The following is a 144,179-nucleotide window of genomic DNA, read 5'->3' as shown; positions in this document are numbered from 1 at the left end:
CAGATGAGTTGACGAAGAAGCAAACACATGAGCATGCAGGGAGGCCCGTTAGCGGACAAGAGGACAAACCAGTACATCTTGAGTCCATGCCAATGGACAATGAAGCTGACATCACACGGAGGACCTGTTCATCTACTAGGTTATTTAGCGAGTGGATTGAGAATGAGCCGAAAGCAGAAGTGAGCACTTCTATATGACACAAACAAGGTTAGGTGCGACATTATGACTACAAATTTAGCAGAGGTTTACAATTGAGTAATGAAAGGTATGAGGGGTTGCTGCTGGTGGGATTGTAGAGTTCCTACTTCAAGGGATCTGCAAGTATTTTAGGGACCGCTATACAGTAGCGCACACATCGCTGAATGATGCTCATCTGATTTATGGGACAAAGATGACTAAGTACATGGAAGACAAGACGGAAAAGATAAAGATGCATCAGGTGAAGATCGTGGGAACTGCACATCACAAATATAAAATTCTATGCAGGGATAAAGGAAGGAGAGGGAGCAAGCGTGAGAGAGTTATCAATGAGTGCATCATTTTCGATGAGTACTTCAAGAAGAAAGCTCTGTTCGACACCTGGAACGATGAGGTCTACAGTTTCAGGATTTATGTTTCTTTCACGAAGGAACCTAGACCTGATTGTATATTCATCCCTGATCTCGACAAGATAAAGTAGAAGAAGGGACGACCCAGAACTACGAGGCTTTGTAATGACATAGATGAATCAGAAGCTAGGCGTCATGTAAAATTGTGCAGCAAGTGCAATGGAATAGGACACACTTATAAGAAATGTATCGTTGGTGTCACAAGTGTGAACCCCGCGGAAGAAGGTCCTTCCGGGTTTGGTGTTGATAGGAGACATCCTTAGGGTTGTCGGTCGTCGGCTCTGTCAGCTCATTGAGATTGATTAATGTTGTAATTTGTGGTGTGATGGATATTCATGTGCACAATATTGTATTTTACTATTTTAGTACTGAGACTGTCACTATGTGCAAAGTTTGTAACGTGTTAGGTTGTGATTTATTCACATATTTATGTATGATTTGAACAATCTATTATATCATGTTATATGTTGGACGTTTACTTGTTTAGTTCCTATAAATCTTACTTTGTGTTTATTTTGCATATACAAATGTAAATAACTTGTGAACTTGCAGGGCGCACTTGAAGCCGCTTTACCTTGAGCTCGACATTAGATAGCATTCGTACCACACCACGATGCAGGCTGAGGAGCTCCCGGAACTATAACCTTGTGTGCCGGATGAGCTCATAAGGATTGACGAGCACTGGATCCCGAGGTTTGTCCATTTTAAATTTAACATTTCATACCGATTTTTATCGGTATTCGTCTCTAACTATATTACATTTGCAGGTTGCGTGCTGCTGGCCTACTTCCGCTGTGCCGACTGGTGGAGGTGGATGCGTTAGCGGGAGCCTCGGAGGCAGCGACGCGGTTTAGCTACGATAGTGTCGAATATCTAACTATGGGGTATATACTCATAAAAAGTATACCATATACGAACGGAGTATGCCGTGTACATACTTAACAACTCTGGATATTATGAAACCGAATCTGTGATACTTGATACGCCCGAAATCCAAAAGGTGTATACTAGGAAGGCCTCGATTGCTTACCAAACTCGAGAAGACTAGTATCCATGACAGATCTATCTACTTATACAACAGGGAAAATGATTCTTTATTGATTATGGGTGGATAGGAGGCGGCACATCACCCCTATATAAGGCGAGGACCCAAACCCCCAAGGGGACTATCTTTTTCTCTCGGCTACTAGAGGCATACATCAAGAGCTTAGCTCAGGAGAAACTCGACGACTTTACCCTTAGGTTAGACTAGATCCTATATACTCTTTATAATAGGTTAGCCCCATTACCTGTACTCGAGTGAATATATACACATAATCATCCACACTGGATGTAGGGTATTACTTCTACCGGAGGCCCGAACCTGTATACATCGCTTGCGCCTTGCTTCATGTTCGATCTTTGATCTATGAAGGTAACCCTATTATTTTTGGACACATTGTCAGAAATAAATCCTCGACAATTGGTGCACTAGGTAGGGGCATTCTGCTTTTCAGGATCGACTATGTCCCAAGTGCACATCAACACTGGATTCTCCAACGCCTGCTTCTAGGATCACTTCAGGTCAACAGTGATCACCCTCGAATTGCCCCTAGCCAGATCGAAGATCACATTTGGAACTATGATCTTTTGCTAGGACCATCAAGGTGAACTGATCTGCACTAGTATTATCGAGTCCAGGCCATCGGATGCATACCGCGAGGTTGGACATCTCGAGTGGGATCCCAAGGAGCCTAATGTTCTCGAGTGTATGGACACCAACACCGACGAGGGTGGCGATGACGACTCCGCTGCCAGCCAGAGCAGTTAAACAGATCGATTTGTGTTCATGGCCAGAGGAGCCGATATCCCACCTACTGACCCAATGGTGGTAGATCCAAACGTCGTGGTAAAAAATGGCACAGAAATTCCTGATGATCCAGCAGCGGTAGCCACCGCTCATGGTACCAGCTTTGCCGGGGATATACCGCCAGAGACATCTGCAGCTGGAGCTTTACATGTCCCTAACACAACTCTCCATCAATGTTTGCTTGGCAACCGTTCGATATGCTAGAAGCGGGGGGTCGACATGAGTATACGGTGGAGGAGGCAAGCTTACAAATATCGGGAGTACGAGCAACAACGGGATGAACTACAACTCAAGCGTCAGGAGGAGGAGCGCGTGAGGAAGACAACGAAGGAGCACATTGCGGCCAATGCACGCGAAGCAGTGGGGGAAAGGAAATGAGAGAGGACCCATCGTGTTAAGGCAGAGGGTTCCGATGCTATGCGAAAGGAAAAATATCCTAGGTGCACTTAATAGAGAATATATTGTAATCCGATCTATTTTCATTTCCTAAGGCATTTTAGTTTTAGCAGTGGAACACTAGTAGGTTAGTCTTTACACGTACCATACATGCTAATGTTGGTTGTCGTCATCTTTTTTTGTTATGGTCTATTCGCGCAGCCACGATAAACCCATGTCCAATATAATATTTATTAGCATATGTAACCTCCATACCGGATTATATAATAGTTGTGCTTCACAACTATTATTGTTCGATAAATTAGATTTTGTATCCTCCCAACGTTACTTCACTAAAAATTAACTCACACACTTTTACATCAACTAAATAAAAAATATCGATGAAATGACATCAAACCAAAATTAAGGATAGAATAAACCACTCCGTGATACCCTTTGGACAACTATTTGCATAACTAGCATTTTTCGCCGAATGAATGTGCAATGTTTTTCAAATCATCATATACAAAAGTTATATTAGAAAAATAATTATATATATACCTATTCTCCTGTATATTAACAAAGATGTCGCTCATTTATCGGGCCAGACGAAGGTCAATGGGTGAGACTAAGTTCTCGCTTACTGAACGTGCGGGATATTCCTCTATCCGGTTATTAAATACACTGAGCGCCGAGGCCTACACGTTCTCACTCGTTCAACAGGCGAGATTTTATTCTCATCCGTTGAACAGACAACGATAGACAAATACATTTTTTTTAAACAGACATGGTTTCTTGAATATATATATATATATATATATATATATATATATATATATATATATATATATATATATATATATATATATATATGAAAACTAGATATACTCTTTTATCACTACGAGTATACTTATATACTCATTCTAAGATACTCCAATATGAATTACATGAAAAAATTAAAAAAAAGTTCATCAATTTTAATTGATTTTGATAATACATTCATATTTGTACATAAAATTAATATACTAAAAATATGTATAAACCATTAAAAAATATACATACCACTTGAATAATTTTATATACTCATATGCTCCACGTATATACTATTTATTATATTAAATACTTCTTATGTTATCAAATACATATGTGAGAGTCTATACTCTCTGGAGTACTAAATATGCTGGCGAGGATAACAAAGCTCGGCCCACTAGGCCCAGTTAGAATTTCAGCCCACAGAAGTGGGCGCGGAGTCCGCTGAAAAAAAGCAGTGGCTGAAGAGATTACGTAAATGCCTCTAGAAAGCGTAATCGGAGTGCGCCGCCCACAGCCGCGCGGACCAGTTTGTGCTAGACGTAGACCTCGAGACTCGAACCCGATCGCACCCGACACGAAGCTCCGACCGAGCCAACAGCTTTGCCGTCTCGCGCCGTCTCGCGCCTCCGCCTCCGGCGAGACGAAACCCTAGCTCGTCTCCATGGACAACGGGCACGCCTCCGCCGGCAAGCGCAAGCGCGGTATCAAGCCGAAGCCGCCGGCCGCCGCCGCCCCCGATAACAACTCCTCCGACCCCGAGCCAGCCTCCTCCCCGCCGCCCCGCCGCCGCGGCCGGCGCGTCTGCCACGAGCCCCCCTCCGAGGCCGAAGTCGCCTCACCTCCCAAGCCGCGGCGGGGCGGGACGAAGGGGGTGTCCAACGGCGGGGCGGAGGCCCCCGCGGCAGTGGAGCCGTCGCGACGGGAGCAGGTGGTCAAGGTGGTGGAGGTCCCTGCGGTGGTGGAGCCCCTGCGGTGGGAGCAGGTGATCAAGGTCGTGCCGTCGATGGACGCGGTGGTTAAGGTGTTCTGCGTCCACACCGAGCCCAACTTCTCGTTGCCATGGCAGCGGAAGCGGCAGTACAGCTCTAGCAGCAGCGGGTTCATCATCGAGGGGCGCAGGGTGCTCACCAACGCCCACTCGGTTGAGCATTACACCCAGGTCAAGCTCAAGAAGCGCGGCTCCGACACCAAGTACCTCGCTACCGTCCTTGCCATTGGCACTGAGTGCGACATTGGTATGCATGCCTGGACTCGCCTCGTTGTCTCTATTTTAGTCTGCAAAGTATTGTGAATTTGACAGATATACCTTTTAATGTGAACTAGTTGTAGTTATGCTTGCAATGGTGAATCTTGATGTCTGCAGTGTCCAACAATATGCTAATGCTTTGTAGATGTAGGCCTGAAACAGTTAAAGGTAGCAGCTCTTTTTGGCAACTCAATATCGTGTGCATTTGGAATTAAAGATGTGTCACTGATATTTAACTTTTCTTATTATTAGAATATTATTTTCTGTTTGGTGGGAATAGAAGATCAAGTTTCAAATTGTTAACACATGTCTACTCCAATCTGAGAGCTGTACGAGCACCATTTTTGTGGATTTGACCATATATCATTGTGTGCTAATAGGAATCAAGTTAGACAGAACAGAGTGCATGGTGAGGTTATGTTAAAAATCTTGTTATAGTTTTGACAGGGTAAGAAGATTATAGGGAATTGTTAAAGTGTCAGTGAAAACTGAAACCTTTGAGATAAAATAACTAAGGCTCGTGTTTAACCTCTGAGACTTCAGTGCTGCACTTAATGCACTGTTAGGAAGCTGTTTTGTGCTTGAGCAATGAGCACCTGACGCCTGTAAGCTAGTGCGTGTTTTAGTGGCCTGGAGCTGTGATTACAACATGCTTGTTGTCCAGCTTTTCTCAGAAACTGCCTGTTTAAACTTTAAAAAACATTCAGAATATCATATAATAATGGGTGAATAAATATTCTGGAGAGATGGTGCAGTTTTTAGAAAAAAATATTAAAGGCCAACGAGTCAGATTGGATCAAATATTCAAGCAACGCTTTCTCAAAATTTGCAGCTTCTTCTGAAAAATGAAGTCCCAAGAAGTGAACTTTCTTGTTTAATTCAAGTGATCTTTCCATTTCAGCAATGCTAACTGTAGAGGATGATGAATTCTGGAAAGGGGTTTCACCAGTGGAGTTTGGGTCACTGCCTGCACTCCAGGATGCTGTCACTGTTGTTGGTTACCCAATTGGAGGAGATACTATCTCAGTCACAAGTGGTGTAGTATCTAGGATAGAAATACTTTCATATGCTCATGGTTCTACAGAGCTTCTTGGGTTACAGGTATTTAGTTATATTTTGCATACTTATACATATAGCTTTGCCTTTTAATCCACGGAAATATGATTGACCTCCCTTTTGGAAACTTCTTTAACTGGATATTGCTTATGAACAGATAGATGCAGCTATAAATTCAGGAAATTCAGGGGGTCCTGCTTTTAATGACAGGGGCATATGTGTCGGTATAGCTTTTCAATCTCTTAAACATGAAGATGCGGAGAACATAGGCTATGTTATACCCACCCCAGTTATCAAGCACTTCATTGAAGACTATGAAAAATCTGGAGATTACACAGGTGTCTTCCTGTTCTGTTGTTGTATACAATTCAACTATTTTGAGCCATGCATCAAGGGTGTATGTGATGGCACATGAATGGAATGAATGCTTGTTTTGTGTAGGGACATCTTATTAACATCTTATTCTTGTCTCTTTGATCAGCTGCCATGTTATTATGATTGCGAAGACATAAGTTATAATTTATACACATTTTAGAGGGAAAAATGAATGACCCCTCATGACACATGCATCTCTAGAATTCTCAGTGTCTATACACGTATTACAGAGCTATAGAACTGTTCTCTGGAGGAAACCAGCATAAGAATGTTTGCCATCATGGTAAAATTAGAAATTAGTATTGTCAAATATATAGTACAATGTAACCTTTTGAGGTGTGATTACATAAATTGAGCTTTGTCATTAGAGTAACACTGCCAAATATTCATTTGATTTGACAATCTGGGATGTTTCCCAGTGGTAAAGGCCAGGGTTTGTCTCAATGACTGAAAGTGAAAACCCAGATGGTTGAGCTGATGGCGCTTAGCTGTAGTTCTGTCAAATTCTTTCTAGTTTGAAAGAAATATTAATCTCATTTTGTGCTCCAGACACTTTTTTTTTAATCTTTCGGCTGCACAAGTTGGTCATTCTTCCTTTGGCCTGGTTATCGATCTTTTGATGGGTGAGGATCCTTTTTATATAAATAATTAATTTTTATAGTCATTTTTCTTTTATTAACTTCAGATTATACTTGGTACTCTGATATGCACTCTTTTTACATTTATGCTCTTCTGAATCTGGCATGTGATTTTCTTATTTTCTTCTGCAGGTTTCCCTGTACTTGGTATAGAATGGCAGAAAATGGAAAATCCTGACCTCTGCAAAGCAATGGGAATGAAATCTGACCAAAAGGGTGTTCGTGTACGAAGGGTTGAGCCAACTGCTCCAGAATCTGGATGCCTCCAACCTTCTGATATTATTCTTAGCTTCGATGGTATTGACATTGCCAATGATGGTACAGGTTAGTCCTTGCTTCATACGACTGGGGATGTTATTTTCACACTATCTCTGTGATTCAACTTGTCTGCAATAGCAAAGTGATTTTGAATTACAAATCTGCTCGAAGTTGTAGCTGCCATCTGTTATCTTTTATTCGTCAATGATTTATCGGTGACTTTCACTGAATTATTTTACTTAGATAGCTTATTAGAACTTATTTCACATTTATATGGCATGCTTGTAATTAATGAACCTGATTATGGTAATTCTGTTTATGTTTGTGATTATACTGAAATATGCACTTTCTCTATGTGTGTTGGAGTCCTAAATACCCTTATGGATATGGGGATAATATGGGATAAGGAAACTTCACTTAACAACTTTCTCGAGAAGCAGTAATAAGAAGTTAAGAACATCTTGGACTTTGTATATTCATACCTTTTCAGCCAGTTAAAACTTACCATTACATGTTTCCCAGTTAAAATCCAGCTTATGAGTTAAGGAAAATTGAGTACATGATTGCTTCTTGCTCTTTCTTACTCCTTGGTCATCCAGTTCCTTTTAGGCATGGGGAGCGCATTGGATTCAGCTATCTTGTTTCTCAGAAGTATACTGGTGAGAAGGCATGCGTGAAAGTTCTGCGCAAATCAAAATTCTATGAATTTAATATAAAGCTAGCGATCCACAAAAGGCTCATTCCAGCTCATATAAAGGGAAGGCCACCATCATATTACATTGTTGCTGGCTTTGTTTTTATGGCCGTATCTGTTCCATATTTTCGATCTGAGGTATGTATCTTTCTTCATCTTCCTGTGTCCTTTAGTCTGGTGTGAACTAATAATCAACATAGCAAATCCTTGCTTGGCTGTCGGATTTCCTGGTCGCTACTGCATGTTCAGAATGATTTTTTTTTTGCAAGCCTGGAAAGCTTGATCTTGACTTCCAGTATCATGTGCATTCTTGTTGGGTTTCATCTCTAGTTTACCCCTACTTGCTTGGCACAAAAAGCTTTGTTGCAGTAGTTTGCTACTTCTGTTCATGATGCTCCAGTGCATTTGGTAACATGTAATATTCTGACTCTGATCCATATGTGCTGAGATATCAATGAATATGATTCTATGTTGATCATACTTAGCACTGATCTTTTGAAGAGAAATAAAGAGATATTTTCATGTGAACCACTTGTTTGAAATGCGGATTGCTATGTTGAGCGACAGCCATTTGTCCCAAGTTGTTTTGAAGTGGTGACATGGCGGTGTTCTGGTGGTGCTGGATTCTGGACTTTTAACATAATCTGCTAATTTATGATGATGTTCATCAAATATTCTTTTTTTTTGGGGGGGTGGGGGGGGGGGTTCTGTTCTGCTAGAGATTCTATTTTGTGGAACGGTTATCTGCCTACTCCTCAAGGGGCCACCCATGTACGCTTTGGTCTGCCATGAATGTGCCTGGAATCACGCTTTTGCAATATCCTGCTGTGCGAATTGCTGCAGTTTCCTCTTTTACCTTAGATTTTAGGTATGAATTTTGATCCTATGACTAACTAGAGTGCTATCTGTCAGTATGGAAAAGACTACGAAAATGATGCCCCAGCCAAGTTGTTGGACAAGCACTTACATGCAATGGCGCAAACACCTGATGAACAGATTGTGGTGCTGTCACAGGTCTTTTGTTTCTATATTAATGGGCATGAAAACTTTCATTTACAATGGCACAACTGATCCATCTCGCTTTGCTCTGGAGCTTATAGTTCATTTAATACTAATTTTATTTTCTAATGAATTTTCAGGTGCTTGTGGCAGATATAAATATTGGTTATGAAGAGATCGTCAATATTCAGGTAGTAATGACTTCTATGATGAGAACTTTTTTGTTTCTATAATTTTTGCCTAAAGTGTTAGAAACCAGGAGAAAATACCTTATTTGCCATTGTATAACTCTCTAAACCATCATCTGCCCTTGAATGATGCTCAATGCCCTCTATGCCACTCCTTTTCAATTGCGCTTCCTTATATGCCACTGCCGTAAGTCATCCGTGAGACAGCTGCTGTTCAGCCCATGAATTTGCAATTTCCCCTGCTGTTAAGTGTCCTCTTTTTTTTACTCAATCCCGTCCCCAAATCCTCCTCTCACACTCACCCCTGTTCCCAATCCTCCCGGTGAAGAAGGCAGCGGCGCCCAAAGTCCAAGTCTGTTCCACACTGTGCCAATCTTCCCATTGGTAGCGAGTTTCTAGCTCCCCAATGCGAATTGGGCTTGACACAGAGAGTTGAGGAGGATGTTTGAAGGAAGGTGGCTCGTGTGGCCTGTTAAGTTTGTATAGAAGGATAAATGATGGATGAATACATTGAGGCCCAATGGGCACAATATATAGAGATGGATGGGGGAAACCCTAGACTAGGTGATGACTCTTATACCCTTGACTATTATACCCTTAACACCCCCCCCCCCTCAAATGCAATGACTTTGCATTTGAAGGGTTGACACTAAGCACTAGACTTAAAAAAAAATTGATACATTGAAGTCCGATATTGAAGAGGGTTGTCGAAGCGTGCAACTCTTGAACAATGTTGATGTAAAACAAACTCCTCCACAATGGCATTGCTTTGGAGACTTTGAACACGACGAGAATAGTGAGATGTGTCAAATCAAGCCAAAGAGAGAATAGATAAATCACTGCTGCAAGACGGCAATCAGTGAGACAATATCGTGATGACGACGAAGGGGGCCATTGGTCATGATGTGTAGCAAGACGGTTACGAAAGGACCAGGAAGGCAAGGTCGCATCAATGATGATGACGATGGGATCAACCAAATTGATCAGACTCTGCTAGCCACAAAACAAAAGAAGCAATTGGCTAACTGACAGAATTTGTGGACACACACGGCTAAGACGAACACAGGAAGAATAATTGGACTTGGATGGATGGACGGAAGAAGTGACTCAAAAGACTCAAAGAGACTAGCAGCAGATTTAGACGAGGTGATGGACACGATGGAAACACGACTCGATATGTTGAAGATACTAGAAAACAAAATAATTGGACTTAGTTGACTATAGCAGCAAAGGGAGTTGTGATATATAGAACCGGAGTAGGGAGGCGATGGAGCTCATCACCGAAGAGCACCAGGACAGCGCAGAACTCGATGGATGTTACTTGACAACCACATCAACCACGGCCGGCCGGCCAAATGGAGCAAGGCCGTGGATCTGCTCTCCTTGATGATGACGAGCAGCGATGCCATGTTAAGTTTGTATAGAAGGACAAATGATGGATGAATACATTGAGGCCCAATGGGCACAATATATAGAGATAGACGGTGGGAAACCCTAGACTAGCAGATGACTCTTATACCCTTGACTATTATACCCTGAACATGGCCAACGTGAGCGGTGGCGGTTGAGGGAGGTTGTGGCAGACTCTAAGCTGGTGGTGGTGTGGGCGCCACTGGAGGAGCTGCCGTGCCGCCTGGAGTGGAACTATGGCAAGCACATCCTTCCTGCATTTGTTTCTTGCCTACAGCGATGCCGCCATCCACCTCTTGGTGGGAATGTGGATGCCTCTTTATCCACCCCTGTTGACCAAACGTAATCTAATAGTACCTCATGCTGAGAGTATATTTGTTCCAGTTGATCGAAGACTCGAAGAGTACCCAATAAATTATGTACATTTCGGTTCATCTTCTGCAGGGGTAAAGTTGCAGTTGGATGATGCCTATTGCTACCACATTATTGACTTTTCTTTTCGAAGTATTGCGTTTCTATCCATTCCTTTTCTCTTACATTGGGACCTAGTTAACTAGGCTATGTAATAAGGGTGATCTACGGAACATCCAAAATTTTATTCAGCGACTAGAATGAACACTGTACCTTTTGGTGCCTTCCAAGGATCTTAACAAAGCTACTCCATGATTGTTTCTTGCTTGGTTAGGTCAAGTACTTGTAGATCTGGTAGCGAAAAATCAATAACACCAGACAAACATGTCAATTATGCATGAATCTGTTCTGCGTTGTAGGCTTTTGGTCTTGTGAATAAATTGAAGTTATTCAGTGGTAAATCATGGAACGAATAAGCCTCGAGAATACGGTGGCATGTAAGGGATTTGCCCTAGAACTAATGTGTCTGCACCCTGGAATGCATTTATTATTTCTCCCACTGCATCAATGAATCTGTAGTGGTCCCTTCAGTCCTTTTTGGTATGCATGCCAATCTAACATTTTGAAGTTTGGAGCATTTATTTATTTGTATGTGATAAGATTGGGCCAGTGGAAATGACAAACATGTTTGTGAACAGTTTTCATAATATTATTAATTTTCCTAGTGGAAGATGGCAAAAGTCAGCATTCGGAATAATAAACTGGAGATCACATCAAATAAAAAGACAACACTCTTTTTTGGTCTAGAGCAAGTATATTTTAGCAGTATTACCAGAGTTTAATATGGCTATATAAACTTTCTTAGTGCCTTTTGTGATTCTTCATGACACCTACTGGAATTAACATTTTGTGCTTTTGTAGAGTGCAGAATAATTGCCCTTTCTAGATTTTATCTACTGGTATTTTGTTGTGTGTATAGGTTCTTGCCTTCAATGGCACACTGATTAAAAATTTGAGGCACCTAGTGACCATGGTGGAAGAGTGCAATGAGGAATTCTTGAAATTTGATCTGGATTATGATCAGGTATCTGGCGTGCAAACAAAAGCTTAGTGTCCTTTTCTTTCTTCCTGATTTCATAGTGAAATATGCCTTTTTTTTTGGCTTAATGCTTCTGCATATCATCTGACAGGTTGTTGCCCTGGAGACAAAAACTGCAAAGGCTGCAACGCGGGACATTCTGATGACACATTGTATACCTTCGGCTATGTCCAAAGACCTGAAGACCTGATGAAAGCAAGATGCTGGCTGATACAAATACAATCACATGATCCTACAAATCCTTGCTGGGACCGGGACAAACTTGATTTTGTTGATCAATACGGCTCCCATTCCACAAGAAGCACTGCGGGAATCCCAGTACTGCTGACGTACTGGATGTCGAAGAGCGGAATGCAGTCTGTTTGCACCAAAGAAAGCTAAGAATAGCAAGTTCACGTACTCATAAGTGGATTGATTAGACTGGATGGCACATTGAGCCATTGGGAAATGGTAGGATAGAAAGAAAAACACAAAGTTTTGCTCTTATTTCATTTATTTAGTCCAGATCAGAAAAGTCATCCTGAATAACGTTGCATATTCTCATTTGCCATGTTTGGTCCGATGATACTTTCGCTTTAGTCTCTAGTCGTGTGCCGCACTGCCCCCTCTGCTCGCCAAGTACTTTCCTGTAGCATCATACATTTGTTGTGTGAAGTACTTAAAGTTCTTCCCGGCATAATCGTATCTTTAGTGGCTTTTGCACCAATTCTTTGTCTGCTTTGATGTGCCGTATCATGTTGATTCATTATCCTTAGTAGTTATCATGTCAATTGCTACGAAAGAGAGCCTGGCTTCGAGCTCAAGGGAGGGGGATTTGCTTGGACCCTCGGCTCGTCTCTTTTCGCCGAGCTTTTCCTCGCTCGCTGTATCCCTTGTTTGGAAGCAAATCTTCCATGCCTTTGTGTCTTTGTGCCTTTCTGGTCCTGTTCGGCACGATTCCGGTTGGTCGCTCGTGTGATCCCCATCGCTGTCGTTCCAGTCACGTCGATCCAAATTGTACAAATGTGGACAGGTAGTGCAATGCTTGATCTCTACGTACGCATTCTGTATGTTCCATCATTGGTATTGGCCGCTACTCTCGCTCGATCGGGAACGACGTGATAGCAATGGCACACGAGCGCTGTCACTTGGAGAAAGCTAGCTCGCGAATTGGGACCACGGTTTTGAAAATGTGAATTGAACCGGCTAACCTTCACAGATTTTCCCCCCCAAAGAGACGGTACCAGTGATACTGATTTTATAAAAAAAAAATAGTTGATTTAATTTATAAGAAAAACCGAACTCGAAAACTTTAACTGTATTGTTGATTAAAAGATAATGAATGAGAGATCCAATAACATGAGCGCTTACGGAAAAACAGAAACAGTCTCCACTACACACCAGAACAAACATAAGCGGATCTGCATCTGGATGATCATTGACAAGCTCGACACAACAACGACTGAGCAGCTCTAACTTCTAAGAACATACCTTAGCTACAGTCCTTAAGTCCTTACGCCTCTATCCATGATCATCAAAAAAATTCGCTACATACCATTATTGTTAAACTCATAGTAAAACAAAACGTGACAACTCTAACTCCATCACAAGCCACCTACCACCCAGTGAAAAAATGTAGCACCAAATGAACACCACACCGACAACTTTCCCCTACAGAGGCCCCGACACCTTCACAGATATTCTTCAGCTGAAAAGACAGCCATAACGTCACAGCAACGTATAGCATTGAACGATCGATTCACTCGTCATCACATTCCTCGAACCGAACACTCTTGTTTCCCCACCCAACCCAGCAGGGCTGTGAGAGTCGGCAGGGTGTGCAGTGAGCTGTAACAATCTATCTGTGTTACAGCCTAGAACATCCCCTTGGCGTGAGCGCCGGCAGGGCGGGCAGTGATTGACGCAGAGGTCCATCGAGGCATCGATGTTGCAGCTGCACGCGCTGTACGCCGGCTGCACCACGCCAGTGCGTGCGCGCGTGTTCGCGCATCGCCTTGCCATGCCCACGCGCCGCGCCAGGAGCTTCTGGCGCACGCGCACCGGCACGCGTTGCTTGTCGCCACGTGAGCACGTGACGCTGCTGCACCCGGCACCGCCGACGTCCTGCCGTTGCCATGCATGCGGCTGCTGGGAGAATTTAAGGCGCCGGGCCGCCGACCACACCGCCGGTGACACCGCTCTGGTGCAGAACAGATGCTTAGACCACACCCAACCGTTTCTATTCGAGGACGAAAATCCTGTTGTGAATGAATTTTTTTTCCTTCAGCGTTCCAACAGTTTCTCTTCACAGTTCCCGATTCTTAAGGTCATTCTCTTTAGGACGGGATTCTCTCTCCTTTTTCTTTGTGATTCCCTTCGAAGAAAAGCTGTTGAAGATGAGAGAAAATAAAAGGAATGAGAACGGGAAAGTGAATCGGAAAGGGAATGAAATGAAGAGAATATGGTTGGAGAAAGTTGCAAATACATATTTGCATTGTTTTTGGCTTTTGAGGCAATGTTTTCCTCTAAATGTGTCTGGTAGATGCTTATTGTTTACTCTTCTCCATCTAAAGTGTAAGTTGTTTTAGATTCTAGTCGGTCAAACATTTTAAACTTTGATCATCAATATATGAAAATTACCTCGTACCACTCCCTGCTGGGGCAACGAGATCAGTGTACTCGGATGGTGAATTTGCACCATCTCCTCTCCGGTACAGCTCTTGATAGCCATCAAGCGGCAGCTTTGATCCAACCATTTACACTCCAAGAGATCAAATCCATTTGACTTTGGAATGCGCCAAGATTGCGCCCCGGGACCGGACGGGTTCAACCCAATGTTCTACGACGCCAATTGGGACCTACTGGATCCGGATCTCCTGGCCATGCTACAAAACTTCCTCCAAGGTACTGCAGACCTCCACAGGATCGACCAAGGGTACCTAGCCCTGCCTCCCAAGAAGGCAGCCGAGATCCAACGAAATGACTATTGCCCAATTTCATTTCAAAATTGATCCACAAATTCTGTACCAAGGCGATGACAACTGGGCTTCAGCCTGTTATCCCAGCCCTTGTACTGTTGTGCACCCGGACCAAACAAGTTTCCTCAAAGGCCGGTGCATGTGAGGGGAAATGTCCCAGCCCTAGATATTATAGGGAGTCACCTCTAAGGATTTATTCGGTGCCCTAGGGCCCTGACCCCTACAATAACCAGGGTCTTTGGAGCTCATGAGCCTCCTTCTCGGGTCACCGACTCTCGGAGCCTATGGGAGCTAGTTGATCTCTGACGCAACGTGGTTCGGCTAGTCTAAGTACGAAGACACTTCGGCTCATGACCCCTCATGATCCCTAGCTTCGGAGCGGTCCCGAAGACCCAAGCCTGGGAGTCCCCTGAAGGCCTGGAGACCCTTGACCTCCAGAGGTCGCGGACTCCCGGAAGCTAGAGGAAAGATGCAGAGTCTCCAGTAAAGATCAGCGGAAACAGGCCCATCAGTCACGTGGTGTCTACCATGAGATGACCGGTATTTAATGCCGGTCATGTGGTGGCCACCCTGACACATCAGGAGCAAGTGGTGACTGACCTGACATGCTGGACAGTCCGGCGCCGCAATGGACAACTAGGCTTGCCACCACTTGTTGCCATGGTTAGAAAATATCCTTCAAGTAGGGTTATAGTATTTTTACATATGCCTGAGCCATGTTACCCGGTGATAAGCTCATGGCTCCTTCGGATACGATCAATACCATCAATAATTCTCAAATCATACAAGGTCCAATTACTAGAGCATGTGCACGATAATTAGACCACTAGGTGAACCCGTTTCTCGCTGTTCATGTTTCCTTGGATTGATTACTATTAAATTCTTGTGATATTTTATTGCTTAGAAACGTGGGAGAAGCACTACAATCTTACTCGGATGTCACCCCCGGATGTCACCCCTCGAAGGCCAAGTCTACTCGGACTCGAGGCTGAGCTCTAGTCGAAGTCATGGACGTGGTCAAAGTCGTGGTCGTGATCGAGTCTCAAGACAACACGTTAGTAAAACGAGCATAACTCTCTCATACAAAGTCTGTTTTAGGCGTTCTTGGACTTGTTGGAAAGCTTATATCGAGCCCTTTCCAATGGATATATGCTCGACCAAATATTACTTATAGTTTAGTCAAAGTCGAAGGAATAAGATGCTGCATCACTGTTCTGGACCCTGTCGGGTTTTGTAATCGTGTTGAGGTTGGAGTCCAGGTTGTGCACGCCTCTTTCCACGGCTGCACAACCCTAGGTTGACCCATCATGTCCCCCAATAAATATACGGTAGCCATCATAGTTCAGGCTCAGGTTTAGCTTAGATTATTCTGTTTTAGATAGTTTCGCCGTTTATCGGTTTGTTGAACCCCAAACTCGAATACTTCATTGGTAATTAGAAATATTTAGATTGTATCTACCTGTTCTTGCTTGTGTTCTCAATTCATTTGCAGGAAAAGTCTTCTTGGCGAGGTCAATCGCGTCTTGGCATGGTTGATAACCATGGAGTAGTGGTGTAGTGGTTGCGAGGGTTCTCGATCTGTTCTGTTCGGAGCCTTTGGATCATCAACGTCGAAACTCCACCAATCGGTTTATCATATTACCTTCGGAAGATAGAGCAAACGCGTATCACCCGACCGACCTTAGGTCCCTATTGCATAGGGGAAACATGTATCATTATCCCGGTAGGGGCATGATTATATACTCACACCCTGAATAGCACTATAAATACAGACCTATAGCCATCAGGCTAGGGGATAGATTTTTTTACCATCACAACATTGGGCATTCCTTTTCTCTCTACTTCTTCTCCAAGCTTGAGACACTCTTGTGAGTGAGCTCTTGCCACACCTTGTTTGTGAGAGACATTTTCTTTCACCAACAGCTGGCGCTGTTTGTGGGGAGGAACATAGAAGTACTAGGAGAGGTAGGATGTCACCAGAGAAGGAGGCCACGACGTTGGCCCAAACGTCCGGCTCCACTGTCACACCCGCGAGAAGGTCGGCGCAGCAGCCATAGCCAAGCACTCTATGTGCCACTACCAGTTCCACAACTGGGTGGAACGGGGGCCTAACAGCTACCACCGATCAGGTCATGACCTCGGTGGTGGTTGGCATGGGGGCCGGAGTCGGCTCGGAGGCTTTCTAGTAGCAATACAATGAAGAGCTCATTGTACCCTAAGGGGCTACGGTTGAGGCCACGGCTGTGCAGGCCGCCCTCCGATGGTTCTAGGCGCTAAAACCTAGGGGCAGTTGTGCCTAGGTCCAGCCCTAAGACGACTTCTGTGATGAAGTCCAGGGCACTTTTGTAGAACCATTGTCCTCTGAAAGCCTGTTCGCTTGGCATCCTCCTCAGCCTCCCTTGGCGAAAAGGGGCATCGAGGAGGCCATGGGCTCTGAAGTGCGCAGATCCTGCCAACGATGTAGGCAACGCAACCAGGGGCGCTCTGGCTCCTCCCCTGAATGACAACATGCCCTCGGTCAATTACCAGTGAAGGGGCACTGGTGCACTCTACACGAGGTTGGACGTGCCCACAATACCAAAGTCTGTTAGACACTCATAACATTCCCGCAAGGATACATCAAGAGGCGAGCGGTGCGCCCAGTAGGGAAAGGAACCAATGATGGGTGACCCGTGGATCGTAGGCCTATAGCTGGCCATCGGGCCCCTCCGCTAGCTTTGCCAACTCAAACTCTGCCACCATCGGTGCAACACCTAGCGGTGAAGAATCCCAGATGGCTCCTTGAAATGGTGTCAGCGAAACTACACACGTGAGGGCATCCGTGTTGGGGCAACTAGGCCTGAGCCCTTGTGACCTCTGCCTCCAACAAACATCATGGGGGGAATCCTCCCCCTCACTGACACTCTAAGTAGTTGCGGCCAGCATCGCCAAACATCAAACCTGACGTGGGAGGCCCGTCCAGGTCTCCAGCCACTCCAAAGGCCTAGGCGGGGCCCCCTTCGGGGGAGGCCTGTTGGGCCCTTGCGCACAAGATTCAGTCGCCCTAGAGGTTCAGGCAGCCTTCTCCTTCGGTAGACTACCCACGTAGGAGGCGCCTACCCCTCCACTGCCTCGATAGTTACGGAGCATTTTGAGCCTTTTGCCTTGCTATAAAGGCCCAATTTAGGCCAAGGTATGCCCCACTGTAGACCTCCCCATTTCAGCCTTGCTGCCTACTTTCAACCTTTACATAGGTATATAAAAGCCTCAAATTGATGTATGATGAGAATAGTCATCCGAGCTAGTGACATTCTGTCACATCCCAATTCCTTAATCATATCATTAATCATAAACATGCATTATGAGCATTATGTTTAATTGTTGAGTGCTTGTTAAAAATTCTTTTGGCGGCTTAACTTTTGCGAAGTGTTATGAAAATACGAACTTTAGAGTTTGCTTTTAGTTAAGTATCGCATAGCAGTTTGGTCCCTCTTCGCCAAGCTTTTTCCTTCGATTTCTGTGAGGAACTGTCCAAACAATATTCTAATTAATTATTAAGTCGATCATTTTCTTAATCACGACTTCAATGATTAGTTAGAATACCGCTCTGGTAGTCCTGACACGTGTTTTGTGCCTAAGATCGGAACACATGCCTTCCAACATGGAATATCATAACAGAGCTTAAGTTCTTAAGCATGACCCAAGTTAATACAGTTTACAGTAAAAACGAGCTAGGAGGAGACTAAAACATGCTCAACTTCTAACCAACAAAAGAAACTACGCAGTGAAAACAAAAGCTAAAGACAACAAAAGATGGATGAAGCTATATGCCATTAGGCTTCACCCCGAACGTCCGACCTCCAAGAGTAGGATCCACTACTCATTCTCGCCACACGCATCGGCGGGCGTGAAGTAGCCAAAAACCAACTCCTCACCTGCAAAACCTGTAGAGCAGCTGAGTACGAAGGTACTTGTAATACTTAATCTATAATGGACACTTATAAATAGCCCGACTCCAAGAATTATGCATTGGGATGTTAGTAAGAATATGGCCACATGGTTAAGTAAATTCATATGCGAAAGCAAATTTGGCATAAACATGTGTGAGCATCTATACTTGACCAAAGCAACAAACTAGCCCATAAACATCAACTGAACATAATGTAAAAGAAACCATAGTATTAACATCTACAGTGAACCATCTCAACATCTCAACCATACCAACCACATTCGTAACTCTACGACTGCTGCAAATGGACAAAAGCATGCTCATGACCGAGAGTGTGGGTATTTCAAAATGTTTTTACACCCTGTAGGGGGTACTCCTTTACCTACACGACTTAAGGACCATACGACCTGCATGACCACACATATCCTTACAAGGGGTACTCATGTCAACCTTTTCCAATAAGACCCAACCATTTGAACATGCACCGATAGGTGCAGAGGTCATCTAGAACTATTCTGAGAGCAAACTAGATACCCCAACTGGCCTCATACCCAGCACCATTGACCCGCATGCTAAAAAGCCATAGCTACAAAGGTAATCGGCTTATTGTTCCTATATGTGACATGTAGTAAGTACGGAGAGTGCTAAAGCCAACTGCAACAATGACCGGTGCTTAAAAGACGCAAGCGGTCTACGGTGTCCGAGTCCCTCTCTTGACCCAGGGGAAGTCCACATCCAGGCAGGACAAACACCCCTAACACCGCTCACATCTCGTCTCATCCATCCCACTCATCCAACCGACACCATCAACCTATCATTATGATCATTGTACAAGTAATTAAAGCCTATGCTCACGAACGATGAAATATTTCACCGCTCAACTTCTACCGAGGACCTAAGCACTTGCTAAGCATCACAAATAACATTTTAAGTTAGATAATATCATAAAAAACCTAGGTTACAAGGATACTGATCAACGTTATTCAAGATATGAGAATTAGTGCATCAACATAGGTTCTACCTATCATAACCCGACATTGACTCGAACTCAAGCATAACATACATAACGCATATTTATCACATCATATCATACGAGATCCAAAGTATTGGGAGAAATGTGCTTAGATGCTTGCCTTGCTGCTCAGGTGTTTGCCTTATGCTACCCACGTAACACTCGCAAAACTCCGGTAGACTGGTGTCGCCTTCAATCACGGTCGCGGCACGCTCCGATTCTTCGTCCACTAAAAAAGAACGGGTGCAATGATAGCATGAATGAAATGCACAATGTATGCTACAATATGCAAAATAACAAGCAAAAGTTGTAAGATATATGGAGAATAACGAAACTTGTGATCTAAACAATGCCAGAAAAGTAACATGAGGCCATAGACTCCGGGTTGAACTTGAAGTATCCAGGTTTCAAAACCTTTGGGTGAGGGCTCTCGTTTTTGAAATAACCCAGAACCTCCGGGTGAGTCCAGATACTTTGAGTTGGGCAGGACACTCCAGGCGAGGCTCCGAGTGGGGCTTTCAGCTATTTACCCTGATCCTCCAAGTCGAATCCGGATACTCCGGATTGGGCCGACACTCTGGGTTGATTCGGACTATCCGGGTTCTGGCCGAGTTGAGTTCTAAAGTGTTTTGCCCAGCCGATTCAACTCGCATGCTAAATCTATTCTACCGAAACATGGATATACATTATACAAAGGGTTCTAGACTCTAATTGCACCATAAAATGCCATAGTTCCTGAGGTCAATTCAATGAGGTTTCTATAGGTTTACCCAGAGTATCCGGGTCAATTTGAATATCCGGGTTGTCTCGAGAGGCTGCTTTAAGGGGGAAATCTCAGCCGATTTGATTTGCAGGCTTCTCCAAACCAAAGGGAACATGTTTGAGAGAGTTTATAGAGTCTAGAACTCACTCACCAACCTAGAAACACGATTCCTAACCTAAACTCACCCAACCCTCATTTTAGCTCCAAAGCTCAAGAACTCAAGAACTTTGCAACCAAAGCTTCAAACTCGGGATTCATCCAACTAAAATGTACATCTATGCCATGGAAGCCTAGGAGACTCACCCAAGATGCTTTTCCAAGCTTGGGGACCATCGGTTGAAAGAGGAAAATCTCGGAAAGAGGAGGAACGCCAGTGCTCCTTGTGCTTCAACCAATAACACCAAAAGACATCAGAATCGGCTCGAATCCTTCGGGAAAACAAAAATGAATTGGATGGATGGATAGCTCATGAGCTGATGATCGTGTGAGTACCACATGCATGCCTCAATTCCTTCTCTTGAGGTGAAATTTTAGGGGAGAAGGAGAGAGGGAGCTTGAGAGGGGAGTGAGAGCTCTTGCTTGGCCGGTTGAGGGAGAGAGGGAGCACAGGAGTGGAGTAAGGGAGTGGTTGGGCTGCTTCCCATAGAGAGGGAGAGATGGGCGGTGGGGCCACATGTGGGGCCCACGTGTTCGAGAAAATGGTCCATTTTAACTTCAAATTCTATTATTTTCTCTCCTGAAATTCTTTCTCTCACCCGATTGACTTTAAACGAAATGCAATAGCATTCCAAAATAAATTGCCTCAAAACTAATCATGATGCTAATGACACATAATTAGACTTAATTATGCGATTATGAATTTGGGACGTGACAGTTTCTCTTCCAACCGACGATCACTAACCTCCACAAGTACCTTGGGTAACTCCCTTAGGTTTCCCTTAGTCGAATGCACATTTTGGTTCGGTTAAGTTGGAGTTTTTGAGCTGTGAACAAGTGAGTTGCGAAGCACCGTTTGCTCGTGTTGGAATGGAGCTAGTGTGAGATCTTTGAATGAGCGAGAGCTAGTGATTCATGTTGGTGGAGTAGGTAAATTAGATCTAAAACCCTTACATTAGTGCCTATACATACCTTTGTGGGTTAGGTTTTGACATGCAAATCGAATTGACCTTAGTTTCTTCACAAAATTAGGCAAACTGGAAGCATCAAAAGTTCCAAATTTTGGATCGGAACTTCATACTAAACTCGAGTTAACCGAACCGAGAGCCTCATTTTCGTAAAAGTCGAAACTTCCGATTGAATAGAGCTGCAACCCGAGAACCCCATTTTCATAAAACACCATATATTTTGACCACATCGGATGTTCCTACCCGAGGATCGGAACTTCCTAAGTTACTGTTCATCAAACGATTTTCCTTTTTTCACTTTGCTGATAGCTTGTATATTTCATAATTAATTCATATAAACTACAAAAATCATGAAACTGGTTGCTTTAGCTTCGTATGAGTATGAACTACATGTTAAAATTTTTGGAATGCCTGAAATATTTTCTGATAATTAATTAATTAATTAATTAAATTCATTTTAGTTTAATTAAATCATAGTTAATTAATACCATGTCCTAAAATTATGGAACCACTTGAAAAATTCATATTATGATCAGTTATATCTAGAAAAAAAATATAATTTGGTATGAAAGTACTGTTTAAATTGTTGAAACTCATTTAGTCTTGATAGCTAGCTTAATTAAGATCATTTTTGGATAGACCTTAAATAAATTATTTTTATCATGAGCTTTTATTACCCAGTGCCACATCCCGATTAAAATTTAGTAGCATTTTTATTGCATCTCTTTCATGCTCATCATTGCATGCGATCTTCGTTAGTGAACGAAGGACCAGAGGGTGACATGGGCATGATCGAGGGCGATCCGGAAGCTGTTTCCCTTGCTTGTGAAGCTAATCAACAAAGCAAGCATCTAAGCATTTTCATTCCATTACTTTGGATCATATATTGTGTCAATTTATAAGTTATACTTTATGTATATTTGTATATCAATAGGTCTTATGTCGGGTTTTAGGTTAGATCCTACTTGTTGCATTACCCTTCCTTGATATTGTTTATCGCTTGATTCTTTGTAACCTGGGTTGTTCATATCACATAACAGTCTAACTTAAAAAGAATGTGTTATGCTTAGTATGGCTTAGGTCCTCGGTAAAAGTCGAGCGGTGGTTCGGCCATCGTTCGCGAGCTTAGGGCTTACCTTATATCACAAAGATAATGATGATGGAGGATGATGTAAGCTAGTGAGGATGAGATGAGATTCGAGCAGGCAATAGGGATGGCTCGAGAAGGGAGTCTCGGATGCTATAGGCCCGCTTGAATTGATTAAGCACTATCTATTGTTGTAGTTGGCTTTAGCACTTGTCCGTACTTGCCAAATATCCGTATATGGGACGGATGAGCTGAATACCTTATATAGCTATGACCTTTTGGCATGCTAGTCTCGGGTGTTGTTGGCATAATAGGCTTGGAAAGGGTATCTGGTTGGCTCTCGAAGTAGTTCTAGATGTCCCCTGCATGCCGACATGTATGTTCAAACGGTTGGGGCTTAATTGGGAAAGGTTGAGATGAGTACCCCATTGTGTGGATCTGTGTGGTCACGCAAGCCGTATGGTCCTCAAGTCGTGTGGGTAATGGAGTAATCCCTGTAGGGTGTAAAACAATTCGAATTGCCACGCTCTCAGTTATAAGCACGCTTCTATCCATTTGTATTAATCGTAGAGTTCCAGTTGTGGTTGTGATGGTATGCTTGGAAATGTATTGTGATGTTATTGAAGTTTTGATATGATCCAAGTTATAATTATGCTATGGTAATGATCTCATGATAGAAGGTTGTTTATGGTTAGGTGTAGATGCTTACACTTGAGTCAAAATTGCTCTTGTATATGAAATTCACTTAACCTTGTGGCCAAGTCCTTGCTAATTATCCAAGTTGCATTCTCCTTGGAGTCGGACTACTTATAAGTGCCCATTATAGATTAAGTCGTGCGAGTACCTTCGTACTCACATGCTTTGTTTATTTTTCAGGTGAGGAAGGTTTAGTCTTTGGCTACTTTACGCTTGTCGATGTTAGCGACGGGCAGGAGTAGTGTTAAGGGCAATGGCACTACCCACCTTTTGTCATTATGTAACTCTTTCCGCTGTGTAGTTACTCTAACAATGTTCATTTTATACTTTTGTTGTGAAGTTAATATACTTAAAGACTTGTAACTTAATTTAATTACTCATTCTTTATTATGTCTTGTGATGTTGTGCTTGTTGTAAAGGTGTGTGTTCTGATCTTAGTCACAAAACACATGCTAGGACTATCGGGGTGATATTCTAGTCAATCATTGTAGTCATGATTACATAAATGATTGACTTAATGATTAATTAGAATATTATCTGGACAGTTCCTCGCACATTCCCTATTGCAATTAGTTGTTCACCCATAACACTACATACAAAACTTAAGTTATATCTTTACTCAAACAGTGCAACATAATGCACAACAATCAAAACCCTCAGCTCCTCGGAGGTATGAAAACCCTCCGCACCTCGAAGGCATAGCCTCGGTCGCATCGAGGTCTAAACCCTCCGGTACCTCGAAGGCATAGGCCGAGTACCGTCGAGGCATAAAAACCCTCCGCACCTAGAAGGCATAGCCTCGGTCGCATCAAGGTCGAAACCCTCCGGTACCTCGAAGGCATAGGCCGAGTATCGTTGAGGTATAAAAACCCTCTACACCTCGAAAGCATAGCTTCAGTCACGTCGAGGTTGAAATGCTGCGTACCTCGAAGGCATTGCCTCGGTGGTGTCGAGATGATAAAAACCCTCCACACCTCGAAGGCGTAGCCTCGGTCGGTTTAAGATCAAAACCCTCTAGTACCTCAAATGTGTAGGTTGATTATCGTCGAGGTATAACAACCCTACGCGCCTTAAAGGCATAGCCTTGGCCGCATCAAGGTCAAAACCCTCTGCATCTTGAAGGCATAGCCTCGAACGCGTCGAGGTTGAAACCCTCCGCACCTCGAAGGCATAGCCTTGGTCGTGTCGAGGTCGAAACCCTCCGGTACCTCAAAGGCGTCGGTCGAGTACCGTTGAGGTATAAAAACCCTCCACACCTCGAAGGCATAGCCTCGGTCATGTCGAGGTCGAAACCCTTCGGTACCTCGAACGCGTAGGTCGAGTACCATTGAGGTATAAAAACCCTCCGCACCTCGAAGGCATAGCCTCGATCGCGTCAAGGACGAAACCCTCCGTACCTTGAAGGCATTGCCTCGGCGGCATTGAGATGATGAAAACCCTCTGCACCTTTGTGGCATCGAGGTTCAAATTAGCTTATTCATTATTCCTAAAATTACTTCATTTCATGCATACATACATACATATATGCATATACATACACATGGCATAACCACCTTAGAAGCTTCGCTGCTACGATTAAGCCATGACAATAGCACTAATAAAATGCGCTCTCCGCTCGCTCACGAACAAAAGACGCAAGAGGGTTGGGGGGAATGATGATTCGTGCGGTGCACACTACGTAGTGTGCATAAGATGCAAGATGCGTCCTCCGCTCGCTCGCGGCCGAAAAGTGCAAGGGGACCGGGGAGTCTCTGAGTTGAAAGGCTCGGCCTATCCTGCACAGGAGGTAGAAAATCTCTAACTCTGTTGAAATGCATTATTTTCAAGACAATTACAGGAACAAGGCAGAGTCCGAGATCCCAAAGAGTTTGAATGGGAGTCGAAATATGATGGCTCCGGCTACCGCTGCGGGGCTCTAGACAGCCCTGCCTCCATCAAGCCTCGCTCGGCTAGCCACTGAGGGGGTCACAAACTGTCTCATTCGGCCTCATCGTCGACTCCATCTCCAGCTACCACCGTTGGGCCTGGACATCCCTGCCTTCGTTGATGCTTGCCGTGTCTAGTGCTGAGGGAGTCGCTGACTTCCTCCCTCAGCCTCGCCATCAACTTCACCTTCGGCCACAATCGCGCCACTTTGAATGGCCCCGCCTCTGATGAGCCTTGCTGTCCCTCGGCTCCGCTATTGTCTACGACTCTGCCATAAGCGTCAGGGCCTGCAACCTCCGCCATAGGTGTAAAAGTCTAAAAATGCTTCCATAAACGTCGATGATTGAATCCTCCACCATAAGCATCGAGGTCCATATCCTCCACACTTCGAAGGCTCTTGCCTCGGTCGCGTTGAGGTCCAAACCTGTGTGAATTTTTGTTGCCCTAGTCGAACCTAAGACTCTAATAGTGCACCTATAATCGCACCGTCTAGCCGTAAACAACCGCAAGGTGTGAGGGGGATGGGAAAAGGGAAGCTTCCGGAGCCTAGGTGTGAGCGAAAACACGTCTGACTCCCTCATGACACTTCTTTTCCTAAATCTGATGATCGGGGAAGATGTTCTTCTTGGTTAAATCCAGTCTGCTCAGAGGATCGCTAGACACTTTGATCAAGTAAAAAGAAATACAAATAAATCAGGAAATAGCAAACAGATCTAAGGATGATAGTATATTAATAATTTCACATCCAAACGACACGCACAAGCCTCTCCGAGTTCCTGGTACTCTGGACTACTAAAAAAAAGAAAAGAAAAAAAGAACATTAAAAAAAGGATAGGGAAGGAAACTGCAAGGTCCTAAAAGCGAACCACATGCTTCATATGCTACCTACCACCACGGAAACTGATGCAGTAGTTGGCCCTAGAGCCATCGGAGGACGAAGAGGGGAGGGAGGACTCCTCCCTGGCCTCCTCTCCCTCCTCCTTGGTCTTCTCCACCTTGGCGCCTCCTTCTCCTTCTCTTCCTCCTTCTCCTCCTCGTCAATCTCCTTTTCCAGGAGATACCAGTCGATCTTCTCCTAATCATCAGAGATATCGACGATCTTGGAAGGAAAAACCGTGCGGCCTGGGGATCAAGATGGAGCAGCAGCCAGTCACCCCATCAGCAAGGGTAGGATCACGTAGCCCGTCACTAGCTCCAAATCGAGATAAGGGCCATTTGGGTCACCTACCCCCGATGACGTCGTGGCTGACGGAACCGACACCGGCATCAGGGGTGGCCCAGCCCCTACCAAATCACTCGAGATCATCGACATCTCTGACGATGAAGAGAAAGAGAACACCATGAGCAACCATGGAGGATAGCCTCTTTGCCCTACAAAGGCAGCAACGAATGGCTAGCTAAGTTAACTCCTGCTTATATAGCCTGGCTAGCCATTAACATGTGCCTCAAGAGGGAAGCAAAAACGCCATGGGTGTCATTCCGTGGCTTTCACATTTATGGCTCTAGGGGCCCATGGCCGCGCCCCAGTCCAAATTACACATGTGGCGGCACCCCACGTTAATGCCCTGGTTTTTTGCACACTTGTCTCATCACGTTTATTGCTTGAAGCCTCTTTCAGCGCATGCAAGGGCTATTGGCACAAGACCCCAAAGAAACTGGTGCCTTACCCCATTAGACGCACTACCATTGCCCAGCGTCATCATTTACTCATGCCAGAACAATAGGACAATATCTCGCCTCCACACGCAATCTCCACTATAACAATTAAAATGGCGCAAAGACTCATCGTCAGATAGCATGCTTAGACTACCTAGAGGCTTTGGAGCCCATCATCTCCATCAAACCTCACCGGTATTCGGCTCTGATGTCGGCTACGCCTCTGGCCTCAGCGTAGGCTTTGTAGCTCGTCGTATCCGCCCACCCACGCTGTGGCCAGCACTGATAGGGTCATAGACTTCCTCCCTCAGCACCGTTGTCAAATTCGTCTCCGATCACCTTGCTAGGATTCGAAGCCCGTCGTCTCTGTCAAACCTCATCGATATTCGGCTTTGACGTCAGCTACGCCTCTGGCCTCGGTGTAGGCTTCGGAGCTCATCATCTCTATCGACCCACACCATCACCAGTGCTGAGGGGGTCGTAGACTTCCTCCCTCAGCACCGCCATTGACTCTATCTCCGATCACCTTGCTAGGCTTCGGAGCCCATCGCCTCCATCAAACCTCGCCAGTTTTGGCTCCGACATTGACTACGCCTCCGGCCTCGATGTAGGCTTCAAAGCTCATCGTCTCTGTGGACCCTCGCTACGACCAATGCTGAGGGGGTCACAGACTTCCTCCCTCAGCACCATCATTGACTCCATCTCTGATCACCTTGCTAGGCTTCGGAGCATGTCATCTCTGTCATACCTCACTGGTCTTTAGCTCTGACATCGTCTATGCCTTCAGCCTCAGTGTAGGCTTCAAAGCTCATCGTATCCATCGACCCTCACCACGGCCAGTGCTGAGGGGGTCACAGACTTCCTCCCTCAGCACCACTATTAATTCCATCTCCAATCAACTTTCTAGGGTTCGTAGCCTGTTATCTCCGTCAAACCTCATCGGTCTTTGGCTCTGACATTTACTATGCCTCCGTCCTTGGCGTAGGCTTCGAAGCTCGTCGTCTCCGTCGACCCTCGCCTTGACCAGTGCTGAGGGGGTTGCAAACTTCCGCCCTCAGCACCACCATTAACTCTATCTGATCACCTTGCTAGGCTTCAAAGCCCGTTGTCTCTGTCAAACATCAACGGTCTTCGACTCCAACGTGGGCTACGCCTCTAGCCTCGGCATAGGCTTCGAAGCACATTGTCTTCGTCAGCCCATACCATGACCAGCGCTTAGGGGGCTGCAAACTTCCTCCCTCAGTGCCACCATCTACTTCATCTTTGATGTCAACTACACCTCCGGCCTCCGCCTTGAGGCTCCGGAGCACATGGCCACCAACGACGCTCCTCCTGGGGACTGCTGCTAGGCTTCGTATGGTCTCTCCTCCATCAAGCCTCTCCGCGGCAACCCAAAGGGGGTGGGGTCATGGGGCACCTCCCTCGGCTCCCCCTGTCGGCTTCCCTCTCGAAAACCACCATGGAACTTCAGAGCATAGTCTTTGTCAAACCTCGACGCCCCCTCGTGCCACCGTCGGCCTTGTAACGGAGCTTCGAACCATACCGTCTCCTTTGAGCCTCGACACCATCACTCACGGCCATCGCTAAGAGATCAATCTAGGTAAAAAGCTGTTCAGATATCCTGACTCAGAGGTAGGGCTGGGGCTAGTTTCCATTGCAATTTTGCATTCGCTCACCCCTCCAGACCTCGAGGCCAATGGATGAGGGTGTGCTATTGGGGGAAATGCCCCAGCCATAGATACTGTAGGGAGTCTCCATCAAGGACTCCTCTAGAGCCCTAGGGCCCCAGACCCCCTGTGGCAACCTGGGCCTTCGGAGCTCGTGAGCCTCCTCTTCGGGTCACCGACTCTCAGAGCTTGGGGGAGCTAGTTGAACCCTGACGCCTCTTGGTCGATCAGTCTAAACTCAAAGACACTCCAACTCATGACCCCTCCGGATCCCTATCTTTGGAAAGGTCCCGAAGAACCAAGCCTGGGAGTCCCCTAAAGGCCCGGAGATCCTGACCTCTGGAGGCCACGGACTCTTGGAGGCTGGAGGAAAGATGCGGAGTCCCTAGTAAGGATCAGATAAAGCAGACCCGTTAGCCATGTGATGTTTGCTATGAGATGACCGACATTTAATTCTGGTCATGTGGTGGTCACCCTAACACACCAGGAGCAAGTGGTGACCGACCTGACATGCTAGATAGTGCGGCACCACAATGGACGACTAAGCTTGCCACCACTTGTTGCCAAGGTTAGAAAATATCCTCTAAGTAGTGGTATTTTTACTTAGCCTGAGTCATGTTACCCGGCTGGCCCTAGGTCCCTATTGCATAGGGGAAACGTGTATCATAATCCTGGTAGGGACATGGTTGTATACTCACACCCTGAATGGAATTATAAATACAGACCTATAGCCATCAGGCCAGGGGACATATTTTTTACCATCACCGTATTGGGCATTTGTTTCCTCTCTACTTCCTCTCCAAGCTTGAGACACTCTTGTGAGTGAGCTCTCACCGCACCTTGTTTGCAGGAGACATTTTCTTTTAGCAACAGTGCATCTTGGATAATTTCATCTATGCCGCGGAAATCGTGCAATGCTGCCACAAACGGAAGGCCGAAGCTATCTTGCTCAAGCTCGACTTCAAGAAATCCATTGAGTCTGTGGACTGGGCGGCTATGGACACCATTCTTCAGGAAAAAGGTTTCCCATTATTTTTTTAATTGAACTGGTAGGAGAGCTCCCAATTTTATTAATAAGAAGAAAAACTTGATAGGCTAAGATGCTCGTTTAATTAAGGGAAAACTGAGCAAAAACCAAATAACACACAGCAAGCTAAGAACATAGCATTCCTGTTGTTGTGGCATCAATGGATCTCCGTTCTGAACACTTCCAGTCAGACGACTCTAGTGCTCAATGGCATACCCGGCAAATGGATCCACTATGACAGGGTGATCCTCTCTCCTCATACTTGTTTATGTCCGAATAGCCTTTATGTTCGGAACACATATCCTGTGCTTGTACCACACTGTACCTTGCTTATCTTCAATGAAATCTGGGGCTTTGCCAACTTTGATCAGCTGCTTGATTTCCAAAATCTTTTCATCCTCAAGCTGACCCTTCCTTATATCTTGTTGAAGTGTTGAGTCTATTTCCATTGCAACTATCTTGGTGTTACGCACCATTCCTAGGTTCAACTTCTCGAACTCCTTGCATAGCTCGGGACTCATATCTTGAAGAGTTATAGTGTTGACATGAGATTTTCTGCTCAAGGCATCAGCCACTACATTTGCCTTTCCTGGGTGAGAGTTGATTCCCAAGTTGTAATCTTTGATAAGCTCTAACCATCTGCGTTGTTTGAGGTTAACATCTGGTTGAGTGAAGATATACTTCAAGCTCTTATGATCTGAATAGATCTCACATCTTTGACCTATCAGATAATACCTTCAGATCTTGAGTGCATAAACTACCGGCTAGCTCCAAGTCACGTGTCGTGTAGTTCTCTTCATGCTTCCTTAACTTCCTGGATGCATATGCTACAAAATGATGTTCTTGCATGAGCACACCACCGAAACCTTGATGAGATGCATCACAATACACAGAGAATGACTTCTGAGTGTTAGGCATGATCAATATTAGAGCTGAGGTCAATCTTTTCTTCAACTCATTGAAACTAGCTTCTCGAGTGGTGGTCCACTTGAACTCTGCTCCTTTTTTTAGCAGTTCTGTCATTGGCTTTACTATCTTGGAGAAACCTTCTATAAACCGATGACAGTATCCCGCTAGACCCAAAAAACTGTGGATTGCCGAAACATTCTGTGGTGGTTTCCAGTTCAGAACATCCCTTTCTTTGGATGGGTCCACAGACACACCTCCTGCTGAAATAATGTGACCAAGGAAGGGAACTTCCTTCAACTAGAACTCACATTTGCTCAACTTAGCATACAACTGGTTTTCTCTGAGTTTCTGCAATACTATTCTTAGATGTTCCTCGTGCTCTTCTTTGTTCTTGGAGTAAACCAGAATGTCGTCAAGAAATACCACGACAAACTTGTCCAAATACTCCATGAAGACCTTGTTCATCAGATACATGAAGTAAGCTGGGGTATTGCTCAACTCGAAAGACATTACTGTGTACTTGTACAGACCATATCAAGTAACAAATGTCGTCTTTGGAATATCCGAAGCACGAATCTTTAGCTGATAATACCCAGACCGAAGATCGATCTTATAGAACACTCATGCTCCTTTCAATTGGTCAAACAGATCTTCAATGTGGGTAGAGGATACTTCTTCTTGATTATTTCTTCATTCAGGGCTCGATAATCTATACACATCCTTCGAGTTCTATCCTTCTTCGGTACGAAGATAACTGGGGCTCCCCGGGGTGAAGAACTGGTGCGGATAAACCCTTTGTCTAGTAGCTCTTGGATTTGCTCCTTGAGCTTAGCCAACTGATTGGCATCCATTCTATATGGCCTATTGTATATAGGAGCCGTTCCAAGTACTAACTCAATGAAGAACTCAATTTTGCGATCAGGTGGCATACCTGGCAAATCCTCTAGCAAGACATTTGGAAGTTCACTGACCACTTTGCTATCGTCCACTGCATTGGCCTTGTTGAGACTAGCGTTGATAGCTGACTCTGTCGTGGCTTGGAATTCCACCTTAGTTCCATCTGTGTGTGTCAACTGTACTGACTTTGTGGCACATCCAATGATTTTATTGTACTTGGTCAACCAATCCATTCCCAGTATGATATCAATTCCCTTGGAATCCAGAATGATGAGGTTGGCAAGAAAGTCTACCCCCCTTATGCATATACTTATTTTAGGGCATACATGCCTTGATTCCATTTCTCCTCCAGGAGAACTAACTAGCACCTGATTCTTCATTAATGCTCTTGGCAATTAATATGTATTCACGAACTGAGATATTATAAAAGAATGCGAAGCTCTAGAATCGAACAAAACTGTAGCAGGGTGAGAGTTTGCAGAAAACATACCTAGCACTACATCAGAAACATCCTGGGCTTCTTCCACCGCATTGTGATTGACTCGACCATGCATCGCATTCTGTCAAGGCTACTGTTGCTGATTGTTGTTGCCCTAGGCATGTGCTTAGCCCTGCTGTTTCTTGGGACACTTGTTGGCAAGGTGTCTGAAGTTGCCACAACTGAAACATGGGCTGATGTAGCTCGATCCTTGACCGGTGCGATTCTGCTGCTGGGGTTGGTTGTTGTTGGGTCGCTTTTGCTGAAAGTTGGGGTGAGACTACTGCTGTGCTGGCTACACTAGCGACTTGTACCATCCTACAACCTGATTAGGCATCTTCTGTGGTGGCCTCTGTTGCTAATTCTGCCCTCCATGGCGGAACATTGGACCTATGGAAGGAGAGTTGAAGCAGGGACGAGTGTTGCTCCAAGAAGACTGACCTTGCAGACTGCGCTTAAGTTCTTCTCCCAGATTCTGGCACTTCTTCTCCATAATGAAAGCTCTATCCACCAGCTTCTGGAAACTGGGGTACTCGTTGGCTGAGAGGGCATACTGTAAGCCAGTGTTGAGACCCTCCATGAAACAATCTTGTTTCTTTTCATCAGTATTCATATCATTAGGGGCGTAGCGTGAGAGCTAGGTGAACTTGGTGAGGTATTCCCTTACTGACATGGGTCCTTGCTTCAGACTGAGGAAATCCTTCCTCTTCAGCTTCACTTCACCTGTGGGGACATGGTGTGCACGGAAGCTATTCCGGAACTTTGTCCAAGTGATCTCCTGGGGATCCTCGTGGGCGGTAGTGTAAGCTGTCCACTATTCTTGAGCTGGACCAATTAGTTGATGAGATGCGAAAAGAACTTTCTCCCTTCCAGTGCACTGAGCTATTTGCAGCTTGCTCTATATTGTCTTCATCCAGTCATCGGCCTCCATGGGCTCAATTGCCCGAAAGAAGGTGGGTGGCTGAGTGCTCAAGAAAGTTCTAAGTCTGGACTGCGGCGGTGCTTGCTGGCCTTAGGGTTGCTGGTTGATAGCCTGGACTAAGCCTTGGAGAATGGTTATCACTTTATTGGCGTCCATCAGAGGGGGTGGGGGTGGAAGATCGCGTTGGTTGGCGGTGTTGTCGTTGGTGTTGTCATTGATGTTGTTGTTGACGTTGTTGCCATGCTTCGTGTTCACCATCTATTGGTAGCCAAGGTTTGAGTGGGAACATAAGGGAATAGCAAGGGTGGATAAACAACACAAGAAAAGAAAAGAAAAGAACAGATAAGCACGAAACAAAGAAATGGACTGTCAACTATTATTATATTATTAACTGATGCAACGTAGAGGGGAAACCCTCACATTACACCAACACTCATGCAAAGATCCAACTCAAAACAAGGTTCACACTACAGACACAAGCACAAACGACACAAGACAACTTGAACACGAGACTAAATGATTTCTGCAGCTAGAGAAATCCTCCTAGCTCAACTCTACTTCTCGCCTGCTGCATCTGCCAGACGAAGCTTCTTGCACGGAGGGGAATGGGGCGGTGCAGCCACGGGTGCCACAGGAGCCTCCTCGGGAAACTGATCGGGGTCCTCCAGCAGAATCTGCAGCTCGCGAATGCTCTTCTCCTGCTCTGCATGATGTTGATGCATATCCTCTAGCTCGTCGAGGGCTCTGTCAAGCTTTGTGTACAGGGCGGAGGTGGACCTGCTCTCTCAAACATAGATATTACTCGTTGTTGATGGGCGCGACGATGACCTCCAGGCTGCCAGACGAGCGCTGCGGGAACTTCCCAAACTGAGTGTGACAGAGGTCCTATCTGTTCTCCCTACAGAGAATAGCCAGAGCCTGGTGGGCGGCATCCTCAATCCCTGCCTCGAAGGTAGGTCTGACGGCGACGGTTGTGCGGACTTGGCGAAGTCACCGAAGACCGTCGTCAGTGGGCTTCTCTAACATGGCCACCTCCACTGACCAGGAGTAACCATGGCCTCCTAGCGGTACTCTAACTCCCTTGTAGAGTGGAGCGTCATGGTATCTCAGTCCCTGAAGCAGGTACTACAACGTACGAGCGAAATAGCCGACAAGCTATTCGTCGAAGTAGAACTCAGCAGGGGGTTGGTGCGCCCAGACAGCACCAGTGGGGATCTCCAGCTCAGGAACCAGCACGCGCCTGCGCGGGGTGATCGTCATGCGGGCCATCTAAATTTTTTAGAGAAGACAGAAAATTAATAACAGTTCTATAAAGGGCAATAGATAGAGTAAGGAAAAACTGAAAGAAAAACATTTCTACCAAAGTAGTTTGTACAAGCATAAGTCCTTAGCACATCCTTTCTATCTAGACTGCGTCCACGATCAACACAGCTCTGATACCACTTCTGTAACACCCAGTTTTAAAAAGGAACAAAATTGGGCATAACACATGTATGTCAGGATCAAGTTTCATACATGCGTTTACATCATCAGTGTATCATCACAGTGCCATTATTAGAATAACATATTTAACTTAATACAAAAGGACCCGAAGGTCTAAAAGAAAACACAGCGACACTAAAGATCTTCAGCACCAGTGGTGCTTCCATCTTCCACAGGTGTCAACCAAGGGCACTCGAGCTTAGAACAACAACTCTGGGTTGAAGTCATCTTCATCAAAGGTTTCAGCTTCATTGACGACTTTTGAATCGCGGTAGAATGCAAGAGAAGGGACAACGGGTGTGAGTACAAAAATATACTCTGCAAGTGAAGGGAAAACTTACTATGGGGCTTAAGTCAAGGAAAGGTTAGACACGGTTAACTACACTGAGCAAACTTTAACCTAATGACTCCAACAACAGGCATCCTATTTGCTAAGTGCGAAGACATCACTGTAACAAAAAGATTAACTCATCGGATTCCATCCGACTACGAAGACTCACCAGGTAATTCCATTACCCAACTACCCAAGCAACCATACCAACCCTAATCCCATTTAATCCTGAAGAAGTCCAAGTCCACTCTTGTTCATAAGCACGACTGATTGATCAGATTGATACTCTGCAGAGTTTGCACAGCTTTCCCCACAAGTCGCGATTCCCATGCCGCTTCACACTTCAGGGGTTTGGAGTCGAGGTCTCACAAGAAGGCCTTTACAAAACTCCCACCAACTTACAGGCACCCACTGAGGTTTCACCGCTAACAGACGATTACATCGCTGCAGAAGCCCCCTCTTGGGCAACTCAACCGTCCTACAGTGCCCAAAGAGTTAGAGGGGTGGCTAATTAGTTGGCCAGACCGTACCCATATAGGTATTGTGGTTGTGCAGATTCAGTTGGTTACATGTTCAAGAACTCGTCCTTAGGACCCCATATAGGAACAAACACAAGCCTGTTGTATAGCACCACCTCAAACCAACCATCCTGTTAGGGTCCCTATACCATTTCTACAAAAGATTGCCACTTCCAATTTATGTTGCATAGGCATTAGTCAAGATTAATATTTTCCCCAACTATGACTGCACTAGCATATACTACCCATTTTAACCTATAGTTAAACAACGACGACAAGAAATAATCATACAAAGCTAGTAAATCCTAATATAGGATTCTAATTTAGACAAGCATGCATAGATAAAATAGCTACATATGATTCCTAAAACAGGAGCAAAATGTTAAGGACACTTGTGTTCAGCGGAGGGTTGCTCAAAGTCCTCGAAAGCTTGATTTTGAAGATTCTCAAACTACTCCCCTCCTAAACGACATATCAGAAAAAGCATATAAAGAAAACAACTAAGAACAGCACACCATACAGTACTAAAACTAGATAAAAACCTTATAAAAAAAATTCTACATGACACTTCGAGACCACCATAAAATTTCACTATATATTGGTATACATCAATAGAATTGTTGTGTGTTGAGCCTAATCCTCGTACATTCTCTACCTAATTTCGGTTACAGAATGCAGTATAGCTCAAGAAGCATGCAGTCATAGGGAGAAGCCATGTGATCGAGTTACGAGAGATTTGAGGCAGAGGATCAGACTGCCGCCGGCTGGTACTGGCTTTCCAAATCGATCCTGAGCAGGGTCAACGGACCAAGGAGTTATCTGTAGATCGATAGAGAGATCCAAGTCTAAAACTACCTTCAATCATGCAACTACACAACGAACTCGACCTCGCATCAACGACGCAACGGTGGTGATATCTCGTCGAGCCGCTGGAGCAGCATGTCGTTCCACATGTCGACGGGTCCAGGCAGACACCAGTGCAGGCAGTCGTTGGCGTCCCGCGCCGATCTCTTGTCGTAGTGCCAGCCCGGGTGGCCGTCGGCGCGCAGCATCATGGCCTTCGTCACGTCCAGCACCCGGAACCTCTCGCTCCCGCTCATCTCCCTCGCCCACATCACCTCCTCGCTCTGCACTCTCCTCAGCTCCCACCCGATGCTTTTGAAGTTTGTCTCATGCTCCCCTAACGGCTGCGTCCTGTTGCAGTAGCCGCCGTCGAACCACGAGCCGTGCTCGAAGTGGCTTGGCGTGTACGTCCGCAAGAACGCGACGAGGCTGCTGTTGCAGTCTCGGCACCGGACGATGCCCTCGAGGGCCGCCCTGACGACACGGCGGACGGAGTAGGCGATGCCGAAGTCGGTGAGGTTGGCCTCGCGGCAGCCGACGCAGCCGATGCGGCGGCCGCCCTCACAGAGGTAGTTGACTCGGAAGAACCAGTTGCCGCCGGAGAGGACGGCGTAGTCCAGCTCCGTCAGTTGGCTCGTCCATGTAGGGTCGAGCCTGTCGAGGTGGATGTCGAAGGAGTCAGTCGGCTTGCCGGCCGCGTCGAGGACAGGAACGGCGTGCGTGAAGTACCGCGTCACCATCACCATGAGCGTGAAGTTGTGCGTGGGGAAGTACCATGCCTGAAAGTTGTCGGACTCGACGGCGTCCACGTTCGTAGGTTTCTGGTCCTGGATTGCAGATGGAACTATTGTTCTTCGCTGAAATCTTGACAACAATTAATCTACACATGCCGGTGCTCCGTCCTCGTGCATGCAAGCGTACCTGAGACAGGAGGCAGAGCAGGGACTCCATCTGGTTGCGCGCCAGCGAGTCGCCGATGAAGGCGAGCCGCTTGCCACGGACGACGTCGAGGAACCGCTCCGGCACGAACCGCGGCAGGTCGCAGCCATCGGGCTGCCACCGCCAGAAGAGGTGACCGGGGTCCTTGCCGTACCTCTGGCAGTTCTTGATGTCCGGTAGCGTCGGGCACGTCAGGTTCGTGTAGACTGGACCCATCGGCTCCCTGACCCATTTCCCCATCGACATGTCGCATTTCTCCTCTAGTTTCTGGATTCCCACCACATCTAAGCATGCGTGCAGCATATAGATCAGTTAACGGAAGTTGCTACAGGACACGATAAAATGGAATGCGAGAAGCACATGCGGCGGCAGCACAACACGGAGCGAAAAATTAGAGTAGGTATCGACCAGCCGCAGTGAGGGTGACAGGGAAAGCATTGGCAAATCAATAGCTTGGTCGAAGCAAGTCCAGATGGGTGAGAGGGAAGTAGCTTTGGCAAAGCAAAAATATACCTTGTCCTGTTGACGTGATTGCCCACCGGAGCTTCCACGGGTACGGCGCGTCGCGCATGCCGGGCAGGATCACCAGCGCCGGCGGCAGCAGGACGAGGCAGATGGCGAGCAGCAGCGCGACTCTCTTGCTCGCGGCCCACGGCTTCTCCATGCTCTCCCCAGCGGCCCGATTGGCTCGATGTGCAGCCTTCTCTGCTGCGACGTAACAACACTTCAGACCAAGCTCGTTGCTATATATTCTTCTCAGGGTCAGGGTCTCAGCGACTCATGCACACAAAATGTTAGATCTGGATTCCAAAGAGGGCCGGTTCTCCTAATTTGGAGATTAACGGTAGAAACGGATCAACGGAACAATAAATAGCATCTATAAGTGAGAGTGCTGTCGAGGCATCATGTGGTGTCTTGCCTACTTTCTTAGTACTACTTCAGGGAAAGCAACAATTGATTAGTTCCTCCTAATTCGTCTCGCATGCAGCATGCTTGTGAACCAGGGAGGATCGAATGCATGGCACTATATGGCTCGTATCGTCCAAATTAAGCTTCCATTACAAGTAGCTTATCTACTGTTTGTCAGTCAACCCTACTAAAAAATATTTTTTACAGATTTTTACCTAGTTGGTTCGAAAAAACATTTTTTTCTCACCCGGACCACCCTCACGGTCACACGTTTTTTTAAACACGATACGTGGGAGTCAAACCCACCGTCTTACTATCCCACACCTCATTTTTTAAGCTAATTAATGACTATGGGTAATTTATTTTTTGACTCTTCTTGTTTAAATTTTTAAATGATTATTTAGGCATCTAAATAACTTTAAATAAAAATATTGTCAACTAGAAAGTTGCAGATCTCATGGAGGACTGCAATGTTTATATAAATATTTTTTTCATACAACTTCGTATGAACTAGCAAGGTGTCCTACGCAAATTGCACGGCTAGACTAAGTATTTGATATTTGAACTCACAAATTGTATTTATGTAGAATGTTTACGGAACAAGTATTTTTATATTTAACTAAAAAGTTTTTTTAAAAGATTTTTCTAACTCATTTACAACTTACTATTGGATTGCTCAATTACTTAAGTTCCTGGCTCATTTATAAATCAAAAGATTTTAAAAATATGGTTGTAAGAGAGAGTTGCTTGCATTGCTTTTCTGTTCTTAGGCTCCTATGGACGCGCCAAGCTTGAGGTGTGGGTGTTGGGTGACCTAGAGTGTGACGCCCTACACCGGTACACCAAGGATTCCTCGATCAGTTTCAAAACCACATGATATTTGCAACATGAAGCTTTGTTGTAGCATCCTTTGGATGTTAGGGTTCGCAAAATAATACTGTCATGATGGTAATTCAAAAGAATAATACTAATAATTATGCCACTTATAACCATATATTAAGCATATTAATAAACAACAAAGCAACCTCTTTTCCTTCTGATTAAGAGGTTAAGAATCCACTTAATCCATCAATGAGTATTCTTTCATCACGAATTGACACATGATTGCTACTTATGACATATTGTCTAATGTTCAACATATATTTCCCGTTTATAAAAAAGATGATCCATTTGAGCAACTACCAATATTGAACCATGGATATTTTCTTAGGGAACCTTATTTTGTCTAGAGAGCTAGGAAACCTCCTATTCTAAGTTATATTTTTGTTTCCTTCCAGTTTATTCAAATCACAAAAACGCTCTGCTATCTCCACCGAGCCCCAGTTCAGATCCTGATCAGGCAACCTCTCCTTCTACATCTCCCCCAATCTTTGCTACTATCAGATTCCACCAGGTGAGCCCCACATATTCTATCGACCACCAGGTCTGCAATCAAGTGACAATCCTCAATTTTCTTTATATTTCCTGCTCCCCAAGTGTTGATGCTACCAGAACCTGAAATTGCAGATCGTAATTTCATATTACTAAAAAATCTTTTGAGCCACATACCCATAAAACAATACTAAAAAATATTTCTTGTGTGGTAATCATCGAATACATTACATGCCAATATAGTCTTATCAGTTCCACCACTACTGACTATCTCGACAACATGGTCGGTTCTTTGGTTCTCAGTCAACATGCTGATCAGCTTCATATTTTCATGTACAACTATCCAGCTCTATCGCTTCGAATTGATTGGTGGAAGACCTAGTTGAACCCCTACTCCAAAATTACAAGCATTTCCTTATCCAGCTTCTCAACAGTAGTTTTTCGTGTCTTGTATTCAATCTTACGGACAATGGTGGATGATGATCTAAACCAATGGAGACTTTGTTCACATTGATTTGTTTTTTCTTAGCCACCAACACAATAAATAAATAAATTCATTTCTAATTTGTACAAACATAGAAATCATTTCAACTGTGTGAATAGTTTAGTTCAAATGAAATATAAAGTTATTGGAAACTAAAAATTAATTGCTTAAATAATTAACCATCGTGAGTGGTAGATGTAACTTCTAAACAAAAGTAGGGGATTCCTTTCAAGAACGGTAAAGTGACCGTGTGTGGTGTGCGTGTGTGCACGAGCGGTGGCCGAGCGAATCAGACAGTGGAAGACGAAGATGGTGCAGCACGACATGAGTGTCATGCAGAGCGATGCTTATGGCTCGGTGGGACATGCCACAAGCCGACACGTGATGCGGGGGTGTCATGCGAGATGACACAGTTGGCTCGGCGGGAGCGCGTAGAAGAGGCAGTTTTGTTTGAACGCCATGTAGGATGCGTTGACCGTGCATGGTATGTGAGCGTGCATCCCATCCCGTGGTTTGCAACGTTGTCTCTAGCCTAGGTCGTTCCATGATTCCAACCCAATGATCTCGATGGCACGAGTACTTAACTCATCGTCCGATCTCATCTGAGCGTCCTGATCCACAAAATTGGATCATTGAATCGAGCACCACTCGAAGTGTAACTGTATGGGCAGGACTTGACTTCTTTCACCCAACCGAGTTGGGCATCATACTAGGAGGCCTAGAAAATAGTCTAAGATGAGGTGGACTAAGACCTCTTGGAGCCGAAAATAGAGGACGATGAAGCGGCGGCTGAGGTAGAGAAAAGGGAGGCGTCTGGAAGCATCTTTATTAAAGACGGCAGGATGCCAGCCGCTTCATCCTCTATGTTCTTGTGTTGTTCCAGCAAGGACTGTCCGAGGGAGTAGCCAGAGCAATGACACCGATGTTGAAGGTGGGGAGCCAATACCTCTACCAAACCCTATCATCATCGAAGATGTCGATGATCGGGTGGTGACACTAGTGAGTTCGGTAAGGGGCCGGAGCGTCGATGACCATGTCCTCTTCGTTGGCACTGGTAGTGTAAGACCCTATTTCCAGGATCTTCTATGCCTTATGTATCAGTTTCTAGATCAAGTAGCTGATACGTATAGTACGATAATATTGGCATCACAATCATATAACGTATATAACAGTATTAAGGTTTACAACAATACAAAGGTCTTAAACCATAGAATATTACAAGCCTGGCCAACAAGCCAACAAAAACACAGCGGAACAACAACCCAAAGCCACAGGTAGCTAGTGTCGAACATGACCACTAATCTACTTCTCATCCACACCTTCGTCTCCAGGTCGGCACTTGCTTCCTCATTTGAATGATAGGAAGAATAAGTACAGAAGGCACTCAGCAAATCCTATACTACTCCAAGGTGTTGATAGATGCATAAAGCATATCTCAACGATAAGGTCTTATGGTTTATTTTTAAGCGTAAAGCAGTTTCATGCAAATATTCAATTGTATTCTCTACTATTTTAAACCATAGATCAAACAAGGTAACAAGGTATATCTAGGGGGATTTTAGGTCCTGGGAGAGGCTACACCTCGCTCCACAGTCCCTATCATCGTGTCTAGTGTACCTCTAGTACAACACAGCTTTTGGCGGACTGAGCCATCAACCTTATCACACGGACATCTAGTCTACACACTCACTGATCAAAGATACACATGCCACTTAGTCTAACCAATGAGGTCATTGCTTTGCATGCCCATGACCATGGACATAACTATTTGAATATATTTGCACTCTGTAGAGGTTGTACACTGTACCCACGTGATATGCTCAGCCTCCAACCACTGTAAGTGGAGGAATAAACCATACCGAGATGCTTCAATCACCTTCCTTTGCTAGACAGTACTTTAAGATATCCCAAGTGCTCCAGGTCTTGTATAAAGTGCACTCCCCCACTAACCATCGTAGCATCGCTGGGTTGGAAACACCTACGTAGAGCACCTAACAGACACATAGGTCCTCGTTACTCACCCGGCCCTCCTAGTAAAATATCCAGCTTGGTCGGGAGATAGAAAAGTCAAGTCCTAGCCATACAGGATACATGGTTGCACTATAGTGGCTTGCCATGATGACACAATAATTTGGTAATTATATGGCCGAGGCAGACATCTACAACAAATACCACAAAGGTAACTCAAGCCTCCAAGAGCATCCTCACCAGAGGACTACTCTACTTGCCCCCGCTTAAATAGTTTTCACCTATTTTACACACCACCCATCATATCCCGCATGTCATCAAGGATTCTACAATCACGAAAGATTCATGGCATATGAGTTAGAATCGATTAAACAGTTAAGCAACATCTCCAAAGAGACGTATTCCATAGCGACATCTTCAAAGAGGTGTATTCCATCCGAAGCATGCTAGAGATCACGACATCATCCGACATTAATATAGATAATGACAGGTAAATCCTAGGGTGATATGTATTCTAGATACAATATTAAGGCATGACAATTGTTTGATAGGATTTAACTACTGCAAGTAGTTGAAATAGTGCAATATATACCATATGCGATCCTAACTCATGTTTTAAATTGATCAATTAGATTTGAAAACATGGGTTCAAAATGAATAAGGAGATATGACTTGACTTCTCCGAAGTCTTCTTCTAACACTTGGTTGAAGTTAGGATCCCCCGGGTTCTCCAGGAAATCCTCCAGTTCTGCAAACGCAATTACGATCAACAACATCCTATAATGTAGAAGAATCAAATAACATCGAATTGAATACCAAATGAGCTTTAATGGATATCAGACTATGATAGAAAGATAGATCTCGAATTTAAAAGAATTTTGGTGAATGAATCGCCAAAATCAAAGTTAGAACGAAGAAGTTATGACTCCTGGAGGATTTAATCTAAAATTAAATCAAGAAATTATGAAATGGCACTATTTATGGCCGAGCCCATAGGTGGGACAATATGAACAGTATTAGGCCCATTATACAGTGCATTAGCAAGGCCCACTATATAGTACTTGGGTTTGGGCTGTATTTGGGATTGGGCTTGAGCTGGATTTCAGCTTAGGCATGGACTGGATTTGGGCTTAGCCTGGGTTTGCATAGTTGCGGCCCACCGAGGTTGAGCTGCTCGACTTCATGGGCTTTTGGTCGCTAGGCCAACCCATAGGGAAACGGCCTCGGCTGCTAGGCTATGCCAACAAGCCAGCCACGTTTGGGCTACGGACGGAGAAGAAGGTGCCGCGAGCTTCAATTCAGTAGGGAAACAAACCAAATTAGTTAGGGAAACTGTGCACAATGCCTCCTTTGCTCCACGTAGCTTGGACTCGGCCAATTTTTTGGCAATGGTGAAAAAAGGGGAAGAATGGGTGGGCGGCTCCCCTTCTTATAGAAGGAGGGGGAGGGAGAGATGCGGTGAGGCAGTGCGGCACTTGCAGTGTTGTGTTGTCCTCAGTGAGCAGCGCAGCAGTGCCTACTTGATTTCCCATGGAGCGTGGTAGCTCTGCGCCGAACTGCGCATGCAGTGGTTGCCGAAGTCGTGTGTGTCAGTGGGTGGCTCAGCTGCACGTGCAGACGACAGGAGAGGGAGAGAGAGCGAGCAGGGTGTAGAAAGTCATCGACATCTTAATGGTGCCAGAATCAGCGACGACTAAGAGCAATGTGTGGAAGTGCACTGGAGGAGGGAGAAGTGACTGGGCGATGTGGGTCTCATGTGTCAGTGAGAGGAGAGAGCCAACGACAAGGGCATGCTAGGCTGGTGCGTCGGCAGGGTGAGCGTGGGAGTTGGGCCAAGCAGCGCGCGGTGGCTCGTGCACGAAGAAGCAGAGGGGAAGGAAAGCCGGACTGGTGAAGGGATCGATGACGTCCTAAGAGGGGGTGAATTAGGACACTTAGAACTATTTTGGCTTCAAAAATAACACAAGATAAACCTATATCAAATTCTATCTAGATGTGCTCTAGGTTTATCTAGTATGTCTACTCTACCGATCAAAATGCTTGCAACCTATCTAAGAAAGTAAATTGTAAGAATATAAATGCGGAAACGTAAATAAGGTAGAGAGACAAAACTTGGCACAAGGATTTTTTTTCGTGGTATCGATGGCATGAATACCACCCCTAGTCCACGTTGAAGCTCCACAAAGGATATGCTCCGGTCGGCACCTGGTCACGGCTCTTGAGCCACCGAATCACAAAGACAAGGCCTCCACCCGGATGAGCCACCAAGGCAAGGTCTCACCACTAGCCTCTCTTCCGGTCCCTTGCCGTTGTGATCACTTCAGAGCTTAAGCCACCAAGGCAAGGGTTTCCTCGTCCCCGCACAATTGCCTTGTCGCCGCCCCACACCAAGTCGGAGGGTCAACAAGCTTGCCGGCGAGTCACCAAGACTCTAAGGTGCCGGCGTACCATTTGGTATAAGGTTGGATCACTCCTTGATTCACTCTTTAGGCAGCAATCACGTAGCAACACTCTCTCTAGCCCTATAAGCACTAATCACTCACTAAGTGCTTAATCGCCTTGAATAATAACATTAAGTACTTTGGTGGCTTGTATGTCTTCTCAAGTGTACATGAACTTCTCTAGACTCCAGCAGCATGCCACACCTTCAATTGACTGAGTGGAGGGCTATTTATAGCCTCAAACCCGCACACTAGCTGTTAACCCAACGTCTCAGAAAAGTTGTTAACACCGGATGATCCAGTGAGAATAATAGTACTAACACTGTATCATCCGGTGAGAACACTCTCACAAACTAGCCATTGGTACCCCATTTAAGCCTCTGTGAACACCGGACATTCCGGTATATGCTTCATCTCCATCACCGGACTATCTGGTGAATTATCCTAAGGCATCCCAGCCTTTCTTTCTTCTCTGTGTAAATTTCTCCAGTGAAAATATCTGGTGCACATCACTTCATCACCAGACTATCCGGTGAGTTGACTTTAGCTAACCAAGCCAATGCAACCCTCTCTAGAAATAATGATCCGGTGTGCACAACCTTCATCACCAGACCATCCAATGCGTTGAACTTTGTTCTGCCTCTTTGAACTGTTCATTGTCCGGTGTGTGCAACACATTGATCACCAGACCATCCGGTGCTTTAATCTTCAACTTTAATGGCTGCAACCTTCTCTGGACAAAATGCTTCGGTGTGTATCTTCTCTGATCACCGGACCTTCCAGTGAGGTCTTCAGGCCTCTCTCCCCTTTGTCAAATATGCTCTGGTGAGTTCAACACCCAGCACCGGACCATCTAGTGAGGCAAATCTTCCTAAGACTTCTCCAATTCAGTCCAACATTGTCCAAGTATGGTGGCTTCTTCATGTATTGCATCCATGAGACCTACTAACATATATTCTTGACAAACATGTTAGTCCCATTGACTATGTTGTTATTAATTACCAAAATAACAATCATGACCTAATAGGACCATTTTCGCTACAATCTGCTCTTTTTAGTGGTTGATAACAACACAACCAAAGCAAGTAGCAAATAATACCAAATGTAAAGATCAGAAGCGAGCATAAAGTCTTACCACATCACTTGGATGCATGTTCTTACCACTTAGTCCCCTTTTGTTGTGGCTCTCTATTTCTCCATTGCCACCATTTCCCTTTAACGACCTATGCAAAAGCTTCTCTTTTGTCAATCTAGGCGTCTAGCATCTTTTCTTCTTTCCCTTTGTCAACTTCGGTATTCCTAGATGTCTTTCTTGTAGCAAAAATCTTCTCGCATTATTCACCTTGCTTTCATCTTGCTTTGGTCATCAAACTTCTCCCCTTATATCAATAATCTCCCAAAAAGGGCTATAAACACATGTTGAAGTCAAGGAAAAAACATTAGAGCACATGGGAGAGAGCTTCACAAATCATGATCCAATAAAAGGATATCAATTATATGAATATCACTACAAATGAATGATACCAATTGTAGGCTATGAAACCACATTGATCATAATTTATGAAATTCACATGATATAGTCTAAACTCACCCTATATATGTGTATACATATAATGAGAAAGAAACATATGCACAACTAGACAATATGTCAAGATAGAAAGTTTAAGCTATATTATGCATAGAGGTAGCTTAAATTAATAGAAGATTTGACAGAGATACTAATTGAAGCATTTAAGCATTGAATACCTCTAGGGACATGTTGATTGCTCCATAAGACTGCAAGAGATACAACTTGCAACACATGTTAGTCTCAAAATCACGACCTATAGGATAAAATGAGGGTTTATACTATAGATGGATCATGGCACATGAAAGATATCAATTATAAAAACTAGTGCCAAGAAATGAACCTACAACTAATAAACCATGTAGGGTGCTCATGGGTTAGAGATAAACACAAGCAACCTACCATATGAAAACCTACACTAGGTATTGCAATAAATTGAAATAAGCATATGCAGTCCTAGACGAGGCAAATAAGATAGAAGCAAAAAACAAAATTCATGAACGTAAGTCTAGCTACCATTTAACTCTTTTACCTTTGGATGGGGACTAGAGTATACGATGATCATGATTTTCATCAAAGCGCCCAAAATTGTATACTTGACTTCTTTGCTTGAACATTCACTTCATCTTGGGAGCTAAATCTCTAAATTCCAATAGTCGCTTCGGGCTTCAAGTCTTCTTTAGAACCCAAATTGATTGGGGCCCCTTCATATTGGTGATGATTTCCTTGGGCACCCAAATGGGTTGGTTCCACCTCCAATCCTTTCTCCTAACCATGTGTTCAACCACCTTACCATTATCCTTCTCCTTGAGCTTGTAGTGGTTGCTCTTGATCTTGATCTTGTAGTTGGGCTTGGTGTAGAGGTTGGAGGTCTTGTTGGAGAGGTTCGCCATCTTTTTCTTCTCCTTGGTCTCCTTCTTCACTTGTTTGCATTGGAAGGACTTGTGGCCTTCTTGATGGTATTTGAAGCATGTCATGGTGGACCACTATGCAAGATTCTTCACCATGAAAGCATGATTATCTTGAGGAGGTTGGATATTTCCTTTGCCCTTTAAACTCGTCAAGTCCTTCTTGAGCTTCTCCACTTCTTGCTTAAGCTTATCATTCTCTTGTGCAATGAGGTTGTTAGATGATTCTACAAAAACATTCTCAATACATTTCTCATTGCAAAGGAGTGAGCATGATATATCAATTAAATCATTGCAAGAAGTAGAAGTATCTACCTTAGGCTTGAAATTAAATGGAGAGGTAGATTGCTTTAAAGGGACCTTAGTTTGAGATTCAATACACATAAATTTAGCCTTAAGCTCATCATGCTTCTTGTTTAGCAAATTAAATTTGCTCAATAATTGTTCATAATTAGAAACAAAGGTAGCATGAATGTTATTAAGTGCATTGAATTTTTTAAGCTCTTTAGATTGTTTCTTAAGGGCCCTTTGTTTCTTATTGATCAAATGAAGAAGTTCATCATAGGAGGGAAAATCCTCATCGGATTCATCATCACTTACATCGCTGTCTATATCATTGACCATGAGGCACTTGAGTGATGACTTACGTGATGACAACTTGTGTGATGACGACCTTGAGGAGAGTTTTTCTTGAAGGGAAGGATGGTGAAACTTTCATCACTTGAGTTTGACTCTTCATCGTTGCTCACCCATCTTCTTATGCTTGTGAATGCCTTGGCTCTTCCCCTCGTCTCCCTCTTGTTCTTGATCTTCTTCTTTTCCTTCTTGATATGATCAATTGTTTGACCAAGTCTTCAATGGCGATAGGATGATCAACCTTGTTATTGATCTTCTTCATGTTCTTCTTTAACTTTGAGAAGAGTTTGGCTATCTTAGGATCAATTTGTTCATCACTTGATATGCTTTGATCATCCTTTTCATAGCTCTTATCATCTTTATCTCTGTCATCTTCACTTGAGCTTGACTCTTGCTCTTTTCTCCTCATCCTTGCCTTTATGTGTTGGTATTGAGCTTTCTTACTTGTGAGAGAAAGGTTCTTTGTGTTGGATGAGAAAGAAGCTTCTACCCCATTTTCATTGTTATCTCATGGTCGGTGATCTTGTCGAGCACTTGACTTGGAGTCATCTTGATGTCATTGTTGTCGTAGATAATGGAGACTATCAACTTGTACTTTAGAAGAAGACTTGAAGTATTCTTCTCACCACTTGATCATCTTCAATTGGCGTCAAACCTAACCCATTGATCTCATTGACAAGAATATTCAAATGTGATTACATGTCATTAGCACTTTCATGGGGTAATTGCTTGACGCCATTAAGCTTAGTAACAAGCACATGATGTTTCTCATTGCGCATATCCTTTATGCTTTCATGTATTTCAATGAGACTAGTCTGAATATCATGTACATTGGTGAGAGATTGCATCAACACATATATATATATGATAAAAGGATACTTTTGTCAATGCATCTAATTGCCTCTCCTTGTTGGTGATGAGTTGCCTCATCCCTTTCTCAGTGACTCTCCTAACATCCAACCCTGAGGCTTGCAAATAAAAAGTCATTAGAATTTTCCACAGGGGGAAACTTGTGTCATCGAAAAGTGAAGCACTATGGGAATACATCCCAACCACGAACGTCACAACTCACTAGGCGGTGAAGCCTAACCGATCACAATGAGACTAAGGCTCAAATGCCACTTGAATTGATGGAACCTTGTGAAAGGTGTGAAGCTCTAACACAAATTGTAGAGCTAGATGTGAGCCCTAACTCTGATACCAATTGAAGAGATCGATGATGTCCTAAGAGGAGAGTGAATTAGGACTCTTAGAACTATTTTCGCTCCAAAAACAACACAAGATAAATCTATATCAAATTGTATCTAGATGTGCTCTAGGTTTATCTATTATGTCTACTCTACCGATCAAAGCGTTGCAACCTATCTAAGAAGGTAAATTGCAAGAATGTAAATGCGAAAACGTCAATAAGGTAGAAAGAGCAAACTCGGCACAAGGATTTTTTTCCTGTGGTATCGATAGTATGATTGCCACCCTTAGTCCACATTGGAGCTTCATAAAGGATATGCTCCCGGTCAGCACCCGGTCACGGCTCTTGAGCCACCAGGTCACAAAGAGAAGGCCTCCACCCGGATGAGCCACCAAGGCAAGGGTTTCCTCGTCCCCGCACAATCGCCTTGTCGCCGCCCCACATGAAGTCGGAGGGTCAACAAGCTTGCCGGCGAGTCACCAAGACTCTAAGTTACTAGCGTACCAGTTGGTACAAGGTTGGATGACTCCTTGCTACACTCTCTAGGCAGCCATCACCTAGAAATACTCTCTCTAGCCCTATAAGCACTAATCACTCACTAATCTTATGCTTAATCACCTTGGATAATCACATTAAGCACGTTGGTGGCTTGCATGTCTTCTCAAGTACACATAAACTTCTCTGGACTCCAGCAGCATGCCACACCTTCAAATGACTGTGTGGAGGGGTATTTATAGCCTCAAACCCGTGCCCTAGCCGTTAATCCAACAGCTCAAAAAAGTTGTTAACACTGGATGATCCGGTGAGAACAATAGTACTAACATCTATCATCCGATAAGTACACTCTCACAAATTAGCCGTTGAAACCCCACTAAAGCCTCTGTGAACACCGGACATTCTGGTGTATATTTCATCTCTATCACCGGACTATCCGCTGAGTTATCCTGAGCCATCCGAGCCTTTTCTTCTTCTCTGTGTAAATTGCTCCGATGAAAGCATTCGGTGCACATCACTTCATCACCACACTATCCGATGAGTTGACTTCAGCCAACCAAGCCAATGCAACCCTCGGAAATAATGCTCTGGTGTGCACAGCCTTCATCACCGGACCATTCGATGTGTTGAACTTCATTATGCCTCTTTGCATTGTTCATTGTCTGGTGTGTGTAACACATTGATCACCGGACCATCCGGTACTTTGATCTTTAACTTCATTGGCTGCAACCTTCTCTGGACAAAATACTCCGGTGTGTATCTTCTCTGATCACCGGACCTTCTGGTGACGTCTTTAGGCCTCTCTCCCTTTTGTCAAATATGCTCCGGTGAGTTCGACACCTAGAGCACCAGACCATCCGGTGAGGCAAATCTTCCTATGACTTTTCTAATTCAGTCCAACTTTGTCCCGACTGCAGTGGCTTCTTCATGTATTGCATCTATGAGACCTACTAACATATATTCTTGACAAATATTTTAGTCCTATTGACTATGTTATCATTAATCACCAAAACCACAATCATGGCCTAATAGTGTCATTTTCGTTATAGCTGGCTTGTGCCGTTTTGCTGGGCTGCGTAGAGAGAAAGAGAAGGGAGGCGGCCCAAGAAGAGTAAAAAGGTTTTGGATTTGATTTGGGATTGATTCAAATAGAGATATTTGGATTTGGATTTGGAAATGGATTTAGGTTTGGCATTAATTCAAATAAGAGTATTTGAATTATGATTTGGATTTGAAGCTCTTACTTTGGGAGGGGATTTGAATTCAATTTGGATTTGAGCTGAAGAAGAATCTAAGAATAGATTTGCATTTGAGAGACATTCAAATTCAAATATCCACTCAAAGAACCATAAAAACAATAAATCAAAATACATATGATTCAATTTAATGCAAGGATTAATTTATAATTTAATTTGGTCCACTTTGGAATACATAACCAAAATAATATATTTGATTATATACATTCAAGTATCTATATATTTCCTTGATTTTATGTTGTTTTAATAATTAGATTTTTTTTAAAAAGGAGTGAATCTTGATCTAATCTGTATGCTAAAATTCAGGGTGTTACAGGTGGTTGGAGAGAAACAAGGAAGTCACTCCTTCCTCTTTGTCCAGTAGATGTTTTAGGACACCAAGTAGTTTCCCCACGGTATCCAAACGTGCACTTCTCTGGGTTCAGCATGACACAATTCTTGCATAGGTTGTTGAACGTTTCTTGTAGGTTAGAGATGAGATCTTCCTTCTTTTTAGTTTTGACATGATTCTTGCGTAGGTTGTTGAATGTTTTAATGGCTTATTTCTGGTCGGGTGCGAACCATCAGCGTTTCTATTTAACCAGTTTTGCATTGGGCCAGATAGCCAGTTTTTTCTCAATCACCTCTCTGAGGATCTCGGGCATGTCAGATGGTTGCCAGATGGTTGCCAGATGAACACATCGGTGTTTTCCCGGAGGAAGGTGATGAGCGCGAGTTCCTATTTGGGATCCAGGTTGGAGCCTATCTGCATGGTCTTCAATAGCTTTGTTGGGTCCAAAGGAACTGCTTTGACTTCACAGTGGGACTTCACGACAGCCTTAGGCCTTGAGTTTTTTGTCTCCTTGTTAGGTTAATGTTATGTGACCATGTTCAGGCTCCATTTATCATAGTGTATGCCTACTTTCGTGCAGCCCCGGACAGTAACGACTCCCTCAGGTCATAAGATCTTCATGCACTAATTAGCACTACCTCCGGTTAGGGCCAGATGGGAATTCTCAACCTGGGTGATGACCTCTTTGGTTAAATTGGTCATCGAGTTCATCCAATCCTTGCCGGCTGGGGTTATCAGATTTGTAGTCGGAGGGTGCATGAGGGCCTCTTGTAGAAGAATGATCCTCTTAGTGATTCCAAATTTAAAGTGGTCAGTCCCATGTTGATGGGCAGGAGATTGTAAGACTGGGGCTCCGTTAAGGATTGAAGGAGGTGTGCTATCTAGTGTTGGCCATTACCTGTATCCAGAGCCGGAGGGGTCTGCCCGTTTGTAAGGTCGTCATCATGTTACTCAAACCGTCACCCCTTTCTTCGATGGAGAGACCTTCATAGGGGTAACCTCCACTGGAGGAGGTATCTAGATCCATAATGGATATTTCATCGGATTGCTCTGGATTGGTATCTTGATAATCCATGTTGTCAGAAGATGCGTTGATAGATCTTAACATGTTGTGAATCAGATATTCACAATTGTCTTGGTAGCCGAGTGGTTGAAACTTGATGCCATAATCCTTAGCGCTTTGATCCATAAATCGACTTACCTCATTACTTGAATCATCGTCGGAAAGTTCGTTGTCGAAATCCACCTGATTAATCACTGGTTCATCGGAAAGAGAGGTAAATTTATCGTAGAACCCTTGATCTGAAAAACCAGTTCTCGATGAAGCTTTCGGCGATATCGATGGCATGTTGTGTGTATATTCTTCAACACCTTTTGTTATGATCCCCACAGATGGTGCCAACTATCAATGATTTGTGAACTGCCGATCTAACGAACTTGTTGAAGAATTGGAGGAAGTTTTGAGTAGACGAATCACAGGGAAACACACAGGAGTTTTTTTACACAGATTTGGGCCTTCAAGAAAATAATAATCCTACATCTTGTTTGTCTTGTAGATTAAGCCAGTTACAAAGGGGTATATGGCCAGCCTAGACGGATCTAAAACTAGTTGGTGACTTCCTCTCTCAGCTTTTGTTAGCTTGTATTGGCTTCTAATGATTTCTATTGACTTGTCCTCCGCAGAACCTCTAGCTTCGTATATATATGGGGGTGTTGTACGTTATCTAGAGTCCTCCTTCCTAGTCTTGGAGATAAACCTTCCTGGTTACAGGATACCTTGAGTACCTACATGTAGTTTTTTTTTATCCTAGGATCTCTTTCCTGAAGAAAAATATATATCTTGAGAATTACATAAAACCTTAGGACGTCCGGATATAGCAACTATCAATTTTTCATCGTCAACATACAATAATCATTAATTGTCTTGAAAACTCCTAAGAAACAACACTACGATATTGTATATTGAAAGAGTTATTTGTACACATTTATTTAATACTCTTCTAGTGACATGTCAGTCTTAGATATAATAATATGATATTATACATTGGAGGAGTTTCTCACTACTACATAAACTCCTATATATACCGACTCATCACTACCGGTTCCTAATAGGCCGGCAATGATGGGGAATCACTGCCGGTTCATAAGCCGCACGGAAAAATACAGTCATCGTGGCTTACGAACTGGCAGTGATAAGGGCATCACTGCCGGCTGTTGGCTTGAGCCGGCAGTGATGCCCTGCTCCATCTTCACTGCCAGTTTAATCCATCGACCGGCAGTGATAGCAGGGCATCACTGCCGGCTTGTTATATGATCCGGCAGTGATGTCTCAATTATATAAAAGTCGCCCTCTCCTTCCCTAAGCCTAAGCACACAACAGAGAGCAGCTCTGTTTGCTCGGTGGCGGCCATTTTTGGTCACCAAGTCCTTAGTGGCTTCAAAATTTTGAGGAATCCTCATGCCCTAGGTGTTCCAAGGTATGTAACTTTATCTCCAATTCATTTCTAGTTGAATTTTATTTGCTAAATTGCTCTAGATTTTGCAATGATGGAGATGCACCTATGACCATGATGTTTTAAGACAATGTAGATGCAATTATATCTCATTTATTATACAGAAGCTTCAATTAGTAGCTTATGGTGGAAAGTGTCTTTATTATTGATTTACATTAGGTATAGATTTGAGCATATTTATTTTTATTTTTAATGAATTAGAAAAATTAGCCATAAAATTAAGATATATAGCAAGCTTCAATTATAGTTTTTATATTTTAATTAATTTAGCAAGCTCCAATATAGAAACTTTAGGTATGAGCATATTTATTTTTGATTTATAATGAATTAGAAAAATTAGCCATGATATTTAGGTATGTTGCAAGCTCCAATTATATTTTTATATTTTAATTAATTAGCATGCTCCTATATGAAAACTTTAGGTATGAGCATATTTATTTTGATTTTTAATGAATTAGAAAATTTCTCTATGATATTTAGGTATGTAGCAAGATCCAATTATAATTTTTATGTTTTATTTAATTAGCAAGCTCCAATATATAAACTTTATGTATGAGCGTATTTATTTTTTATTTTTACTTAATTAGTCCTACAAAATAATTGAATAATAAAGAAAATTTCTAGGGATGGCACCAACAAATACTCATCGGAAGCGTACGCGAAAGCATACAAAAGGCGGCTCCTCTAACCCGGGTCAATTGCCGGTAGGAGATGACGAGGTAATTTATTTGTTGGTGATCGCAAAATCTTCTAGATATTATGAATTTGGATTTACAATAATGATATAATTGTAGATGGACAGAAGATGGATGTACGATGCGAGCTATGTGAGCGCAAAGTACAAGAACGGTGTGGATTATTTCCTGGTACAAGCCGCGGCGCACAAGTTAAATACACTGTCTCAATACATGTATTGTCCATGCGTCGATTGTGAGAATAAGAAGCAGTTTTTCACCACCCAGCAGATACATTCCCACTTGATGTCAAGGGAATTTATGCTTGGCTATACTCGTTGGACCGAGCACAGTGAAGCTGAGATCATACAGGAAGGGCAATACATTGGCAGAGAAGACGAAGACTTGTGCACCGATATACCGGCTGACGAATACACCGATATGCCGCCTTCCAGAGATACATTGGTCGATGATGATCTAGAGGAGATGTTGGTCGACGCCGACGCCTATGATCTAGAGTAGATGTTACGCGATGGGGAGGGGAACTTCACCAATGAAAGAGAGTTTCAAAAGTTACAGCGTATGGTAGAGGACTCTAAAACACCGTTGTTCCCGGGCTGCGAGAAGGATCACACAAAGTTGCGTACCGTGCTTTCACTGCTACAATTAAAGGCAAGCAACGGGTGGTCAGATACAAGCTTCACAGAGTTGTTACTATTCTTGCAGAAATTGCTTCCGAAGGGAAATGTGCTGCCAGTAAACACATACCAGGCCAAGCAGATTGTGTGCCCATTGGGGTTGGAAGTGCAGAAAATACATGCATGTCCAAACGATTGCATGTTGCATCGCAGAGAGCATGCAGACTTGAAAGCGTGTTTCGTATGTGGTGCATCATGGTACAAGTGTGACCGTGATGATATCGATGGTGAAGGAAAGAATAAAAGGCCTCCCGTCAAGGTGATGTGGTATTTTTCTATAGTCCCTCGTTTGGAGCGTTTATTCATGAATAAAAGGCATGCCGAACTGATGCGGTGGCACGCCGAGGAGCGCAAGGATGATGGAATGCTGAGACACCCCGCTAATTCTACAAGGAAGACTACAATCAATTCGACGCACTACCTCCTTTCCGAAAGGACGTCGACCTAGGTCCCACAGAAGACACCGATGAACCTCCCTATGTACGTCGTGATCATAATGAATGGCAAATCGTTAAGACAAAGTAGCTAAATTGTATTAATTACTATGTATGAATTTGTTTTAGATGCAATTATACCTCACTTTTGTTATGGAATCTTTATGGTGGAAGATGTCTTTATTATTGAGCACATTAATTTTTTATTTTTAATAATGAATTAGCAATACCACAAGCTAGCATTATTGCTATGTATTACTATTTTTTATTTTTAATGAATTACCTATAGTTATGAGCATATTTATTTTTAATTTTTAATGAATTACCTATAGTTATGAACATATTTATTTTATTTATTTATTGTATTAGAAAATTGAACCAGGAAATTTAGGTATATACAAAACATAATTTTGGTATATAGCAAGTTCAAATTTAAATAAATATGTATTAGAATTTTAAGTCAACAGAATATTAATAAGTATAAATAGTACAAATTAAATCGAAATCACTTGAGTAGCGCAGCGTTTTGTTCGGTCTTACTTGCGCAGGTCGTGGGTTCGAGTCTCTTCGCGCGCGTGTGAAACTTAAACAAATTTTTTGCACCCTAAGCAGTTAGAAGTGAAAGGGGTTTCACTGCCGGTGGACATATTTAGCCGACAGTGAAACTACTTTCACTGTCAGTGGACTTATTGAGCCGGCAGTGAAAGTATACTTTTACTACCGGCCATCATATTGAGCCAGCAGTGAAGGTACTATTTCACTGTCGGTGCTCAAATTGAGCCGGCAGTGAAAGCCCTCCCCTATATTGCTCGACACTCGCCCTCTGACATTTAGAAAAAATTTCCCTGCTTGTGCCCTCCACGATATCGTCGTCCCTGCCACCTCCTCGACACTGCCAGCTCCTCCCCGACACCGCCGTCCCCACCGCATCCTCCCTGAAGCCGCCGTCCTCACCACATCCTCCCCGACTTCGCCGTCCCCCGAGCCCCATCGTTCCCGCCCTGGAGGCCACCGTCCCCTTCCCCGGATCCCCGCCGTCCCTGTCCTGGAGCTAAGGCCATTGTTTCCATCCCCTACACCGACGTCCCCCGTCTCGCTCGTGCCGCCGTCGTCCGCGCCCGCCCGCCTCGCCAACCAATAGAGCAAAGGTAAATCCCCCACTCTCCTTCCTCCCTTGTTGTGAGCCGGTATCAAATTCGGCTGCACTTGTGTGCATTCAAAATCTACCACTGGTTGATGTTATTTTGATGATTTTTGCGGCATTTATTTGATTATGTGCTAATTTTGGTAATTTGAGTTTGGCCTCTCCTTACTATTTGTGAAGATGGAGGGATGTAGAGGATGAAGGAAATGCCCTCCTTTTCCATGAAACATCATTTTCATCAGTGCAGCAATCAACAAATATTAGGTTTAAGTTATAATTCTTAATGAATATTTTATTCTCTGAAGTCTGAACTAATGGAGTACAGGAAAATTACAGATAATCTAACATGATCTTCAAACATATCTCCTATCTATTGTTTGAGTGCTTGGTCTGTCCTACAAAAGTTTCTCTTTGTACATGTACACTATATAATCTTGTTCCATCAGGTAAAGTTGCAGTAGATATAGTTATGAGGAATGATTTGTGCCATCCTTGTATAAGAAAAATTAAACTAAAACTCATGATTATATGATCAAAACTTGCTGAGTTGCTAATGATATTAGGGGTATAAAAGAGATTCAGTTTATCGATATTGGGTGAGTTGTGAGTCACAAAAATCACAAATCTAAACTAAATAAATGATACGTCGGCGAGCCTGAAGCTTAGGCGACGCTGCGGTCGATCAGGCGTGGCCGGGTCCTCCGCTCCACCACCATCGGCCCCCCGGCGTCTCCGGACGTACACACGCCAACAGTTGACAGTGCGGAGACGCGATCCTCATTGCGGGGGAGAGGTAGAGGTAGAGGGATACTGGACTGGCTGAACTCGACTGACTTTTCATGGGGTGTCCTCTGAGAACTATTATGTATATATGTGTGTTTGTCGATGCATATGACTTAAAATATGTGTTCATTACTATATATTAATGAAGGTGCTTTTATTATTGATTTACATTAAATATATGAAGTCGGGAGTGGGCAACGGACAGTGATAATCGTGGATTATCACTGTCGGCTCAGTGGACCGACAGTGAAGAGCCTTATCACTGACGGCTGAAGGGGGTTTCTGTTTTAATGTTCATCTCGTGACATGTAGACATGGAGTAGTATTCATTGTGATGCTGCATGCCATAAACCAGCAGTGAAAATGATTTCCTTACTGGAACCAGCTGATAAAGCAGTAATTGTTTCCTCCTAATTTAAAGCATTCATAAAGTTTCACTCTTGTTTTGCTACTCCGGTTTCCTTGTTTTCCTTTGCCTTGAGTATACATTTCGTCTTGTTTTGTTCCATGCATATGTTGGTGTGTAGACGTACTGCAATGTAGAAGTTCCTCCAAAGGTCGAGAAAACTTGCTAAATACATTTTTTTTCTGAGGAATTTGGTAACTGGTACCAAATTCTTGGTCAATCCGTCACGCGGCAGCATCACCGCGCCACCGGTGCCGTTGAGATCTCGGCGAGCCTCTGGAGCAGCACGTCGTTCCACATGTCGACCGGCCCGGGCAGGCACCAGTGCAAGCAGTCGCTGGCGTTCCTCACCCACCGCTTGTCGTAGTGCCCGCCCGGGTGGCCGTCGGCGCGCAGCATCATGGCCTTCGTCACGTCCAGCACACCGAACCTCTTGCTCCCGGTCGTCTCCCCCGCCCTCCTCACCTCCTCGCTCTGCACCCTTCTGAGCTCCCAGCCGATGCTCTCCAAGCTGATCTCGTCGTCCTCCAAAGGCTGTGTCCTATTGCAGTAGCCGCCGCTGAACCAGGAGCCGTGCTCGAAGTGGTCCGGCGTGTAGGTCCGCAAGAACGTGACGAGGCTGCTCTTGCAGTCCTGGCACTGAGAGATGGCCTCGAGGGCCGCCCTGATGACGCGGCGGACGGCGTAGGCGATGCCGAAGTCGGTGAGGTTGGCCTCGCGACAGTTGACGCAGCCGACGCGGCGGCCGTCTTCCCAGAGGTAGTTGACGCGGAAGAACCAGTTGCCTCCGGAGATGACGGCGTAGTCCAGCCCGGGCAGGCGGCTGGTCCAGTTGGTGTTGAGCCTGTCGAGGTGGATGTCGAAGGAGGCGGTAGGCTTGCCGTCGGCGTCGAGGACCGGCACGGCGTGCGCGTAGAACTCCGTCCACATCACCATGAGCGTGAAGTTGTGCGCGGGGAAGTGCCATGTCCGGAACTTGTCGAACGCGTCCGCATACACGTGTGTTGGCGTCTCGGCCTGCATGGACATCAACTAGCTGTTCTTCACCGTGATCTTGGCTGACGACAGCTGACTGACAAGTGCTGATACGTACTTGAGACAGGAGGCAGAGCAGGGAGTCCATCTGGTTGCGCGCCAGCGAGTCGCCGATGAAGGCGAGCCGCTTGCCACGGACGACGTCTAGGAACCGCTCCGGCACGAACCGCGGCAGGTCGCAGCCATCGGGCTGCCACCGCCAGAAGAGGTGGCCGGGGTCCTTGCCGTACTTCTGGCAGTTCTTGAAGTCCGGCAGCGTCGGGCACGTCAGGTTCGTGTAGACTGGACCCTTCTGCTCCCTCACCCATTTCCCCATCGACATGTCGCATTTCTCCTCGTCTTGTATTCCTACCGAACCTACGCATGCAGTCATCCAACACTTGAACAAATGTATCGTAGAGCTACTGTCACAGATAATGTAATATTTTGTGTAGCTTGGAAGTATCAATAGTGCACTGTGAATTTCACTTACTTTGATCACCTGTTTGCTCAGCCGTGCTTGTAGTAGAAACCGCCGGAGCTGGTGACGAGGTCGCTGATGGTAAGGAGATGTCTGCAGCTGAGCTCTGTTCTGCCGTCACATTATTCTCTGCAGAGACAATCGGTTCATCTGCTTGCTCCTCTCCGCGCACAGAACGGCTCACGTCAAGATCCGTCATCAACGGGCTCTGCGTGATCGCTTCGCCGGTCGCCGCCGCGCCGAAGCCGTGCGACGAATACAGCAGGACGGAGAAGACAAAGACGGTGGAGAGCACCAGCAGGAGCAGCAGCGAGGACTTGATGTTCCGCTGCACCACGACGTTCCACTCGCTGCTGTTGCTGTGCAGCAGCAGTCTGGGGCTCGCACTAGCAGTGCCGCTTGAGGAAGGAGAGGTAGGAAGAGGCGCCATGCTGGTGTTCTTCAGAAGTTGGAACAAATATTTTTGAGGAATCAATTCGAGGATACCAACGCAACTATCATACGCCAGCTTTTGAAGGATGCATGCGTGTGTGTTTGTACTTCGGCTGCATCAGCTGTTCAGTTGTTGCAGGAAAATTTTTGGTCACTTCTGGTAAGCGGAATTCTGAGGAGGATGGTGTGGCAGTCGGGCTAGTAGCTCACCAAACTGCACACTTACTAGTGAACAGTTGGGAAATGTAAAACTGTATGTATTTGTGCACACACCATCTATACCTACCACATGGTACTCATATTCTTTGCACATATCCTATGGTTTTTTCTTATACTTCTTCATCAGCATGAATCTCAACGAAGCCATATGCATGCACATGCCTGTGAAAATTTCCCACTGGTTTCCAGTTACTGCTTGCTTGGATTGTTATGTAAGGCCTTTCTTGACGCTTCTGATTCCTTAGGATCTCAGTGCAGAAACTTGGCTCGATTTGTTGTCCGAGCCTGCAGAAGTACGCGGAAGTTATGTACCATGTTGAGGTGTGATGGTCACGTTGAACCTTGAGGCCATCAGCTGGCAATTGAAAAGCTTGTGAACCTATAGCATTACGAGAAGTGTGATACACTGAAAAAGGTTGCGAGGGGAGGACACTGGATGGTTGAGGTCGGTTGGCCTACGCATGCATACAGACGACAGGCGTGTGTGGTTGGGTTGTGCTCTGTTGACTCCGTGCCTTCATGGGCAAAGGTCTGATCTGTGGATTTATCAATTGGGTGTGTGACGAAAGAGCTCACCAAGTACCCAACTGCAATCAGATGACGCTTACGACAAAGCCTAAACTTACAAACATGTTGAGCATGTTCATGGAGCAACGGAGATCACAAAAGGCAGATCAGCAGCCAAACGGACGTGTGCGAAGTAGGAACACAAAATTTTGTTACAAGAATCTATAATATTATTATTGAGTGTTAAAATGAGCCGCAATGTTAAAAAGAAAAAGATATAGAACACTTATTGTTATGAATACTAATGGTCTAGATTAAACCAAAAAAATGTGATTAATAAATAATTAAATTCGGATATAAAAATTATAAAAATGTAGTTGCTTGATTTTATACGGTTTAGGAAGTAAAATATATAAATAAAGAGTCCAAATAAAATAAAATAAATAGTAATTGATGTTGGGATCACAATAGAAAAAGAAAAAACCCTATCAAATATAATATTAGAAAAACATTAAATTATTATAAAAATCAAATACCTAAATAAAGAGTTTATATAAAATATAATTAATTAAAGGTTAGTAAAATATTATAACGAGACTAGCCACATTATTATCGTGAATCACTTTACTAGTTTATAAGAAACCATCAAAACGGAAAGAAAACATTGAACGTGTGTCGTTGTCAGGATCCCTGTTGGTTGGGCGCATCGAGACTCAACAGGCGTGTTCTGGCGCATGTGCGATCGGGTGGTTCAGGACAGTGTGTTGGCGTTTGGGTTGCGTCGCGTGCGTGAGTCTGCTTGTGGCCGTGCGCCTAGAAGGCTTATAAGCCCAGTGCTATAATGAGAGAAGGCAACTCAGACTTGAACACCGTTCTCTAACAACAAAATGCTTCCTTCCCACGCCTTCTTCTTGTTGTCTCCCTCTCCCTCGCATCGTACATGATATTTGCTGCCATCTTGATCGACGAGAACATTGTAATTGATACCAGAGCTACCCGCTGCCACTCCGGCGCCGCTGCGAAAGCTGTCAAAGCTGGAGGCGCAGATGGCAACCACCATGGATGGCTTGGCAAAGCAGTTTCAAGGATTCAAGATGATGATGCAGCAGACCTTGGATAAGCTCAGCGGATTCGAGTCATGGCAATCAATGACTGATGAATCGTTGAGCACGTTGCTGCTGAAGACCGAGGAGGAGGCAACGCGGATCCGAACTCTGGAGCCGCTGCCGCGTGCACCCGTGTCACACCCGAGTACTGCCGAAGTGGCTTCGATGAGGGCGACGCGCCCACCTACGTCGATCCTGGGCACCGCGTCGACTCATCGCACCGGGAGGATGGCGCCGGGATCATTGAGACCCTGTGGCCTCCCCCGGTCACAGGTGCCTCTGGAAACTTTCAACCCAAGTTGCTCGGTTATTACGATGATTGGAGGGGTGTGTCTGGGCGGTCGGGTCTGTCGCCAAAGCTTGAGTTTCCTAAATTTGATGGCATGAATCCTCGGTTATGGTGTGATCAATGTGAGATGTATTTTGAGTGTTCTCGATGAGCGAAATTCTCAAGACGAGGTTCGTGGCTCTGAATTTCACTGGAGCTGCGGCTTCGTGGTTGCAAACTTTGGAGTTGCATGGTAGAGTGTTGGATTTGGAGGAGTTGTGTAAGAAGGTTTGCGAGAGATTTGACAAAGATCAGTACCAATTAAGTTTGCACCAGCTAGATAGCCTTCGCCAGACGGGATTGGTAGCTGAATATTACAATAATTTTGAGAAATTATCTCATAATGTCCTCTTGTACAACAACTCTTACGATGATGTCTATTTTGTGACGAGATTTCTGGGGGTCTTAAAGAGAAAATCCGTTCTGTTATTATACTGCATCGTCCAAAAGATGTCGCTACTGCTTCTGCTTTGGCATTATTGCAGGAGGAATTAGAGTTGCAAAGGAGGAAGAGCAATGTCAAAGAGTTATCTCGATCTGGTAACCGAGCATTCTCTACCAGTGAGAAGAGCAAGCTGCCACCTCCCAAAGACGAGGTTAAGCGTTCTGACAGATCGGTCGATGAGAAGCTAGAATCCCTTAAGGCTTATCGCCGATCCATAGGCTTGTGTTTCACATGTGGTGAGAAGTGGAGTAAATCGCACAAATGTCAAAATCATGTACCTCTTCATGTCATTGAAGAAGTTCAGGAGGTTTTTTAGCTTGCCAATGAGTCTGTTGATTTAGAACTCGCACAGGAGGAGGACATCACTAAAATTGTGTTTGTAGTGCAAGAGCAAGCTCAACCGGTGAAACAACCTCGCAAAACGATCATATTTCAAGGCTTCATTGGTAAACAAGCTATTCTAGTGCTTGTTAATTCAAGAAGTGTTGGTACCTTTTGTCAGTGAGAAGTTGGTAAACCAACTACAATTAGTCTGTCAGCCTATTGCTACAGAGAAGTTTTCAGCAGCAGATGGTGGTTTGATGACATGCTCCCACCTCGTCCCTCTCTCACAGTGGTTCATTCGGGGGCATAAATTTTCTCATGATGTCAAGGTACTTCCTCTCAAATACTATGGCCTCATTCTTGGCGCCGATTGGTTTGGAAGAGCATAGTCCTATGTGGATCCATTGGAGACAGAAACAGATGTGTTTCACACATAAGGGTCGGTGCATTCTTCTTCAAGGAGTTCTCAAATCAATCCCTCAGTGTTATGAGATCACTACAAAGAAATTGAATGGTTTATTCAAGCATTGCGTGCTATCGCAGTGTGTGACAGTTGTGCTAGTCAATTCTTTGAATGTGGTTTCTGATGCGGGCAGTGACGTCTGGCCGGTCGAGCTACAGTCATTACTAATTGAGTGTGCTGATCTCTTCCATGAACCGACAGAGTTACCTCCACTCAGCCAATTTGATCATCAAATCACTCTTCTTCCTGGTGCCCAACCCGTGAATATGCGTCCCTACAGGTATGCTCCGCAACAGAAATCCGAAACATTAAAACTGCTCGACTATATGTTGTGTTAGGGTGTTATTAGACTCAGTATTTCACCTATTGCTTCTTTGATGCTTTTGGTTAAAAAGAAGGACGGTTTGTGGTGATTATGTGTTGATTACCGTCATCTCAATGCGATTACAGTGAAGAACAAACACCCCATGCTAGTGGTAGACAAATTGCTTGATGAGTTGGCCGGTGCAGTAGTAGTTACAAAGCTGGACTGCCGCCCTGGGTTTCATCAAATTCGTGTAGTAGAAGGTGATGAATTCAAAACAGCATTTTACACACATATGAATTCTTGGTTATGCCCTTTGGACTCACAAACGCGCCGGCCACATTTCAAGGTACAATGCATAACATCTTTGCTAATATATTTTGTCGCTTTATTTTAGTGTTTATGGATGACATTTTGGTCTATAGTAAATCCTTGTCCGAGCACTAGGATCACCTACATCAGGTCTTTTCCATTCTCAGAGAGCACAAATTCTTGATTAAGCCCTCCAAATGTGCCTTTACACATACCTCTATTGAATATTTGGGTCATCATATCTCTGCCAGAGGCAGAGCTACTGAATCTTCCAAAGTTTCTACTATGGCCAATTGGCCAACTCCATCATCCATCAAATAGCTTCGTAGCTTGTTGGGCCTCACTGGTTATTACAGACGTTTTATCTGACACTACGGTATGAGCAGCAAACCTCTCACACAGATGCTAAAGAAGGGTGTTCCTTTTTAGTGGACATCCAATTTTGACCAGGCATTCCAGTTGCTGAAGCAATCCTTGGTTCAAGCTCCTGTATTGGCAGTTCCTGACTTCACCAAAACATTCATTGTTGAAACCGACACCAAAGATTTCGGCATTGGTATGGTGTTTATGCAAGAAGGTCATTCTATTTCATTTCTCAGTCAAGCTCTTTGTGACACAAATCGAGCAATGTCTACTTATGAGAAGGAATGCCTCGCTGTGCTCATGGCTGTGGACAAATGGTGCCCTTATTTGCATGTGCAGGAATTTATTATAAAGACTGACCACCGCAACCTTCTTTTTCTCACTAAGTAGCGTGCTACTTCTCATCTGCAACGGAAATCCGTACTCAAACTCATGGATTTGCACTTCACTATTCAGTATAAACAAGGAAGTCTGAATGATGCGGCTGATGCTTTATATCATCACCCATCTCATGATTAAGTAGCAGTTATGTCTACTTGTACCCCCCCCCCCCCGGATTGAGAAATTGATCGTCGGCTATGTAGATGATGCTGATTGCCAAAAGCTGCTTACCGAATTGAGTTTGTCTACTACTAATGCTAGGGGTTTCTCTCTACTCGATGGCGTTATTTGATACAAAGGCAGGGTATGGATTGGCAACAACAATTTGGCCCATCAACATATTCTTCAAGCTCTACATAGCACTGGAATTGGGGGGAACTCAAGCTTCCATGCCACATATCTCCGAGTTAAGTCACTTTTTGCTTGGCCCAAGATGAAAGAGACGATCCAAAAATATGTCCAATCTCTCGGTTTGCCAGTAGGCGAAACATGAACATGTCAAATCACCAGGTCTTTTGGAACCTCTTCCAGTGCCATCCCAGGCTTGGACCACTGTCAGTTTAGACTTCATCGAAGGGCTACCCAAATCCAACTCCTTTGATGTTATCCCAGTGGTTATTGACAAGTTCACTAAGTACAACCACTTTATCCCTTTATCACACCCTTACACTGCTATGCAAATTGCTCAGCTGTTTTTGAACAACATATATAAACTTCACGGTTTGCCTTGCGCCATTATCTCCGATCGTGACCGAGTGTTCACCAGCAACTTATGGCAAGAGTTATTCAAGCTGACAGATACCCAATTTTTGATGAGTTCATCTTATCATCCACAAACCGATGGTCAAACCGAGCAACTCAATCAATGCCTTGAAGCTTTTCTGTGATGCACAGTACATTCCTGCTCGAGACATTAGAGTAAATGGCTTCCTCTAGTCGAGTTTTGGTATAATACGACGTACAATTTGGCATTGGGGCATACACCTTTTGAAGTCCTCTGTGGGCATCCTCCTTGCCACTTTGGTATTACTAATCCTCAAGATTGCACTGTCCCTGATTTGGAAACTTGGCTGAAGGAACGGAATCCCTTGAATAGGCTCATTCAATAGTAATTGCTTCGCACTTAGCAACGGATGAAACACTACGTTGACAACAACTGTTCTGAGCATGAATTCAGGGAGGGTGATTTGGTTTACTTGAAGCTTCAATCCCATTTGTAGTTTTGTGGTGTCCCGAAGCAATTTGAAGTTGTCCTTCAGGTTTTATGGGCCCTATGTTGTTCTTCAACTCATTAGGCATGTGGCATACAAATTGGATATTCCGGTACATGGCCAGATCCACCCAATTATTCATGTGTCACAGTTGAAGGCTCATGTGCCCCCACAAACTCAGGTCAGCACTGATTTGTCTTCCGTTTCTACTGACTCATGCCATGTCATCGTTCTAGTTGAAATGTTGGAGGCGTTTGGGCTATGTCGCGTGCGTGAGTCAACCTATGGCCGTGCACCTGGAAGGCTTATAAGCGCGTAAGGCTGGAAACGAGCCGAGCCGAGCCGAGCTCGGCTCGGCTCGGTTTGTAGAAGCTCGGTGAACTGTAGGCTCGACTCGGCTCGGCTCAATTTGTGAACCGAGCTAAAATGCCAGCTCGGTTCGGCTCGGTTGCTGACTCGAGCCGGCTCACGAACCTACCAAAACTGGGTGCCAGAAGCATGTAAGTCGGGCTGATTTTGCATGCATGCATGCGGTTTTGCATGGTTGGTGGCGATTGTCACATGCATGTGGCTGCCGAATAAACAAAGGAAAAACGTGCATGCATGCATGCATGGATCATGCAGTGAGTGATCTCGGTGGCATTAAAAAAAAGGCAAGACTCAAGCCTCAAGGTGATTGCTAGTCCGTGTACTCATGCATGGATCATGCGGATGGTAGACCATGTGTGTTGTGATCGGACTGATCAAGCATTAGTGTAGGTCGTGCGAGCTGATTCGGCTCGGCTCGATTGCTGAAACAAGCTAGCAGTGTGGCTCGGGCTCGACTCGTTTGGGCAACGAGCCGAGCCGAGCTGAGCCTTCACAAGTCTAAGCTAGCTCGTGAGCTGCGAGCTTTTTGTCCAGCCCAGGAAGCGCAGTGATGTTATGTGAGAAGGCAACTCAGACTTGAACACTGTTCTCTAACAATAGAATGCTTTCTTCCCGCACCTTCTTTTTGATGTCTCCCTCTCCCTCACCTTGTACCTGATCTCGCCGGCCATCTCGGTCGACGGGAACATTATAGTCGTCAACGCTAGACTTGACCTCCACGATCCACGCCAGTATGTCGTTGAATGTGTCGATCGGCCCGGGGGAGCACCAGTGCAGGCAGTCGTTTGCCACCGTCTCCGGCAATGGCCAATCGCGGTATGCGTCCCGGAAGAGGTGCGGCCCAGGGTGCACGTCGGGCCGCATCGCCACCAGCCTCGTCACGTCAAGGACCTCGAACCGCAGCTCCGACCGCCGCCACCTCACCACGGCGGCAGCCACCTCCTCCAGGACGGCCTTTCTCAGCTCGGCGTCCGTGGACCCCACCTGCGTCTCGCCTTCCTCGTACAGTGCCGTGCGCGAGCACGCGTCGCGGTGGTTCCAGCTGTACCTCCTGTCGAAGTGCGCCGGCGCGATGGTCGACACCACCACTAGCTTGTCGGTGGTCGAGTTCGCGTTCACGAACTCGAGCGTCCTGCGCAACACCTCGTGGTACACGCCCAGGAAGCTCATTTGGGTGCGGTTCACGTCCGGCCGGTTTTGCACCCCGGCGACCAGGCCGTTGTCGAGGTAGATGGCCGGGCGGTCGAACCAGTGCCCCGCCGAGATTACCATGACGTCCATGGCGTCGGCTTCGGCCGTCCACGGCTCGTTGAGCTCGTCGAGGAAGAGGATGTCTTGCGCCAGGACGAAGTCCTCAGACCTGCCCCCAGCCCGCACGAGAAACGGCGACCAGTACGTCAAGACGACGACGTCGTGCGGCGCCGGAAAGGACCACCGCCAGAACTTCTTCCCGACGTGGTCGTCGTACTGGTGCACCGTCTCCGGCCGCGACACCGTAGAGAGGAAGCACACGAGGGCCTCCGCCTGGTTGCGCGCCGCGGAGTCGCCGACGAAGCAGGAGCGAAGCTAGAGCAAAACGGAGGGGGTGCAAGATTTTAGCACAACTACATCGATATGTATCATTTCAAGCAAAAATTGTCGGATGCTAGAACAACAGAAATACCAACATCATTAACTCTGTGTATAGGAGTCTAACAAAGTAACGATTATCAGATGCTAGAACAACAGAAATACTAATATCATTGAAAACTTTTACTGTTGTACCTTCATAATCAAGCTGCTGGTATTGGCCTGGTGGTCGGCGAGGTTAGAGCTGCAGTGGTAGCGCCTGCTGGAGGTGCTGCTGTTGCCTGGGCTGTTGAATATAGTCTGGAGCTTGGTACCTATATAAAAATGAATTAATATTCCAAACCTGAATCATGCAGAAGGACATCTCTTTATCTTACAAATGTAACTTATGTCTGACAACAATAATCCTAAACAATTAACAGAGACACACATGTGACTCACCCAGGAGTGTTCTTGTCCAGCTCTTTGGGAGACAAAGTAATTGAAATCATCGAAACATGCCTAGTCATCTCCAATCTGAAAATGGGTGAGCAACAAAATAAGTTAGAATTTCCAATGCAACCGAATAGCATATACGAAAAGAAAATGGTAGAATAAGTAGAAACTTTACCGGACAAGGCCTTCTTCTATTGGTTCCCAGACATCAGTGATGCTGATAGAACTGATATTGGTTACTGAGTTAGTATAGTAATGAACAAAAGATGGTCGGCATCGGCAAAATATATCATCCGACCTCAAGATCCTCGACAGCCTAAAAAAGAGAACAAATGATTCAGTTTTTTAATTAAAAAAAGAATGACTCGATGAAAATAAATATAATACACTATTACAATACCTTTTAATCGTCGTATCTACGTTCACTCATTTTCATGAAACGACGAACCACGACCTCGTTGGTAACTTTCCTCATCTCTTCTTTCTCCACATAACAAATAAGGCTATGACTCAAGTATTCATCACCGATGCGATTGCGCAAATAAGTTTTCACAATCTTCATAGCTGAAAACACCTCTCAATTGTAGCAGCAGCGACAGGCAATACTAGTACAAGCTTCAAAAGTTGATAAACCAAGTGATAACAAAGATACTTCCTTGTCTCTACCATTTTTTGAGAAAGTTCAACAATAGTTTGTATGTTGGAGAATCTATCATCTTCTCGTACATCAACGATGTAGAGGCAAAGTTGATGGCTAAGATCCCTCAAATCCCCAAAATTAAAATCATTAGGATACAGTTTTGCTAGGCTCATCAAATTCTCTACATTAAAATCATAAAATGAGTCTCTTGGATTGAAAGCGGCCGAGCAAACAAGCAATTGAGAGCTAGTCTCATTGAAGCGGCTGTCAAGCTCTTGAAGTATCCAGTCAAGAACATCATTAAAGCAATCCACTTCATAGTGATGCTTATTTGTAATGCCAGATTTTTTCCTACGCTTCTTGGGATCAATATATGCATCTTCCATTTTCAACTTGATAATATCATGCTTGTCACAGAAGTCAAATGCATCATCTAATACTTTTTCCCACCCATTTCTTCTAAGTTCATCCAAATGGCATCTAGTTGATCTCACACATTTAATGGCATTCACAATGTCTTGGTCTTTCCGTTGCAATGCTAGTGATAAGGTGTTTGTGATTGTTAATACAGTCAACATGAGATGCAAATAAAAGACAAAATCAAAAGATTGGAAGTACTCTAGAAGATTCGATGCTTGATCTCTATGTTTCCAATCCTTATCATCTTTTTCCACAATTTCCAGCACTTTGACTATTGTAGAAAACATGTCAACTAAACTTTTGAGAGTTTTAAAATGGGAACTCCAACGAGTATCTCCGGGTCTTTGAAGACATTGTTCTTGATTTAATCCTATCCCAGTTTCAAGTTGCCCACATCCTAAGGCCTTACTCACATGTTCATGATTGATATCTCTAATCAAGTCTCTTCTCTTGGATGACCTACCCACAACAGTCAACAAGTCAGAAATCCTAGTAAAGAAATCGCTAATACATTTATGCTTTCTCACAATGGCCACAAGGACTAATTGGAGCTGGTGAGCAAAACAATGAACATAATAAGCTGTAGGACTTTCTCTCATGATCAATGATTGCAATCCATTAAACTCGCCTCTCATATTGCTAGCACCATCATAGCCTTGGCCCCTAACTTGCTTTAAGCTTAGCTTAAGCTCTGCAAATAAAGCATCAATGGAAGACTTGAGGTAGGCAGAAGTTGTTTCTCTCACATGAACAAGACCAACAAATCTCTCTTTCATAATTCCACATTTATCAACATATCTCAAAACCACAGCCATTTGTTCTTTGCAAGAAATATCTCTAGACTCATCAACTAGCAAGCAAAAAACATCATGCCCGATTTCTTCTAGAATAGAATGTAGCACTTCCTTTGCAAAACATTTAACAATATCCCTTTGGATTTCAGGAGCTACCAAAAGACTGTTAGCTGATGCATTTTTACCTGTTACCTTGCGTAAAGCAAGATTTTGCTCCGCTGTGTAATCACGAAATTCCCTGAAGTTCCCTTTATTGTGGGACTCATCCGATTCATCATGGCCCCGAAAAGGCAATCCTTGCTTTAACAATACCCTAGCAACATCAATAGACCCATTTAGCCGAATTAAATAGGCCTTCTTACCAGCTTCACTTTGAATTTGGAATGCAACATCAATGTGCTGTTTTTTTTTGTAACAGATCATCGCATTTCATCATTGCTTTATTGTGTAAACTACCAACACCACCTACATGCAATTTTAGCCTTTCTTTCCTATGATAACCACTCCAACCATTAACAACAAATGCTTCATATCCAGCATACTTCTTATCTCTAAACAAGAAGCAACAAAAACAATATGCCTTATCTTTGGATTCACTGTATTCAAGCCAACTTCCAAACTCATCGAACCATTCCGGAATAAATCTTCTTGGGCTTTCTCCTATATGTGAGAATGGAAAATTGCATGTACGAGGTTGGGATGGCCCATTCTCCAAATACTTTCTTCTCACCCTCTCTCTTTGATTAGGATGGTAATCATCAATTAATTTCCTCAAGCCTGGATCATATTTAATCTCCTCTTCCCAATTGATATCATCTGGACATGAATTCCTTATATTGTTGGCACTATCGGGCTCTGGTGCTTTCCTTTTATAAAACTCTTCCATCAAATTACATATCCTTTATAAATTATTTGAATATTAGTTACTTACACAATTACACTTGCACACTGTCATAAATATCAAGAAATCCCCAATTTTAACCCTACCAGTATTTGTTAAGTAAAGAGATAATTCAATTTGTAAAGTAACATATAATCTGTTCAGTTTTCTAATGTCAAAGAGCTCTCTGAGTTGTATCATTGGAGAACTGAAAGCAAGTGAAGGAAAAACGAAAGCAAAGATCCAGATAACCAGATTGTATATCAGTAATCAGTTGAAACACGCATACCTTCAAAAGTAAATTTTTACTCAAAGCACCTCCTAAATGACCAACATATTTGGAGGCATTACCTTAACAGTGAGGCAACATCTGCCGAGGTAAAAAAGAAAACACAGTTAGAATTGTGGTACTGGACAAACTGAAAGCAAATAGGACATATTCAGTTTTTATCAGTATTAACCGTCACAATAGTCTTGCATCAGAAAACATGGCTGAAACTTAGGAGGCCAGTTGATGAACAAACCAGTTTCTAGTTCGATCTATCACAAGTTAAGAAAAGTTTTTGTTTCAAAATATAGAACAACTTGTTTCACCAATTATGGTCAATGGCATAGGCAGATATCAGCGAGTTACGAATTGTTAAAAATGAGGACAAACGCTTCGCCAAATTTTGTGTAGAAATTCTAAGAAACAACAGCCATTTGATCTGAATAAGCAGGTCTAGCACGGTTGGAGAAACAGAATATCCCAGACTGAGAAGAGCATCACGCAGTTCTGATGCATCAATCTTACCACTACAATCACGGTCAAACCTCTCAGGCTCTCAAATATTGCCACTCCGCTGTTCGGGCAAACTCAGAGCATCTCGGGAAGACACGACGGCCGAAGTAGACACAGGAGCTGGGAGCAGACACGACGGCCGAAGTAGACACGGGACCTGGGAGCAGACACGACGGCCGGCGGAGGCGTGGTTGTGCGGAGCAGGCGACTAGGCGAGCAGCCGAGCTACCCGAACAGCAGAGCAGGACTGCAGCCTACAGGAGCACGGGTCGATGGTCGGCAGAGCAGCACTCGGCACTCACGCAGTCACGCCTCACGCGGCGAGTCGACGACCGACGGAGGCGCGGAGCAGCCGAGCAGGAGCACAGGTCGCCGGTGGGCTCGTGGAGGCACTGCGGCGGCTGGGGCCTAGGGCGAGTGGGCGACGGAGTCGGCCAATCGGGCGTCGGGAGCGAGCCGCGAGGGGCTTGGAGTTGGGAAAGAGAGATTTGTTGGTCTTGTTCATGTGAGAGAAACAACTTCTGCCTACCTCAAGTCTTCCATTGATGCTTTATTTGCAGAGCTTAAGCTAAGCTTAAAGCAAGTTAGGGGCCAAGGCTATGATGGTGCTAGCAATATAAGAGGCGAGTTCAATGGATTGCAATCATTGATCATGAGAGAAAGTCCTACAGCTTATTATGTTCATTGTTTTGCTCACCAGCTCCAATTAGTCCTTGTGGCCATTGTGAGAAAGCATAAAGGTATTAGCGATTTCTTTACTAGGATTTCTGACTTGTTGACTGTTGTGGGTAGGTCATCCAAGAGAAGAGACTTGATTAGAGATATCAATCATGAACATGTGAGTAAGGCCTTAGGATGTGGGCAACTTGAAACTGGGATAGGATTAAATCAAGAACAATGTCTTCAAAGACCCGGAGATACTCGTTGGATTTCCCATTTTAAAACTCTCAAAAGTTTAGTTGACATGTTTTCTACAATAGTCAAAGTGCTGGAAATTATGGAAAAAGATGATAAGGATTGGAAACATAGAGATCAAGCATCGAATCTTCTAGAGTACTTCCAATCTTTTGATTTTGTCTTTTATTTGCATCTCATGTTGACTATATTAACAATCACAAACACCTTATCACTAGCATTGCAACGGAAAGACCAAGACATTGTGAATGCCATTAAATGTGTGAGATCAACTAGATGCCATTTGGATGAACTTAGAAGAAATGGGTGGGAAAAAGTATTAGATGATGCATTTGACTTCTGTGACAAGCATGATATTATCAAGTTGGAAATGGAAGATGCATATATTGATCCCAAGAAGTGTAGGAAAAAATCTGGCATTACAAATAAGCATCACTATGAAGTGGATTGCTTTAATGATGTTCTTGACTGGATACTTCAAGAGCTTGACAGCCGCTTCAATGAGACTAGCTCTCAATTGCTTGTTTGCTCGGCCGCTTTCAATCCAAGAGACTCATTTTATGATTTTAATGTAGAGAATTTGATGAGCCTAGCAAAATTGTATCCTAATGATTTTAATTTTGGGGATTTGAGGGATCTTAGCCATCAACTTTGCCTCTACATCGTTGATGTATGAGAAGATGACAGATTCTCCAACATACAAACTATTGTTGAACTTTCTCAAAAAATGGTAGAGACAAGGAAGTATCTTTGTTATCACTTGGTTTATCAACTTTTGAAGCTTGTACTAGTATTGCCTGTCGCTGCTGCTACAGTTGAGAGGTGTTTTTCAGCTATGAAGATTGTGAAAACTTTTTGCGCAATCGCATCGGTGATGAATACTTGAGTCATAGCCTTATTTGTTATGTGGAGAAAGAAGAGATGAGGAAAGTTACCAACGAGGTCGTGGTTCGTCGTTTCATGAAAACGAGTGAACGTAGATACGACGATTAAAAGGTATTGTAATAGTGTTTTATATTTATTTTCATCGAGTCATTCTTTTTTTAATTAAAAAACTGAATCATTTGTTCTCTTTTTTAGGCTGTCGAGGATCTTGAGATCGGATGATATATTTTGCCGATGCCGACCATCTTTTGTTCATTACTAACTCAGTAACCAATATCAGTTCTATCAGCATCACTGATGTCTGGGAACCAATAGAAGAAGGCCTTGTCCTGTAAAGTTTCTACTCATTCTACCATTTTCTTTTCGTATATGCTATTCGGTTGCATTGGAAATTCTAACTTATTTTGTTGCTCACCCATTTTCAGATTGGAGATGACTAGGCATGTTTCGATGATTTCAATTACTTTGTCTCCCAAAGAGCTGGACAAGAACACTCCTGGGTGAGTCACATGTGTGTCTCTGTTAATTGTTTAGGATTATTGTTGTCAGACATAAGTTACATTTGTAAGATAAAGAGATGTCCTTCTGCATGATTCAGGTTTGAAATATTAATTCATTTTTATATAGGTACCAAGCTCCAGACTATATTCAACAGCCCAGGCAACAGCAGCACCTCCAGCAAGCGCCACCACTGCAGCTCTAACCTCGCCGACCACCAGGCCAATACCAGCAGCTTGATTATGAAGGTACAACACTAAAAGTTCTCAATGATATTGGTATTTCTGTTGTTCTAGCATCTGATAATCGTTACTTTGTTAGACTCCTATGCACAGGGTTAATGATGTTGGTATTTCTGTTGTTCTAGCATCCGACAATTTTTGCTTGAAATGATACATATCGATGTAGTTGTGCTAAAATCTTGCACTCCCCCCCCCCCCCTCCGTTTTGCTCTAGCTTCGCCCCTGGGTCCAGCGGTGCCGAAGAACTGGTTAGCGGACCTCGCGGTGCAACAGGGAAAGCTATTGATGGCGAGGTGGTGGCAAAGTTTACCGGAGCTTGACAAGATGGGTCGTGCAGCGGTGGAACGGCGTCGAGAAGCGGCGGAGGGGGCTCCTCGTGCTCCGGCGAAGCTGATGGCGGCCTCAAATGCGACGGGAAGAGGTCGGTTGCGACGGCCGACGCTCGCCGAAGCTCGATGAGGCGGCAATAATGGCGCTCGACGCGATGGGGCGGTGGGGTGGGAAGAGAACGGGAGAGCAGCAGGCCTGGGCGGCATTTATAGACGAGCACGCGGGCAGTTGCGGGATTCGTGGACACAGGTGGAGACATGGGCGCGCCGGCGATTTCAAACGGCACGGTTGCACGCAGCGCCGCGAGAGGTGGGAGAAGAGGGCTGACAGGTGGGCTCGGGCTATCAGAGAGAGAGAGGGAGGAGGAGCAGCCTAAGCTGCCCGTGGAAGGTGGACTGGGCCAGCGAAAAACGGGCGTCACACGCTACCAATGAGAAATGTCTGGCACAGCACGCCGCCGGCGTCATGGCCGACCTCGACTTCTACATCGGGCCGGTCCTGCGCTAACAGCACGTACAACCTTAGCTAACCCATCTGCAATGGCCAGGTGGGTGCTGCAGCCGTGTACTGTCATGTGCAAATGCTACTGTTTTGCACGACCATTAGATTTATTCGAGCTGAAACGTATTGTTCCCGTGCAAGCTACTAATTGGGTCTCAGATCCAGTGTTGCTACTAGCCAGGAATTACCAGGTAAAACTACTACGGAATTATGAGTTAAAATGCCATCCTGTATGGAGAAGATGCTTCTTCCTTTTTTTAGACGATGAATAGATAATTAATACGCACTTCCTTCACAATTGTCTGATTTCATTTTGTTATATGCATAACTGAAGTCTGCTCCAGGTGAGCGACGCTGTGTTGAGGTGGCGGAGAGGCACCACGCCGAGATGCTGGTCTTCAGCAGCCATGGCTACGGAGCAATAAAAAGTCTGTGCCATCTACTTTCTCTGTTCAGCTCTTCTGCTCACACCTGTTTTCTATCTATCGAGACAATTGGTAACTTCACATTGTGGTGGACAAGGAGCACACGCACATACACACTTTCATGCCTCCACTTTTTGAAAACAAACCCATGAATTCGTATATTCCTCTCCATGAATTAACTTTGATCGTCTAACATTTTCTAATGTGATATGTGACATGCGCAACAAAAAATAGAGACAGGTGTAATGCATGAAGCGGAGAGATCTTAAGCCATAGAACCCGAGATTCAGATTCTAAATTGACATATTTCCTTAGACATTATGACGCTCACGAGGTCATTCGGAGTAGCTTCATTCAAGAAGGCCCAGTACCGTTCATCATTGATCATCACCCTTAAAAAGTTTTATTAATCTGAATTTTTTGGTGTTTTATCAGTGTTGGTGCTACTTTTAGTGTTCTATTTTGGCAAATACGTGCAACTTTGTATATCATGAAAGGAGAGGAGAATCGAAACTTCATCACGGTAGATAACCGTAAATCAAGAGGCATGAGCTCCTGAAGAAAACTATTGGAACACTTGCAGATCTAATAGAAGAAAGGAAGTTAGTGTGGAGCTGAAAAAGGAGGCTGAGTGTTTTTTTGGGACATTACTGTTGTGCCATTCATGGATAGCTATGATTTGGTTGTTCTGAAGGTGAATGCCATATGCGAGTATGGGGTATGGAGCTTTCCATTTTCAAAATTTGCTACTATGAAGCCGTTGTATGACACTTCCTCACTATGATGAGCTTCTCCTCTCAGGACCATGTTCTATATGCTAGATATATAATGAAGTGTGATGATGATACTTTTGTTAGACTTGAATCAGTAATGGATGAAGTGAAGAAAATTCGAAATGGCAAAAGTCTCTATATAGGAAACATGAAGTATCACCACATAAGCGGCACTGATGTCTTGATTAGTTGATTTCTGACACATGTGGTTGCTGAATTGAAGAGCGATAAAGAAAAGGAAGACTGCAACCGTGACTTTGTGCCTACAGGTACATAATTCTGCATGTCTATGTCCATGATTGCAGTAGTCTTTGCTGGATTGAAGAGCGATATTGTGTCGATAATTCTGTAAAAGATGATTTAATGTTTCAAGAAACTTCGTTGTACGGGAGATGTTGTATCAACAAATAATTGATACCTGTTTGGATGGGGTGTATCTGAATTTATTTTATGAAACTATGGTAATGCTTGTTTGTCATGTGAATTTCTTCTCTTCCCATTGTAAAGCGTTCATGATTCTGTCCTTTCTTGTGATCAATTGAGTGGAAGGAGTGGTATATTTATTATTGGTATAGAGCAAGCTTGTGATCAATTTGAGTGGAAGGAGTGTTATATTTATTGTTGGTATAGAGAAATATTTATTTTCATTGGCGCATGCCGCATCCAATGCCTTTGTGAATCAAGTTTACCCAACTAACTATATTATCTCTTAAAAAAATTCTCCTATTACAACGTACGGGCATTTAACTAATATAAGTAAGATTTGTCATCTCCATACAAACTACAACAATATTTAGGGGTTGTTACGACAAAGTAAATTGAATTATACACTATTTGATGTACTTGATGATTCATACTCAAGGCAACACCATCTTCTTCTCCAGCGAGCTCACTTAGGGTTAGGACGGTGGGCTTCACCGGGTTAGGATTTTGGGTTCATTATGCTCCTAGCGAGCTCACTTAGGGTTAGGACGGTGGGCTTCACCGGGTTAGGGTTTTGGGTTCATTATGCTCCTAGCTTACCGGGAGGCTGGGGTGGCAGTGGTCCGATGGTGGGCGTAAGAGGTGGCGTAGCGATGGGGCTGCTGAAGCCACATGCACGGAGACGGGTGGTGGAGGTGGGGTGTCAAGGTGGTGGGTTGTGGTGCACATGGGGTGGGGTAGGGGAGCACGGAAGCAATTATGCAAACAGTAATAGAATATGGAGGTTGAAGACAATAATATATAAATAGAAAGAGGTTGATAAATTCAGGTTCTTGATGTCTATCCAACGGTCACAAAAACAAATTATTTTTAGGCAAGAAAACATGTACATGATACGTAGACAATCCCAATATTTTGTGGAAGACATGAGAGGGGAGGGGAGATCCGGGCCAAGCCTGTAATGCAATGGTGATCGTTTATAATGTTATTTTGGCTCCAAAAAGGTCTGCTTTGTACTTTTTCTTGATAGTAAATATATCGGTGAAAATAATCAGGTTGTAATGCCAGCCATTTTGTAAGCAACAAATATGATATGCCATATTGAACTACTACCTCTGTTCTCAAATAGATATCGTCTTAAAATATGTACAATTAAATTTTAGAAATTTTAATCACTAATATACACAAAATTATTAGAATTTGATACATAAAAATATTAGTAGTGAATTTATCATAAAAGTACTTTATTATTATTGAATTTTTATCAATTTTTATTTAAAAAATAGTTGTTGATAAACGTATTTATTAAAAACCGTATCGATATTCTAAACGATACCATCTTCAGTAAGCTCGTTTATCCAAGGCGGTGCGTACTAAAATCATGTGCGCTTTCACTGCGTTCTCTTTCACTGTTCCTCATGTAGCCAACACAAAGAGCATCGAAGGCACAAACGAGAAATCGAGAGCAACGTGCTTCACGACCAACGACTCCATTCTTCATGTTGAGCTGTGCTTCATCCAAGGCGGTATTGTAAACCACTGCCAAAGTATCGTCTTTTTCACGAATCACGAGGGCTGGAGCAGAATGAATTCTTCTTCTTCCACTAGGATGACTGTAGTGGGCTGGGCAGTGATCGAAGGACTCCAGCCCATCCATTTGTGTAAGCTACACTGGCACTTGTGGTGATTTCGCAAAGATACAGTTGATCAGTAGAGTCGAATTAAACATCTCAAAAAGAAAAGAGTCGGGTCGAATAAAATTGTGTATGCTAGTGGATGAAGAAATGAAAGGAATTGGTGCCTTTTAAATTAGTATTATGTGAAACGAGAATAACACCAAATGATGTCAGGACAAGCTCGAATCAGATTTTCGCAATTTTTATTAATTCTATCGAGTTTTTTAGTTTTTGAGACGTAAGTTTGACCCGATGCTTTATAACTCGGTTTCCCAAATCACAATGTAGCTTATTGACTGAACCCAGCCGGCCAACCCAGATTCATCTCTATCCTAAACTTCATCTATACCGCAGAGGCTCAGTCTTAGTCAATTGCCAACCTGCTGATATCGTCATGCACTTATGTCACCTTAATCTTAGTCTTTTTTTTGACTACGTGTTGAAAATACTCAAGTTACGATATAATGTTTGTTTTTTAATTGAGACTTTTTGTCATTACGCGATCTATCTGTGTATGGTATGAATTAATTTTATTGATGTAAATTAATTATATATCGTACTGATGCTTGAAGTCATGGTTCTATAGGTTAATAACCTTGGTTCAAATTATCAGTTCTGATCAATACTAACATGTTTCCTTTTAGATAGGTTCGTTTTTGATATTCAGGCAACTCGAGTTCATACCTATTTTCAGTTTTCCTATTTTCAATTCCATTTTTGAGAAAAAAATGAAAATAAAAACAATTTGAGTTTTTTCTCACCGTTCTCAGTTTTTATCCCTACTTAGAGTTCCTGAAAACGTAAGAAAGAACAAAATAAAGTAATACCTTCATTCTCTTTTACTTTCGTTTAGGACATCGATACGGTCTCCAATAAGTATGTTTGACTATTATTTTTGACAACTACCTTTTAGTAAAAATTGATAAAAATTAGATGATATCAAAGTATTTTTCATGACAAATCTATTACTATTATTTTCATGTATCAAATCCTAATAGTTTTGTGTATATTAGTTGTCAAATTTTTTAAAATTTAACTGCATGTATTTTAGAATGATATCTATTTGTGTATTTTAGGAGGTAGTAGAACATGTTTTCTCTCTCTTCCTTCCACCAGTAGTATTTTGTAGTTTTCCTTGTAGAGTTCTTCCATTAATAAATTGGTAACAATGGCATGGAGTTCAGCATCTACTGTCAGAATATTTCTACTGCTTCGGAAAGAGCTTTGCCGAAGCCTAACTTCAAGCAAGGCTAGTGGACAGTGGTAGACTGGTAGTGGGGAACAATTACACTTCACAGTTCCCCGTCCAAGTCAATCTACGACTTTTCAAACCCCAATGTGAAGGGTAAATGTCACACCGAAATCGAGCAAACTAACTTCGGATTCCTAAGAAGTAATTTTCTCTTTAATTTCCCTCGGAAGTTATTTGCAAGCCACTTCAACTTCGTAGCTAGATTTGCATCGACATCGATCAACCAAATGCACGAATCACTCTGTATTCTTAGTTTTCTGATGTTACTACCTCTCTCCATTTGAATGGCGGTTCACGTATGACGCAAATGGCTTAAATACATGAGTTATAATTTACCCAGATGGGTTGTTTGTGAAGTACGTATTTTCTTTATCACGTGAATACAGAAATACTCTAACGTTCCAAACTGAGCTTAATAGTTCGAGACTTCGACACATAAAGTATATGCACTTCGATCACGCACGCACGCACGCAAATGCGGCTGCCGCACGGTTGCCATGTATCTCCAAGCACGAACGCCGCGGCGGCCGATATCCATTCAGCCGCCGGCAACTATCATCTGCATCAGCAGGTCGTTGAACGTGTCGACTGGCCCCGGCGCGCACCAGTGCAGGCAGTCGTTGGCCACGGTCTCCGGCACTGGGCGCCCGTCGTACGAGTGCGGGAAGAGGTAGGGGCCCGGGTGCCCGTCGGGCCGCATGGTCCCCATCCTCGTCACGTCGAGCACCTCGAACCGCAACCCCCATCGCCGTCTCCTCGCTGCCGCCGTCGCCACCTCCATGAGAACGGCCTTCCTCAGCTCGGCGTCCGCGGTCTCCACCTCCGCCTCCGCGTCCTCGTACGGCTTCGTGCGCGAGCACGCGTCGCGGTGGTTCCAGCTGTACTTGGGGTCGAAGTGCGATGGCGCCATGGTGGCCACCACCACGAGCTTGTCGCCGGTGGACTTGGCGTTGACGTACTCGAGCGTCCTCCGCATCACCTTGCGGAACACGCCGAGGTAGCTGATGTTGGTCTTGTTGACGACCTCGCCGTCCTCGTAGTACATGGCCGGGTGCGGGAACCAGTGCCCCGCCGAGATCACCATGATGTCCATGGCGTCGATGTCCGCCGTCCAAGGGTCGGTGAGCGCGTCCAGGATCACCGTTTCCTGCTTCATGGAGTAGTCCTCCGAATGGCCCTCCGAGCGCACGAGGAACGGCGACCAGTACGTTGAGATGTTGACGCTGTGCGGCGCCGGGAAGACCCACCGCCAGAACTTGCGCCCGAGGCGCTCCTCGTACCGGTGCACCGTCTCCGGCCGCGCCACCGTGGAAAGGAAGCAGACGAGGGACTCGGCCTGGTTCCGCACCGTGGAGTCGCCGACGAAGGCCAGGCGCTTGCCCCGCACCAGCCGGAGGAACTCCGCTGGGTCAAGCGCCGGGAGGTTGCACCCCGCCGGCTGCCACCGCCAGTTCAGGTATCCCTTGTCCGGCTTGCCGTTGATGACGCACTTCTCCGTGCCCTTCATGTCGCAGTGCTCGCTGTCGTACCGCGGGCCGGTGACGCTGTCGTCCCACACCCACTTCCCGTCGCCGTAGTCGCATTGCAGCCATGCTGCCCAAGACCAAGAATGCAATTGCAGGTTAGTTTGTGAAATGATCAACCTGTAGTTAGACATGTACATACATATTGAGAAAGAAGATTAAAGATTACCTTGAGGAGGTGGGACAGGAGTGTTCTTGCTGGTTGTTTGACGTATTTGGAATTGGGCAAAAATATCGGCGTAGGAGATGAGAGAAGATGTAGAGGAATAGAAGATAAAGTAGATGATAGACAGGATGAAGAGGGCACACAGAGAAGCGGCGAGAAGCTTTCTGGGGTAGGAACAATGGCCATGATCTGCTACATCTTGTGTGGTTGCTCCCATGTCTGAAGATGCTGTAACCTTCTCGAGAGTAGAGGTAGGTTATATGTACATCAAAGTGTACTGTAATACGTGCAAGATCTCTGTGAGTAATGGGCACGTGATTATGCTGTAAGCTTCTCGGCAACGTGGGAAATTGAATGGATATGTAACTTGATTTATATGTGATAAATTATTGATAAAGTCTAAATTGAGTTGAGTTTGATTTGTATGAGTTTAATTATGCATGATTTTGATTATAACTAACCGAAGTAGGAGAGAAATGGGAGTTGGAGTTTTCTCCTTCCGAGCCAGAAAAAATGTGCACATCAGATGATCTGGCGCTTGAGAAATTGTACATATCAGATGGTCTGATGTTCAGAAGATTTCACACCGGAGCATTCAACTCAAAATTGAAAATCGAAGAACTCATCGGATGGTCCGGTGTTAAAGAGAAGTACACACCGGACTATTTTTTAGGAGATATTGAAATGCTTGTCTGGTGGTTGTACACACCGGATGGTCTAATGATGAGCAGGTGTGAACACCGGATGCTTCATCGGAGTATTATCCAGGAGATCTCCTTTGGTTCTGATGGAGATAAGAGTTGTACACACCGGATAGTCAGATGCTCAAATGGTGTGAACACTGGATACATCACCGGGCATTTTTCCAGAAGGTTTTCGGTGGAGGGAAGATGTGTACACACCAAATGGTCCAGTGATCAGAGACTTTACATATCGGAATATCCGGTGTTCATGATTTTTCTATGATGAGTTTTTCGACAGAGAATTTTGATTTTGACTAATTAGAGATAGAATTGGAGAAACGTATATGCTTATCTTATGATGTGTAGGTGATGGATACAACTTGACAGTCGACGGTGGAATGATCGGGGCTAAGCGGTGTGCTTAATATCGGACGATCAAGGAGACCTGGCAGAGTTAAGGATGATCCTAGCTGTACACGTGGAGAGCAAGCAAAGCAAGAGAAGGTGGATGAAGACGACGTATTGACAAAGTCAAGCGAAAAGGATACCAGTGCAATTGACAAGACGGCCTGAGGGATCGGGAGCGAAAGAGACTTGTTGACGGTCAAGATCATAAGACGGAGTACACGTGTTATCATCGGGAAGATTCTTTGGCCAGCAAGGAAGCTAAGCTGCTTAGAGAGCGAAATATCTAGAAAACTTGGCGGCAAGAAAGGAATCTAGGAAACTCAGGGGTAAGGAACCTCTTAAAGACCTCTAAATATAGGAGAGGGGGTTGAGAGCCTCCTTGAGCCGGTCATTTAAGAGCTTTTGTTATAAAGTTATAGGATTTTAAAAGAGAGATGAGAACTTAGCCTATGTGTTATGCGAGAGTTTTATATGCAAAAATACTTTGTAATCCATCAAAAACAGGTGTTCCACTACAAGAAATAAAGATTGTGTTTCCTCTAATGCTTATGTTTATCTCCTTCTAGTTTATCTTTCTTGCCTTCCTTGCTTGTTTGTAAGTTTTTCGATTTTTGTGGACAACTAAAATTTTCACTGTATTAAAGTTGTTTTTCTTATTGCTAAAGGGATAATAATCATATATAAGTTAATGTTGAAACATCCCCTACCTAAATCCATTAACTTATAGAGTTTGTTCATCCGGTGTCTAGTTTTTTTATCTAAGTATTTCTCCTTCTATTTGCAAGTTCTCGAGAGCTATGACACTTGGATCAGGGTTCAGATCTATTCATTACAGCAATGGTTTTTTTAAAGATGTTTGGTGTGATTTATTTCTCTCTGTTTTTAGCTTTCGTATTTTTATTTGAAATACGTTAGGTGAAATATTAGAATAAGCTATTAAAAATTTGATGACATTCCTATCCACCTTCCTTTAATTGTCTTCTTCGGTCCTACACAGTAGTTATTCAAGTGTATGATAGATTGAACGGCAGATCATTAGCTGGCTGGAAAGTCAAGTGTCGACAACAAGAACAAGATTTTTATTCATGTTGTCAGTGAGACGTGGGGTGCACTTCTACTCAACGTTCGAGAAAGTCAACAGTCTAGGCCTTGTGGAGTGAGCCTGTAGTATTGCTACTACATAAAACACAACAGAAAAAAAGAAAAGCTAGATCAAAGATACGAGACCCCTAATTTTACGTGGAATACCTATTGGTCCCGCTCCGACAGATTTGACCATTCATTATCTTTAAAAGAATTTAGATTATATATTGAGAAAAATAATTGATAAATACTATTTACTACTAATCAATTAGAAGGGAGTAGATTAGGCCTAGGGATTGGAGACTGCATTTGCAACTTGAGATGGCGAATTGGCCAGGGCTCAGGGGGCTGCTATAGGTAGCTTCTAGCTGGCTGTTGCACACCCGTGGAGCACCGCCGCCGTGGCTCCCGCTGCATCCCCAGACGCCTCCTCGCTCGCTGGCATCCTCCGCAGATCCCCCATCACAGAAAAGATGATCCAGGTGAAATACTGAAATTGTTCCAAGCAACGAGAAAAAATATCCCAGCTTCATGGAGAAATTGTTCCGGACTCACGTTTGATTTGTTCCAAATTAGTTAGGCTAGATTTGCTATGGTGGATAGTTGAGTGCTTATTAGGTACCTACTTGCATCTTTATCTCGGTTTGCATTTGTTAGAGAGATCATCATCGATGCTTAACTGAGGTTCAAAAATACTCTCAAAAAGAAGAAGAAAAAAGGTGGGATTCAAAAGACTCAACCCCTCACCTCCTCCTAGGTTCCTTCCGTCCTTGTTTTATATGTTAGTGGAGCCAAGAATAAACCTTAAGAGTCAGCCTAAAGAACTTGCGGGCAATGTTTCATGTAATGACAACTTAAGCGACGAGCTATAGTAGAGATAATCTCGTAAGTAATTGTTATTCCTATGTATATGTGGAGGCTAAGAAGAGACAACACACACAGCTTTCTCACCTTCATCAATTATTCCTCAAGTCTTGCTTCCCCTCTTCCTCCGCGCCAACGACCTTAAGACTATCCTTAACCATTTTCACTTTTTTTTTATGTAACAGTAGGATCGTCCCCTACTGATTATATATTAAAAAAGAGAAAGAAAGTAGATACAAGGAACATCTATAAACCAAAAACAAAAAAGCAAAAAAGACCTATACAAGTTATTCTAAAGAAGCACGCCACTGAAACATTGTGTCAACACGACTAGTCTTAGCACGATGGATGACCAGCTTGAATTCTTTCTTGAAAAGCCTCCAAACCTCCTCTGTTGTTGGAGGAACTTCATTGAAGACCCAATTATTCCTAACCTTTCAAATACTCCAGCACATCAAAATAATAATCTCCATGGCAAGAGGGACATTAAGATTATTTTTGAAAGATCTCAATATTTGAATCGGTCTATGATGGACATTAACACTAAGGTTTAGTTTTAGCCAGCATATCCTCGAGAAATTGCAGTGTAAGAATAAATGATTCCTGGTTTCATCCAACTGAAGGATACAAAGATCACAAGTATAGGATTGCAAGTCCATATTTTTCCTTCTTAGGAGATCTCGTGTATTTAATCTGTCCTTCAGAAGAAGCCAGAAGAACACTTTGTGCTTCATCTAACAACGACTTTGCCAAATCCAATTGAAAATGGGATGAATCTGCTTGTGGCCAATCATGATTTTGTAAACTTTACTGGCAGAGAAGATTCCAGAGCCCCAACTGTATGTCCAAATATCATTATCTTCAGAAACAGTGAACTGGCTGAGATACGTTTCAAGACTCTGAAATTGCTCAAAAGCCTGTACTGAAAGAGGAAGGTGGAAGGCTTCATATAAGTTGTCAGCTTCAACAGCCTTTAGAAGAGATAGTCTAATATCCATAGCAAAGGAAAAAAGTTATGGAAATTGGAGTTTAGGGACAAAATCAGCCCAAATATCATCCCAGAGCGAGATGGTGCTGCCATTACCCACTAGAGGCCTAGAGATCCCTTTGTAAATATCTACAAGTTTCATGATATCTCTTCACCAGAAAGAGCCTTTTTTAGCATTGGGGTTGAAAATTCCAGAAGGAAAGTAGTTACTCCATAGAAGATGCACCCAGGGAAAATCAATCTTGTTGAAGAACTTACTTATGCAGGTTTTTAATGAGTAGAGCTTGATTATGAGTCCTTAGATTAATCACTCCCAGCCCTCCTTTTTTTGGTCGACAAACCATTCTCCAAGAACCATTTTCACTTCATTTTGTTACTTTCCCGATTCTCTTTTTCGTTCCAATTTTTTCTATTTTCTCTCATTTATAACAATTTTGCTTTGAAGAGATTTGTAAAGAAAAAGGAGAGAGAATCCCGTCTTGAGAGAATGATTTTAAGAATCTCTCTGTGAAGAGAACTATGAATAGAAACCGTTGAAGCGTTGGAGAGAACAAAAATTCATTCATAAAGAGATTCTAGATCACCAAGAGAATCCGTTAAACATGGTCTAATCCACTGTGCCTCCTTCCCTTTTACCTAGCTGCTTCCCTCTGCTCACCCCTAAACGTAAATAGCAATACTCATCTCCCAAGTTAGGATGATAGAGTATACAACTTTTATGGAAAGACCATTAAAGATAATGATAAAATCAAGTACGTTAGAAAGGAATAATAAAAAACAAAGTAAATCAAGGTCATTAAGACACGAAATTAGTGTGGAAAACTGTACCGGGAAAAACAAAATATGAGATTTACAATGAGTACTACCAGAAAATGGAAAATTCCTGACGGTGTCCGACAGGAACCTCTATGCGTTTTGATTTTTGGGTATTTCCGTCAGGAGTTTCCTGTTCTGTGGTAGTGAGTTGTCAGCTCATCATATGCAATTTACAAGAAGTATATATGGAGGCACCAAACAATTTGGAGTCTGCGAAAACAAATATGTTATTGTGGAACGATGGAGGACACCTGTAGAGATTCAATGGCCAGCAGACATGAAGCTAAAAAAACGAGGACATCAGAAGCATGACAACTTGATTGCTTGGGAAGGCATGGCCAGCTAAAGATAAACAACTAATAAGAGAAAAGGAAAAAGAAATAGATTGATCAGGGAAAGATCCTATTAGGATTAGGGCATGCCAATAGGGATGGAAAATGGATAGCAGATATTCGTCAAAACACGAATATAGATATTCGTATCCGTATCGGTTTCTAAATCGGATACTAAAATGGATGTATTCGAATTCGTGTTCGAGAATCCGATTCAAATGTGGATATCCAAATTACTTTAAATTCGGATGTGAAAATGGATAATATCCGCATCCGCCAACCATGAAACCAAATTTTGCTAATATTTTAGAAATTTCAGAGGTGAATTTTTTTTTATATATTCCAGCCCAATCAAATTGGAACAAATTTTAGTAAAATTTGACCAAAAATTTAAATTTTCGACTTGAATTTCAAATGAAATTTCTAAAATTTTGGTAATTCCAATAATTCCAAATGTAAATGAATTTTTTGCGTATCAAAATAAAAACTCTTAACGTTAAATGTGTAGGATATTTACTTACAACCCGATCGAGTAGATATTCGAATACGGATTCGGATTCAAACTATCCGATTCGTATTCATACACATTCGAAAATATTCAGATTTGTATTTATATTCATATTAAAATATAGATAATAATATGGAAAGTGAACTATTGCCATATCTAATTCGTTTCCATCTCTACAGGCAAGAGAGATTAAATGATCTCATCCAGGGTCAGCATGCAGTAGAACATTAGTGGTAGCTATTAATAGAACTAGATGGGCGCCCACTTTGATGTCTTGTTGAGTTGCGCGAATGAATTGACAAGTTCATCCCAAAAAACTAAACTGCTGTATTGAATAGAAATATGTTGCAATCTTTTATAAATTACGTCTGGCATGATTCAATCTAGGGACCCTTTTGATACGGGCCAAATTTTTATTGCAAACGTGTTTTAGGTACAAACGTGCAAACGTCTTACGTCCGTCTAACCCGTAAGACATAGAGTGATCGCACCATCCCACTTTGGCATTTTCTCACAAAACCCCTTGCGCCTTTTCAATTTGTCACTAGGTAGTCCCTTGTCTTGCCGCCCGCAGGAGTCAATATAACTCAACGCGATGCAACGGCGAGGGCAGAGCACCGACGACGTCCTTGAATGCGGTGATCCATAGTGACGGCCTCCACGAAGACGGGCTGGACGACGAGGGCCTCATCGTGGACGCCACGAAGCTCTCACCATTGACAGGCCACACGGAGCGGATGGTGTACAGCTGTAGCAGTGTGCTGGCGCGGGGTAGCGTGGAGGTCACCGCACTAACGTCGTGGGACTCGAGCGTCGCCATGGACGCTCGACCAGGGCCTCGAGCAACGTGGCGTAGAAGTTGGCCTCCCTAGCGAGCAAGCGGCAACTCGCACATGCACAGTGTCTCCTTCATGCCTATGGCCTGGACCGTGTCCGGGGAGATGCCGAACAGCGCATGGACACCTGGCAATGCCTGCGTTGAGAATGGGATGCAGTCCGTGACGTGGTGCGACAAGAACCCGAGCGCCGCAAGCACTGCCACAAGGAAGTGGAACGGCAGGCGCTCGCCCACCCACACCACCTCCTCATGGAAAAACACCATCATCCTCGTGTCCCCGTCATCACCTCGCGTCGTCGCGCGGTGCTCACTGGGCTCCTTGTAGTCTTAGTTGAATGGTGCATCATCTCGCATCATCGTGCGGCTCGCTGGACTCCTTGTAGTTGTAGCTGAACGGTGCATCATCTCTCATAGGAGACAAGTGCTTATAATTTTGGTACTTGAAGGGAGCAGCCATCGGTCGCACTCCGCCCTCAACTTTGCCTTTGCTTACAAAGCTGGGTGCTGCACCATCCATGAAGCCACGAGCAGGAACCATGCACGTTGAATCAACACATTCGTGTTTGGATTTTGATCAGAGTATAGACAAAGCAACAGAGAGATTAGAGATAGGAGGAGGACAAACCGGGGTGGAGGATCCGAAGGTTGTCTGAGATATCAAGTTGAAATGTGCATTGGTTTGTGTATGATGTGTTATTGGTAACATTAGATTTGAGATTATTTTAGTTAGCATGAGTTTGTTTGTACGTGATTTTGTTTATAGCTAACTAAAATTTAAATTGGAGCAGACTGTTTCAGAGTTCAGAAAAAATACCTGACTGGAACATCTGGTGTGTGGGTTCTTGACCACACTAGATAGTCCGGTGGTATGGTGAAGTGAGCACCAGAGCATTTTCAGTGTCGAAGCAGAAATAGAAGCAAACAACAGATAGTCCGGCATTTCAGTGTGAGCACCAGAGGATATCGCTGGACCTTTTGTTGCAAAGAGGTTACAAAAGGTTGGTTTAGTGGATTTACACACGGCAGATTATCCGGTGATGGATATGAGATCACCGGAAGTTTTCACCAGACCTTTTTTTTGCAGAGAACAAAAAAATTTCTGGAACAGATAGTGCCACACTCACCGGATGGTCCGGTGTTCAGAGGCAAAACACTTCGGATCATCTGGTGTTCATATTTTCAGTACAATGCATTTTAAACTGAGGATTTGTGCTTTTGGTTTTGAACTAACTTGGTTTGAAGTTGGAGAAACTTGTTTGTTTGTCTCATGGTGTGCAGGTGATGGATATAACTTGGTAGTCGACGGTGGGATAATCGGGGCCAAGCAGGAGGTTTGGTGCCGGATGATCAAGAATGTCGGACGGAGTCAAAGGTGATTCTAACTGTACACGTGTAGGTCAAGCAAAGCATAAAACAGAGGATGAAGATGGCGTGTTGACGAAGTCAAGCGAAGGGGATGCCAGTGCAAGTGACCAGGCGGCCCGAGCGATCGGGAGCGGGAGAGACTTATCAGCGGTCAAGATTACAAGACGGAGGACACGCGTCATCATCGGAGTGCTCGCTTTAGGTGGAAACAAATGATGACTAGTTACGCTTTGAGAAGTGTGCTGGGGTTTCGCGGTTTGATCTCAAAATCGTGAGAAGACTTGAGAAGTACGTAGTACCATTGTGAAGCTTGCGTCGATGCGAAACTAAGTCATGAAGGCGTCGTGGCCGTCCGATGTATAGAGAAGAAAATAGGCCAAAATACTCTCGGTGATAGGTAGGAGTATATTATAAGAGAGGAGTATTTTGGGCAAAAAGTTAGGAAACTTAGGGGTCAAATTTTCTAGGCCTATAAATAAAAGGGTAGGGCTATGGGAGAGTTTGAACTAGCTACTTGAGCCCCTTGTGTCACCCATTTGAGAGCTCAATACTAGGGTTTAGAGGAGGGAAAGATGAGTGATTAGCTTATATAATAGGTGAGAGTTTTTTAGAGAAAAATTCTTGTAATCCGCCTAAATTATGGCTGATCTCTTTGAATAATGAAGTTTATATTTTTGCATATGCTTGAATTCCGCTTATTCTAGCTCTCTCTATTGGTTCCCTTGCAAATTTTTTTTTTCGGTTATGATTTTCTTGTTGATTTTCATTTTTGCTTTTGAGCTGTAGTTTTTCAACCTTAGAAAGTTGTTCTTTTTATTGCTAGAGGCATAAACGTTCATATACTTATGTATTTGAGAGCGTCTTGAATCTTCTTACCTCTAGACCATCAACTTGGAGAGTTGCTCTTTCGGTGGCTGTCTTTTCGTTTTGTTATTTATTCAAGTTTCAAGTTTTTGTGTATAAAAACATATAGAATGGTCTTGAACAGAGCCTATGGTTCATATTCCAGCTGTAGAGTCATATTACTTTGAAACTTTCTTTCTCTTTTTATATCTCTAAAGTTTATGCTTTCGTTTATGTGTTTACGAGGGACATTGGGTGAATAAGAGTAGACTATTATTTTGCAAGAAATTTATAAGACGCCTATTTATCTCTGTAGTCGTCGTTCTTGGTCCTACACCATCTCCGTGGAGGACGTCGCATTCAAGGATGTCACCGTGGATTGCTGCATTCGAGGATGTCACCGATGCTCCGCCCTCGCCATCACGTTGCGTCGCCTTGGGAGATCGACGCCCGCAAGAAATTTTACCCTTGAAGGGGAAACTTCGGTGATGGCTATGGCCGGCAAGACAAGGGACCACTCACGACAAATTGAAAACGCGCAGGGGCTTTTTGAGAAAATATCAATGGTGGGATCATTCTACGCAGTTAGATGCAGATCGAATGGCCGAAAGATGCCGTTTGTACGTTTGCACAGAAAATTTCGTCTTTGATACCATATTAGTTGCAATGGCACTCTGCAAAGCAATTAACTTTATAAAAGTAACATGGGCAACTCTACATTGAAAGTCCATCCCAGACCAGTACGGCAATCTGCAAAGATCAGAGTATAAAAGTGCTTATTTTACCCAAATCGCTGACCAAATTAAATGCTAGCTCAACGATGTGATGCTTGGAGATCTACGCGAACAGAATATGTATTCAAAACAGCTGAGATCTATCGACGACCTTTGCAGCTAGTTCCAAGAATCTCAACTTGTCAGTCTTTTTATCATTAACTGACGGTCAACTCATTGTAGTAAATCTCGAGCAAGTTGCTCCAAGATACGTGCAAAGATGATACGGTCATAAACCATCTCCTAACGGCAAAATTTAGCGTAATCGCTTCGAGAGCTTCTTTCCAAGTACAAATATACATAACACAAGCATATGAAAAAGAAAAAAAAATCAACGATAACTTGTATCCGCACGATCTAATCTGGGCGGTGCAGGTGGACCGTGGACGTATGCATCCACGACCACGACCCACAAGGCAAAGCTAGCGTGCCACAAGAACCGACGGTCTACGAGTTGTGCAGCATGCATGCATGCCACGCCAAGGAACTGCGGTCTCTAATCTCACCGCCTCTTCCTCAGGAGCTGCAGCAATATCTCGTTGAAGGTGTCGACCGGCCCGGGCAGGCAGAAGTGGAGGCAGTCGGACATCATCTTCTCCTGGGCGCCGTTTGCGAACGGGTCGCGGATCATGTACACGCTAGGATGCCCGTCCGGCCGCATCGCCGCCAGAGTCGTCACGTCCAGCACCTCGATGCTCACCGCGCTGCCGTCACCACTCCTCGCCTTCGCGGCCTTCGCCTCGTCGTAGACGATGTCCCTCATCTCCTTATCGATCCATCCCAGATCCCTCTCCCCCTCCTTGTACGGCTCCTTCTTCGTGCACGCCGTGGCGTTGAACGCCGTGCTGCCTTCAAAGTGAGACGGCGAGAAGGTGGCTAGCACCACGGTCCGGGGCCGGCCGGAGCTCAGCCGCTGCACCGCCGTCCGGTACGCCATCCGGAGCGGCCACGCATAGCCGACGCCAGTGTGGTTGAGCTCCCCGGCATTATGGGCGCCGATCACCTCGCTGCCGTTGTAGTAGACGCCCCCGTTCAGCAACCAGTGACTGGCGGAGAGCACTGCCACGTCAATCGTGTCGGCGTCAGCCCCCCACCGGTCACCGGGCTCGTCGAGGTGCACATAGTTGTAGCGGATGCTGTCGTCCTCCGCCTTGCCTGTGGCCCTGACGAGGAACGGGTTCCAGTAATAGGAGACCGTCACGTCGTGCGTCGGGAACGCCAAGCGCCAGAAGTTGTACTTGTTCCGGCCGGGATCCCGGTACACGAGGCGGTACGGGAACGCGGCGGTGAGGAGGCAGGCGAGGGACTGGGCCTGGTTCCGCGCCATCGAGTCGCCGATGAAGGCCACATGCTTGCCGCGCACAGCCGAGAGAAACGCATTGGCGTCGAACGCCGGCAGGGGGCACCCCGCCGGCTGCCACCGCCAGTCGAGGTAGCGCGTGTCGGTCCGTCCGTTGCGGATGCAGTCGTGGCTCTTCTTCACGTTGCACTCGGTGCCGTTGTACCGCCGCGCGTGGCCCGGCGCCCACACCCACCTCCCCTCCGAATAGTTGCAGCTCTTCCCTTGTTCCGGCCTGCAACGAACAAACCGCGCATCATATACAACCAACGCATAAGACCTCCATAACTGTGTGCAGGCAAACTAAACAATGAAGATAATACTCAAGTGACCATGAAGGTTCTAAGATTTATCACGTACACTGATGAGACGAAGGAGTAAGTGTTGTTGATGTACTGGCGCAGAGGAGAGAACACCGCCTGTCGAGTGCCGGCGGGAGAGCAGCAGAGGAGGTGGAGGGCGGCCAGGCAGAGGAAGCCGCAGGCGAGCCATGTGCAGATGGGTTTGGACAGGAAATATCCACGATTGGTGCTCGATGGTTTCAGGATGTGGGGATCCAGTGGCTTGTACGCTCCCATCTCCAGCCAGCCAGTGCACTAAGCTGCCTTATGGATGCTTAACTTGATGGGCAGGGGTTGTCAGTTGTCTTGGGTACTTCGATGTACATATAGAAGATGAGAGTTAACCTCGGAACCTTCCTTGTGCAAGATTATTTGTCATATATAGATCATGTCGGGTGAGAATAAATAAGACAAGTGGTGGTTGGTCGGTGGGGTTTTGTACACTCTGAAAGAAAATATGGAGAAGAGAATGATTCCTGCACACAATAGTAGCCGGGCTCTACTTTGCATTTATACTATCAGATGCTCAACAGTATGTTCAACAATAGCGTCGGGAGAGTGAGTAGATGGTGTCACAACATGTTACAACGAGCGCCATCTAGTGGCAGCGATACATGGAGGAAGACTAGGTAAATTAGTTACAGGACTAAGTCAGATAACTGTTTTAACACGCCACCTCAATCTCAATCGATGCCAACAAGGTTGAGACTGTTATTCAATATCTGTAGCTAACAAGGCATGACTAGTTTGGTGAAGACATCAGCGACTTGATCTTGATTGGGAAGAAACCTAATCTCAAGAGCTTTCCTTGCAACTCTTTCTCTAACAAAATGGACAACCTCGATGTGTTTGTCACTGGATTAGCTTAAAGATAAGTATCTCCGAGGTTGTCACACCACGGAACAGAAGCTCAGCTCTGAAAAATCCCAAGTTCACCAAGAAGTGACTAAAGCTAGACAATTTCAGTCGTAGCATTGGCTAAACCTTTATATTCTACCTCAGTACTTGATTGGGATACAATATGTTGCTTTCTAGAGCTCCATGATACCAGGTTGGTCCCAAAATTCACTGCAAATCCACTGGTAGATCGTTTGTCACCAAGCATCCTGCCCAATCCGAATCAAAAAATGCACTGATGTGTTCAGAAGAGGATCTGGTAATGTTCAGACCAACTGAAGATGTATTTTTGCTGTACCTTAGTATTCATTTCACTGCACCCCCAATGTGCTAAAGTTGGTGAATGAAGAAACTGATAAACTCGGTTCACTGCAAACACAATGTCATGTCTTGTTAATGTGAGATACTAAAGAGCTCCCACAACACTACGATACTTGAGTGCATCTTCAACTAGCAAGGGATCACCAATAGTCCTACTCAATTTTTTTGATGTTGCCATGGGACTAGCTACTGGTTTGCAATGTTGCATATTAAATTTCTAACAAGATCAGAGGCATACTTGGTTTGTGTCAATGTGATACAAGTATTGGTGTGCTTCACCTCAATTCCCATGAAGTAATATAGTCTCCCCATGTCCTTGCCTGCAAAAGCTTGCTACAGCTGATGAAGAAGCTTGGTGATAGCCTGATCTGATAATCTTGTGACTATAATATCATCAACATACACAAAAACAAATAGTCATTGATTCTTTTATGAAAATGAACAGTGGTGTGTCTGCCTATGAAAGCCTGAACCCCAGCTCTTGTAATTTGGTACTGAGCCAAGAATATCATCCCGTTGGTGCTTGTTTTAGTCCATACAAGACCTTCTTTAGTTTGCAAATGTGATTTAGATAATGTGAGTCCTCATACCCAAGTGGTTGCCTCATGAACATTTCCTCCTCAAGAATGCCATGAAAGAAAGCATTATGCACATTAGCTATCTCAAGCTCCACCCCCTTGTCACTGCAATGGATAATATCAGTATAATTGTTGATGGTTTGATTATAGGATTGAAAGTGTCTTCATAAACAATACCAAATCTTTGTTCGAATTATTTGGCTACTATTCTTGCTTTGAATCGATCAACAGATCCATCAGACTTTCGTTTGACTTTATACACCCATTTGCAGTCAACTATATTCATTCCCTGTTGTGGTGCTATGAGTTCCCAGGTACTATTCTTGAGTAGTGCCTAAAACTCAACATCCACAGCTTGCCTCCAACTATCATCTTGCAGCTCGGCTTTATAACTAATAGCTTCCTTAGTTTTAGCAATAGATACATACCCCACTATATCATCTGTATACCTCTTGGGAATGACAATGTTGTCCCTAAGTCTGGTACACATGGCATGTTGTGGTTCAATATGACTGATTTGAGCAGATTCAGTAGAAACATTTTCAGCAGGTGTTGAAGTAACTTCAGTTGTCACTGCTGAAACAATAGAGTCAGCAGGTAAGGCTGACTCAGGTGACCCTGTAGCTACATTGTCTTACTATTGTCGACATTTGTATTACCAGCACAGTATTTATATCTGACTGAAAATCAAGGTTACTCTATAAGGCTCATGCTCAGTAGCCACAAGGTCCCTTCTAGCATGATTGTATATGGGTAAAAGAATTTGTGCTTCAGTTCTAATAGAGCCAGCAGAAGGATTTTTGTGGAGAAAGGAAACAAGGTTTCATCGAAGATCGCATCCCTGGAAATGTACACTATGCTAATTTTGGTATCCGAGCACTTGTGCCCCTTGTGCAGGCTAATATATCCTATAAACACGCATTGTTTTGTTCTGAATTAAAGTTTGTATCTGTTATAGGGTCTAAGGTTAAAGATAGCAGGCATAGCCAAAGGTTTTAAGAAGGGTATAGTTAGGCTTGTTGTTAACTTCATTTCTATTGGAGAAACAATATGACTAGGTAGCCTGTTGATAAGATAGCAGGTAGCTTGAGTCAGAAGGGAGAGAACAACTTCAACTATATGACGATGTTTCCTTTCAATCAAACCATTTTGTTGATGTGTATGTGGACATGATACTCGATGAGACATACCATTGTCCTTAAGAAGGGCATGTGATTTTTTATATTCCCCATCCCAATCAAACCGCATGGGCATAATTCTCTTACCAAGAATGCGCTCAACATGTTTCTAAAATTAAATGAATATTCTTGCTACATCAGCTTTTCTTTTCAACAAATAGAGCAAAGTAAACCTACTATATTCATATAAAAAACTCACATAGTACTTGAACCCATTAACAGAGGTATGTGTTGGGCCCCAAACACTAGAGTGTACAAGTTCTAGTCGTAAAGATGATACATTATTAGACAAAGGGAAAGGTAGTTGATGGATTTTGCCAAGTTGACAGTCATTACAAACTAAACTTTTATTATGGGAAGTGGAAACAAGTAGGTTGTTGAGCTGCAGAGTTTTTTGAACTACTGGATAGGAAGGATGTCCGAGCCTGCAGTACCATTGTTCAATGGCTGTTTGAACTCCTAACAGAGTAGCTCTAGAATATGTAGCGGCTTGAGCAGACCAGGAATAGGGTCCACTTTCACATCTGCCTTGAAGAAGGATTGTCCCCTTGGCCAGATCCTTGACAAGATACGTAGGACCGAGAATTACAACTAGAAGGGGGGGGGGTTGAATAGGCGTATCAACCAATTTCTCTCAAAATGTATGGTCTTTTCCTATTCTTTTACCCAATGCACCTAAAAAAAAGAGCAGAAGCCAAAATTCTAGGGAAAACAAATCAAATGAAAAACTCAAAAGAAAGTATGGCTCTTATGGATGCATATAAACACTATTCTAAGAATCATAGCCACAAAAACATTGTAACTTGAGGAAGAACCATTTAAAACTAAGAATCAAGTCACTTGATGAAGAAATTCTTCAAGTTGATAGATCTAGAGGTAAGAGAGATTTAAAACCATTCTAAAAATAAATTTTATGCCTCTAGCAATAAGAAGAACAACTTCTAGGTGAGGGAAAAATTTCAGCTTTCAAGCAAAACAAAAATCACAATAATAAACGAAAAACTCGCAAACAAAGCAAGAGAGCTAATAGAAGTAAACTAGAAGGAGATGAACTCAAGCATGAGGACAAATATAAACTTCATTTTTTCCAAAGGACAACCCTATTTTTAACAGATTATAAAGTATTTTCGCTCACAAAAACTCTCACCTATCACATAGGCTAAGCACTACTCTCACCCTTCTAAAACCCTAGCTTACAACTTTCAAAATGACTGGCTCCAGGAACCCCACTAGCCCTCTCCCTCTATTTATAGGCCTAGAGAGGTTCTTTGGCCTTAAATTTTCTTGTTATCAAAATATCTCTCTCTTCCAATGTACTCCTACCTATCATCGGGGTATTTTGATCCATAATTTGTTCCGTCCATCGCACGGCCGTGGCGCCTTCATGACATAGCTTCACCTCGACGCACGTTTCATTATGATGCCACGTGCACTCCATCATTCCATAGTTTTGAGGTCAAACTGCGAAACCGCTTTGTATGCTTCTCAAAGCGTGACTCACTGCCACTTGCTTACACCTTAAGCAAGCATCCTGATATCGACACATGTCTCCATCTTGCGATCTTGATCATCGGCAAGTCTCTCCCGATTCCGGTCCCTCGAGTCGCCTTATCATTTGCACTGGCATCCCCTTTACTTGACTTTATCAACACGCCATCTTCATCAGCCATCTCACACTTCGCTTGATCTCCACGTGTACAGCTAGGACCACCCTTGATTTCGCCCAGCCTCCTCGATTTTCTAGCACCAAGCACTCCACTTGACCTCGATCATCCCGTTATCGATCGCCAAGTTGCATCCATCACCTGTACAACATAGACTGACCAGTTTCATCCTTTCAGGAAGAATTGCTTCAGTGTTCACATCTTTCATCATCGAACCATCCGGTGTGTAGCAATCACCCCAGACATGTTCTGCATCCTCTCTGCAAGAAATGCTCCGGCGTTCACAGATCCATCCACCGAACAATCTGGCGTGTACATTCTCACCAAACAAGTCATTTGCAACCTCTCTAAAAAAATTAGTCTGGCATTCATTGCTCATCATCACCAGACCATCCGGCATTGTAATGGATTTTCTCTTCCGAGTCAAAACCCTCCAGCGTGAAATCTTCCTGAACATCGGACCATCCAACGTGTACAAGTTTTCCAGTGTCGAATCATCCAGCGAGTACATTTTTCATGGACTCAGAGATAAAAACGTCAACTCTATTTTTCTCTACAATTTTAGTTAGTCATGATAATAATTACAATACATGGACATGCTCATGCAATCCCACAATCATAAAACCACATCAACAAATTTGTCAATCACTCATCACAAATAAATAAAGACACATTTCAACTTGATTTCTCAAGATAGAAATTGGGATTGAATTAAAAGACAATATTGTTGTTAGTGGCAAATTTTTTAATCGAGACAAGATTCATTGTGGCATTAGGTACATGAAGAACATCATTAAGATAGAGAATTTTATGTGGAGTTAGAATGATAGAGTGAGCAATGGGCATACCTGAGCCGTTTGCAACTTGAACTTGATCCTTGCCAGTGTATTTTTCACACGTGGTGAGGCAATCAAGTTCACTAACGACATGGTCAGTGGCTCCCGTGTCCGTGTATTAATTGGTGTTGACATGATAACCTTTAGTAGTCATAGCAACAACAACTCACGGTTCATTCACCCGATAGGCGTGGTTGAACCTGTAGTAGCACCTGGAGGCGGTGTGATTAGTCCTGTTGTAGATCTAGCATGCCGCCTGCTTGTTATTGTTATTGTTGCTTGCATTGTTGTTGTAGCTTGGAGACGATCATTTATGACCTCTGCCATGACCTCCTCTGTTGCTGGTGTTGTCGCTGCGCATGGCAAAGTTGGCCGACGACCCAATCTGCACCGCCACATTGTGCTGATCAATGCGCTTCTCAAACAACATAAGGTGACCATACACATCATCGAAGGTGAGATCAACCCTAGTCATGAGTGAAGTCACCATCGGCAAATCCCTTCACTTTGTGGATGTAGTTTCCATTAGGCAGATCTTTCTTCTGCACAGTGGAGAGTTGGTGATGGATCTGCATTATCTTGGCCTTGGATGTGGATGCATACATGAGCTGGAGATGACTCCACACCCCATGAGATGTGGTGAGAAATAGCACCTAAGGCAGCACATCAGGTGCGAGCATAGGGATATCAACGGGGAATTACCCATCGGGAATGGTTCCCTATCCCCATCCCTATCCCCGAATGAAGGAAAAATCCCTATCCCCGTTCTAGCCCCCGCTCGTGGGGACTATTTTCTCTCCATCCCCGTCCCCGCGTGGGGAATGGGGACCCAACGGGAAACCCATCCCCACAAACAATTGAAGAGTTAGTCGCCCACCTGGGCCTCTCCCTTGCCCGTCAGCCCACCTAGTCGCTGGGCCGCAGCGCCCTTGCCTGAGCCACCCCGTTAGGCTCCCTCGCACACTCCCACTTGGGCTGGGCCGTGCGCCTGGCTTCCGCCTGGGCCGACCGCGCATGCCTGGGCTGCCACCGTTGGGCCAAAACGAGTCCCCACGAGGAAACGGGGACGGGGAATGCTTCCCACATACCCATCCCTGCTAGACCCGATATGGATATGATTTCTATCATTTGTATCCCCGCGGGGGATAAAATCTCTCCATTTTTGTCCCCTAATAAGGGAATTCCCCATGGAGAATCGAGGATCGGGTCCCTATTGACATCCCTATGCAAGCGTCAATAGCATTGTGCTCAGAATGAGCTGATCTTGATGGATCCAGGCCTGATACTCCGGATTTGGCTTGCATTCATCTTTGTCAATGACGACCCGGGACGACATTTGAATGGCACCTTTGCATAGCCTAGCGGTTGCTAGCTATGAAGGTAGGGAAGGATTTTTGCCTGCCATAGCAAGTAATTCTCTCAGGTCAGCTTCATGTTGATCATGTGGTTGAAGGACGAAATCAGGAGGAGATCGACGATGTTTGGTGTCACTGAGGTCCTGGATGTTGTTTTGAGATAGCAAGACATACTTGAGGAGGATGGCTCTGAAGCCATGAAAGAAAAGATGGAGAAGAGAATGATTCCCACACACAATAGTGAATGGGCTTTGCTCTGCGTTTATATTATCAGATGCTCAACGGGATGTCCGACAATAGCTCGAGAGAGTGAGCAGATCGTGGCATAGCATGTTACAACGAGCGCCATCTAGTGACAGTGATATAGGGAGGAAGACTAGGTAAATTAGTTACAAGACTAAGTCAACTAACTGTTTTAATAGACTCCAGGTTTTGGAGTCTTACAATCGCATTTGATCATACACGATCCTTTCCTTAGTGAATGCTAGGTCTGATACACCTCCTTCTCCCTTCCCTCCATTTCACCTTTTACCGCCAATGTCTCTGCCCTCACCAACCACACATAGCTAAGTTACCATAATCTACTTCTTTTGTTCTTTTACAACAACATGCACCAGTCCAACACAACCTAATTCTCACCTCTACCTGTGACCAATCTATAGCGTCGTATGACCGCCTGTTAGATTGGTCACGGGTAGAGATGGGAATTGAGTCATGCCAGCTCAGCACGATATTCAGATCATGTTGGCATGGCCAAGAAGCTGTGCGCGCCATGCCGGGTTGGCAAGAGTCACCACAGGGAAGCTCAGGCATGACACGAAGACACGACGGGCCGCATCATGCCGAGCCGGCATGAGCAAGGTCCTGTTCGGTGTGGCTGCAGCAGTCCAGCTCCTCCTCTCCCCTTGGACTGCTCTGCTGCCGTTCTTTTGCCATCCAAGCTGACACGACACCGCTGCAGCAGTTGATCCATCACCTGCTTCCGCAACCAGGTCATGCCACCTTACTGTTGTCATCGAACTTGAAGTCTTGAACAGGTGCTTGAACGAAGAACGAGTGGTGGAAGGACTCTGCAAAGAAGGGCTTGCAGAAGGTAGCATCCGTGAGAATGAAAAGAGGCGTTGAGAATTCAACGTGACCTATTGCTTTTTCTCTCTCTGTCCATTGGAACCTCTGATTCTTTTTTTTCAGAGATTGGGATCTCATATGCTTCTCGAGGATGACGAAGCTTTCTATTCTGTAGATGCGTTTTGCACTAATGCTTTGGGCTTTACTAAAATATAGGCATCAAGTCAAATGCTAGTCTGTTTGTATTTGATGAGCTGAAACAATCATCGAACCATTTCCATGCCAGGGCGGCCTAGGCACGACCCAATTTTCATGTCGTGCCTGACTGCCCATATTAGTGCGGGTCATCCAGGCCAAGCACGGCCTAGGGTTCATGCTGGATCCAATAGGTTTTTTGCTGTGCCGCGCGTGCCTGACTACCAGGCCATGGACCATCCGAAAATGGCCCGGCTCAGGTGCTAGCTTGGGCCGTACCGAAGTTGTACAAGATAGTTCGTACGTGAAGCAATATCTTTTAAACAAACACGGTGAGCTAGAGCTCGAGCCCTTGCAAATTTCCTTGCTTAAGGAAGCCCTTGCAAATTAAAAAATTACTACTACCTGTAAAGTCCATAGATCCAAGGTCAAATGGCACATTGTACCATCAGTAGAGAAAGTGCTTGTTTTACCTCAAATCTATGACCAAATTAAATGATGGTATTAAATACCACGAGTAGTTTATAGAAATCAAAGCTAAGTGAGATCTATCGATCCATCCGTCTAGCTACTTCGCCAGGAATCTGAACTAGCCAGAGATCGATACATATGATAATCATACTCACAAAGTTACTGTAAAAAAAGTTACTGTCAAGTTTAAACTGATCATAGTCAAACTCGAGCAAGTTGCTAGCTCCGAGATACGTGAAAAGAGGATACCACCATTAACTACAGTATCTCGTAATGGCGGGATTTAGCTTAATCATTTCGAGACTTCGAGGTCTTCTCAATCTAAACACAGGGGCGTCCAGGTTGATGCATGCATCGAAGAACCGACGGTCTACGTGCCCTGCTACATGCATGCATGCATCGAAGAACTCTTTCTGAAAGAGTGAATTCACTACTATAAAATTAGATTTACATGTCAGCTTATCACTGTTCAGTTGCTAATGGATCAGTAATGATAAAGTATCACTGCCGGTTAAAAAACGCACAGGAAAAATCAACAAATGTGGCTTATGAACCGGCAATAACAAAGGATATCACTGCCGGCTGATAACTTGAGTCAACAGTAATGCTTCATTGCTGAGTAAAAGCACTAACCGGCAGTTACCTGAAATATCATTGCCGGCTCATAAAAAGTATCGACAGTGATAGCGAGTGAGTAGTGACTGGTTGGATGAATAGTACCTAGTCAGGTATCACTATCAGCTCATGTTATAAACCGACAGTGATATAGATATCTAAAGTGGCCAGCCTTCACTGACGTATCGATGCAGCCGACAATGAATATTAGTCATAAAACTTAGAGCAGGCCTGTTCCATTGGCCGATGCATCCGGCTCGAAGCTAGAACTTAAATTATAATGATACTAAATATATAGTTCAAAGTAAATATTAGTCATAAAACTTAATTTACCATGATACACATATAATCAAAATAAGACAATTACTATTAAAATTTTGATTTACTGTGATGCCAATGGACATATCTCTACCTAACTTCGCCCTGGCTCTTCGTCAGGAGCTGCTGCAGTATCTCGTTGAACGTGTCCACCGGCCCGGGCAGGCAGAAGTGGAGGCAGTCGGCCAACATCCACTTGTGCACGCCGCTCGCGGACGGGTCGCCGTGGGTGTACGCGCCGGGGTGCCCGTCCGGCCGCATAAACGCCAGCTTCGTCACGTCCAGCACCTCGACCCTCGTCGTGCCGCTCCTCCGCGTCGCGGCCTCGGCCTCCTCGTACATGAGGCTCCTCAGCTCCTTCTCGACGGGTCGCAGCTCCTTCTCCCCCTCCTCGTACGGCCCCTTCCTCGGGCACCCTGTCGTGAGGGTTCTGCCTTCGAAGTGAGGCGGTGAGAAGGTGGCTAGCATCACGGTTCGTGGCCGGCCGGAGCTCAGCCTGTCCAACGCCATTCGATACGCCAGCTGCATCGGCCAGGCGTAGCCGATGATGTCGGATGCGTTGAGCTCGTCGTGGACGTGGTGGCCGATCACCCGGCTGCCGTTGTAGTAGATGGCCCCGTTCAAAAACCAGTGGCCGGCGGTGAGCACCACAACGTCCATGGTGTCGGCGTCGGCCGCCCACCGGTCGTCGAGCGCGTCGAGGTACACATAGTTCATGTTTTGTGCCATGCTCTCGTTCACCGCCTTGCCCGTGGCCCTGGCGATGAACGGCGCCCAGTAAAAGGACACCGTCACGTCGTGCGTTGGGAACGCCCAGCGCCAGAAGTAGCACTTCCACGGCTCGGGGTCCCGGTACACGATGCGGGGCGGGAACGCCGCGCTGAGGAGGCAGATGAGGGACTGGACCTGGTTCCGTGCCATCGAGTCGCCGACGAAGGCCACATGCTTGCCGCGCATCGCCGAGAGGAACCTCTTGGCGTCGAACGCAGGCAGGCGGCACCCTTCCGGCTGCCACCGCCAGTCGAGGTAGCCCGTGTCGTGCCGCCCGTTGCGGATGCAGTTGTGGCTCCACTTCACGTTGCACTCGGTGGCGTTGTACCGCCGCGCGTGGCCCGGCGCCCACACCCACCTCCCCTCCGAATAGTTGCAGCTCTTCCCTCCTCCCGGCCTGCAACGAAAAAAACCGCGCATATAAGACATGTGTACATGCAAACGAAGAAGCTACTGAAGTAACCATGAAGATTTAAGGGTCTAACATTTACACACCCAGATGAGATGAAGTTGTATGTGTCATCGACGTACTGGAGCAGGGGAGAGAACACCGCTTCTCGAGCGCCGGAAGAAGAACAGCAGAAGAGGTGGAGGAGGGCTAAGGAGACGAATCCGCAGGAGAACCAAATGCAGGCGGATTTGGGCAGGATGAAATAGCCCGGCTTGCCGCCGTTGGGCGACGATAGCTTCTGCTTCTGGGGATGCAGTGGCTTGTTCGCTCTCATCTCGAGCTAGCTACTGCGCTAACCAGCACGGTACGTTATGGAGGCTCAGCTTGGGCAGGGGTTATAGTTGCTGCGAGCTATTTCCATGTACATATAGCAGATCAGTTGATCATATCGATAAGATTAGTTTAGAGCCTTCGTGATGTATCCAGAACCTAAGTGCCGGCTCAAATTAGATAAGGGTCCGTAGTCGGAAGGCTGTTTGTATGACCTAGTCAACCATCCATCTAGGTTTGAGTTCTATAATCGGCTCTGACGCACATCTCATTCTTTACTGAATGCTAGTTATTATTAATTTTCTGACAAAGGACATGTTAGGAAATCAACATGCAAACAGCAAAGCAGATTAAGAACATAACAACACGGGAGACGCCAATTTTATCGTAGAAAACCCATGCGAAAAAAGAACATGAGCGAACTACGGCGACCTTATCAGAAGAATTACAAAACGCCGGGGATTTATAATGGAGATAATTTCTTGTGTGCCACAAAATTATCGATTTACCATTGAAAAAAGGAGCTGTTTTACCATCCTTGGGAGAAACAAGGTACCACAAAACTAGGATCCTTCCATACCAGCAATTTAGTTTTTTTTTATCTTTAAAGTGTCATTGTCCTCGTAACAAAGTTGACGATAGTGACACCCATGAAAAGAAAAAAAAGACGTGATGACATGAAAGAGATTATAATTTTTTTCAATAGTAAATTGAGAAATTTAATATTCACTGGCACAAAGAGAATTATCTATTTATAAGGTGTCCTCACTTCGTGCAGTGCACCTTACAAAGAGGTATATATGATAGCATAAAGCGGTTACAGACAAACACGGAAATCAATCCTCCATTGTGGAAGCATTAGTAATAACTTAAGCTGAATTTAGATCATACATCAACAGAACAGCAGACCTATTTGAAACAAAATCTGGAGAGCTAAATTAGCATCCCAGTGAACATTCTCCGGCCAGGCAACAAACCAACTGGCTGTTTGGTGGATCAGATCGAATTGACACTTGCCTACAAGTACGCCCCGACGTGCTCACAAGTTTGCCGCCTTCTCTCCCTTCACTAGAGTGCCGCCAGCCACCTTTTTTTAAGACAGAAAGACCTCAGCTTATATTGAAAGCCAGCAAAATACCGCCAGCCACGTTACCAAGCACATTCTTCTTCACACATGGCACTGCTCCTGTTTCCGGTGTGATGCTTGCAACCACTCCCACAGTGTTGCTCACAAAGTTCCAGGTGCAGTGATGCTCGATTCCCGCTCATGCGATTAAGAATGGCCGCAGCCAAAATTATGTGCTAGTTGGGGTACACCGTACCCAAGCTGAGACAAATGCAGCCGAGCCCCTAGGTGGAGTTGAGATCTAGAGTATGCAAACTGGGTTTTTATATTTGAAAGATTGTTTTTTTCGAGTTGACACTTTAAATTTCATGCTTGGAAGTGGGGTTTCCCTCGAGTTGAAGGTCGAGAACAATTTTGCTGAGCAATGCGGTGGATTTTCCAAGTTCAGACTTTTGCATGTCTATATTTGAATCCCTTCCAACTGAAGAGACCTTTTTTTCATTTTGAAAGGCAAACTTTTAGTTTCATGGTAGATTCCCTTCCGACTTTCAAATTTTCAATTTCAATTTAGAGTTCAATACATTTTCTTTTGGTGACCTACAGATTTTAAAAGCTAATTGCCGCACGGTTTAAAACTGGGGAAGAAGATGTGGCAATGGGAGGCTTATCCGCTTATGTGTGCAGGAGGCACTCTGCCTGCCATCCCTTCCTAGTTTGCCTCCGATGAAGTTCACCGAGAGGAGTATCCTATCTCCAGGTTCCGATTTTAGTTGGGGCAGCCGAATGTGGGTGTGGGCAGCGCTAGGGTTTCAACCCTAGATCTACATCTCCCACCCCTTCATTGGTGCCATTGGAGTCAGTTGTCCCCACCATCTCCAATCGAGAACTCGTGGGAGTTAGGATTTCCGGTTGTGCTTCTTAGATTCCACATGGTCTTTTTTTATTTTGTGTAAATTTCTTTGGATGAAATTTGTAGCTTTTATGGATTTGCATGAATGCTCTTGTATCATGTGATGAAATTTGAAGCGCCTTGGGTCATCTCTGGTGCTTAAAACCCGTCTCTGGATCAGTTGTTGGTAAATACAAGTCTTATAATGAGAGGAGTGGTGAAATAGATCCACAATCCTAATAATACATAAAGGATTCTAGCGATTAATAGGATCCACGTTATTTAGGAACAACATGTTGACATGTAACTCCATAGGTAAATCGGGTGCGGACACGACCAAGACTATCGTCAGCCTCACCGTCAGCGTCAGTGAAGTTTGGATCTTCCTCTGAAATCATAAGTAAGGGTGAGTACAAACGTACTTAGCAAGTCTCAACTCTTACCCTATATCAAGGGGTATAAATACATACATACAGTATTAGCAAGGTTAAGGCTATACGTGTAACATTTGCTAAAAAGCCAAGTTGACACATGCAAGAGTTTATTTTCATAAGGTGAGTTTTGTGAAAATCCATATCATCATTATTAAATGAAGGAGGGTTTCGCCGTGGAGGAAGTCACCGGGACCGAAGTTTTAATGTTGTTGGACACCCCGTCCACGGCAACCCACAGCACACTATCGGACCTATTCTCCAAAAAATGGCACACCTTGCCCACTCACACTCCAAAGAAAACACACAAAACCCATGCTAGTTGTTGTGATCAAACCATAGTTCATCCATGACCGTGGACACGGCTATTTGAATAGTCTTACCTCTGCAGAGTGGTACACTTTATCCACAAGTTGAGTTTGGTAACAAACCATTGTCGTGGTAGTGTGACTCAACAAAGCTATTACCCACCACATCATCATCCCACTAGCCACCTACAAAAGCTAACCAGAGGTTCCTGGCCTATACTAGGCCTCCAACCGGGTCAACAAGTATGCACCTGCTTCGTGATCTCCCGTTGCACTCTTGACTCTGGACGACTAGTAGACTAGTTGGTAGGGTTTAGACTAACCCTGCCACATATAGGGTTGAGTTACTGTACTGTGAAGACTAGGTAGGATGTCACACCAACTCGGTCCTTAATCGAGCCAAGGCTCAAACATCTCCACACTAAGCCTTCCACGCAGGCAGCACTTAAACTCCCAAGGCATTCCCGGTGGAAATCCTAATTTGCCCCAGCTCTAATAGGTTACTTCTTTTTAACATTATCAGATAAGCATTCCCATCCCAACAACTCATACAACACCAAGTATCGAGTTTCACACATTTCACAATGCTAATTAGGATTAAGCATGAAATGATAGTAAGACACATAGTCCTAAGCATACTAGTATCAAGGGATTCATCTTAGTGTTTTTTATGTTACCGCGACGGAAATCCTTGGGTTATCAAGGTTATATACATAATGATAACAATTAGACTGGCTAATCTACAATAGGACATAACTAGCTCACCAATTCAAATGATATCGATAAGTAATACTTCATGTAATTATTTGGTGAAAAACAGCTGCTACAGCCGGTCGTGGTGAAAAAATTGGGTTTAATATGATCAACAAGACAAAATAAATTGGGACTTGCCTCCACTGAAGTCCTCGAGAGGGTCCTGCTCGAAGTCTTGCATTCTCAGCTCCTCCTCCAACTTGAATTCTCCGGCCTCTAAAGCGCGGCACGCAAACAACACAAACACACCAATAAATACAAAAAAAATACAAATTAAATTCAAAATTTTATGAAATTGATGGGTATAGATAGAATTTGAATTTAGATGAATATCAGTGAAAGAATCGTCGAAATCGGAGTTGAAACAAAGGGGATATGAGCTTCCAAAGTTGGCCGGCAAAATAAATTAGGAGAGAATATTCCCTAAAATATTCTTTGGAAAAAGGTTTTTTTGGAATAAAAGAAAAATTTTACTGTTATATAGACTAGGTTCATGAGCATGTGGACCGGAGGGACTCTAGTTGATGGTCTATTGTGGACCGGGGACGTGGACCATGTGACGTGGTGGCTGACTGGATTAAGGGCTGGGGCCGGTACTGACGTGGCACCGAGATGGCGACCGATGTGGAGGGACACTCTCAGTACATGGTGATTTGGTGGCCGAGGTAGCGTTAGGATAGTGGTGATGAAGAGCCTACAGCGGGGCTCGCCAGAGAACTTGCCGTCAGTGGCTGCCAGCTTTGGATCGGACCAAAGAGCCGGTCCACGAGGACCATCACAGCACGACGAAGCTAGTGGTGGGCACCTCAACGGTATCTAGCAGTTGGAACGGCCCTAGAAGCATGTCGGAGCTGGGGAAGGTGGCGGCCGAAAGAGTAAACAGGAGGGGAGGCGATCTAGGTAGGGGTTTAGGGCGTCGGGAGCGTGCTCGGGGTGCGGGGAAACTATTTTCATGCTTGGCTTGGCCGGTGGGGCATCAGCGGTGGCCGACGATGGAGACGAATGCCGGTGGCCACTGCGATTCGGTGGAGGCTCGGAAGAGAGGGGTTCAGGCCACAGAGAAGGGCCAGGGAGGTGGTGTGAGGTCAGGTGAAGCTCGCCATGGGGTCTAATTGGCTAGCGGTGGCTCTGGACGATGGATCAACGGTGGCAGCCATCGGAGGGGAAGACTGTGAGAGAGGGAGAGAGAGGGGGAAATAGCATCAGAGCTTGCCTTAACGTGCTCGGTGGAAGATGGTGAGGAGCAGAGGAGTGAACGGCGGGACTTATAGCCAGGCGAAGGGGGTGAAAGTGTCAGCGGTGGGGTCCAACGGCAGAGCTCCACGTGCGGTATGACATGCGCATTTGTCAATGACGACACAATGCTAGCAGTATAGTGGCTTGGATGCGCATGGCGTGCGGCGGGAAAGGTCAAGCTCAGGAGTCGAGGTGGTGGTGCTCTTTTCTTCGCATGCGCTCACACCGGTGAGGTTCCCGGGCATGGGACACGGTGTGTGGTGATTGTGAGAGAGGAGCGACGAAGCAGGGGCAGTGTGGATGGTGACTTTGATGGTGGTATGGTGCGACGATGGTGGAGTTAGGCGGCGACAGTGTCGCAGCTAGGCGGTGGGATCCAGTGGCTGGCGAGCTCGGCGTGTGCACCAACGGCGAGAGCAAGAGGTAGAAGAAGGGGAGAGGTGATGGGCCAGCTGAGTCGATGGGATGGAGGGGCAAGATGGGGCACGAGAAAAGAAAAATAAGGAAAAAGTCAATTTTACCTCCCTTAACTATTGCCTGAGTTCGTTTCCCCTCCCCCTCAACCGCAAAACAAGATATTGTTACTCCCTCAACTATCTAAACCGAATTTGTTTCCCCACACGTGGTTTTGACCCTGGTTTTATCCTATGTGGCTCACGTGTGGCAGTGGCTACACACATGTCAGATGACACGTGGCATGAGTTATTATACACGTAGAAATTCCAATCACTAAATTAAAAAAAAAGACATGGGCCCACGTCGGATGGTGGCGTGGCCACATCGTCATCGACGGGGAGGGGAGTACCAGTACTCCACCAAGGCGGTCGGACAAGAATCCCTTGCGGTACCTATCTGCTACTGTGGGTGCCTACGGAGGTGTGGTCCAAGTCATCGTATGCCGACCGTAGTGGCGGCGGCGGCTGTGAACATCGAAAACGCATGTGCGTGCACTTTGGGGCTAAACAAGAGGTGTGGGAGGGTGTTATGGGGTGCGGCTGGTGCTCTAGTGGTGTTGCGTTGGTCAGTACGGCTTTGCTGACGACCAACGATGATGGAGAAGGGTGGAGGAGGTGCTCTCGGTGAGGGCCTCACACGGGCACAGACATGGAGAGATATGGCCTGAGAGAGAGAGGTGGGGACACAGTGATGCTCGCCATAGGCTCAGATCGGATGGGGAGGTCTTGCTGGCGACTAGCAACGAGCATGATAGGGTGGCAGCCATGGAAGCTCGGTGAGGAGGCGGTTTTGGCTGTGGAGAGAGAAAAAGGAGGGGCCAGTGAGGTAGAGTAGTATCAGGCGATGCTCACCTTGGGGTTGGATGGGACGTACGGCGACCAAAGCTGGAGATCAACGATGGCGGCAGTGCTGCTCTATTTTTGGGAAAAATCGAGGGGAGCTCAAGTTTGGAATTCCTAAAATGTCTTCTTCTGGTGGAGCGCATTGCTTGTGCGTCCTAAACCTCTCGGCAGCAAGCTCACCGCCATGGTCTACGCCTTTCTTCTCCAGCTGTGGTCAGACATGAGCTCGCCTTCGTTGCCTCTCAATCAGAGCAGTGTCACGATGAGCTTCGTCACCAACCTCCACCATCCACCGTCGCCTCACCGCCTCGATGCCTCTCTGGCGCAATCAAGGTGACCCACGACCTCAGTGCACTGTTGGCGTGCTCACGTGCCCCTCCATCGCTGCACCCCCGCACCATAACTTGTCGTCGTTGTTCGATCGTGGCCGCTATCGTCATTTACTGAGCGGCCCCATCGTCGATCCCCTCCATAATGCATGCGCCTTGCATCATCTTCAGTGGATCCAAGCTCACTTGTGGCTCCCTCACATCAGTGCGGTACAGTGGAGCTGCTCTCTTATCACCTTTGCAGAACGCAACCTTGTTGCCGCCGTCCACCAGACTGCCACAGCTGCCATCTCCTCGCAATGTGCACGCCTTCGCACATCATAGCCAAGGGTGAGTCCGCGGGGCGACCACCTCTGCATTGTCCATCGCTGACCCGGAGCCCTAGACACCAGCGATGCCAAAGGGATGTCCCTCGAGGAGCCGCTCGTGGTGGATGTGTACCTAACCCCATCGGGCAGTGGGGGACCAGAGGACGTGATGGAGCGATGGACCATGGCGTGTGAGCCCTGGCCCTCGCCGGAAGGTGATGAGTGTGTTATCTACGTGAACGCCATGTTAGCAAAATTAAAACACTCGGATGCCACATCAACACCACCTGGGACAAAATCGGGTTCAAAACCACACGGGAGGAAAAACATCTGGTTTTGATAGTTGAGGGAGGTAAAATGTCTGGTTTTACGGTTGAGGGAGGAAAAACAGACTCATACAATAGATGAGTGAGATAAAATATACATTTTTCGAAAAGGGAGGAAGAGAGAGATGGGCCGCGGGATATGGGCCGAGGGGTCAGATTGAGTCCAAGGAGAGAGAGGGAAGGGAAAAGGTTTTGAACTTTTGTTTAAATTTTGTTTTCTTTTGAAATGATTTTTGGTTTTGAATTTTGCTGAAATTTAGGATGTTAGAAAATTCTTGTAAATTTTGGATGAACCGGAGATGTTTTTGCAAATTTTGTTATCGATATGTATGAATTTTGTTGAGGATTTGTATCAATTTAGCGTAAAATTTAAATCCCTAGAACATGTACAAATAATTTACAAACTCTGAATTCTTAGAAAGCTTTTAGCAAAGATTTTGTAGGTATTTCATACTTCCATCTGTAATAAAAAACTTTATCCCTACAAAACATTTAAAGAATTTCGAGTCCATAGAAAATTGTACAAGATATGCTTCGAAATTGAATGCATAAAAAAAATGCCATTTCGACCGAACCCTAGAGGGCTCTCACGAGCGAGCGCTCCTCCACCGCCAGTCCCTTCGACCCCCTTTCTCTTCCGTCTCCATCAGCAGGGGGGTATGTTCCTTTTCTTGATCTAGTAGTATTAGCGACGTTCATCCTGAAATAAAAGTCTCATAGTAGTATAGATATACTAAGGTTAGGGTTTAGTTTCTCCATGACAACGAGTGTTTTTAAGGGACTTTTGTTTCTTCCATCTCTTCATCGTCGATAATAGCTTACATGAATTCTCTGATGAAAATCGAGGAAGGTATGGTTTCCTCATCTGTTTGTGAATGTTTTGTTTTTTGAAATTTTACTCCCTAGTTTAGAGCGCTCCTTCTTCCAGGTTGTTAATGATTTAATCGGTGGCCCTAGCTTTGTGTTCTAGGTTATCGACTTGTTCCGTGATGCCGGCTTATTGATCTGCCAAAGAACAGAAGATGGTGGCCGATGTTCGTTCATAAACTCTTGTGCACGCTTGAGTTGATCCATGTTGAGGTCACGCATGCCTGCATGCATCCCTTGTGGCGTTCCAAGGATTGGAACTTCTGTGTTTTGTTTTGGTAGATTTTGTATGTCTCATCTTCAGTGCCCTTCGTCTCCCTATGCTCTCGTGGTGGTCCGACGAAATCCTATGGTGACGGAGGATTTGTGTCAGACTTGGAGATGGAAATTATAGCCCATGTTTGTGTAATTTAGTCAATCTTCAAGATCCTTTATGTAATATCAGGTTGCAATCACTATCGTTATTTTAATATAATCCATACCCTGTTTGGAAAAAATGCTTCGAACCAATTATATACGCACCAAAGGTGCATATTTATTTGAAAATTTTCAACTACAAAAATCTGCACACAATATGCATGAATCCTTCGAAAACTGCAGTTTGGTGAAAAAGTTAGGAGTGCAACTCCGAAAAGCTGGAGGGTGGGGCCCCAGCTCATACCATGACATACGTGATTTTTCCTCTACTGTATTTGTGCAATCTCAATGACAAAATGGACGATGATGAAAAAGCTTCCGGCCGCTAATGATAGCAGTTTCGCGCTACCCGGACCTATCGGCTAATTTCACGATGCGTGCGTGCGTGCGTTCCGGGCACACAGTCGATGTCGTACTATACGTGCAGGCATGTAATGGCGTAACTCGATTCAGATCGTATCACTGATTCTTCGTCAGGATCTGCAGCAGTATCTCGTTGAATGTGTCCACCGGCCCGGGCAGGCAGAAGTGGAGGCAGTCGCTCTGCAGCTGCTCCGGCACGCCGCGCGCGAACGGGTCGCGGTGCATGTACACGCCGGGGTGCCCGTCGGGACGCATGGAAGCCAGCTTGGTCACGTCCAGCACCATGACCCTCGTCTCCCCGGAGCCGTCCCCGCCGCTCCTCGCCGCCGCTGCGTCGGCCTCCTCTCTAGCGATCCTTCTCAGCTCCGCGGCCAGGGTCTCCACCTCCTTCTCCCCATCCTTGTAAGGCTCCGTCCTCGCGCACGTCGTGGGGTCGTTCCATGCCTTCTCGAAGTGCGCGGGCGAGATGGTCGCCACCACCACGGTGCGGCCGGCGCCGCCCCGGCCGGAGCCGATCAGTCGCTGTATCGACATCCGGATGGCCTCCCGGTACGGCGAGAACAAACCGATGTTGGTGTAATTGAACATTGGGAGCAGGTGCGTGCCAAGCACCACGCTGCCATTGCAGTAGATGGTCGGGTTCCAGAACCAGTGGCCCGTGCTGATCACCGCCACGTCCATGGTGTCGGCGTCGGCCGACCACCGCTCCGCCAGCGAGTTGAGGTACACTGTGTTGTGGGGCATGCTGTAGTCCTCCGACTTGCCCGTGGCGCGCGCCAGGAACGGCGCCCAGTACACGGACACCGTCACGTTGTGCGACGGGAACGCCCAGCGCCAGAACTTGCGCGTCCTGGGCTCCGGGTCGCGGTACACGAGGCGGTAGGGGAACGACGACGACGACGACGCGCCCAGGAGGCAGACCAGCGACTCGGCCTGGTTCCGCGCCATCGAGTCGCCGATGAAGGCGACGTGCTTGCCGCGGACCGCGGCGAGGAACGCCCCAGCGTCGAAGGCCGGCAGGCGGCACCCCGCCGCCGCCGGCTGCCACCGCCAGTCGAGGTAGCCGGTGTCCGGACGCCCGTTGCGGACGCAGTTCTCGCTGTCCTTGACGTTGCACTCCGTTCCGTTGTACCGCCGCGCGTAGCCCGGCTCCCGCACCCACTGCCCCTCCGAGTAGTCGCAACTTCTCTTTCCTGCAGCCAAGAATCATAGAACACACGTAAGAACTGCAACGCTGTTCATGCAAAAGCAAGATATATGTACAGTATTCTCATGAGTGTTTGATAATCGATATATGCATTGTGCATACCTTGATCAGAGCCAGAGGTAATGGCGATGTGTTGTAGCACGGGCGCGACCACAGTCTCGTGTGAGGCGGGCGGGGGGCTGCATAGGAGGTGGAGCAGAGACAAACAGAGGACGGTGCAGAGGAGCCAGGTGAAGCCGGTTCTTTGGTGGAAATGGCCGGGGCCGACGCCGTTGGCCGGAGACGACGACGGCTTGTGGCCGTTCTGATATAGCGGCTGGTACGATCCCATCTCCGGCTACCAACCTAGCAACGGGCCGGTACAATGCTGTTCTTGACTTGCACGTACCGCCGAATCTACGGAGGTTGCTTATAACACAGGTAGGTCTACGTATTAATGTATATAGGAAGACGATCATCAGGTGATCGACCTTCAAAGACTAGAGAGATTGGTTGCAGTTGACGAAATGATTTCAACTTGCGTTCACGTGTTTTGGGTCGTCTGACCGTACTCCTGATTAAGTAGGTGGCTCATATCGAGGAAGAAATCACACAAAAAGGTGTTGCTATATATCATACGACTGTTTCTTAAACAAATTGAGTTGATGTCCGTAGCCGTTGGATTCCAATTAAGCGGCTGATGTCTTTTCTTCTACCATTGTGCTTCTCTCCTCTCTCTTCTATGCAACAGACTAACGTGAGGGAACTCGCATCCTCTTTCGTAATGTCATTGATGAACAGTGGTTTGAATCTAGATAAACAGTATCATAAAATTATTTTATTGCAGTGATTCTACTGCAGCAAAATCCTGTAGCGATTTTACGGTATATTACTTTACCGTGGCAGTAATCAGGTACGCCCGTTTCAAATCTAACGGTTGATGGGTCAATGTCACCATTACTGTTCACTAATGATATTACTTTAGTAATATCAGAGGATGCGAATCTAACATGAGAAGGCCCCACGCTGCCTTGCCCACTGCCTTCCTGCCCCGCCCATGTTCAACCATAGTCCTTGAATCTTTCTCTAAGCCCACCCTAACCCAATCCTTAAATCCTAACTAACCCTACAGTCCTAATCTTATCGACGGAGCTTGATACAGTCATTGTGTTCACATAATCGACTGAAAACTAGACACGAGTAGAAAAAGATTACAAAGATTCCAGGTCAGTACTATATTGTGGAAACGGTTTCTTAAAACGTCGTGCTATGCATGGAAACTGCTCGATTACATCAGGTCGCATGTTTGCAACGTTATGACCCTGTTAGATTTCTCTCGCCCCTGAATTGCATTTGCCAAACCAACACCTTATGCTATCACACACTTAACAACGTGCATTTGTCACACACCTGGTAACGCTCACCACGAGTGTAAGACGGAGGAAAACCTGCGACCCGGCCCACAGCTAAACCCCTACCAACCAAACTCAGTGACCTCTCACTCTTACTGGCTCCATCTCACACCGCGAGGTGATTTGTGCAACTTGCATGTTCCGGGTTCCACACTCCACGTAGCCTCGTAGATCGTTTCGACGTCCACACGGTTCGGCGAGCCAGATCCACCCTTACAACAAAATTGGCCATAAATAATGGTTTATTACTATGAGTTAGGTAAGAATTGACAGTAAAAATATATCACTATCGGTTTTTAATCTCTCGTGTTCGAGCAATAATTGAGTCATTAAGAGTCAACACTAAAACAAACACTACTATAGAACTAGTCATAAGTTCCCGGCTCATCAGTGTCGGTTCGATCAAAACCGACACTAATAGAGTATCACTACCGGTTCGTAGCAAAATCAGAAATCCACTCTTCAATTCAAACAAAAATTAGCACTGATAAGTAGTTTCATTTTACTGCCATTTTGACTCATCAATCTTCTCGTTCGCGTCCGTTGGCTCTCTCTCCCTTATCTCTTCGCTCTTTGCCGGCTCTCTCTCCATTCTCTCTCTCTCTCTCGCTCTCCCCCATCGTAGCCGGCCCTAAACTCCTCTCTCACCCCCGACGTAGCTGGCCATCCCCATATCCCTCCCACTGCCCCTACCCACCGGCCTCCTCCCCTCGCGAGATCCACAGTGAGATCTGGCGGGGATCCGGCCATGGATCTCGCTAGGGCGAAGGGATCCAGACGGATGGATCCAGACGAGATGGCGGAGGGATCCAAGGTGGAGGGATCAAGGTAGAGGGATCCAGGGCGAGCGCGTGCGGCGACCAAGCGGACATGGTGGTGGAAGGATCCAGGTGCGATGGCGGCGGTCGAGCAGGCATGATGGCGGAGGGATCCATGCACGGTGGCAGAGGGATCCTGGCACTTTGGTCGAGTGATCGGAGAGGGATCCAAGCACGGTGGTTGAGCGGCTATGGGATCCAGGCGTCTGTGCATGTGATGTGGTAGCAGCCTTCGAGCCGTCGCATTATCTTGTTTTGCAGGTGTACCCGACAATGCCCGACGGTAGCAGCGATGGGAGCGGCATCCGAGCCGGCTCAATTTCGAGCCAGCTCGAATGCTACTCCCGCTGCTGCCAATTTTCTCCTTTTTTTTATTCTTTGAAAATAGCAACACTGTCGGGTGGTTAACCGGCACTGATAGTAACTGACTATCATTGCCGAGTAAAGAGTATCGGTTGAAAAATCGACAGTGAAGCTATTTTTCAACCGGCACTGATATACCTTTTTTAGTAGTGAGACTATCAGTGCCGGTTTATAACACGAATCGACACTAATGTTCTCACTCCATGATATTTTCTAAGTCCCAACAGTCGCCTCTCTCGCCTCTCATTTTCTCTCTATCAAGCCGCAACCTCACCTCTCTCTCTCTGTCTCTCTCTCTCGTTCCCCCCAGTCCACCCCACAAGCTTCCTGCTTCCTCCGATCCGATCCTCCGCGTCTCCCCAAATCCACCTGCCTCCCTGAGGACGCTCATCAACATCTCCATGGAGGGAGCCCAGCCTGAGCATCGGTAGCCCCCTGGTTGGATTTGGAGTTTATGGCGGTGGCCGACCTCGCCTATGCCATGGTTGAGGAGGTTGCTGAGATCTAGATCCATGGAGGCGGCCAGATCCATGACATGCTCCTCCACCACGGCGAGTTCTACTCCACCACGACGAGTTCTGGTTGGATCTATTGATTTCTTATTCGACAGAGGTTGGAGGTGGCATAGGCAGTGTCCTCGTTAGCGATGAGGGTGCAGATGGAGTGACTAGCCTCGAGCTTGCCTATGCGTCCATGGTGGGCACTGACCTTGCCTACGCGTCCTCGAGCTTGACCCATCGGGAGCTCCACGGCCGTGATCTCTACGGTGGGAGCTCCACGGTGGTCGGATCAAAGGCGGTGAGGTCCACATTGGCAAGCTCCACATATGCGAGCTTCCGGTTACCCCATTTGTTGTTTTGTTATGTGCCCAGTAGCTAAAAGCTCTTTGATTGTTCTTTCTCTCTGTTTCTATCTTGCTTGCAAGTGTTGCAATTGTTTGAATAGGAGAAAATTGATCTTGTGTGAAAGAACAGCAGTGAAATGAATTATGTTCGTGTTGTGATGTAAAATCATGGAATCATGGGGAAATATGATCATGGGCATGATCTTGTTTGTGATGTGTGTTTTGTTTTGTAATAAGGGTCTCTTGTTTCTTCTTGTAATTTTGTTTTTGACGGTGTGAATGCTTGATCTTATTGTATTTATGGATGAAATTGTGGGCAAGGCTGCTACATCGGGCGTCACCTTTTTTTCCCTGGAATATGCATCACTACCGGTTGGATCTACGAACCGATAGCGATGATGAATTTTTTACCAGTTTTGATATTTATTAGTCACGGATTATCAGTGACGAGTAATTAATGATAATTTTATACTTAATCACTAATAACAATTTTAAACAAACATTAATAATATACTCGTATTATATAGTACATAACGGCTGCACATGGCCACGGTCCACACTCCACAGAGAACAGTTGACACTCGCAAGTGGAGTACCAGCAAGGAGCAAAGCCTGTCCGGCGCCGTTGAGGCCGTGCTCTCGTACCAACCGCGAACTTGACAGTGGGCCTTAATTGCCCTTGGGATTGGGGCAAAAGAATCTGCATTGGAGGAGTGTACTACTTCTCAACGTGCATTGGAGAGTACCTTTGGCGAGCGGGATACCCGTAGTCTATTGTGGAATGACTGGACCGGGGTCCGGGGCATCGATCCTGCCCCGTACGTCCTCGAAAACTAACGGGTAACGGATCTCAAGGTTCGCGAGTTTAGCAAATTAAGTAAACTATGGCGATGTAGTGATTGGTAAATGCCTCCACGTCGTGCTTGGGGGCGGGACTTGACTTGCCGTTGATTCCAACGTCGAGGAGTTATGACTTCTCTCTTCGATTATAGTAACAAGGACTTACTCTCTCTCTCTCTCTCTCTCTCTCTCTCTCTCTCTCCGTTTTTTAATTTTTCAAGATAATCGAGATAGGAGTCCCCTACCTACGGATTTTAATTTCATTTTACAATTTTTTATAGGTGAAAAAAATCGAAATTCATAAAATTTTATCAAAATTTCGGTCTTTTTTCATCCTCCGCTACGTGAGTTCTACATGTAGCATCCTGAGCTTTTGCATTTAGATTATAATAAAATTCACTCTTTTTAAAATTTTAATTATTTAAACTAATATAAAATCAAGAAAGTATATATTTGAATATATATACACATATGTGTATATTCGAATATATTATTTTGGCTAAGTATTTCAAAAAGTACCAAATTAATTGCTAAATTAATCCTTGCAATAAAATGATCATTTGCATCTTCGATTTTTTTTTGTTTTTATGATTCTTTGAGTGGATTTTTAATTTAAATGTCTCTCAAATTCAAATCTTTTTCTTAGATTCAATTTTAGCTGAAATCCAAATCAACTCAATTCTTGAGTTCAAACCTCTTCCAAAAATCAAGACTTCAAGTTCAAATCCAAATCCATCACTAAATTCTACCTGAAAACAATTCCAATTCTTTTTTTCTCTTCTTGGGCCGCCCTCTCTCTTCCTTCTCATCTGTGTAGCCCAACCGCACAGCGCAACATCCTCTCACCGAGCGCATGGGCCGCGACGCGCTCCCCCTGACCAACTCACGCACATGCCAGCCCACGCGCCGACCCACGTGCTAACCCAGCCAGCTACATGCTCTCTCCACCTAGCTCTCCCTCATCGACGCCCGAGACCCACCGTCCAGCGCCTTCTCCGACCTCTAGCTTGCCTCCGCCGCACTGTTCCTAGTCACTGCACCCTTTTCCCATATTCAAGGCGTGACGACTTGCCAGCTGTCCTCCCACCCTCTTTGCTCTTAGCGCGCGCGGCACAAGGCGAAGGACCACCGCTAGTGACTTTGGCGTTCGCCACACGAGGATGGCTGGTGGCCGCAATTCACGATCCGCTATCGTCCCATTCAATGAGAGGCCATGCCACACCATCCCACAACCCCTCCTCCCTCCCCCCCCCTCTCGATATAAATGGAGTTCTCGACCCTCTCCTTCTCATTTTCCCCATTCGCCACCACCACTTGATCCATTTTGCCACCGCCACTGCAACATCGTCGCCACCTCTCCCCCGTGGGCAGATGAGGAGCACGTGGAGCTTGCTTTCCACCCGTGTGACGCACTTCTTCGTCCAGACGCCGGGAGGGAGCACGAGGACGCGAAGCCGAGCTTGCCATCGCTACTGCCGGCACACATCCTTCACCACTAGTCACCACACCCCCTCTTCGAACGCTGGTGAGCCTCCCCACTCCTTGATGCCCCGTCCCCATAGCTGGTTAGGTTGTCTGTGACCCACCTTCGCGCGACAGAGGTTGGCCATGGGATTTTTCCCTATCCCCGCAATGTGGTCACTGTCGGTGACCCTCACCCCTTTTTGTGTGCCGATAATTGTGCCGAGTAGCTGTAGATTAGGTTAGGGAAGCATGCAGGTGGCCCAGAGTGCGCAAAGAACAAGGGGAGGTGTTGCCCATTTTCTCTGCCACCGCCTTGACCAACTTTGGCCACCACTTGAGAGCACACCGGTCGCTAACTAGCCAGCTAGCCTGCCCAGTGGTCGAAGGCCCTATTCAAACGGGCTGGCCCAGCTCGCTCAGCCCACCAATATGCTCGAGGCCGTTTTCCTCAGTGGGATGGCTCAATGCACTCCGACCCAAATGTTGCACAACCTAGGTCCAAGCCCAAGCCCATATCTAGGTCTAAACCCAAATCCAGCTTAGGCCCAAATGCAACCTAACCTAGCTTTGTTTAGTGGGCCCCACAAAGCAAAAAATTCAGTGGGACGTGCCAGTTTATGTTCAGTGGGACCCACCTATGGGGCTGACTCATGAACAGTGACATTTTGTAATTTCTCAATTTAATTTTAGATTAAATCTTTCAGGAGTCATAACTTCTACATTTTGACTCTGATTTTGGCGATCTTTTCTCTTAAATTCATCTAAATTCAAGATCTATCTTTCTATCACAGTGTGATATCCATTAGGACTAATTTAGTTTTCCATTTTGTATTATTTAATTATTCTTTAGCATAGGTCATCGTTAATCATAGTCGCGCCTTGCAGAACTGGAGCAATTCGTGTAGAAACTGGATAATCTTGCCTTCGACTAAGGACTAGAGGAAAACTTCGAAGAAGGGAAGTCTCATCTCCTTGATCATTTTGATCCCATGTTTTCAATAACATAATGGATCAATTTAAAACTTGACTTATTATCGCATGTGTTGTATATTATGCTATTTCAACTTCTTGCAATAGTTAAATCCTATTAAATAATTTTCATATCTTAAACATCATTATCCTGAATCCATGTCACCCTAGGATTACCTGTCATTATCTATATTAACATCGGATGACGCCTTGATATCTAGCATGCTTATGATTGAATACATTTCTTCGGCAATGTCGCTTATGAAATACGTCTCTTCGAAGATGTCGCTTCATTGAATAACAATTCAAATCATATGCCATCATCTTTGATGATTGTGGAATCCTTGATAATCATGTGGGATATAGCGGGTGGTGTGTAAAATGGGTGAAAATTGTTTTGGCAGGGGCAGGTAGAATAGTCCTCCGGTGAGGATGCTCTTGGAGGCTTGAGTTACATGCGTAATATTCTTTGCCAATGTTGAAGATGCCTGCCATAGTCGTATAAGTATCAAACCATTGCATCGTCAAAGTTAACAGTAGATAATATAACTAGATATCTGCATAAACTGATTTACGCTTAAAACTAAATAGTAAGGTTTTATCCTTAAGTTATCATTTATGCATCTATCAATCCCTTCAAGTAGTATATGACTTACTGAGTACTTTTCGTACTTATTCTTGCTATCTTTCAGATGAGAAGATGGATGCTAACTTCACAGGGGATGAAGGCGCGATTAAGGAGTAGATTTAGTGGCCACGTTTACACCGAGTTGCATGTGACTTTGGGTTGTTATTCCGTTGTGCTTTTGTTGGCCGGTTAGCCAGATTTGTAATATACAGTATGGTTTAAAGACCTCTTGTACTCATATTACCTTAATATTTTATATACGATTGATGATTGTAATACTATAAATATTATACTATACGTATCAGTTATTTGATTCAGAGATTAATACAGAAGGCATAGGAGATCTCAGGAATGGGGTCTTACACTACATGCCAGTGAAAGAAAATTCCAGAATTAAATATTTCGTTTCCTTCTAAAATTACTGAAATTTGCAAAATTTTGTCGAAATTATAGCAATTTTTTTTATTCCTCCCTACCTAACAGGTGTAAGGACCTGTTTGGCAGAGTTCACAGATTAGCTTTCAAAGTAGAATCAGTAGGAGCTCTGTCAAATGACAGTTTAAAGTTTTCAGCTCTCAGAGTGATTCCTTAAAATAAACTAGATGCTGGAGCTAAAAAAAAAAGCTTCTACTGATTCACTTTCCCTACAAAATTACTTTATCTATAGAGTTTACTTTAGAGAATCACTATAGAATCACTTTCAACTATATAATTATTTTTTTCTAAAAAATCAATTCCCAGAAAATTTAAATCAAAGGAGTACTACCAAATATACCCTAAACATTTCCCAATGGATGAGAGGATGGAAGAAATTACGAATAAGTCGAGGGGTCGAAGAAAGCTCTAGGGCACACATGTCCACAAAGAATATGAGGCATGGTCTAAACAAGCAGGCTTGAAGTGGTCGTTGTTTCAACGAACTTCAATAAACCTCAGCTAAATATTCAGTTACCTTCAAGTGGTTTTAGAGAGTTTTAACTAGGTTTTAAGAGTGGAACATGTAACTTCTACGGGTTTTGGATCGATCCATCAAGTTGCAACAACGGAATCCTCCTCGGCATAATGGTTGTGCCATCTCGCCATATCCGCCGCAACCGCTCAGTCTTGGCCACAGATGGCAGAACCATAGTTGTTGACGCCGCTGCTAGGCCACAATCCTACATTTTCACAGTTGCGGTTAGTCCCAAGAGATTGTTGTTGCCACCGGGCCTTCCTACGTTGTGCCCCTAGGCCCGCTCACTGTCAGGCTCCCGCGCACATTCATCCCAAGCCACTGCACTCGCGACCTTCGTGCTTGCCGACACACATCCTGCCGTCCTGCGGCCACACCACCCACACGGTCTCCACGTTACAAAGAGACGGATGCAGATCGGATTGGAAGGGTTGACGGTGATATATGCCAGCATGAGAAATGCTTTAAATATATCATAAATATTTATCGTTTTAACTAAATTTTGATTAAATTTTTAAAATTTGATTATCAACGGATTTCAAGATATTTAATTTAGAAATATAAAAATCATACACGTAGATTTATTTTGAAAAAAAATACTTTTATAATATTATATTTTTATTATATATTATAACTATATTCTAATAAAAAATATTGGTTAAAGTTGCGCATCGAAGACCGTGAAAAATAAAAAAAACGTCATGTATTTTTAACATGAGGGAGTAATTATTTACGTATAATTCTGTTACTGTGTTTAAACCATATAATTTATTTATGTACTACCATTCAAATGATACCTCGGATCCTGAGTTGTACTTGAGTTGTAAGAAAATAGTTGTACATATAACGGTGGGAGATGGGTCGCAGAGTTAGCTTTCAGAATAAAATGCATTTAGGGAATGGAAGAAACTTTGGCTCACCACCCAAATTATTGGTTCCGTCACTACCCCTTGCATGTGGCTAAGTAGCATTTAGCAGCTGAGTATGCTCTTTGGAAGTTTACAATCATTCAGTGTATCCTTTAAGATATAATTTCACAAATTTTCGGAACCAGCTTCGACATGCTTGGAGCAAGTTTCAAGACTTGCGTGTCCCTTTCAATATGTGAATGTTTGTGCAATACGCTTGAGTGCAGTCGGTTCCGAACTGACTGCAATGGCCTCTCTGTAGTAATGCAACTATTAGTCAGCTCCACACACCTTAGTAGAAATTTTAATTTCTATTCCTTAGTTGAGCAATTGAGGAACTTCCCTTGAATTAATGATGAACAAGTGCACCTTGATCCTTGTCCCCTGCCGTTGCTCACCGTTACTGTAGAGGCCTCCTCTCTGAGGGTTCTCAGCTATGCAGTCGGGTCCCTCCCTCCTTATATGACTCCGTGCTCACGCACTTTGTGAGGTCGTCCCATACCTTCTCGACAGGAGTGGAGCCCAATGAATCTAAAGGGTGCATATACACCCAAGCTCAAAACAAAAATCAATTATAACCATCCTATATCCACCATACACGCGTCCTCAGCCCAAAACCATGCACCCCACAAGGCCCAGCCTCCCAGTGCCAAGCCTCCAACAAGCAACAACTCAGCACGAGCAATCAGCAGGCTTCAACAGTTCAGCCTGTTGACAAGTAAGCAAAAGAGCTCCGAAAAACTAAGTTAAGATGTATCTTGGTTTATTGTTTGTGATAAGTAATTAATAATATGTGATTTTGATTGAGTGTCTATCTAATTACAAATACATAGTTATGTATGTAACGATTGATCTTGTCTAACCAAAGTAGCAAAGAATAGGAGATTATGTCGTTGTCTCGGTGTAGGAAGTTTACACTCACCGGATAGTTCGATGTGAGGTTGTTTGATCTCACCATGTAGTTTGGTGTGTGGCAGTTGTGTGCACCGGAGTGTTTTCAGCGCAGAGACAGAGAAAAATTCATTCACCGGAAGTTCTGGTGTGGGTGAGAGTGAACACCGGACTAATTCATGTAGAGAAAAAATTTTGGTGCTAAATTTGGAGAGAGCGCCAGATGGTCCGATGTTGACAACGCGAGCACACTAGACTAATTTTCCAGAAGGGTTGAAATGTGTGTACCAGGAGCAGTTGTGCTCACCGGATGGTCCGGTGTTGGCAGTGTGAGCACCGAAAGGTCGCCAGACTAATTTTTCTAGAGAGAAATGCAAACCGGGCTCCATTAGAATTGTACTCACTGGATAGTTCGGTGTTGCACTGGTGTGAACGTCGGACCATCCGGTGTTCACATTTTTGTTACGTCTGATTTTCTTCAACTTGATTTTGATTTGGACTAACATGTGGTGATATTATATGGTTTTGAAGATGCATGTTTTCTTATCTAATGATGTATAGGTGCTGGATGTAACTTGGCGATTGACGACGGGTGATCAGAGTCAAGCAGAGTGCTTGGTGCCTGACGATCAAGGAGGCCGGGCGGAGTCAAGGGTGATCCTAGCTGTACACATAGAGGTCAAGCAAAGAATGAGGTGAAGGATGAAGACGACGTGCTAACAAAGTCAAGCAAAGGCGATGCCGGTGCAAGTGACAAGATGGCCCAAGGGATCGGGAGCGGGAGAGACCTATGGGCGATCAAGATTGCAAGACGGAGGACACATATCAACATCAAAAGCAAGCAGCTCTGAGTCACACCTTGAGAAGCGTGCAAGTCGGTTTCCCAGTTTGGCCACAGAACTGTGAGCAGATGGAGTGCACGTGGCATTATCGTGAAGCTTGCGTCGAGGCGAAGCTAAGTCGTGAATGTGCCACGGTTGTCCGATGGATGGAGGAGAAAATGGAACAAAATGCCCCCAGTGGTAGATATGAATGTAATACAAGAGAAGGGTATTTTGAAAAAAGTTAGAAAACTTGGGAGTCAAGTTTCCTAGGCCTATAAATTGAGGTGTAGGGCTATGAGAGAGGATGAATCAACCATTTGAGCCCCTTTACCACCCATATGAGAGCATTGTGTTAGAGTTTTAGTGGAGAGGAGGATAAATGCTTAGTCCATGTAATAGGTGAGAGTTTTGAGATAAAAATGTTTGTAATCCGCCTAAAGTAGGGCTGAGCTCTTTGAGTAATGAAGTTTATTTTGTTTCATGTACTTGAATTCCCCTCCTTCTAGTTTCTCTCTTGGTTCATTTGCCTTGTGTGCAAGTTTTACTTTTCTGGTTCTGATTTTTGTTTTTGTTTTTGGACCAAAATTTCAGTACCTTGTGAGATCATTTTTCTTGTTGCTAGAGGTATAAAATTCTCATACATATGCTTAAGTTATGGAGTCTTGAATTCTCTTACCTCTAGATAATCAATTTGAAGAGTTTCGTTGCTCGGTATTTATCTTTTCTTGTTTCTTTACTGGTTGTGTTCTTTCAAGTGCTAAGACATATGGATTGATCTTAAATGGAACCTATGGTTCATATACCATCCGTGGAGTTTTGTTATCTCATTTTTCTCTTGTTAAAACTTCTCTTAATTTTTGCTCCCGCTTGAGTTTTGAGGTGCATTAGGTGATCCAAATCGAAGAATGTCATCGAATTTAGAAGAAATTTGTTGAGACGCCTATTCACCTACTCTAATCACCAATCTCGTCCCTACAAACTCATTTGGCCATGCGTGCATGTGCCTGATGCCTGGTTGCTGAGACCGCGACTTGCGTTGATCAATCGATCCCCACGTCATCTCTTGCTTGTCCCACTCGCTCGATCGGCCCTTGACGCTCCTTCTGCTCCTGCCCGCACGCTTAGCACCAATCGCTGGAGCATGGGCACCAACGATTTGCCGCGGGCCCGTGGCCACAGCCACCACGGCACAACTGCTCATGGCTCTTCAACAGTTCGTGATCGTTCGTGGACTGAAAACCTCAAGACAGATGTTTGCTTTTGAAATTCTAATTGTGTTTATTTCTTTCAAGCAAATCCCCTGAATTTGCAAGATGGTTTTCAACTATATGATTAGTGGTTGTTGTTTTTGTCTAGATTGTAGTGTTAAGGTTTCCAATTGGGATTTTGGAGAACTGAAGTGAAATTGCAAATCATATGAAAATTTCAACCTGAAGGTACTGGTTAGATGTATGCTATCATTTTTTTTCATTGTATAACCCTTGTCTTTTCTATTATGGGTTCTTGAACTAGACCAATGATACATGTATTTGACATTCGAGTCATTTACAAATGATAAGTAATTTGATGGAACTATTTTATAAAAGGAAGGCACTAGAGCCAAATAGCGCCAACAATGCAAGAAATTCATTTCCAGATGATATCAATTGGGAAGAGAAGATTAAATATGATCCAGTGTTAAGGAAAGAAATTGATGAGTAACATCCTAATTAGAGAGAAGAAAATACTTGGAGAACGTGCTTGCCAACTAGGCACATGCAATTTTCCATGTTCACAAAATGAGAAAGCCCGAGATGAAATCCATGCGTACCATTGTAATGATTTTAATTATGTGGATTTGGGGGACCTTATCCACCAACTTTGCCTCTACGTCATCGATGTGTGAGAAGATGATAAATTTTTTAACATATAAAATACTAGTTAAGCGTCCATAAGTTGCAACGAAAACACAAATATTAGACGTGATAACATCAAGCACAAACTCAAGATATGGAGATATGTATGTACCATGTGAGTGCCGCCTAACGAATACGTCAGGAGCGATGCTATAGTTTGATTTCAAATAGGATCTGAAAAAGAAGGAGGAGATTATCCGCTAATTTCTCTCCTAATTTCTTCATCTATTTTCATCAGTAAAACCGGTCTTATATTCATAGCGGGTGACGAGGCGGGCAGGCTAGAAGACGAGTGTGTATGGTAAAAGTGGGTAAATTATTCAAATTTAATGGTTTTTATTAGATGAGAGGAGAGTAAGAGAAGATGTGATGTAAGAACTAACTCATATTTTATATAGTAGATGAAGGGATCGTAACGTCTTAAGAGGGGGGTGAATTAGGACACTTAAAAATATTCGGCTCCAAAAACTTTACAAGATAAACCTATATCAATCTCTATTTAAATATACTATAAATTTATCTAGTGTGTCTACTCTACCGTTCAAAAGGTTTATAACCTATAGTCAATTGTAGCAAACTACATTATGAAGGTAAACATGCAAGGATAGATTGCAAGTATTTAAATGCGAAAACGTAATGGTAGAGAGAACAAACTCGGTACAAGGGATTTTTATCATGTGGTATCGATGACATAAACGCCATCCCTAGTCCACAGAGCTCTACCAAGGATATGCTCCTGATAGTCAAGACTCTTCTGGCCATGGCTCTTAAGCCACCAAGGTCTCAAACAGGATGAGCCACCAAAGCACCAAGGCAATGCCTCACCACAAGTCTCACTTTCGATCACTTATCGCCGCCTTCACTTTGGAGTTTGAGCCACCAAGGCAAGGGTCTCCATGTCTCCGTATAGGCATCTTGCCACTACTCCACACCAAGTCATAGGGTCAACAAGCTTGAACCACTAAGGTCCAAGGTGCCGACGAGTCACCACGACTCCAAGGTACCGGTATACCACTTGTTACAAGCTAGGATCACCCCTTGATCCACTCTCTAGGACGCAACACCTAGCAACAACTCTCTCTAGGTGTATTAGCACTAATCACTTACTAATTTTGTGCTAATTGCCTTAGATTATCACTTTTAGCATTTTGGGGACTTGGATGTCTTCTCAAGTGTATGTGAGTTTTTCTGGACTCTAACACATTCAAATGAACAAGTAGGGAGTATAAATAGCCTCAACTCCATGAACTAGCAGTTTCTTTAACAATCACATTCTTTTGTACTCACTGGATGGTCCGGCATGTGCAACATTATAAGCACCAGACTATCTTGCATGTACTTTCTAAAAACTAACCGTTGGAACTCCACTTTCATTTTTTGTGAACACCGGAGTATTTGCCAACTGAGCCATTTTGCAGCCCCTCCGAAAAATAGTCCGGTATGTTCATTTTGTGAATACTGGAATATCCAGCGTGTATTAGAATCTGCTGCAAACTTTTTGTGAACACCAGAACATCCGATGTGTATTCGAATTCACTGCAAACTTTTTGTGAACACTGAAGTATTTTTCTTTGTGAACACCGGAGTATTTTTCTTTGTGAACACCGAAATATCCGATGGGTACAATTTTAGCAGAATAACAATATATATTTGGGCATAACTTTTTTGCTCCGAACTCTGATTTTGATGATCTTGGACTCTATCGAAAGCTTGTGAAGAGCTCTATATGATTGTATAGAACCCCATATCATTTTATCACATCCAAATTCATGTAACAAGTTTAATTCATTTATCTCTTTGTCTCGGCTTCGGTGACTTCTCTTTTGTTGCATCCATGAGACCTACTAAACCATATACTTGACAAATATGTTAGTCCCATTGACTATATTATCATTAATCACCAAAATCACATACATGCCTTAAGAGGGTCATGTATGCTACAATCTCGTTCTTTTTGTGATTGATGACAACACAACTGTTGAAACAGTGTCCAGCTATAGTACCGAATGAATTCAATCCGAGCAAAGAGAGATGAGTGGAGGTGGGAGGAATCAGCCCCTATCCTTGAGCTCTTGGGTCCTTTATACAGGTGAGGGGAGAGGTGAAACTTTCTCTCTAACTCTTGGTGGGGTACAAATATTACAAGAAGGCCATTGTGCCTTCCATGGGCTGCTTTTCTACATGGGCCTCTTTGTTGGCCTGGACCTTTCTCCCAACAGTATCCCCTCAGTTGCAAGCTTCGATGGGACAGCGGGGTGAACAACTACGACTAGGAAAGGGCCTAGGTTTATTGCCGACATGTACGTCTCGCTAAAAACCATCCCAAAAACTCAGTGGGAAAAAAGGGCATGGAGAAAAGAGTGTGTACATGGTACTGGTTTTTATTTACATCATTGCTAGAGCTAGATACACTCTTATAACTATGCTTCATCTCGCTTGGTGAAGGGGGTCTTCGGCGGAGGTAGATCTTCTTCTGTAGGCAAAGTTGAAGGTACATCCCTGCCCTCGACGAAGGCTGTTGCCAAGGCTTCGGCAGGCGCGGCTTCATTGTAGCCAACGAAGCAGAGGTCGAAGGCTATTGTCGTGGCTTGGATGTCGAAGGCTGCTACCGTGGATCGCCGAAGTCAATGATGTTCACGTGTCTCCGCTCACGTGCGCCGGTCAAACTTGTGGGACCCAGGATGGGATTATAACCCGGGTACCACCACAACCCCTCTTGACCGGTGTTCGTGAGTGGTAAAAGATGTTGCGTAGTTGACGTAGTCAAAGTCGGCTTGGGCGAAGTCATCGTGAGTGAAGCCCCTCTGGTCGACACCATGGTTGACGAAGACGAAGCCCCTGTGTCGATGTCAGAGTCGACGAAGGTGAAGTAGTCATGGATGATGACCCTCTATTAATGTCAAAGCTGCCAAAGGCGACGTCGTGTGTCAGAGGCCCTCTGGTCGACGTAGTCGAAGTCGACGGAGGTGAAGTCCTCACGGCCGAAGCGAAGTAGTCGCGGCTGAAGGCCCTCTGGTGGACGTAGTCAAAGTCGACGGAGGCGAAGTCCTCACGGCCGAAGCGAAGTAGTCACGGCCGAACCCCTCTAGTCGACGTAGTTGCAGTCGACAGAGGCGAAGTCATCGCTGCCGAAGCGAAGTAGTTGTGGCCGAAGCTCCTCTGGTGAACATAGTCGCAGTCGAAGGAGGCGAAGTCATCACGGCTGAAGCGAAGTAGTCACGGTCGAAGCCCCTTTGTTCAACGTAGTTGAAGTCGACGGAGGCAAAGTCCTCAAGGCCGAAGCGAAGTAGTCACGACTGAAGCCCCTCTGGTCGACATAGTCAAAGTTGATGGAGGCAAAATCCTCACGGCCGAAGCGAAGTAGTCGCGACCGAAGCCCCTCTAGTCTACATAATCGTAGCCGACGCTGGTGTATACTACTCTTTTGAGTCGATGTCAAAGTTGAAGGTGACGACGACTCCATCCCGAGTCGAAGTCAAAGGTTCCAACGCAGCTGAAGGAGTAACCATTGTGGACGAAGGTGGTCATCAATGCATCATGTACGAAGGGATCTTCGGCTCCACGGATGCAAATGGTCGTGTCTTCAAGACTTACTATCTAAGGTCTGAGTTGAGCGTGGCTTTTACTTGAAGCTGAGCGATACTGTGGTCCTCTTTGGCGGGCCCCTGTCTGCCTTTTAAGTCGATTGGTGCACTGCCTCTACCTAAGGAGTAGCGACACTTTGGCTTCCTATCCTGCAAGACCACAGGTGCTTCGCATTCTTTTTGGAGACGAAAAACACATTATAATCTATGTATGTTAGGTATGTGCAAATGAAGAATAAATAATTAAATGCATTGATGTAATCCGAAGATATGGTTTGTCTTTGGTACTGGGGTAGGCACCCTTAGCCCTCATCTTTTGTGCATGTGTTAAATAGATGCTGGAAAAGTACAATCGAAGAGTACATGCTTTAGCATAATAATAAATGTAGCAGCGAAGGATAAAACCTTCAGTATATGAGGGATAAGTCCCATCCCGCGAAGATTAAAAATTCGTGTATAAGGGCAATGAGAGCTTTCTTATGCAAAGGTTAAAACCTGTGTATGAGGAATAATCATTTCGTTGAGCGAAGGGTTAGAACATGCACTTCATCTTACTATTTTTAATTTTCGCGAAGGCGTGCTGCCTCTTATTGACGTCAACCATCACTTTGTCTTACAATTTTTGCGAAGGTGATGCCTCGGTTTTGAGATCGATCGACACTTCGTCTTTTAATTACCGCGAAGGCATGTTGCCATTTATTGAAGTCAATCGTCACTTCGTCTTACATTTTTTTCATTGCCACAAAGGCGCGTTACCTCTTATTGAGGTCAACCATCACTTCGTCTTACAATTTTTGTGAAGGCGATGCCTCGGTTTTGAGGTCGATCACGCTTCGTCTTTTAATTGCCGCGAAGGAGTGTTGCCTCTTATTGAGGTCAACCATCACTTCGTCTTACATTTTTTTCATTGCTGCGAAGGCGCGTTACCTCTTATTGAGGTCAACTGTCACTTCATCTTACAAATTTTGTGAAGGCGAGTGTTATCCCTCGTCCTGTGCACCATGAAACCAATGTTTCAACATAACAATATAGATTGAAGCGAAGGACTATTAGCAAATGATTGTCAGCTTCATCCTGCAAAGAGTATAGATTCCTGCAAATGATTAGTGTTATGCTTTACAAGCGAAGGTTAAAACTTATATATGGGGAATAAATGTTCCCTCGAAAAACAAATGCTTTGACATGCAAAAGAAAGGTGAATACTTGAATAGAATAAATAACCCCTCGTGAGAAGGGTGAGATTCCTGCATTTGTAGAGAATAGGTGCCTCAATGCAAATAAGTAATGCAAGCGTAAAGAAAATGAGTACTTCGACAATTGTGTGAAGGATAAACGCTTCGATGCATATGTTATGCAAGCGTTAAAAAAAATAAACATACGCGGAGAACAAATACCTCGATGCACTTATGCAATGCAAAACGTGCGAAGCGTATACATTCCCGAGTGATGATATTGAGCACATATATGAAAAGTATGCGCTTCATCGCAAATGAGTAATAAAGATATACACGCATGCGAAGCGTATATAAGTGCGACGTATGCATTCAGACAAATGCACAAAAAATAAACACTTTGGCATGTAAATACGATGTATGAAGCATATTTTTCGCCATATGAAAAATAAAGCACATATGAAGAATGGATGCTTCGTCACAACGAAGAATGAAAACTTTCAATTGAAAGGTAAGAACCCTATTCGTAAGAGTAAATACTTCGGCACACGTGCAAAACGAGCATATGTGATTTGAGTATGCGAAGAGTAAACACTTCGGCATGTAAAACGCACAGAAAGTGAATATACTTGCATGGGAGGAAGAAATAGCCCCTCAAACGAAGCATAAAAATCTGCATATACTTGCGAAGGTTAAAAACAAGGACTTCGACTCTTTTAAGCTATGAAAATGCACAGAAGATGAATAATTCGGCAATATAACGCCAACGTGTGAAAAATAAGCGCTTCGATGTAAATATAACGTGAACGTGTGAAAAATAAGCGCTTCGATATACAAGCGATGGGAGACGCGATACACGCATGTGGGGGTAAATACTTCGGTAAAAAGCTTTCATTCGCTTATTTATTCACGTGAAGGGTATATCTAGCACTTTGAGACAATAATACTTTGGTATGTAGGTATAACACACACATATAAATGTTTTGACTTGTGATGCGATACACACATGAGCGAACGTTTCACGGTGCACAGGAAAGATAACTATTTTGACATGTTAATGCGATGCACGTCTGTAAGAATTAAACTCTGGCACGCGCGAGCAAATGCTTCGCAAGAACCAGCAAGCATCCATAACATAAACATTCTAACCCGGAGCACACGATAAAATGCTATGTGCTACTTCTTTGCTACCGCAATGCAAGAGCGGGGAACGTTGCCTGACATAAAAGGTAAAAGCACAGATTTCAAAGAGACATCTGACCGAAGAGTTGGCCGAGGCATCGCGTCACTATCATAGCACGCATACAATGATACAAGCTTTGGAAATCAAAGTCAAAATGATAAAACGCTTGTTGCAAGACACACAAGCACTAGTGTCCCAGCAGTTTGCACACAGACGTTGAATTTGGCGACCTTAGTTCGATTCTTTGCGAATTTAGCTGGTAGGGTGGACGTGCGGGCTTACCTGGGCCGAGCCCTTTGCCAGCCACCGAAGATGGGCTGCGCTCGACGGCCGAAGCTTGCCGGGCCTTTCGCCCGCCGAAGCCTGCGCCGAAGGCCGGATGGGCGTCGTGCTCCGAAGTCTTGGCCCCTCCACCTGAAGGCCGGATGGGCCTTCCCGGTCGAAGGCTTCGGCCGAAGCCTGGCTGGGCCACGCCAAACGCAAAAAAGCACGCCTGTTCCGCTGGTCGGACGCGCGGCCCAACCGAGCGTTGCGAAGCCCGCCGGGCGCTGACACGCGGCTCACGTGCGCGCTGCGAAGGGTGAGATTCTGAAGGCCTGGAGTCGCGGCTGGACTGATCCGGAGGCACCTAGACCGAAGGCCGCTGATCCGAAGGTTTCTTTCAAAGAAAGAGACAAATCTTGGATAATAAGAGCGATCAATAATACTAATTATAAGAGAAATATCCTTTGATCTATGCTTTTTTTTCAACAACCTCGCATCTTATTTTGGTCGTTAAAATTATATTCTTTTATTAACAATATTAAAAAGCTATAAATATATGTTGAACTAAAGAGAAAATATTAGAGTACATAGGCGAAATTGAACATGGTTCACAATTCATAAAACTTATATAATATGATCTAAACTCTTTCTAAATTTATGCATATATATGACGAGACCCACTTATAAATATGTAACAATATATACACAATTAAACAATACTTAGAGATAGAAAGTTTAAACCATTTATTATATATGAAGGTAGCTTATGTGTAAGAATGAATTGACAATAATACTAATTAACTACATGATCGATGTTAAGCATCAAATCCATGCTAAAAAATAGAAGTCGCGCATCAACCAAACACGTCGAAAATACAGATGGAGGCAACATCTGCCTGGCGAGCTAGTCATTCTGATTTGTTAGTGTAATTGTGTCATCGCCTCACTTCCTTTGCTCATGTACCGTGAACCGAGCCGATCATATCTTGTTTTAGTCGTCAAAATTCTATCCCTTTATTAACAATATTAAAAAGGCTATAAACATATGTTAAACTCAAGAGAAAATATTAGAGCACATAGGAGATAACTTCATAAATTATGATCCATTTTGAATAGTAACACTTATGATATGAAAGGGTTATATGGATACCAATTGAAAGGAATATGCGAAATTGAACATGGTTCACAATTCATAAAACTCATACAATATGATCTAAAATCTTCCTATATTTGTGCATATATATGACGAGACCCATTTATAGGTATGTAACAATATATACATAACTAAACAATATGTAGAGATAGAAAGTTTAAACCATATTATGCACGAAGGTAGCTTATGTGTACGAATGAATTGATATTAATACCAATTGACTAATAAGCATTGCTTCTCTACTTCTTGCTTGAGCTCATCATTCTCTTATACAATGAGATCAATAGATAATTCTACAGTAACATTCTTAACACATGTCTCATTACAAAGGAGTAAGCTAAATATATCAATCAAAACATTACAAGAAGTCGAAGCATCTATTTTAGGATTGAAATTAAAAAGAAAGATATATTGCTTCAATGGGACTTTAGATTGAGATTCAATGCCTTGAAGTTTTGCCTTAAGCTTTTCATACTTTTTGTTTAGCATTTCAAATATTCTCAACAATTATTTATAATTGGAAATAAAATTAGCATGAATGTCATTAAAGTTATTAAATTTCTTTAAGTTCTTTAGCTTGTTTCTTTAAGTCAATTCAAGAAGTTTTTTTGTAGGTGAATCATCATCGGATTCATCATCACTTACATCACTTTTTATACCTTTGGTCATAACACACTTGTGTGATGACGACTTGCATGATAACGACCTTAAAAAAGAGTTTCCCTTAGAGGAGTGGATGGTAAAGCTTTTATCACTTGAGCTTGAATCTTTATCTTCACTCACCCATCTTCCTATACTTGCAACTCTTCCCTTTGTCTCTCTTTTGTTCTTGGTTTTCTTCTCCTTATTGATATTGATCAATTGTGTTGACCAAGTATTTAATGAAGATTAGATGATTAATCTTGGTGTCGATTCTCTTGAGATCCTTCTCCAATCTTGAGATGACTTTGCCGATCTTGAGATCTATTTCTTTATCACTTGAGGTGCTTTGCTTATCTTCTTCGTTCATCTTTTTATCTTTATCACCATCATCTTCGCTTGAGCTTGACTCTTGCTCTTGCCTTCTCATCTTCATATGTGGACGAGGAGCTTACTTGCTTGTGAGGACAAGGTTTTTGGCCCTTGATGAGGAGGAAGGTTCAACCTACATGTTAATAGTTATCTCATGGGCGGTGATCTTACTGAGAACTTAGTTTGGAGTCATATTGCAAATCTCGTTGTTATCATAGATGATAAAGACTATGAACTTATACTGTGGAAGTATAGCTTGAAGTATTTTTCTTACCATTTGATTATCTCTACTTGGTGTCAAACCTAACCCATTGATGTTATTGATAAGAATATTTAAATGTGAGTATATTGTTTGATGCTATTGAGCTTAGTGACTAGCGCATGATATTTATCATTGCATATATCATTTGTGCCTTCATATATTTCAATGAGGTTAGTCCAAATATCATGAGCATTGGTGAGAGAATAAACTCGATTAAATGTATTGATGCTTAGAGATGATAAAAGGACACTCTTCGCTAAGGCATCGAATTATCTCTCTTTGTTTGTGAGACATTGCTTCCTCATCTCCCTGGTGACTCTCTAAATATTTAGACCTTTGGCTTACAAATAACAAGTCATTAGAATTTTTCAATAGGGGAAGTGAGTGCTGTCAAAACGTGGAGCACTACCAGTATCTATCCCTACATCGGATGTCACAACTCACTATGTGGTGAAGCCTAACGAATCCAAAATGAGACTATGGCTCAAATGCCACTTGGATTGACGTATCTTGGTGAAAGGTGTGAGCCCTAACTCTGATACTGATTGAAGAGATCAGTGACGTCCTAAGAGGGGGGTGAATTAGGACACTTAAAACTATTCTGCTCCAAAAATATCACAAGATAAAACCTATATCCATTTCTATCTAAATGTGCTCTAAGTTTATCTAGTGTGTCTACTCTGCCGTTTAAAAGATTTGCAACCTATAGCCAATCGTAGCAAACTATTTTATGAAGGTAAAGACATAATGATAGATTGAAAGTATGTAAATACAAAAATGTAAAGATGGTAGATAGAACAAACTCAGCACAAGGGATTTTTATTTCGTGGTATCGATGGCATAAATGTTGCCCTTAATCCATGTCGGAGCTCCACAAAGGATATGCTCTTGGTCGCCAAGACTCTTCTGGTCATAGCTCTTGAGCTACCAAGTCACCAAGGCAAGGCCTCACCACAAGTCTATCTTTCGATCACTTACCATCATCTTCACTTTAGAGCTTGAGCCACCAAGGCAAGAGTCTCCATGTCCCCATACAAGCGTATTACTGTCGCTCCACACTAAGTCAAAGGATAAACAAGTTTGAGCCACTAAGGCCTAAGGTGCTGACGAGTCAGCAAGACTCCAAGATACCGACGTACCACATAGTACAAACTAGGATCACTATTTGATCCACTCTCTAGGTAGCAACAACTCTCTCTAGGCCTATTAACACTAATCACTAATTAATCTTGTGCTAACTGTCTTGGATGATCACTTTTAACACTTTGATGGCTTAGATGTCTTCTCAAGTGATATGAGCTTTTTTGGACTCCAGCACCTTCAAATGACGAGTGCGGGGGAGGGGGTATAAATAGACTCAACTCCATGAATTAGCCGTTGTTTCAACTGTCATATTCTTTTGTACTCACCGGATGGTTCGGCGTGTGCAACATTACAAGTTCTAGACTATCTGGCGTGTACTCTCTAAAAACTAACTGTTGGAACTCCACTTCATTTTTGTGAACACCGGAGTATTTTTCTTTGTGAACACCAGCATATCCGGTGCGCATAAGGTGCCAAATGAGCCATTTTGTAACCCCTTCTGGAAAATAGTCCGGTGTGTTTATTTTGTGAACACCGGAACTTTCAGTGTGTATTAGAATCCGCTGCAAACTTTTTGTGAATACCAGAGCATTTTGTGAACACCCGAAACATTTGGCATGTATTAGAATATATTGCAAACTTTTTGTGAACACCAGAGTATTTTTCTTTATGAACATCGGAATATCCGGTGGGTACAATTTCAACAATATAATAATATATATTTTGGGCATAACTTTTCACTCCGAACTCTGATTTTGATGATCTTGGATTCTTAGAAAGCTTATGAAGAGCTGTACATTATTGTATATAAATCCATCCTATTTGATAACATCAAAATTCATAGAACTAATTCAATTCATTCCTCTCTTTGTCTCCGCTTCGGTGACTTCTCTTTTGTTGCATCCGTGAGACCTATTAAAACATATACTTGACAAACATGTTAGTCCCATTAACCATATTATTATTAATAACTAAAATCACATACATGTCCTAAGAGGGTTATATTCGCTACAGTATATATTAGTGAGCTTCCCAAAAAAAAAATGGTAGATATAAGGAATCATCTTTGTTATACAGTGGTTTATCAACTTTTGAAGCTTGTCGCTATTTCAACAATTGAGAGTTGATTTTTGGCCATAAAGATTATGAAAACATATTTGCATAATCGCATCGGTGATGAGTACTTGAGTCATAGCCTTATTTGTTAAGTGGAGAAAGAAGAAATGAAGAAAGTTACCAATGTGACATTGGTTTATGTTTCATGAATATTGGAGGACGTAGATATAAAATATAAAAGGTAATACATTTATTTTCATGGATCATTCTATATGCCAAAAACTAAATTTCTTACTCTCTTTTCTTTAGGACGTATAGAACCTGGAGGTTTGATCATGTATTTTTCCAATGCCGACCATCTTTTGTTCATGATTTTGGCCTTCTCTCATTCACTACACTAAACTAACCAATTATTATTAGTTGGTTATTTCATTTTGGTTAACACTTTTATCACTACTTTATTCTCCTTGTACATCGTTATCACCTATGTTGAACTATTAATGATAAAAGTTGTCGGTTGCACTATAAAGTTGTCGGTTGCACTATTAATTAGACAATGTTGTTTGAACATCATACATATCGCTATAGTAGCAATAAAGTAGTGCACCCTTCTATTTTGATCTAGTTTCGCCCTACCTCTTGAAGTGCAATGGAGAGAACATTATGCGGCCACCCCGAGCAACACAAGAGTTGAGTCGCTCTACTATGATCCGGATGGCCTCCTGGAATAGTGAGAAGAAGCAGATCTCGGTGTTGTTGGACTTAGGCATGAGGTGCGCGCCGAGCACCTCGCTTTCATGGTAGAAGATGGTCCTCTTCTAGAACCATTGTCAAGTGCTGAACACTGCCACATCCATTGTGTCAGCATCGGTTGACTACCACTCGGCTAACACGTCTAGGCATACCGAGTTGTAGGTCAGGCTGTAGCTGTCCACTCTGCCCGTTGCCCGTGCTAGGAATAGCGCCCCATACATGTTAGATATATCTCAAAAGCTCAACTAAGTAGAGGTGGGGTGCATCTTTTTAGTCCCATATTACTATTAGAGGTAGAGGAAAACTAACTTAAAAGGAATTATCTCCTCCACCCACTTAGCATGTATATACGAGAGGACTACGAGAACACTCGCGCGCTCGCTCACCTTGCCGGGTTGGGCCGTGGCTGAGGCGTAGGGTGTGCGCGTACGGCACCTACGTGAATGATCTGCTGAAATTAGGTCCAGTAGCTCGCGCATGTGTGACTATCTTTTACAATTTTATTGTTTTGTTATATGGGCAATATATATATACATATACATATATACATATACATATATATATATATATATATATATATATATATATATATATTATCGGTTAAGAACCCGATCATGACACGTAATAGAGCTCCAATGTGGCGCGTCTCAACCACCCAATTCTTTCTCTATATATCCGTCAACCGCCGACACAAAGAGTATATGTAATTAGGGTTTTACCTATTTTTCTCTCTGTTACGTAATTGCACGTAGTCTACTCTATCTCGCTGCGTCGGCGTGCACTGACGAACGAGAGAGCTGGTCTTCGAAACCCGTCATTCTTGGGATCCTGCACCAGGAGATGGCAAATAAGAATTTTTAGGAAGCGCTCGACGTGACTTCTCATGATCTGATTCCTCTATGTCCTCTTTCTTATCTTCTGCTATATTGCTATCACGGGAGTCTCTATATCTGATACTGCAGGGTACGTACACTACGATCTATTATATATTTGATTTTATCAAGGCTTGTCGGAGCTTATTAGAATCCTTCTCGGAAAGTTAGTCGGTCTCATCAAAACTTATTATTTGTATATATTCCTGTTTATTTTATATTTAAAAATTAAATTAAATCTAAATATACTATTTTTTCCAACAGTACACGGGCACCGTCACGTCGTGCGACAGGAACGCCCAGCGCCAGAACTTGCGGACGCCGGGCTCCGCATCGAGGTACACGAGGTGTTATGAGGACGACGCCGAGCCGAGAAGGCAGACCAGCGATTCTGCCTGGTTGTGCGCCATGTCGCCATCGAGTCGCCGATGAAGGGCATGATATTTTGGACTTTAATTGATGTATTAACTACATCACTCACTGTTTACATTACTCAGTGCTAGGACCTTTTTGGCACCATTTCTGCTTGGGCAAATGCTAGCTTCTGGGAGACGGATTTAGTGCATATTTGGTTGGGCTGACATTTTTCAAAAACTACTATTAAAAAGCTGTTTATAAAAAGTTAATTTTAAATTGGTTTTTATGAGGATAAAATGTATAGTATATGTAATATCACTTAAAATATTATCTGTCAGAAGTTATAAAATCTCCTTCAAACTAGCTTCTGACTTCGAGTAATAATGATATTTTTTATTAATTTTTACTTCCCAGAAGCTATTTTCAGAACGAACTGTTTGATTCAGCTTTTTAATTCTGAGCAACAAAAACCAGTAGAAACTAAAACAAACATGACCTTAGCTTCTCAGTTTAATCTCAGCTTTTGCTTCCATGAGTTCTTACAAAATCATACTGTTTAGCAGCATTTTAACTTTCTTTTCTACACAAGCAGAAGCTGTTCCAAAAGGTTAATCACGTTATTATTATTATTTTTGCATAATCAAGCGAGGAGTCCCCATTCTCTTATTTTGCGGTATGAAAATCCCCCAGATCTGTAGCTCCCTTCAGATTAAAATGCTGAGTAAAAGGGTGACACTCCACTCACTCTGCATATCTGTGAACTAGTCGGGCCAGGTTTTTCATTTCTAAAGTCTGGTGAGACTAGTTAGACTGAATATATTAAGGGTTTATTTGTTTGCCAGCCACAATTGCCACGTCTAAGGTTAGGTTTGCCGTAGCTACTTTAGTAGGTGTTTGATTGACTGCTAAGGTTAGACTAGCCATAACTTTAATAACCACTCGCTACAATTTTTTCCATCAAATATATAGCAGGCTTTTTCTCCGCCACAACGCTCGCGGTGCACCAAAGGAGCCACAATATTCACACCGACTATGTTAAAATCACCCTATCTTCCCCTTTTCACACCAAGTCCTTCACCAATGCGAGAATCACCTCCACCATTGCTACCGCTTGTCCTTGTCGCCGTGCTCAATGAACTGCTGCCACATCTCTCTCAAGGGTGCTACGGCGGTGCTCTTCACCACCACCATCTCCTCACCTCCCTTTCTCAGATTGGACGATTCTAGAGATGCAAAAGCTATGAGCTCGTTTGCCTGCCCTCACCGAAGCCGTCGACAGAAGAGCGGTCATTAGTTGTAGCCTAGTCTTTCAAGATAATAAGCGTCATCTCCCCATCTCCCTGGAGTAACCACCCCCTCCAACTTCTCATTTTATTTCCATCCTGTATGCATGCATATATGTCAACAGGTGCTTCCTTGTTTAATTGATGATGGTTGAATAATTATTAGTCCCGTGTGTTGTTTAATTGATGATGTTTGAGAATATGCAAATTTTAGCTGTACACTGTATCATTTCGTAATCCACATTCTCTTGAGCTATCTTATCTTTTTTTTTTTCCTAGTCCATGTAGCGAGAGAAGGTAATATTTTTCGCCTCTGTTTGTAAAATCTCCTTTCTTTTTTTGAGCTATATCCTCTATTTGTAAAATCTAAACAAGAGTAGTATCTATTTCATTCTTTTTCTTTTACTAATTCCATCTTATTTCTGAAAATATGTTTTAGATGGGTCAAACGAAATTATATTTACAGTATTACTTGGACTACTGTCATTACATGTGGAGGAGAAGATTGATTACTGGTATTCTTGTGTGTCTAGCCATGTATTGGTATAGGATTAATACAAGGAAAAGAAAAAGAGCCATAACATATGCTCCCATGCTTGATAGAGACGCAAGATTGACATGTCTAAATCGTTTGTATTATGGAACTGAGGCCCATTGCATAAGTGAGTTGTGAAGGAGGAAAGATGTCTTCCACAAGCTGTGTGCTGAGCTTAGATTACGTGCCCTGCTAGAGGACACCTTTCATGTCACAATAGAGGAACAAATCACCAATTTTATTCATGTTGTAGGTCAAAATTGATCAATCAAATCAATTGCTTTTGAGTTCAATCGATCAAGTGAGACTGTTAGTATGTATTTCAATCTTGTTTTAGATACCCTTTGTATCCTTTCTTGTGACCTCATAGGCATCAGATTGATTGATACACATTCAAAGATAACAAATTATGCAGGTATATTTCACCCTTACTTTGAGGTATATCCAGATTGGTAATCACTATTTCAAGTATACTTTAAGTGTCAATTCATTTAATTGAATAAAACTTATTTTCATAGGGATTCATAGGAGCCCTGGATGCTACACATATACCAGCGTGTGTACCTATCCATATGCAAGATCGGTTTAGCGGTAGAAAGTCCATTACCACCCAAAATGTGCTAGCAGTGGTTGATTTTGACCTAAGGTTCATATACGTTTTTGGTGGATGGGAGGGCTTCGCCCATGATTCGTATATGCTTCAAGATGCTCTAACATGTCCTAATGGCCTTAAAATACCAGAAGGTAGGATTCCAAACCCATAGCTCCAATCTGAAACTTCAATTTAGTTCTTATCTAATTAATCTGCACAAAATAATGATGTAGGTAAATATTTCCTAGCTGACGCTAGATATGTAGCAAGACCTGGTATATTACCCCCATATCATGGTGCCTGATATTACCTAAAAGAATATAGGGGCACTAGAGAACCAGAGAGCCCAAGGGAGTTATTCAACCTGCGTCATTCCTCACTTAGAACAACTGTTGAACAAGCATTTGGTACCTTGAAGAACCATTTCAAAATCTTTGGAAGTCATTCATTCTTCCCTTTGAAAACACAAGTGAAAATTGTGATGGCTTGTTGTGCGCTTCGTAACTAGATCTTAGAGGATGGTTTTGATGAGTATGTGTATGATGATGCTTCTTGGCATGCAACCCTGCCACGGAGTGCAAGAAACTATAGTGATATGCACCAAGAGAATGTGGTGTGGGCACACAAAAGAGATGATATAGCTCAAAAGATGTGAGAAGATAAAGTAGGACTAGCTGTAGCTTAGATTGAAGTTGTTCCATATTTCTATGTATGAAACATATGAGTGTGATGCTTTATTTTGTCTTGACTATATGTATTGATTCTTATGAGCGTGATGCTTTATTATGTCTTGAGCCCTTGCTGGTAGTTTCTTGTTGATTTACTTCATATGTGTTTAAATTAAAATGTCTCTTGTCATGGGAAACAACAATGACCAAGGGAAAGGGGAAGGTTGATGCTTGTGCACCCTCTCGTGAGAGGACTCTGACCTGGCATGAGGACCAGACCAGATTCATGCTAGAGTGGTGCGTGGAGTACTTCAAAAAACATGTAGGATTTAAGTTCAGGATGCAACATCTCATGAATGTGTGCTAGTGGTTTAAACAAGATGTTTTCTATGGTGGTGACTGTTGATCAAGTGGACCATCACTGTAGGTACCACAAAGAAATTTGAAAGTTTATTGTAGCAGCATTGAGGAAGAGTGGCAATTGATTTGACCATACTAGATGCTTGCCTAACTATTTCAGAATCTGAAAGGCATCCCTATGTGTAAGTTGCTTGCACTGAATTTAATTATATGCTCTATTTCAGAATCTAAACTGCATATAGCAATCTGACTTACTTGCACTAAATCCAGGACAGAGCAAGACGCCTACTCTCTAAGCCCATCAAGTTCTTCAATGAGATGCAGGAGCTATTCACAGGATCTAGTGCTTATGGTTGTTTGGCTATGGACCAGAACACATGCATGGATGTTAGTGATGGTTCAGATAGTGATGATTCACGAGGGCTACTTGACCTCAATTGCTACACATAACCTGAAGATCCGCTTGATAAGGATTCTGACACTTTACAAACTCCAACTAGACATGCAAATGATGATAATAACTCTTCCAGCACTAGTTGAGCTAGTAAGAAGCATCCAAGAGGCAACAATTCACTAGCTAAGAAGCCATCAAAAAACAAGAGTCATTTTGCAGAGTCCATTGACGAAATCATCGCTATAATGAATTCACTTCGGGAAACACTTGTTGCCACTTCTCCTCCCCAAATGCCACAGCTTAATGATACTCATGCTACTTTGTGGGAGAGACTAGAGGCAATCCCAATGACACCTGATCAGATGGTTCTTGCTGGTGAGCATTTGTCTTCCAAGGAGAACAAAGGTAGGTGTGGCTAGTTGTGCAATGTAAGTGCTGATACTCTGCATGCCTGGGTGTTTAATTTCTTGTGTGACAAATAAGGTATTAACCTCTAAAGTTTAGCTTGTGATGTAGCTGTTTGGTGAATAACTTTGTGTTGTGTGTTCAGCAGTTGTTGTGTTATTAATACTAGTGTTAACCTATGAAGTTTAGTAGTAGCTATGTTATCATTTTGGGTGCTTTTGGAAGTTGAACTCCATGAATGATTGCTGGACTTGTAGTCGGTTATGTGCTCATCTTGTAACTGCATTTGAAGTGTACTTTTGCTGGAACTTGTATGAACAATCTTATGTTTATTTTGTGTGAGCCATGTGCTGAAACTTGTATCAGCCGTGTGCACATGAATTGAACTGAGCGATCAATTGAACCTAGCCATGGAGTTGCTCTACTTGCCCATTCAATTCTTCATTATCTCTTTGTGATTGAAATATTATTGCAATGAATATATTTTCTTAGCACATGCTGAAATATTATTGTTTCATGAGATAAAAGGGTTGGTAATTTCACCACTCTAGCATTGAGGTGATCTGAACCATTTGTGCCAACAAACCAAACAACCACCATTGTTTTTTTTTGCCAAACATCTGTTTTTTTTTTTTTTGCCACATCTTAGTTACCAACTAAACAATGCAAATTTGCCACATAATGTGGCTAGCCACAAGTGTGGCTGTTACCTAACCTTAGGTGTGGAAATTTGTGACTGGCAACCAAACATGCCCTAAATGGGAAAGGAGTCATGATGTACATTTGCAAAGCAAGTGGCAGGCATTGGTCAAACTTGCAGAAGGCCTAGCCCATCAGTCTAGAATCTCAGCAGGGATATGTGACACAGAGGTGGTTTCTCTGATGTAATTGCACAGGGTGACGTTGTCACAGACACGTGGACCAACTCTCAGTGAGTCCCATGCGTCAACGGTGATGGCACGCGTGAGGCTCCGACTCTCTCCATGTGGCGTAAGTGACCAAGATGACCCAGCAGGCAACGAGCGTATAGAACATCTGCCCAACCAAGCTTTTCTGGTGCTGGCCATTCTCTACCTAGATAGCACCTGTGGTGTGTGGGCCGTAGCATCCAAACCGCTACCTCGTGTTGCGCTTTGTGCTTCTTAGCCCTATGTTATATATATATTTGCAAAATTACATGCTTGTTTGAACATTTTGCAAGACTAGGCTACCGTCGCCCGTTCATTGGTGAGAGCAAGGTCTCGCCCCATGAACGGGCGACACCTTGATGTGGTAGGCCAGCATGGCTCGCCGCTGACCTAGCACAGAAGGTGTCGCCCTTTGATTAGGCGACACCTTGCCATTCCCTTCGACATACACGATGTCATGTATGGCAATCATTCTAACATATACATGTACCGTGTCTAAACCTAGCATGCCTTAGGGAATATCAACAATAGGATTACAACATCTAGTATACTGAGTGCAACATGGGTACTTTCCCTTCCTTGCCGTTTCCGGTCCTTCCTTATGCGCCCGATGTTCCCTCTAGTGCTTCCTCTCCCTCTCTGCCTCATGAGCCTCCGTCATCATGCGATTATGCTTCTCCCTCATCTTTTGTTGCTCCTCTTGACTGCGTTTGTGCATAGCCTCCCTCCTCTTATCGGCTTCCATCTCATGGAAGCGTCTCCAAGTAGCATGGTACTGAGTGTGAAGGAGGAACACATCCGCTTGTGACTGCTTA

The 144,179-nt window shown here is 44.2% G+C and overlaps 8 protein-coding genes, 1 long non-coding RNA gene and 1 pseudogene across 12 annotated transcripts; 2 read left to right on the top strand and 8 right to left on the bottom strand.

Moving 5' to 3' along the window:
• The first annotated feature begins 4,164 nt into the window (after window positions 1-4,164).
• On the top strand, window positions 4,165-12,674 carry LOC133930563 (protease Do-like 9). Its single transcript, XM_062377228.1, has 9 exons — window positions 4,165-4,880; window positions 5,793-5,992; window positions 6,105-6,285; window positions 7,093-7,284; window positions 7,818-8,050; window positions 8,825-8,926; window positions 9,052-9,102; window positions 11,840-11,944; window positions 12,051-12,674. The coding sequence occupies exons 1-9, from the start codon at window positions 4,307-4,309 to the stop codon at window positions 12,147-12,149; spliced, it is 1,737 nt and encodes a 578-aa protein (XP_062233212.1). The 5' UTR covers window positions 4,165-4,306; the 3' UTR covers window positions 12,150-12,674.
• A 23,558-nt stretch (window positions 12,675-36,232) lies between these two features.
• LOC133930205 (xyloglucan O-acetyltransferase 3-like) lies at window positions 36,233-37,785 on the bottom strand. The gene is made up of 3 exons (XM_062376875.1): window positions 37,635-37,785; window positions 37,104-37,405; window positions 36,233-37,009 (listed from the first exon to the last, which is right to left on the bottom strand). The coding sequence occupies exons 1-3, from the start codon at window positions 37,783-37,785 to the stop codon at window positions 36,233-36,235; spliced, it is 1,230 nt and encodes a 409-aa protein (XP_062232859.1).
• Window positions 37,786-57,295: 19,510 nt separating this feature from the next.
• LOC133931283 (xyloglucan O-acetyltransferase 3-like) lies at window positions 57,296-59,386 on the bottom strand. Of its 2 annotated transcripts, none has more exons than XM_062378137.1 (3): window positions 58,845-59,386; window positions 58,422-58,720; window positions 57,296-58,345 (listed from the first exon to the last, which is right to left on the bottom strand). In XM_062378137.1, exons 1-3 carry the CDS (start codon window positions 59,251-59,253, stop codon window positions 57,566-57,568), a joined length of 1,488 nt encoding a protein of 495 aa, XP_062234121.1. In that variant the 5' UTR covers window positions 59,254-59,386; the 3' UTR covers window positions 57,296-57,565. The 2 variants fall into 2 exon arrangements, with proteins under 2 accessions (XP_062234121.1, XP_062234120.1); XM_062378136.1 differs by having other exon boundaries at window positions 58,836-59,383.
• A 6,771-nt stretch (window positions 59,387-66,157) lies between these two features.
• LOC133930204 (xyloglucan O-acetyltransferase 1-like) lies at window positions 66,158-67,259 on the bottom strand. The gene is made up of 2 exons (XM_062376874.1): window positions 67,251-67,259; window positions 66,158-67,153 (listed from the first exon to the last, which is right to left on the bottom strand). Exons 1-2 carry the CDS (start codon window positions 67,257-67,259, stop codon window positions 66,158-66,160), a joined length of 1,005 nt encoding a protein of 334 aa, XP_062232858.1.
• Window positions 67,260-69,280: 2,021 nt separating this feature from the next.
• LOC133883620 (uncharacterized) lies at window positions 69,281-71,335 on the bottom strand. The gene is made up of 3 exons (XR_009902924.1): window positions 71,119-71,335; window positions 70,615-70,695; window positions 69,281-69,758 (listed from the first exon to the last, which is right to left on the bottom strand). It is a non-coding gene; the product is annotated as an uncharacterized LOC133883620 (long non-coding RNA).
• Window positions 71,336-79,340: 8,005 nt separating this feature from the next.
• On the bottom strand, window positions 79,341-80,969 carry LOC133883363 (xyloglucan O-acetyltransferase 1-like). The gene is made up of 2 exons (XM_062322675.1): window positions 80,719-80,969; window positions 79,341-80,619 (listed from the first exon to the last, which is right to left on the bottom strand). Exons 1-2 carry the CDS (start codon window positions 80,930-80,932, stop codon window positions 79,565-79,567), a joined length of 1,269 nt encoding a protein of 422 aa, XP_062178659.1. The 5' UTR covers window positions 80,933-80,969; the 3' UTR covers window positions 79,341-79,564.
• Window positions 80,970-90,496: 9,527 nt separating this feature from the next.
• Window positions 90,497-92,200, bottom strand: LOC133883389 (xyloglucan O-acetyltransferase 1-like). Its single transcript, XM_062322704.1, has 2 exons — window positions 91,916-92,200; window positions 90,497-91,790 (listed from the first exon to the last, which is right to left on the bottom strand). Exons 1-2 carry the CDS (start codon window positions 92,131-92,133, stop codon window positions 90,719-90,721), a joined length of 1,290 nt encoding a protein of 429 aa, XP_062178688.1. The 5' UTR covers window positions 92,134-92,200; the 3' UTR covers window positions 90,497-90,718.
• A 9,166-nt stretch (window positions 92,201-101,366) lies between these two features.
• Window positions 101,367-102,901, bottom strand: LOC133883319 (xyloglucan O-acetyltransferase 1-like). Of its 3 annotated transcripts, none has more exons than XM_062322605.1 (2): window positions 102,659-102,901; window positions 101,367-102,560 (listed from the first exon to the last, which is right to left on the bottom strand). In XM_062322605.1, the coding sequence occupies exons 1-2, from the start codon at window positions 102,886-102,888 to the stop codon at window positions 101,483-101,485; spliced, it is 1,308 nt and encodes a 435-aa protein (XP_062178589.1). In that variant the 5' UTR covers window positions 102,889-102,901; the 3' UTR covers window positions 101,367-101,482. The 3 variants fall into 3 exon arrangements, with proteins under 3 accessions (XP_062178589.1, XP_062178590.1, XP_062178591.1); XM_062322606.1 differs by having other exon boundaries at window positions 102,695-102,901; XM_062322607.1 differs by having other exon boundaries at window positions 102,649-102,750.
• Window positions 102,902-111,300: 8,399 nt separating this feature from the next.
• LOC133883495 (xyloglucan O-acetyltransferase 2-like) lies at window positions 111,301-113,113 on the bottom strand. Its single transcript, XM_062322840.1, has 2 exons — window positions 112,785-113,113; window positions 111,301-112,668 (listed from the first exon to the last, which is right to left on the bottom strand). Exons 1-2 carry the CDS (start codon window positions 113,011-113,013, stop codon window positions 111,572-111,574), a joined length of 1,326 nt encoding a protein of 441 aa, XP_062178824.1. The 5' UTR covers window positions 113,014-113,113; the 3' UTR covers window positions 111,301-111,571.
• Window positions 113,114-141,420: 28,307 nt separating this feature from the next.
• LOC133930203 (uncharacterized) lies at window positions 141,421-142,297 on the top strand (annotated as a pseudogene).
• The last annotated feature ends 1,882 nt before the right edge of the window (window positions 142,298-144,179 follow it).

The sequence above is a fragment of the Phragmites australis genome, chromosome 10 (genome assembly GCF_958298935.1).
Source record: "Phragmites australis chromosome 10, lpPhrAust1.1, whole genome shotgun sequence".
Classification (NCBI taxonomy): Eukaryota; Viridiplantae; Streptophyta; class Magnoliopsida; order Poales; family Poaceae; genus Phragmites; species Phragmites australis.
The sequence above is the reverse complement of the archived record's forward strand: the minus strand, read 5'-3'. Positions and strand labels throughout refer to the sequence as shown.

Excerpts from the sequence above, each read along its gene's own strand:
- LOC133883363 (XM_062322675.1), bottom strand. The coding sequence starts at position 80,932 with ATGGGAGCAACCACACAAGATGTAGCAGATCATGGCCATTGTTCCTAC. Across the intron at positions 80,620-80,718 it reads TCCTGTCCCACCTCCTCAAG|CATGGCTGCAATGCGACTAC; the intron begins GTAATCTTTAAT and ends GGTCTTGGGCAG.
- LOC133930563 (XM_062377228.1), top strand. The coding sequence starts at position 4,307 with ATGGACAACGGGCACGCCTCCGCCGGCAAGCGCAAGCGCGGTATCAAG. Across the intron at positions 8,927-9,051 it reads AGATTGTGGTGCTGTCACAG|GTGCTTGTGGCAGATATAAA; the intron begins GTCTTTTGTTTC and ends ATGAATTTTCAG. Across the intron at positions 9,103-11,839 it reads AAGAGATCGTCAATATTCAG|GTTCTTGCCTTCAATGGCAC; the intron begins GTAGTAATGACT and ends TTGTGTGTATAG.
- LOC133883319 (XM_062322605.1), bottom strand. The coding sequence starts at position 102,888 with ATGAGAGCGAACAAGCCACTGCATCCCCAGAAGCAGAAGCTATCGTCG. Across the intron at positions 102,561-102,658 it reads TACAACTTCATCTCATCTGG|GCCGGGAGGAGGGAAGAGCT; the intron begins GTGTGTAAATGT and ends TTTTCGTTGCAG.
- LOC133931283 (XM_062378136.1), bottom strand. The coding sequence starts at position 59,253 with ATGGCGCCTCTTCCTACCTCTCCTTCCTCAAGCGGCACTGCTAGTGCG. Across the intron at positions 58,721-58,835 it reads TGAGCAAACAGGTGATCAAA|GTTCGGTAGGAATACAAGAC; the intron begins GTAAGTGAAATT and ends CTGCATGCGTAG. Across the intron at positions 58,346-58,421 it reads TGCTCTGCCTCCTGTCTCAA|GCCGAGACGCCAACACACGT; the intron begins GTACGTATCAGC and ends ATGTCCATGCAG.
- LOC133883389 (XM_062322704.1), bottom strand. The coding sequence starts at position 92,133 with ATGGGAGCGTACAAGCCACTGGATCCCCACATCCTGAAACCATCGAGC. Across the intron at positions 91,791-91,915 it reads TACTCCTTCGTCTCATCAGT|GCCGGAACAAGGGAAGAGCT; the intron begins GTACGTGATAAA and ends TGTTCGTTGCAG.
- LOC133930205 (XM_062376875.1), bottom strand. The coding sequence starts at position 37,785 with ATGGAGAAGCCGTGGGCCGCGAGCAAGAGAGTCGCGCTGCTGCTCGCC. Across the intron at positions 37,406-37,634 it reads AATCACGTCAACAGGACAAG|ATGTGGTGGGAATCCAGAAA; the intron begins GTATATTTTTGC and ends ACGCATGCTTAG. Across the intron at positions 37,010-37,103 it reads TGCTCTGCCTCCTGTCTCAG|GACCAGAAACCTACGAACGT; the intron begins GTACGCTTGCAT and ends TCTGCAATCCAG.
- LOC133883495 (XM_062322840.1), bottom strand. The coding sequence starts at position 113,013 with ATGGGATCGTACCAGCCGCTATATCAGAACGGCCACAAGCCGTCGTCG. Across the intron at positions 112,669-112,784 it reads TACCTCTGGCTCTGATCAAG|GAAAGAGAAGTTGCGACTAC; the intron begins GTATGCACAATG and ends TCTTGGCTGCAG.